We start from the raw sequence: 135,922 nt of genomic DNA on the forward strand, positions 1-135,922 counted from the left end.
AGATGGATGGGGCGGCTGTCGATAACAGATGCCCCCGGGAACCAACTTCTCCTCGGGCTCCATGGGCGGCGCCTGCAGAGGGCCAAGGTCGCCAGGGACACGGGGCTGGGGTGGGGATCCGGCTGCCAGGCCAGCCCTCTACTTGCTCCCAAGATGTGCTCTTGCTTCGGGCCCAAACGGCCCCTCGATCTGCTGGCTCTTTTTGCCAGTCATACAGAAGAAGAGATGGAGGTTCAGAGAGGGCCCTGTGAGCGTGAGCTGGTGCTGAGCTGGGATGTGGCATATCCTTCCCGGCACCCAGTTTTCCAAGTCTGCTGCCCGGCCCCGCTCTCTGGGCTCTGGTGGTACGGGCACCTCCCGCCCCCGCCCCCAACCTTGAGAAGCAGGGAGATGCCATAGTTCAGGAGTGCACAGCCGGTGGTGGTCCCGAGGCTTCCCAGGGGGGTCTGATCATTAACCTCCACTGTGGTGACCACGTGCTGGAGCCAGTTCCTGCCCCCTCTCAGCCTCAGTGTCCCCGTCTGCGGAATGGGGAACAGGAGTCTGCAAGTCTGGTTGCTGCATCTGGCTTTGCCATGTGGTTCTGGGCGAGCCCTTGCCCCTCTGGGCTTCCTCCCCACCTCCCCCTGAGTCATCTGTCACCACAGGCAGAAAGTGTCATCCCCAACCGAGCCACAGAGGTGGTGATAAGGGCCCTGTGGGTTAGGCTGCTTGGGGACAGAGACAGGCCACCTGCCCATGAGGACAGGCTGGAAGTGCCTAGGCCACTGCCATTCTCTGGGGACAAGCATCCCGACCTCCTCTGAGGTCCCGCTGGTCACCCCTCGGGATCATATGCGCCCTCCTTGGGGGGAAGGAACTGGTAGCAGCCAAGGGGCCTCTTGGTGCTGGTGGAGCTGCTGGGAGCCGGCTGCCCAGACGCCAGCCTCAGGGGCCCCGGTCCCGCAGACAGCCGCCTTTAAAAACATTATTCGCCAGCAATTCCGGAGACTGTTTACAAGACCGAGCTGAGACAGGCCCACGGAGCAGACCCAAGTACCTTAAAAAGCACCCTTCAGGGGGAATAAAAAAGCCCCAAACAAAAAACAAACCCCCCTCAGATCCCAGGTTGTAAATAGATGGATATTACTACAGAAATATTTTTGGCTGCAGAAGCACACGGCAGGAAGGTGGGGGGGAGGGTGGATTTTTCCATGGTTAGCTTGGGTCTGGCCACTCCAGGCGGGGCAGCCAGTGTCTCGGGCGGTGTCGCCTGGGATCATTTGCACCAAGGGGCCCCAGCGCGAGGGGAGAGTGAAAACAGAAAAAACAAGCAGAACTAGAATTTTCCAGTTTGTGGGCCCCACCCTCTCCCGCCCCCCAGCCTGCCTGCTCCCCTCCCCAACATCCCTGCCACGCCCGCAGGTGAGAGGGGCCTGGCAGAGAGAGAGCGGGCAGAGTCTGCAGGGTTTCAGCCAGGTCTGCGTGGGGCTGGGCCCCCTGCTCACGCCACTGTCCACGTGGTCTCCAGGACAGAGGCCGATCAGCGGGGCCGGGCGACGCCTTCTCCAGTCTCTCTTGGGGCCCCTCTGTACCTTTGACAGCCCTGAGCCCTGTGTGCCTCCCCTGTCCGTGTGTGGGGCTCCCAGTCTCCAGGTGCCAGCAGTCTCAGGCTCACTCCAGTTTCTGTGGCAAAGCTGCAGCTGGGGGAGGGGAAGAAGCCCAGGGTGCGGGCTGCCCAGTGCCGGAGGCGACCACAGAGTCTTGAGCCCAGCCTTGCAGGCCTCCAGGACCGGCTTCCCCTCCCTCGCCTGGCGTGTTCCGACCTGCTCACCCAGCAGGCCGCTCTCCGGGTTGGGCGCCTCCTCCCTACAGGCCCCTGCTCTTGCCTGTCCTTCTGCCTGCCTGATGGAAAACTCCCACCATCAGACCAAACTCAAGAACCAGTCATTCCCAGAAGCTGCCCGGACCCCCTGGCTGGGCCTGGCCTTGCCCTCCGCTCACCGTCCACGAGTCTGCCCATCACACTCCACCTCAACCACAGTTCCTCGTGGGCGTGTCTCGTCCCCGTCCTGGCAGGGGCTCCCGGAGGGCCTAGGCCTAACCCCTCCTCGCAGGCGAAGAGCAATCACAGAACTAGTCACCAATGCTGACTACACTCCTCCCCCGCCGCCGTGCCAGACTCTCCCCGTGTTATCTGGTTAGTCATCACGGTGACTCAGTGGGGAAGGTGTGGCTCTCCCCATTTTCCAGATGAGGACACTGAGGCGCAGGGAGGAAAGTGACCTGGCCGGGCCTCGAAGCTGGTGGGCGGCAGAGCCGGGGCTAGGCCCACGCCTGTCCCTCTGGGACCACACCTCCCCCTGCGAACCCCACCAGCCTCGGGGCTGGCCCTTGGCAAGGGCTCAGCAGATGTTTGTTGAGTGACACCCAGGGCCACGCAATGTGGATGGGCTGTCCGCACAGGAGGTGACAGACAGGCAGCGCTGGGCCACTGGTTCCTGGCTCACATCCTCAGTGGCCCGGAGGTTCCGAGGTGTGACCTGTCCCAGACTCACTGTGCGCACCAGTTGGGTCGGTTAGTAGTGCCCACTGCCCACCAGGTGTTGGGGTGACGAGCGAAGGGCTGGGCACCATGGGTCTGGGGAGAGGCTTCTCCTCCTGGATGCTTGTCCCCAAAAGGGGCCTCTGTGTGGAGAGGGTCGGTGGTCTTTTCTCCTTTAGCAGGGGTGGGGCCGTCTGACACAGGCCAGTAGGATGAGCCGGGGCCCGAGTGGGCCACCGCTTGTGTGCCACTGCTGGGGTGATGGAGACGGGCTCCACACGGCATGCGCTCCCTCTGGGTCAGCGCACCTCAGTGTGCCTGCCCCCAGCCCTGGCAGGAGGAAATCGGATTTAGAAGCTGTGGCTGCAGCTAAACGGGGGTGGGAGGGGATTGAGGAGGGAGGGATGGGGGCAGGACAAGGTGTGTGCCAGTATGAGGGGCAGGGGGCAGGGGGCAGAGGGGCAGAGGGTCCAGGAGCCAGCAGGGAGGAGGCTTTCTAGGGCACGGGAGTGGAGCAGGGATCCTGCAGAGACCAGGAGGACAGGACAAGCCGCCTGGCCTGTGGCAACGGGGGGAGGGCTCCCCAGCCAGTGCTTGCCCTCCTGGCACCCCCAGGATGCTCCTACCCCGAGGGAATGGCACTCCCTTCCTGGACAGGTCCTGGGGGCCCTTGTGGGACCCAGTTCCTGGCTGTCCCGTGGAGGTGGGCCCTGTTCCCACCCCATTTCACAGAGGGACCCGTGGAGCTGCGTGTGGCGAGCCTTACTGGAGGTCACGGGGGAGGGCAGTGTGCTCAGCAGTGGGGAGCCATCTCTTGCCAAGGGCTGTGGCTGTCCCTGGGCAGTGGGGACTGTCACTGATACTCAGACTTCACCTCCCTCTCCATCGGCAACCCTGGCCCCAGAGCCCCCCTGTGTGTCCTCTGCCCCCCAGAGCCCACCCTGCAGGGCAGGTGGGCAGCAACCTCGCGGGGGGCGGTGAAGGGGAGCGCCTGCCTGAGCCAGCCTGGCAGAGGGGCACAGGGAGGTCCCTCGGGGCTGCACATGTCCTCTCCGGGAGGCTGGGCCCCGCGCAGGTAACCCCCACAACCCCAACTCCAGCTGCCCAAGTTGTCCAGGGCAGGCAGCTTCCTTTCTTTTCATCTAAACAAATCCTGAATTTAAAAGTCGGGGCAGACAACTACCCCAGGCATTAAAATAGCCACCAGCCCCAAAGTCATTGCCCAACTCTCAGCAGCTCCTTCTCAGCCCAGGGCCTTTAAAAAGGGATCCCCAAAGAAGTCGGGGTCCACGTGCAGCGCAAGTGACAGCCCCCCCCTTCCTGGCAGGCCATGGGTCTGACGCAGGGGCGGGGCTGGGGTGACCTTTGGCCTTTGCTTTCTCGCAGGCGTGAAAGCGAGGGGTGGACTGGGGGGTGGCCAGGAAAAAAACAGCCCCCCATGGAGGAGCCCAGCCCCTGCTCCCGCGTCGGGGTGTGGTCACCCTGGCCTCAGTTTCCCCACTGTCGGCCACGGTGGACGGTGCTTTGTGCGGCCTCGCAGACAATGGCCCGGCCGCGCTGGGCTCCCCGGCCTTTCTCTTCTCCTCCTCCGCCCGAGTGGCTTTTTTTTTTTTTTTTTTTTTTTTTTGGCACGCCGGGGAGGGAATTCTGCTCCCGCCTGCGCCCTGCCCCCGCCCCGCCGCCCCCGCGCGGCTCCTGGGAACCCCTGGCGGAGGCAAACTTGCAAGTTTGCAACGCGCTGGCTCGCTCGCAACTCGGCGGCCCGGCGGGCCGCGGGCGCGCGCGGACGGGGGCGGCGGTGGGGGGCGCGCGCGGGCGGGGCGGGAGCGCCGGGCGGGGCGGCGGCGCTGCGCCGAGTTCGCGCCCGTCGCGGGCCCCCCGCCGCCCCCCCGCTGGCGCCGCAGCGGTCGGAGCGGGGCGCGGGCGCGCGCGGCGGGGGCGCGGGCGCGGGCGCGCGGCGGCGGCGCGCAGCACAAGTAGTTTACATTGTTGGGCGACTTTTGCAACAACTCGCCGCGCCGCGGCCTCCGCGCGCCGCCGCCGCCCCGCCGCCGCCGGCTGCCGCCGCCCGGGCCCGGCCGGCCGCGCCGGGGGCCGCCGCGCTCGCCGCTGCCCGCCGCGGTCGCCGACATGGACACCAAACATTTCCTGCCGCTCGGTGAGTGCTCTCGAGCCGGCGGGCGGCGGGCGGGGGCGCGTTCTCGGCGCGCGCGGGGCGCCCCCCGCCCGGCCTCCTCGGAGTTGGGGCGTCGGGCCCGGGGCCGGGGGCCGGGCAACTTTTCCCCGCGCGCGTCGGGCGGGGAGGGGGCCAGGGTGGCGGGTGCCTCCGGCCCGCGTCGGGCCGCAGACTGGGTCGCGGAGCGGGAGGGCGGCGGGCCGCGGCGGGTCGGCCGGGACGGGGTCCGTGCGCCCCGGCCTGGCAGCGCCCCGCGGCCCCGGCGCCTGGCTCCAGCCGGCGGCGCAGGTATCGGGCCGGCCGGGCGGAGCAACTTGTGCGCTCGCAGCCTCCGGCCGCCCTGGTACCAGGACGGCTTCCGCGCCAACGCCCGGGCCGCCGAGTCCACCAGGCCGCCGGCTGGGGCACACAGGACCCTGGTCCCCTAGAGCAGTCCGGCGCGGTGGGCAGGGTCACCGAGGGGTCGGATGATCGGGAATGTCAAACCTGGGAATGCCCTGTCCCAGAATTGGGGCCCCTCACTCTGGCTCACTCGGGGTGTTCTCCGGGGCCTTCTCCGGGGCTGGCCCTACACTCAGGGCGAGGACGCCCCAGAGGCACGGAGGGTCAGTTTTCCTGTCCTCGAACTGCGGTCCTGCTCGGTGGCTTCCTAACCGCAGACTGCCCTCCAACTCCAGGCCTGGACCCACCTGGGAGGAGGAGGGGGCACGGCCAGGCGGCCCCCTGCTGTTGCCCTCCCCAGGGTTTGGGAGCCAGTGAGAAGCAGGGAAGGGGGAGGCAGTGGGGAGACTTTATAAATGAGTGCCGGGAAGGATATTAATTCGGTGGTGGGGACAGCAGCCAGGCTGTCAGGCTGGGTGAAGGATTTGTCCTGAATGGAAATTAAAACAGCTGATTCCCAACAAAACCCCACGGTCAGGCCCCCCTCCTGTCTGCCCACTCCTCTGCAGCCTGGGGTGCAGCTCTGCCGCTTGGTTGACGGTCAGAACGGCCGCAGGGACCTTGGTGAGATTAGGGGCTGCCCCCCAGGGTGGCAGGGCCAGGGTTTGAGCACTGGGTACTGACTGGCACAGGGCTTGCCTCAGAGTGACTGGGGGTAGGGTTCCAAGTTTGTCAGATCCAAGGCTCCCTGCCTGACTGTGTGGTGAAGCCCTCACCCCAGGCAGCTGGCCTTCCCCTAAGCACCCCCTGAGGCGGGCACTCAGGCCCAGTTCACAGGTATGAGAACTGGCCAGGGAAGGCTGAGGCCACAGGCTACCAAGTGGGGGGCTTGGGATTCAGACCCCCTGCCTGTGGAGCCCAGAAGAAAGCTGAGTTGTTTGTGACTTAGTGTCTGGCCTGGCGCGGCGGGCTGGCGGGCTCCTGTGTGGGCCGCCACCTCCTTTTCCCCATTAAAGCTTTGCGCGTGCACAACCCCACACCCACCCACACGCACCCACATGCACGCAGAGCCCGGCTCTCCCAGGGGATCCCTTCTGGAACCAGGACGCTCCGCTCCATCGTGCCCTCCCACCCCCCACGTGGCGGGGCAGGGAACAGGAACAGGACAGGTCCCTGTCCCTGACGTCCTCGGACTTGGCACACGCGGGGTCCAGGTTGCAGGAGGGTGTGCCAGAGCCCCCATCAGAGGACAGGGGGTGCCTATGAGCCACTGCCCCAGGAGCCTGGATGGGTGTCCTCGCCACCCCAAGGAGGCCGGAGGCTGCCCCCCACTGCTGCAGCAGCCTCCCAGGCAGCCCACACACCCCGGGCCTGAGTCGGGAGACCTGGGCTCTGATTACATTTTATTTTTCTTTAAGCTTGTGACCCGCTCTGAAGTCCAGTAGAGTTGAAGGTCCATTTAAGCGGCCACTTGCCTAAGCTCTGTTGTCAACACAGCCTAATCCCTCCCGGGGGGCGAGTGTAGGAGGCCTGCCTTGCCCGGGAGCTGCCGGGGAGGCTCCGCAGCTCCTGGGAATCGTCTGGCCGCCTTCAGGGCCTCGGGCAGAGCGAGCTTCCTCCTCCCAGCGCCCCGGGGCTCGGTGGACACTACCCTCACCACCCAGAGCCTTCCAGCAGCTGCTGGCTGAGCCCCCCCACCCCCACCCCGGGGGCAGGGGTGGGCCCAGGGTGCAGCTCAGGAGGCCTAGTGACTTGCCCGAGGCAGCCCCTCCTTCCTGCCCCTGCTGCCTGGGCTGGCCAGCGCCCCCACCCCCTTCCGAGGGCGAGGCCTGTGCTGGTATCCGCCCGGACGGCGGGCCTGGCCTGCGCAGCCTGTACAGCGTGACTGGAGGTCTCAGGCCGCACCAGACCCCTTGGCAGCTAGTAACCCACTTGCCCTGTTGGGGTGGGAGGCCAGCATCCGAGTGATAGGCCCACTGACCACTCCCTGAGGGGCTCTTTGGGACTTGGTCGAGCTTGGAGCCCTGGCGAGGGGCTTCTGGGAACCTCAGAGCCTTCGGGACCCAAAATAGAGCGCGTTCTGGGGCCTCCCGAAATAACAGGGTCACGTGACTGGGGAGGCCGGGCTGGAGGCCGCCTGCCCAGGCAGCTCTGTCTCGCCTGGGCACCGCCGACTGTTGGGGCGTTTGTTTTGCTAAACTCCGGAGGGGGCTCTGTTTGCTGACGGGGAAGTGTCAGGGCGAGAGAAGCAGCTCTCACGTGTGGCCTGACCGTGGCTGTGGCCTCGACAGTCTGCATCCTTCCCCGGGGCTGGCTGTCGTCCCTGGGCCCAGCGTGCAGCCCTGACCCCCTCTGCCCAGGCACGAGGGGACGAGCTGGGGGCCCCGAGGACGGGCTGGGAGAGACGGCCCGGGGCCCGGAGCCAGGGCTAAGCCGTTCCACCAGCTCTTCCAGCTGTGCCTGTCCTTCAGGGCCTGTGGGAGCTGCACCTCCTCCAGGAGGCCCTCTGCCTGATCTCCCTCGGGCCCCCCCACCGCCTCAGGCTCTGGGGCAGTTTCGGTTGGTGGTCTTCACGTTCCCTCCTGGGGAAGGAAGCCTGGGGCGGGTAGTTGTGAAATTACTGTGCAGGCATGGAATGGGTGCTCTGGGGCGGGCCCCTGCCCAGGCAGGGCAGAGTGTGTGTGCCTGGGCCCCGCACTGGGAGAGGGGCCCAGGTGAGCCAGGTGGGACAGGCTTTAGCTGCGCAGCAGGTGGTGTGGGGTTGGGGGTCAGGGAGAAAGCTGTAAAGGCCTGTGCGGGGCCGCCGGAAGCTGCCTGTGGGGTGTCCTGTTCTCCGGGTCTGTGGGCTCTTCCCACACAGGCGTGCGTCAGGGCCGTGGCTCCTGGGGTGGGCAAGGCCCCTCCTCTCCGGGCAGAGGGCTCCTCCCAGCCAATGGGCCGGCTCCGAGGCCCTTCGGGGGACACAACAGAGACCACTGAGCTGGCTCTAGCTGAGGACGTCCCCCCTTCCCTTCCCCAGCGGCTCCAAGTTCGTTGAGTGTAGCCGGTAGCTGCCTTTTGTGGCCAGGGCCTGAGGCAGCCCATTAATGGGCCTGTTTCCACAGGAGCTGCCGGTGGTGGGGCCGGGCATGGGGCGGGGGTCTGGGGGTTCATCTCCCAGACCTTCCTCCAGATACTGGTCAAGCAGGTCGACTTCAGGGGTGCAGAGGAAGGGTGGGGGAGGGCATCCCTCCCTGGCCTCACATGCCTGCAGCATTTACACTTTACGAGGTACAGCTCCAGCGGGGCTCTGTCTGCCTCCCCTCTGTCTGCTCTAGCTCAGGCCCCTTTGGCTCTTGCTCCCCCCACCCAGTCTCTGTAGAAGGAAGCGGCCATCTGGGGCGGGGACCCCCGGAGGTTTGCCTTCCTGGGGGCTGCATGCTGTTGCTTCTCAGGACACTGGGTCCTGGTCCTCTGTCCCAGCCGCCTGAGTGCGCGGCCACCCGCCCATGCACCTTGCAGAGCCCCCGCTGCCCATCCATAGGATGGACGCACGTGTTCCAGAGTGCGGGGCGAGGCTCCGCGTCGGTCGTGGGGGCACATCTATGTCCGAAGGCCGCCTGGGCCAGGGTGGGGGCTGCTCTGGGTGTTGGACCCAAACAAGACCATGAAGCAGGGACGGTGGCTGGTGCCATCCAGCACGTGGAGCCGATTCAGGAGGAGAGGGCTGCCCCGTGTCCTCCGCTGCTGAGCCCACCTGCCTGGGCTCTCCCGGGCCCCCAGGAGGCAGGTGGGATCCGGGACTTGCTGGCACGCCCCCCTCCCAAGCCCGAGTGAGCCGTTCAGGGCAGCAGCGCCCCAGCGCCTCCCAGACGGGGAAATTGCACCCTAGAGTTACAAAGCGATTGTCTAGCTCAGCAGCTGAGCGTGCGTGAAATGGAGCGGAAAGCAGCTCCATAACGTTGGCCCAGGCCGGTGCCGGGAGAGTGGGGATGCGCACACATGTGTGCAGGGCTTGGCTGTGCACACGCGAGCACACTTCCCCTCTCAGCTGGCTCTGGCTGCACGGTGCCCTGCGTCGGTGCGTCCCCGGGACCCACGCCCCTGTGTGTCCCCCGGTCCTGTGCGAGCGGCGTGGGTAAGCAAGGTGGCTTCTCTGGGCCTGGTTTCCTGGTCTCTAGACGCACACAGAGCTCCCTGGTTTCTGGCTTTTGTGTTTTGGGGAGTCTCCCTGACCTGTTCAGGGCCCTGGGCTGCCCCGTCAGGGTGCTGGTATCGCCCTCCCCCCCATTCTGCATCTGCGTGGTACTTGGGGCTGCAACTTCAGGACCTCACGGAGGCTCCCCCGAGACGGCCTCAGGAGCCGACGGGGGAACCAAGCCCTTCCGTGTGACGTGACCTGGGCCCCCGAGCACCAGCCCAGCAGGTCCTGTCCCGGGTGCGGACGTGCTCCCCTGACCTGCCGCAGGCAGCATCTCAGAAGCTGCCCGCCCGCGTTGGCCTGGGCCTGCTCCCCAGCCCGGCCCCCTGGAGTCTCGGGCCCTGGGGTGAGTGAGTGTGTTGCTCTGTGGAGCTCTGTGGCGGTGGGAGGCCTCGCGGTTTTCTATCCCTGTTTACCCTTGGGGGCCCTTGGGGACCAGAGACCCTTGGCCCTTACCCAGGGTGGCCCTGGGCTGGGGGCTGCTGACAGGACAGCAGCCACAGGCGCCGCCAGAGGACCCCAGGGCCTGGTGGCCGCCCCTGCCCCCGGGCGGGCTGTCTGGGAGCAAATTCCTCAGGGACCTGGGGGGCTGGGCAGGGATGGCCACTCAGGGTCCCCAGGGCAGGACAGGGCCCTGGTCATTTTTGTGGCTTTCACGCCCAACATATGCACAAGCCTGCACACGGACACCCAGATATGCACACACGTGGACACACACGGCCACGTGTGCACACACACAGCCTTCCTGGCTGATCTGAGCAATATCGACACCCCTTCCTTGGAGGGACCTAGGCCTGCCAGCTGGCCAGTGCCTCCAGTGCCTGGGGTCCTGTGCTGGGGTGCCGGCCTCGCCCTGCTGTGCCCAGAGGTGGTGTGAGGGGTAGGCAGATGTGAAGGCCTCCTGTTGGAGCGACCGCAGGAGGTGGGGGACAGCCCCCCCCACCCCCCCGTAACAGGGACAGCCAGGACAAAGGCCAGAGGCTCTTGTGGCTGGGGCTGGGGAGGTGGCAGCATTTGGGAGGCGGCTGCAGAGACACAGGGTCCCGACGGGGCCTTAGCGCCAGGTTGGGTGTGGGGGGACCGGGGGCGGGCGGCTGAGGTCAGAACAGCGGCCCTGGTGGGAGTTGGGCCCCCAGCCCAGTGCAGAGAGTGGTTGGAGGCGGGCAGGGCAGCTGCCCCATCAGTGGCCTGCTCCCCCTTGTGCTGCTGGGCCAGGGGGACTTCGAGGGGCTTCCTGAGGTGGTCGCACTGGGCCCTGGGCTGACCTGGGGTCTCCGCCTTCCCTGAGCCTGTGGCTGGGCGAGGACCCCCACCCCTGGGTCTCGTCCCTCATCCCGACCCCTTCTCCTGTCCTGGCCCTTGGCCCTTGGCCTGGGGTGTGGGGGTGTCAGGGAGGGCCTGGGGTCTCTGGCGAAGGTGGAGGCCTGGTCTGGCAGTAAAGGGGGCTCTAGCCCAGTCCTGGGAAGGACATGCCAGGCCCGAAGCAACGGACAACGTTGGGGGACAAGCTATCCTTTTGGAGACACAGTGGCTGTGCCCGCTGGGGTCAGAGCAGGAGTCAGGGCTGTGGTGGGACTGACCTTGGGGCTGGGGACAGGGATGCTGGGGGGCCCTTGGGGACCCCAGCATTTGAGGCCCCTGTGTGAGGTGTCAGGCCCTCAACTGGCCCTTGGCCCCGAGTTCCTGAGACAGGCCACCTGGAGCTCTGTCAGCAAAGAGGAGCCCTCGCTTGGCTTCTCAGCTGTCCCTAGCCTGGCCATGGCCTCCCCGTGCCTCTCTGGGCTCATCTGACCAGCAGTGGTGTCTAGCCGTGCCTCAGTTTCCCTGACTGTGCCCTGGGCAGGGGGCTCAGCAGAGTCTCTGGCCGCTCTCCTGGGTCTTGAGCCTCCAGTGCAGAGCTGGGGGCTGGGAGCAAGAGCTGGGCCAGGGCCAGGCCGTGTGCAAACCCTCTGGTGTGCCGAGGATGCACCCCGCCGAGTTCAGAGCTGCCCCGGTGCGGGCTCCGGGCTGTAATGAGGGTGCTGATTCGGCAGGCTGTCTCGTGCGGCCGCCCGGAGCCGGGAGGCGGGGAGCCCTGGGAGGAGCCTGCACATCCCGTAATTGATCAGTTTCGCTTAAGTGCCCGCATTGGCCTTGGGCAGAGGTCACGCGGCGACAGCCCAGGTGGCCGCCTTGTCCAAAGACCTTGGAGTGGCTGGGCCGGGCTGGGCCTGTGCTCACCTGGGACTCGCTGCTCCCTGTCTGTCTGTGGGGTCAGCACCAAAACCCTGTCCTTCCAGAAGCGCCCCCAGCCAGAGCCAGCCGGCCGTCCCTGTGTTTGTGTGCAGGGGGGTGGGGGGTGGGAGAAGGAAGTTGCGGGGTGGGGGGAGTGGGGGGGCACGGCTCTGGACTTGGTGCTAGGATGCCAGGTTCTAGCTGCACCATCAGATCCGCGGGCCTCGGGCTGTCTCCTCTAGGAGACAGGTGACGTCCAGCTGACTCGGTGCTCTGGGCCATCCTGGGAGAGCAAGTGCGTGGTCAGCGTGCGCTTGGGACATGCCAGCCGTCCAGCCGGCCCTCTCCCGTGTCCGAGGCTTCCCGAGGGCAGGATGTCCAGGAAACGGGGAAGGCCCCACAACCGGCTGCCCCAGCTCCTGCTCCCCAGCAAAGCCAGGGTCCTTGGCCAGGGGCCTGGCCCTGCTGCCCCCTGGCTCTGGGGCAGGGTGGGGTGTGGGGGCCCAGGGGTCGGCGGTGGCGCAGGGGTGGCCCTGTGCTGAGCTGGCCCACATGCAGCTCTCTGTGTGGACCGGCCCACAGGCCGGGGGCCGCATGTCCACGTTTTTGGGATGAGGGCTTCCAATGTGGGCAGGTTGGATGAGGGGCCGAAGCTGGGCTTGCTGGTTGGGACCCGGCAAACCCACGCTAGGGGCCGAGCCGCCACATCTGTTCTTCGGGAGACAGCCTCCACCCACCGCACACAGCCTGAGACCTGGCTCCGTCCCGAGTGGCTGTGGGGCACCCTCAGCAGAGGCGTCGCTGCTGCTTCTGGGAGTGGTCTTGTGCCTTTGAGCTCTGGGCGGGCCCCCTGAGCCCCTGTCCCACCCGGTTCCGGGGGGCAGGCAGTCCCCCACTCCCAAGCAGGTCTGCTCTGCCACCGGCTTGCTGCGGTCCTGGCATGCCCCTTGTCCTCTCCGGGCCTCGTTTCCCTGGGTGCTCTGGCTGCCGGAGGGGCTGCCCTTCCCTGCCGGCACCTTGGCCTGGTTCCCGTGAGCTGCTGGCTGTCCGGTTGGGGTGGCACAGCTGGGGACCAGTTTCTCGGGGGGTGGCTCTGTTAGCCCCTCTGTCGAGGGTGCAGGCCCTGGGCCGGGACGGCTCCGTCCCTGAGATTTGGGAAGTCTCGGGCTCTGCGTTGGCTGGGCCGTGTGGTCGCTCCAGCAGGCCCGGCTCTGGTTCTGAACCAAGAGGCTTCCCACTGTGGGGGTGAGCAGCGTGCGGTGCGGGGGTGGTGGCTCTCACTCACTGGGACTGGCTGAGCGGGGACAGCGAGTCGCGCTGGCTGCCACCCAAGGCCCCTCTCTTTTTGGCCTCTGACCTTACCTGCTAGGACCCTCCATGACCCTCCCCGTCCCCCACGTGGAGGCCAGGCCTCTTGCTCAGTGGCCCTGAAGCCTCTCCTGCTGCGCCAAGCACCACCCACTCCTCTCCCTGTCTTTCTTGGCTTCAGATGTGGTGGTGGCTTTGGCTGGGTGGCTCCGTGGGTCAGAGGGTCATCCCAGGTTGCGAGTTCGAATCCCCGTCGCGGTGTTTAGAGGAGGCAACTGGCCGGTGCTTCTCAGGTGTTTCTCTCCCTTTCTCTTTTGCTGCTTCTCTGTCTAAAAGCAATGAAAAGAGTGTCCTTGGGTGAGGATAAAAAACACAACAAAACAAAACTCAACGAAGAAAGAGGCTCCCCTGTGTGGTGAGCGACTGCTGGCTCTGTGCCGGCAGATTCACCCGCCGGGGCCGCGGCTGCCTTGCCTGTAAACTGCCCTCAGAGTCAGGGAGTCTTCTCAGAGGCGGTGCTGGAGGTGGGTTTTAAGGGGTGGATAGAAGTTTGTTGGGTGGGTTTCTTGGGTGGACAGTGGAAGGGGAATCAGGCGGAGAGAATGGCTAGCCCCACCCAGGGGTATGGAGAGGGGGAGCGTGTGTGGCCACAGGCGGGGGCCCTTCCGGAGGACCCCCCTGCACGGCCAGGCTCCGTCCTCGCTGGCTGGGTCACAGGCCTGTGCTGGCGAGGAACCACGTGACCACGGGGGTGTGGTCAGCTGGTCAGGGAATAATTAACTGTGGGAGGAGGTGGGGCTGGGAGTGGGCCTCGCTGCAGCCTGGAGCCCCCTCCGAGTCGGTGCCCTGCTGGCCCGATGTCCCCACCACTTCCTGGGCCCCGGGATGTCCTGGCCTAGCCGAGCATGCACCACGCGGGCCCCCCTGCCCGGGTCCCTGGCCCTTGGGGTGAGTGTCCCTGTCGGGCCCCTTGGTCCCCACGTCCCGAGGTCCGGGCCCTCGGTGCTCGCTGCCCCTCTCCGTGGGCAGCTGCAGGTGCCGCTCGCCCACAGTCTCCTGTGCACCCGGGCTGTCTGAGGGCCCGTCACCCTGTCCTCTCTGGGACCGAGGGAGGCGGCCCTGCCTGGGGGCAGAGTCCAGGGAGGGGTGCTGCCTCCCCCGCCCCATTCCGGCTGCTGGACTTTCTGCCCCGATCAAGGTCAGGAGGAGGGTTGGGGGGGGGTGCCATAGGCTTTGGGTGCCTGGTCCCTCTGGGCTCAGACTCGGTGAGGGGCCACAGCTGGGGGCGGGGCGGCGCTGGCAGGGTCGGTCCTGGTTCCAGTGGTGGGGCAGGGACGGCGGGGAGGGGAGCCGAACCTTCCCTCTTTCCTCTCCACGGGTACAGGGTCCGGCCACCAGCCCACCTCCCCCGAGGCTGGGACCCAGGGACGCTGACCCTGCCAGGGGCTGGTCGGAGGGGCAGCACGCCCGCGCCCCGCCTGCTGCAGTCCGGCCCTGCGGCTTGAGCTGCGTGACTTCCCTGCTCTGTGTCTCGGTTTCCTCGTTTGTAAAACGGAAGGAAGGAAGTGGGGCCGAGTCTGGGGGGAGGCACTGCCCCGCCGCTGCTCCCGGCAGGGCCCTGGGACCTTGGCCCCTGCACTGGGAGGTCAGGTTGGCTGAACCCACTTCGCCAGGCGCTGCACCATCCCCGTGAGGTGTTCGTTGAATGAACTTGTGTTCGCTGTAGGTTCCCCTTGCAACCTCCATTTCAGAAGTGCCTGGCAAAGGTGACTTTTAAAATTACCATCGTGATTTGAATCACTCTCTCTTGTGGGGGGGTGGGGTCCATCCCAACCTTGAAGGGAGGGAAGTCCTGCTGTGAGTCTAGCCTGGTGCTGATTGCTGGGATGACAGGCTGGGCTGGTGCTCAGTGCCGGGGGTCCTGGGAGCCCTCAGGCAGCCCGAAGCAGGGGCTGTGACTGTGTGCGCCCCTGCCTGAGGGGCGAGGCCCCCGCCCACCCCCCGCAATGCTTGCTTTAGACACACCTGTCCCTGCTGCTGGCCAGAACCTGGGGTCCTTGGACCCACTGCCCAGGTGCAGAGTGGGGGGACCCTCAGCCATGAATGACCGCCATGTTGGGACCTGATTCCTTCCTCCGCTGCTGAGTGCAGGCCGGTGGGGGAGTTGAGGCCTGGCGCTTGGTCCCTGCTGACTTACCTCTGGCTCCCGTGACCAGTGTGGCCGGGACTTAGAAAAGGGCCATGCCTCCGAGAGTCAGGGTGTCACTCCGTCCGCCTGGGAGAGGTGCGTTCCCCACGGACGTCTGCCCAGCTGCAGCGGGCCATCCGGGGGCGGGCGGCCTCCCTGCCTGGAGCCCATTGCTGAGACTTATCTGCTTGTGGACGGTATTGCGTCTCCCACATTGGACAGCGGGGATACTCTTGTGGCCGGCCGATGGAGTGGCCCTGGAGGTGGCTGATCTTGTTATCGGAGGGGCAGCCCCCCCTTGGCCATCTCTCCAGCCCTGTGCCGCGGCCAGGCCCTGCGCTCTACCCAGATCGCGGCCTCGCGGGCGTGAGCAGGCCTCGCATAGACCTGAGCTCCTCGGGGACGCCCAAGTGAGAAGGTCCTGCCAGGCACTGGCGACGGTCCCGGCCTCCCGCCCCGGCTAGTCCCACACCCTCTCGGTGCTGGCCCTGCCCCTGTTTCTGAGGACAAGGAGATGATGTTGTCACCACCTGGCTGCCTGGGCTCTTCCCTCAGTGCTTGGCGGCCCAGGCTGGCCAGGACCCGGGGCTCCACACCGGGGTTGGGGTCGCTGGGATCAGGGTCTCCGGGATCGGGGTCTCTGGCCCTCATGTCCGCGTCAGGTGGGCTGCCGGAGCCCCTGACCTCGGGCTTGGTCCCCAGGCCCTGGCGGTCGAGGAGCCCAGGGTCTGCTCTCCCGGCCTTGTTCCTGCCCTCAGGGACACCCGCCCCATGCCCTCTGCCAGCCCTGAGCGTCTGAGCTGGATCCCGCTGGGCAGAACGGCCGGAGGGCCTCTTCCCCCCCCCAGGCCCTCCTCGGGGGCCTGCAGCCAAAGCTGAGCCTGGTGAGGGGGCGGGGCCCCTCCTGTGCGAGTGTGAGCAGATACCTGTGCCTGACGTGTGTGCCTGGGTGTGTACACGCCCCCAGGGCTCCTCACCTGCTGGCCAGCACAGGCTGGTGCAGGTGGAAGGTGGGCCCCTCAGTCAGCTGGTGCCCTGAGGAATGGGCACCCAAGCAGAGGGGCAGCGTGGCGAGAGCAGGGGCTGGCCCAGCCCGGGGTGTGCCAGGTGGCGCAGGTGGGCAGGCCAGGTTGCGTTAGAGGCCGTGGGCCGTGGCCAGGTGGCCCGTACAAGGGCCTGGGGACTGGAGAGTGCCCAGGGCAGAGGTGTGTGCTAGAAGGACCTCGTCTCAGGGTGTTGTGCGGAGGGGTGGTTTAGGGCCCTCGGTGCTGGGTCCGACCCGTGATGTTGTCCCTAGGCCTCCCTGGCCAGCCCCCCAGGGTGCACCCAGTTCCCAGGGAGCAGGCCCTGGGGGCCGGAGGCTCATCTGCAGCAGGTGCCCGGGGCTCCAGGCCAGGCTGTGGCGGGCTGCGCTCAGACTTTCAGGGGTGCCCTGGGCAGACTCAGGCGGTGACGCCAGGCCCCAGGAAGGTGCCTTGCTGACAGCCGCAGCGGTGGCAGCGCACCGCCCGGTAGGGAGGCGGCGAGACGCCCTTGACCCTGGCTGGGCTGTCTCAGCTCTGGGACCAGCTCGCTGTCTCCTGTGGAGTTCTGTACCTTAGGAGAACGAACCAGGGGCAGTCATGCACATTTTAGTGCGAACAAGCATAGTGCTGACCCTGGAAAGGCCCCACGGGAAAGGGGAGGAAGGAAGGCTTCCTCTGATTGTGCCGATGAGGAAACGGAGGCCCGAGCTGTGTGGCGAGTGGGGGCCAGGCTCGGTCTCTGAGTCGAGGGGGTGGGGGGGCTCTTCCCCCCAGACTGTCCGGCCTGGGGTGAGCGAGCGTGTGCACGGGGAGGCTATGGCGGGGAAGCCGGCAGAGAACTGTGTAGCTGGCACAGCGCAGGGCTCCCTGCCGTCGTGGGCTGGTGCGGCCAGGGGTGAGTTGGCACCCCGTGGCTGATGAGGAAGCCCCAGCCCAGGGAGCGGGGTCAGCTCCTTGTCCGAGGTCATATGGCTGGCGATTGGCACAGCTGAGTCGAACCCAGTTTTTGGATTCCTCTATGAGGTGCTTGCTGCCCTGGGCCCCCGGGTGCAAGGTTGAGGTCCTGGTGGCAGCTGGAAGTTGGGGGGGCATTCCTCATCTGGGAGGGGCTGGAGATGCCTTGTTTCCTACACAAACAACCCGGGTGGCTGGAGCCACTTCATTTTTATTTCCTACTTTGACTTCCCCGTTGGCTCTTTTTAGTAACTGTGGGCTAGATAGGCCCCCGCCCTGCAATCTCCACCGGGCTTCCTGGCCCGGCCCTGGGCCCTTGGAGAAGGGTGTGTGTGTGTGTGTGTGTGTGTGTGTGTGTGTGAGACCCTACCAGGGAGGGCCGGGCAGATTGACTTGCATACACCTAGTGACGGGGAGCTCCCTCCCTCTCTGGGTAGTTCTGCGGGGTGGCCCTTTCTCGTCCCCTGGGACCAGACCTGGCGAGTGGGTGGTGGCAATGGGTGTGGCAGTGTGTGACTCAGTTTCCTCACACCCCTTTCCTGGTTCTTGGCTGGGGGTTTAGGTTTGGGTGACCATGACAGAAGAGACAGGGTGACTGGTGTGGGTGTATGCGGTGGGTGGGGTGGTCTGCAGACACACAGGAAAATGAATAGACAGTGTCCCTGCCTCGACATGGCTGGGCAGGGTGTGGGGAGGGGGCAGGGCTGGACTCCCCCGCCCTCAGACCGTGTCCACCGTGGGCCCTGGTCTGACCCCCCACAGAGGGACCCGCCACACTGTGGGGTCAGGGAAACCCGTTCATCTGGCAGGCTGGGGTGGGGGGTGCGAAGACCCTAGGTTGGAGGGGCATCTCCCCTAGGGCTCACGGCCCCACCTTGGGTCGGGGGACCCTCACCTGCCTTTGTGAGCCTGAGGGGGCCTTGCACCAGCATGGGGTCCTGAGCTGCGGGAGCCGCTGAGGGAGGTGGTGGCTGCGGTGGTGCCCAGGCTGGAGTGGGGTGCCAGCCTGCGCCTGGCCCGCTGCGCTCCCTTTTCGGAGGACCTGGCTCTGAGAGGCTGAGCAAGCCCTCGGGACCGCACGGCGTGTGGGTGTTGGACGGCGGGTGCCATGCCCTTTCCCTGTGTTACACAGACAAGGATACTGAGGCACAGAGCCGGGGTGCCATTGCCAAGGCCCCACAGGTGGCCGGGCCCCAGAGCCCGAGCTTGGGACACTGCATGGAGCTGCTGCTTCAGGTCTTCCTCAGGGTGGGGCCGGAGACGCCAAGCAGCCCGTGAGTCCTAGACCGGCCTCGCACGCTCTGCCACCCCTGAGGTGCTGTGTGGGCTTCCAGGAACAGCCACGGCCCCCTCTGGGCCCAGCCCTCGCGGCGGGAGAGTGGGGAGCTGAGGGGCAGCCTGCCCGGCTTCCTCCTGGCCCTTCCTGCCCTGGCTGGCTCAGCCCCGGAGCTGGGGGCCTGCAACCTGCCGCCGTGGCCTCTCTTGCCGGCGTGAGTGGTGTGGGCGGCCAGGTCCCGCACGTGTGGTGCTGGGATGGCCAGTAATCCCTCGGCCAGAGGCCAGGAAACTGAATCCCACAGCAGGGCGGGTGCGGGGGCCCCCTCTTGGAGAGGCCCCAGAGATTATGGGCTCCCCCCCCCCTTGGGAGATGGCCTAGGCAGAGGGCATCCGGCTGCCAGGACCACCTGGTCATGACCCGAGGAGGTTTTCCTCAGAGCCCGGGCGGCTGGGGCCCCGAGTGCTGGGGTGGCAGGATGCCTGGGCCCAGCCCGGGCCGTTGCTCAGCGGCGCGCCTCCTTCTCTGAGCCTGGACTTCGCCATCTGTGAACTGGGGAGGTGGCACTTCCTTCTGGGGTGGCCGTGAAGGAGAACGTAAGTAGGGCCAGACCTTCAGCTCCTGCACAGGAGCAGGCGAGAGCCGAGGCTGGGGGCCTCTAGGACCCTCGGTGCCCTCCTCCGGGGGCTGGGGATAGGGCTCTGGCTCTGTTGCCAAGGGGCCCGGGAAGGACCTTCCGTCTGTGCTCAGTGGGCCTTGACTGTGGGGAGCAGTCCATGCAGAGAACTGGGGGAGCACGTGAGGCCCAGACCCTGCTCCCCCGGGAGGAAGTGGTGCCCTGGGTGGCTGGCTCCAGGGGCAGCTGGTGGCAGAACCATCCTGGGGCACAGGCATTGCCCAGGCTAGGAAGTGACACCCACCCCAGGTGGGCCTTGGTGCCGACCTGAGGGGTCGGCCGCTGTCTGGTGCCCACTCCTCTGACCGTTCCCTGCTTAGTTTCCTGGGGGGCCAGGTAGGGGCCTGTGCCCAGGCGCACAGCTCCCCGGTGGTGGGCCCTGTTGTGGAGCCCCAGTCCCCGGGGGCCCGTCTCCCAACCCTGGCGAGCGCGGCAGTGGGCAGTGCAGCGGTGCCACCCTGGGCTCGCCTTCTTCCTTCACTCGAGGGGATCTTGTGTAACTGGGAAGCGGCGCTTCCTCCCGAAGTGGGTGGGGGCCCGGGGCCTGGTCAGCACATTTGACACCCTGGCGCCCTCTCGCCCTTCTGCCCTCCTGCCGGCGACACTCACGGGCCCGTGGCCAGGGGGGTGGGCACGCCCCGGCAGCCCTCCCCCCAGGCGCGGCAGTCTCTCGTGGGGGCCCGCCGCTTGTGTGGAGCCCTGCGAGGTGCTGGGGGCTGTGCCATGCGTCCTCACCCTGAGCCTTTGCTCCTTGCCCCTGGGGGCCCACCCTGCCCTGCTCTTCTCGGCCCCTGCAGCCAGAGTCCAGGGCTTCCTCCCCCTTGAAGCCGGGAGCCTGCGTCCCTGCCCTCCGAATGTCCCTGCTGTCCCACGCCTGCTCTGTGGCCCAGGACATGGACAAGCATGGACAAGCCTGTCCTGTTCCTGCCCAGGCCTCTGTTTCCTCACCCCTGGCAGGTGACGAGGGAGGATACTGTGGTGTCTGGGCCTGGGGAGGGGGTGCTGGGTGGGCAGGGGCCGGGAGCTGGCCCACTCAGCTCGGGTCTAGCCTGGCGTGGTGTGAGGCTTGGCGGGGACCTGGGGGCCGGGGGGCCTGGCTCCGGGCCTGCGATGCAGGAAGGGACTGAGATTCGGGCCCGCCCCTGTGCTCCTGACTCAGCAGCCGCAGGGTGGGGAAGCCGGAGGGTTCTTGACGGAAGCCGCAGCCAGTGGCGCCTGCCGCGTGGTCCGGGTTTTTCTCATGAAGAAATTCCCGGGAAGTGTAGCTCTCGGTTCCTGCCTCTGGGTTCCCCGCAGGAGTGTGGGGCTCTGGGTGCCCCTTCCCAGACCGTGCTGTGTGGCTGCTCTCTCCCCAGTGCCCTCGCGATGATGTTCTCCCTGCTCCCGGGTCCGAGTGGCACCTACCCCCACACCTGCTGCCACCCCGGATGCCCCTTAGTCCCCCTGCCTCTGGGTCCCTCACCTGCCAGCCCTGCTCTGTCAGGTGTCCTGTGTAAGCAGCCTCCTCCAGGCAGCCCCCCTGGGTGAGGCCCCTCCGCCCCATGACTAATACCTTCTTTCCCACTTCTCTGGCGGTAGCGATGGGACGGGACTCAGAGTCCCTGTTGGCCTCAGGGTTGGGCCCAGCGGAGAGTCCAGTGGACATGGAGCTGCAGGGACAGGAGTGGGGACAGCCACCCAGCTGGGGCCTGTCTCCTGGGGCTCTGGGCCGAGGTGCCTGGCAGAGAGTTGGGGTCGGCATTCAGGGGCCTGTTGTTGGAGCTGCTTGACCGGGTGCCCTTGGGCCTCCCAGGCTCCAGCTGCTCCCGTGCACCACGTGGCGTGGCCCCCTGGCCCCCTGCCCAGACCAGGGACAGTGGAGGGTGTGGAGGTGGGTGTGTCCCAGAGGCTGCCCATGAGCACCTGGTCTTGGGCAAGGGCCTCAGCCTCCCCACCTGCCAAGTGGGGTGAGGGAGTTGACGTTCGCACAGCCTGAGGCTGGGCCCGGGAAGGAGGGTGCGAGTTCGGGCTGCTCCGGGGCCGCCGAGGCTCTCGCAGACCCGTGGCGGTCAGCAGTGGGGGAGCCCGGTCGGCTCGCAGCCCCTCCAGCCCGTCCTGGGGCCAGCACGGAGGTGGCTGACCTGCCAGGGCTTTGGAGTCTGGGTTGAGAAGTCCAGCCTCAGTGGCCTGCAGCAAGCGGGGTCTATGGCCGAGGGCTGTGGTCTGGTGGGGACATGCTTCTGTTCCCCCCCCCCCCCCCGGCATTATGTTCCCGTCCCCCAGGGAGTGGCAGAGTGCCCCCACCCACAGTGCCACCAGCGCCTGCCACCACCCGCTGCCTGCTCGATCTCTCCAGGTATTCGTGAAACATGGAGCTAAAAAAGGCTCTTCCCTGGTGGGGCACTGGGCAGGAGCGAGCAGTCGAGGCCGAAATTAATTGTGCTTCTCGCTCTCCTCCCCGACTCACCGTGGGTGCACAATGCGTGAGGAGAGTGAGAAGTAATTAGAATCTCGCCTCTCAGCCCCGTTCATTCATGACTGAATCTGGGTCAACAGATAAGCTCGAGCGAGCGGGTGCCGCCTGGTGGGACGGGGCCACACTGCTGTGCCCGGATGCCCCCTCCTACGGGAAGTCCTCCTGGATGCTCTCACTTGGAAGGACCTTGCCCACACCCTCGGCCCAGTGCTTTTGCACCTGATGGCGTCTTTCCCCCGTGTTGGGAGTAGGGGTGGCAGTGCCTAGGATTGGGGCACCTAAGGGGTGATAGCCGGAGCCACATGCTCTCAGGGACCACCAGGACCTCCTTGCAGCGAGCGCTCCCGTGTTCTAACACGCTCGTCTCCCACACCGCCGTGGTCCTTGGGGTAAAGTCCCAGCCCTGGCCCTGGCCCTGGCCCTGGCCCTCGGCCCAGCTTGTGGGGACCGGCTGTGCTGGTCTGCTTCCTGTTGCTGGAATGTTCCCAGCTCTCGCCCAGCTCTCGCCCCGCTCGGGGCCTTCACATGTGTGGTTCCTCCCCGCACGCCCTTCCCGTGTCACCCCGTGGCTACTGCACTGCTCCTTCCGGTCTCACTTGGGTGTCACCCCGAGGCACCCCCCCGGGTGTTGCGGCCTCACCCCACCACCGCCCGGGGCCGCCTCAGTCCGCGGGGCTCCTGTCCGTCCCCTGCTGCCTGGGCATGTGCTCCGGGAGTGCAGGCCCCGTGGGCCTGCCCCCCAACTTGTCAGCACGGTGGGTGGAGGAAGAGCATGGCTCGGGGCTGGAGTGGGGCTCCCCAGGGGCTGCGATCCCATTCCTGGGGTCTCCCGCTGCCCCACCCTGCTGCCTTCCCCCACCGCATAGGAGGGGTGACAGTGGTCCCATTCCCGGGGGCGGTCCCTGTTCTGCGTAGCTGGCTCTGGGCAGTGAGAGCTCTCAGGGGCTTGGAGAGGCTGAGCTGGGACGGTGATGGGTGGCGGGGTGACAGCTGGGGCCTGGCTGAGACCCCGCCAGCTGCTGACTCTTCCTATTTTGTAGAAGGGGAAACTGAGGCCCAGAGGGGAGGAGCTTTCCCTGACTGAAGGCCACCGGGGAAGGCCTGGGGAGGCACAGCCCGTGGGGGGACACCGGTGGCCACTGTGTCGGTGACATGCGGGCAGCTGTGGGGCGGGGGCCTGGGTGTGGTCCTCGGATGGATGGCACGGGCGGCCGTGTGCAGTGAAGGGCAGAGGAAGGGTTAAAAACAGGGAAGTAATAACGTTTCTAGTTCTCCTGTGTGATTTAATAAAAATGTAGATCGCGGGGTGGAGGATGCCCCGCCCCGCCGTGGTGTTGACCGAGATTAACCGTGGGCTCCCCACGGTCAGCATGCCTTTGTCTCCACGCCCCCAGAGGAGGCTGGTGCGACCATCAGCCTGGGGGGCCAGGCAGCGAGGGGCAGACACCTCGTCCCCCACCCAGTGGACGGGCAGCGGGTGCTGGGGTGCCCACTGAGCGGGGGGCCCTGGCGGGGCCTTCTGTGGCCTGGCCAGTCAGGGCTGGCACCCCTCAGAGCCCCGCACACCCAGCTCCAGGGACCACAGGGGCCTGCTGTGACGATGGGCCCGTGCCAGGTGTGTGGGGGGGCCGCCTGAGGGGCGGTGCAGGGTGAGGAGGGCAGCCAGGCGGAGACCCGGAGGAGCGGCGCTCGGGCCTGGGCAGCACGTGTGAAGGCCCCGAGGTAGCCTGGCCATGAGAGTCCGCACAGAGGTGGGTGTCGTTCCCGGCACTGAGGTGGGGCAGGCTTGCGCCGTGGAGTCTGGGAGCCCCGACCACTGGTGAGGATGGGCCGGGGTGGGCAGGGTCCCGAGGCCGGGCTGGGGTGGCGGCTGCGGGATGGCGGAGTGGGTGGGTTTGCCCACAGGCCTAGCGTGGAGGCTCAGGGGGACCCTGAGGTCCAGGCCTGGGTGCGGGCATGCAGTGGGGCCGTGCAGGGACACTGGAGGATTGGGGGGTACTGATGCTTGGTTTCGGAGGGAGATGTGGAGCTCCGGGGCCTGTGGGAGGGGCCCAGGATGTTCTAGGCACAGTTTTGTCAGCAGGGCTGGTTGCAGGGTGATGATGGGGCAGCGAGCTCAGAGTGGCCTTGGCTGGGGCGGGCGCCTAGCAGCTGGCTCCTGGGGCCTCCCAGCTCAGGGCCGTCGGGGGTGGGTCCCACTCAGGTCGGGGTGGTCCTTACTGGGGAAGCTGCGTGCCGTTGAGCTGACCTTGGAGACTGTTTAGATGGATCTGGGCCGCGTTCAGCTGCTCTGGGACCCTTCCTGGGGTAGTCACTTCCTTCTGAGAGGGTTCATTCTCTTCCCTGTCCTGGAGTCCTGGGGCTTCATTGTGTTGGCCGATTCACTCACCGTCAGGCCCGGGTGCCCACCAGGGTATCTCTGGGGATGCCGGACACTGAGGTGAAAGGTGCTGGGCCCTGACGGGGGTCCCCTGGTACCCAAATGAGAGCAGATTTCTGAGTGGGGTGCCAAATCCCTGGCCCCAGCCTTAGGAAGCACAGAGAGGCACTGTGGTGTGCTCCAGCCTCGGAAGTGCCTGTCTCCCACCCTGGCTCTGCCCGGCATGAGGGGGTCTGTGGTGTGGCAACAGCGGGCAGAGGGGTGTGGGAGTGGGGGCAGGCGTGTCTGAGACCCAGTACTGCCACGAGGGGTGAAGGGAGTGTCCTCGCCAAGGAAGTGGGTGGAGCCTGGCAGGGGGCCACCTGGGCAGGGACCTGCACTGCTCTTGGACTCCCAGGGTTAGGGGCCCCTGAGCACTTCCCCACCTCCAGGCCCCCCCAGGCCTGCAGACCCCAGCTCCCTGCCCTAGCCGAGCCCAGAGCTGCTGCCTCCCATCGGCGAGGACGTGAGGAGCCCCCTTCCCCCAGATACCCTGGGCTTTGTGCCTGGACCCCCGCTTAGGGCAGCCCTGGGTTGGGGGCCACTGGGCCCGGGCACCGGTGGGCCCGGGTGGAGGGCTTGGCTGGGTTGGGTGGGCAGCGAGAGAGAGCATCCTGAGATGGCAGGAGGGAGTGGACAGGGGACAAGCTTCCGGGGGCTCTGGATGAGGGGCTGGCATCTTGGAGTTGGTGAAGCAGCCCCCTACGGTAGGCCTTGCATGTGGGGCCCTGGTGGGCAGCCTGGGACCCGTCCTGGAGCTGTGGGTGGCACTAGTGGGCCCGAGAGGTTTTGCTGTCACAATGTCTCTGGGACTGGCAGGGTCTGCTCTTGGGGCAGAGCTGCTGTGCCCGGCAGTGGTGACCGCAGGGGCTGGGCTGAGGCTGGGGTCTCTGGGTCCCTGGAGCTCCTATGTGCGGGGAGCGTTAGAGGGCAGGGCCAGTGTCAACAGGAAACCCGGGGCGGGCAGGGTCTCTGTGGACCTGCTGCCTTGTCTCAGGAGACTGGGGGTCTGCAGTCCCCCAGGGCTGCCTGGGCTTCATGCAGTCTTGGAGCGTGTATCTGGGGTGGGAGCCCCGGATTCACGGCTATGTGCCCGCGGGTCGGCCCGCCCCTTAGGAGGGCCGCTCAGGGGAGGCTGGCTTCTGTGATGGAGGGACAGCCAGCACATGCCACCCTTTCTGCCTTCAGCAGTGTCCCCTCCTCCCGGCTGGGTCAGCTCCTGCTGCCTTAAGTCCCTGGCATGGCCAGGCTCCTCCCCCACAGCCGGACCCCTGACAGTCCGGAGCGCACGCAGGCCCGGGGTCAGCAGAGCGGGCGCACCAGACGGCCAGGCGGGCACAGCTGCCCAGCATTCTCGTGCTTTGATTGAACGGCCTGTCTGGGTGGACTGGGCAGCTGGTCAGCGTCAGGCTCACGGCAGGGTGCGCAGAGGCCGCCTGGAAGCCGCCCAGTGAGTGCCTCGGGGGATGGGGGATGGGCCTCAGTGAACCCGGGGCTGGTGCTGCGGGGCCCTGCCCTGGCCCCCACCTGCCAGCCAGGCCCCGCTGAGCCTCAGTTTTCTCACCTGTGAGGAAGGAGGCCTGTCCCCGTGTCACGGCTGGTGGTGCAGAATCAGCGGACCCGTGTTCTGTGCGTGCACACGTGTGCGTGCGTGTACCTGACACGAGCATGTGTACGTAGGTGCGTGCCTGTGTGTGCCTGCGACATGGTGTACCCAACTCCGCCTTCCCAGGGAGCCTGTGCCGCTGCGCCGTGTGGCCGCCTGATGGGGGAGTGTGGGCATCTGGCCCGGCTCTCCCACAGGGGTCGCCCGGGCGCTGGGGGCCCGGAGGACCTCGCCATTGACCTTGGCCACAGCGACCCCCTCCAGGGAATCACCGCCCCAGCGCCGTTCTTGGTGTGTCCGGCGCAGGCGGGACTGGCAGCGTGCTGGCGGTGGGGCGGCCGAGCAACCTCATCACCTCATCACCGGGGAGGTTTCCCTGGCTCGGGAACCCCTGGAGTGGCGGGGGCCTGCACCAGGGAAACGCGATCCCCTCGCTGGCCCCTGAATATTTCATTAGCGGATTAAATATTGACGCCGCGCCGTCCCCGCACCGGGAAGGTAGGGGAGGGTAGGGCTCCGGGTCAGGCGCTGTGCTGCGTTGTTCCCGCTCACAGAGTCCTGTCATTGGAAAACGCCCCCGCTGTTTAAGATGTCGTCCTGCGGCGCTCCTTCTTTTAGGCGCGATGTCACAGTCAGTCTGTTGCCGTGAACGGACCTTTAACTGTCAAACAGGAGAGGTGGATGGTGAGGGCAGGGCTTGGTGGGCGCATGGGGGCTGTGGGGAGACGTGAGGGGCTCTGGCCAGGTGCAGGGTGTGTGTGGCTGGCATGGGTTGGGGGGTCATTCTGGTCCGTGTGCCCGGGGCCGGGGTGGAGTCTGGTCGCCGAGTGCACAGGAGTGTGCAGGTCGGGCGGGGACAGCCCGGGAGGCTGAGGTCAGCTTCTGGCAGGTGAGGTGGGCTGCTACGTTTGCACAGCCCGGCACGGGGAGCGAGGGCCCCGAGTCCTAACTGCCCTCTGCTCATGGGAGCGAGGGGCCCAGCACCGATGTGGAGGGTGAGCAGAGCTCGGGTGCAGCCGGGGGACGGGGTTCTGGGTGCCAGGGCTGAGGGGGAGCCGGCCTGGCGCAAGGGCAGCCGTGGGCTTCCAGGTGCCCAGGTGGGTGATGGGCAGGCACCTGGTGAGATGAGGGGGCTGGCGAGCCGACACCGGGCCTGCGGGGCTGTGGGGGCTCCTGGGCCTAGAAGGGCAGTGCCAGGCTAGGTGGGCGCGTGGGAGACCCTGGGGGGGTGTGCTTGGCCCGGCAGGGGACAGGGAGGTGGTGGCATCCAGCCGGGTCTGGTGGCTGCTCACCAGGGTCCTCAGGGATCTTAAGAGTTATATCAGGGTCCCTGGGTGTGGCTTGGGCATGAGGGAGGGTGCCAACTCCCCCCAGGTTCCCCCTCCAGGCCCCAGACGGACAGCACTGCCCTGCTCCTCCCCGCCTCACCCCAGCCCAGCGGCGGGCGCAAGTGGCCTCTCGCCAGGCAGCAGACCGTGCAAGGCTCAGTGCCTGGACCACCCAGCCTCCAGCCACCCTCCCACAGGGCCTCTTGTTTTCCTTTGGTGGGCCGGAGCCGATCCCCAGCTGCCGGCGGCGCTGGGTGCAGTGCGCCCTGGCCATGTCCTGCACTTCCCCGAAATGCTGGACGGACCGGGTGTCCATTTCTCCAGGGGAGCAGAGCCATGGCCTGCCGGTGCCGTGGGGCTGGCAGAGGGGTGGGCTGAGTGGGGGGACGACTCTGGGAGCCGCTCCACGCCAGCCCTCCCGTCCGGTGCGTGTCCTGTTGGGGGTGCCAGAGGGTCCTGTCCGCCGTCCGCGCTGCCAGCTGGGAGGGCCAGGGCGCCCGCTCGCTCTGGGGACGTGGATGGCTCTGCTGGCCTCTCCTGGGGGAGGGGGTGTGGGGGCTGAGTTGCTGAAGTGTTCAGGCAGCTGGCTGTCCAGGCTCCTGCGAGTCCTCGCTTGGGTCCTCCCTGTCCACTGTCTCCAAGGGGACTTGGCTGCCTTCCTGGGTGGGCGTTGGCGCCTGTTCTGAAAGGCAGGAGAGCACCGCACTCCTGGTTGCTGTCTGCGGCTTGGCCCGTTGGGCACAGTTCCGGCCACGTCGCCCGGGCTGGGCCCCTGGGCTGTGGGCTGGGAGGGCACGCAGCCCAGGGTTCTCTCCATGCCTGCTGAGCTGGGGTGCAGGGCCCCTCTGTGGCACGGCTGGCAGGGCAGCCGGAGGTTCTGGGGACTGAGGAAGCGACAGCCCGTGCTGGTCTTGAGCCGGCCCCACTGGGCGGGAGGCGCGCTTACTTTCTGGAATGGATTTAAAGGGCTGCTGGAGTCTCGCTCACGAACGTCCCTTGGTGGCTGATGGCCCTTGGTTATGAGAGGCCTGGGCCAGCGTGGAGGAGGCGGAGGGGCAGCCCAGGTGGCCTGGCTCCACGTGCAGCTGTGTGCACGGGCGCAGGCGTGCAGGTGGGCACTGGGCTGCTCTCCCTTCACACGGCCCTCCCTGCTCGAACAAACCCTCACCCGCCTCCAGGGGAACCTTGAGTTGACAGGAAGACTCGCTGAGCCCCTCTCAGAACCTGCGTGTCCCCAGTGCCTGCAGCTGGGCCCTCCTGTCCTGGGCAGGGTGGTCTGAGTGCACCCCCCCCCCCCCCCCCCCCCCCGCTCCCACTGAGCAGGGAGCCTGCGCCTCCCAGGCCCTCCCTGGGCAGGGCAGGCAGGGCCCCGCTGAGCAGTGGTGCCAGGCCTGGGGGAAGGAGGGTCCTTCTCTCCACAGCCTCCTGGTGCTTTGGAACGTGACTCACTCACATGGCTGGGGGCACTGGTTTGGTGAGCCAGCCGTCTGTGACTGGAGACCCCTGTCCTCTTGTCGATGGGGTTGGCAAGGCTCATGGGCAACTCCACACACATCCACCACCGTGCCGAGGGTGAGTGCAGAGAGCTGTGTGCAGCGGGGGGCTGCTGGTGGGGGTGAGGCCTGGAGCCCCGCAGGCTCCTGTTCTGAGGGACTGCGTGGGGCTGCCTGAGGCTCGGTGGTGGGGAGTTCAGGCCCTCGTGGGGAGAGGCTGCCGTGATGGGCTGGTTTCCTGTGCCGGGGACGAGGACTGGGCAGGAGGAGCGGGTGCCGCACCCACCTGGGTCCACAGTCCCCCACTGCCTCTCGCACCAACCCTTCCTGCCAAGAGCGGAGTGTGTGTATTTTCACGGGAACCCCTGCACGGTTTCCAGCCGGACGCAGCCGCCGGTCCCGAACCCTGAGCGGTCTGGCGTGAGGAGGCTGCCAGGTCTGATGGGTGCTGGGGCGGGTGGCCCACCTGGGCTGGTGGTGGCTCTGGGCTGACATGATCAGTGGTCCTCACCCTGGTCTCCGGCAGGGGCATCTGGGGCCTTCCCACATTCCCGTCCTTGGTACCTCGGCGGCCACGATTGTCTGAGTCCCTGATCTGTGTGTGGTCCCTGTCCCCTCTCTGACATCCTGGCCGGTGTCCGCGAGCCTTCCAGGGCCGGCGATGTAGGGGCCAAGGGGCTGCTAGGAAGTCTTGGCTGGGAGTTGGGAAGCTTGCCCCAGAGTTCTGGGGCAGTGGGACCGGATGGACCCCCAGAGGCTGTCTCTCCTCCTAGAAGGCTGCCCAGGACCCATGATTCCAGGAAGGACGTGTCCCGCTGTCCTTTGCTCATCTCGGCCTTTGGTGTGCAGGCTGGCGCTGGGGCTGGACCACCCCACCCTGTGGGCAGGAGCCAGGCATCCCTGAGGCCTCCTCTACCCGGCGCCCTTCTGCCTGCCTGGCCCAGAGCCCCTGCGCTTGGGCATAATGGGCACAGGGCTTGCGGGGGGCAGGGGGGTGCGTGGGGTGGACGCGGCCTCTTCCTCCCTGGGCCCGGTCCTCACGTGGGGGAAGTGCAGGGCCGAGTGTTCTCTAGGGTCACTGTAGGCAGTGCCTGGCAGACCAGGGTGTCTGGGCTCCCCAGCCAGGCCAGCCGCCTCTCGGGACTTGGAGGGACAGGGAGCCCTGAGAACTGAGCGGCAGGCAGCGAAAACCAGCCCGGCCTCGCTGTGGGTCAGGGCGGTGTTGGGCAGCACCGCCACCCCACCCCGGCCTCAGTTTCTTGATCTGCCCTTGGGAGTGGGGGCGGAAGGGTGAGCCGCCAGCCCTGGGAGCTGCCGCCTGGTGGTGCTGCCCATGTTCCGTCGCTACGGCTGCGCCTCGCACATGGGGTGGCGCGGGTGGAGGGCTAGGGGGCGGCTGCCTGCGGAGAAGTTTTCTAAGTGCCCGAGGGCCCAGAGGCTGGGGAGCTCAGACCCCTGTCCCCCTCCTCACAGTAATCTCCTTCCTGGAAGCTGGGCCCTTGCAACACCTGGGAGGCAGGTAGGGACCTGGCCGGTTGTGCAAACCCCACAGCTGCTGCGCAGGGGAATTCCTCCCGGGCTCCAGGCCCGGGCTGGCCCCGCCCTGGAGCCCGCGCTGTCGGGAAAGCTTTGCGCCCCAGGGCCCAGGGGGGCAGAGGCTTAGAGGCTGGCCTGCTCCTAGCCGTACAGCCTGGGGGATTGGGGCCATGAGGTGCCACCTGCCCGCTGGGATGGTTCCTGTGCCCCAGTGAGGCCCACCCTGAGCTCTCCCGGGCCCCTACCGGGACAGCATGACCCCCGCTGGTTTGTGTTTCTCCCTCCCCGACCCGGGGCAGGCCGGAGCAGGCCAGGGCCTTCTTGGAAAACCACCCCACCTTTGCCCAACTTCGCGTGGGGCAGGGCAGGCTGCTCCCAAGGAGAAGGGGTGGCTCCAGGCTTTTGTGGGTGACCCCACTGCAGGGCAGGGGCCCGTAGGCAAGTCACTTAACCTCCCAGGGCCCCGATTTCCTCAGCAGCGCCGTGGGGAGGAGAAAGTCCCGCCTCGCGGGTCTTGTGCCGTGGGAGAGAGTTGTCTGGCTCACAGCCGCCCGTCACACGGCCCCGCAGACAAGGGTGGCTCGGCCACCAGCCTCCTTATGTGGAGGAGCTGGCGAGCCCACGCCCCTCCCGGGCATCTCCCTCCCTGCCAGTTTCTGCGCCATGTTCTGAGTGCCCTGTGTGTTGCGTGCGTGTGGGAAGGCCCCCTCTAGCAGCTCTGGGAGTAGACACGGGGGCCCGGGATGGGGAAGGCTGGGCTTTCTCATCGTGGTCCTGCCGGAAGGGACAGTCACAGCCTGGCCGGTGGCACACATGCCTTTGTAGTTGGGGACAGGGTGGCTTTCTCCAGGGGCAGGTAAGGGGTGAAGAGCGTGCCTCCCATCCTCGCCCTGCCTGCCGGCCTGCTCGCCCCCAGTCTGTGGCTGAGGGTCCCTCCCTGCCTCCCTCACACCAGTGCCGCAGTGCCCAGCCCCCTGCAGGGCGCCCCCGGAAGCCTCTGGCCCAGCAGGGCTGGGAGCGGAGGCCCTGTGGGGGCGGAAACAAACAAAACAAAACAAAGACCCACCCCCACGGCACGGGCCCACACCCGAGCCTCCTTATCTCTCCCACAGGCTGTCGCAATGGCTTGCTGGCTGCCGGGTTGAGAAATGCGATGGGCAGATAGTCGCCGGGCGCTGAGGTCTGGGCAGTCCGACAGGTTTAGTTCCCGGTCGGAGGGCCGGCTCCCAAGGAGAAACCTGGCCGGAGTTCACGACTCGGCGGTGGGGGTCCCTGGGCAGAGGGGGCTGTGTAGGCCCAGCGGGGGGCACAGAGCGGGCCACCGTGGCCCCTCTCCTATAGCCCGGGGATGGAGGGCATTTCCGGGGTCTCGGTTTCCTTGCCTGCCCTGGGGGTGAAAGGTCTGCCTCCAGGAGTGTCCACACTGGTGACTGGCGGGGCCCTGAGGCTGCGTCAGCTGGGCGGTGGGAGCCCCTGAGCTGCCCCGGCGTGGCCTGAGCGGGAGGCCCTGTGAGCCCTGGGGGTCGGCTGTGGCCAACGCAGTCCCTAGCAGATCTCAGGTGGGGAGTGCCCTACCCAACCAGAAGCGAGATGTCTGGTAACCAGAACTTCCCGGAACACAGATGGGCCAGAAGTGAGCGGAAGGGACCACCCTCTGGTCAGAGCCTCTGTTCTTAGAAAACTGTACATTACCGTTTCTTTGTAACTTCGTTATCGGTTTTGCCTGGTGACCTCTGGCCTGCTTCGTCGTAGGCCGGGACCCTGGGGGCGGTTGGCAGTGGAGTTGGACAGCCCTAGGCTGCTCAGCAGAGGCCTGGGGACCCTGCTGTTGTCCACAGTGCCGGGGGCCCCAGGGCCATGGGCGGGGGCAAGGATCCTGGTGGCCGGGGCTCCTTCGGACATTCGGGGTGCGGCTGGCTTCGGGGTGCAGGTGTGTCCTCATGGACAGAGCCCATGGCCTGGGTGCCTGAGGGCCGTGTCCCTCACAGCAGGCGTGGGAGGCTGCGTTGCCCTTTTAAGAGGGCCGCCCCCAGGCGCACCCACCCCAGCCCAGGCCCCCAGCCAAGGAGGGGGCCACGGTGAGCCCCTTGCCCAGGTCAGAGCAGAAACAGCGGAGTTCTGCCCGGCCAGCCTGGTCTGGGAGTCTGGCCTGAGGGGCCGTGAGTGGGGTGGGAGGCCGGGCAGGCTGTCCGAGGTCAGTTTCAGGCAGGGGGTCGCTGAGGGTGCAGGGTGTGATTGAGGGGAAGGGCAGGGAACCGGCAGTGATGGTCCAGGCCGAAAGGGCCTCCATTAACCTGGGCTGGGGTGGAGTTTGAGGGAAGCCTTCTTGGAGGAGGTGACGACCGGCAGGTCCAGACAAGGGAATGGATGGGGGAATGGCAGATGCAGAGGCTCAGAGGTGAGAGGGGAGTTCTGGGTTCGCAGTGGTAGGTCAAGAGCCGAGGCCGGGCGGGCCTCCGAGGCTCTATATGTGGACTGGACTTGACCCTGTGGGGCTTGGAAGCATTGTGTGTGGGAAGCAACAAGTCCCAGTTCCAGAAAATTCTCCAGGAATCGGCTTTCCAGGCTTCTGTTGGGTGCTGTCCCAGCAGAGCCACTCGGCCCCAGGCTTCCCCTTGCCCGCCACTCCTGGCCCTGGCTGTCGGCAGGACCGGGCAGGGCCGCCCAGCCTGCAGGAGACGAGCCGTTCCCGGGGCAGGCCCAGGCCGGGGCTGGGGTCTCTGGCGGCTGTGGCAGTGGCGGCAGGTCTGAGCCCGGCCGGCATGTGGAATGGTGCCGCGTGTGCAAGCAGAGGGCTGGGGAGGGCGGGGGCCAGGAGGAAGGAAAGAAAAGGCGCAGTGGCGGGCCTCTCGGGCTACACCCCCACGTGGTGGGGGGTTTAAGTGAACCTGGGGCCCCCTCACCCCTTGCCCTGGCACAGGGGCCCGGGCAGGTCAGGGAGCACGTATGAAGCAGCTCTTGGGTACAGGAGTCTGGGCTGAGGCCAGGAGGAGGCGCGGGTCTGCAGCCAGAGCCCGGGGGCCCAGGCGTGGCTGTGGAGAGCGCTCCCAGGCCACCTGTGGGTGAAAGCCAGGAAGGGAGGGGTTCCTGGTGGCCTGGGGCCTGGGGCGTCCCCAGTGTCATCTCAGTGTGCGGCTGGGGAGACTGAGGCCCAGCAGATGAGGTTGAGAGCCCCGGCCCCTGACTTTTGGGAGCACCTTGTGATTTTTGTCTGGCGGTAACAAACTGATTAGTCGCTGGGTGTGTGCCCCCTGCCCACCCCGCCCTGGCACTTCCCCCATCCCTCTTCATTCTCTGGTCCTCCTGCCCGCCCTGCCCCTCTCGGGCCCCCAGTCCCTGTGGGAAACGAATCCCGTGAATCCCCCCTCGTTCTCCTCTGGCTCCTGCTCTCTACTCAGACGTGCACTGTGGCTTCGTCGAGGGGTGGGGTCTCAGAGGGCGGGGCCCGGGGGTTAACCCCACTCCCCGCCGTCAGTGGGTTTGCATCGAATTTTCCAGAAGATTGGTAATGGAAGACCCCTCGCTCACGCTGCTGAATAAAGAAGGAAAACCCAGCCGTGGTCATCTGTGGCCCTGGGGTCCTGACTGGGCCACGGTCAGCCCTGGTCGGGCAGGTGACAGCAGGACCTGGCGACAGCCCTGCGTGCGCGGGCCCTGGCCCCAGGTGGCCTGCCCTCCGTGTCCCTGGTGGGCTGGCCCAGGTCGTGTGTCCAGTGGACCGGGCAGCCTGGGGATGGGGCTCTGCGTGGGCTGGCCTGTGAGGGGAGGGGGCTCACAGAGCCCAGGCTCCTCGTGCCCCCCAGAGGGGCAGGTGGAAGTTTTGGGAGCCGCCCGGAGTTCCAGGGCTGGAGGGAGCTGGCAGCCAGACAAGGTGCTGGAGCACAGACGCAGCCAGCCGTGCTGAGTGACCACTGTCCTGTCCGCCCCACGGTCCAGGCTGGCTTCCTCACGGCCACTTCGTTCCGAAGGCGGGCAAGCCCCGGGCCTCACCTACAGCTGGGCTGGGCCTGGGGTTGCCGCTGCCCCCGCGGCCTTGGCCGGGGCCTGGGGCCCTGGGTTGGCGCCTGGCTGCCCCCGAGCCCGTGAGAGGCTGCCTCTCTGCTTGTCCGCTGGGGCGGGGGCAGGGCTGGCAGGAAGCAGCTGTTCCTTCCCGCTTTGACCCCTGCAGGTCACAGGATCACGCAGTGACAGCGAGGCCTGGGTTTGCCCCGTGGCCTTGCGTGTGGCGGGAGTCGGAGGTCCAGGGTTCGAGCCGGCCTCCCCGAGCCGTTTCCTCTTCCCCAGGACAGGGGGCACGGGTCCTTTGTCTGAATGCTGCCGTCGCTGGGGCTCCCCACTCTCAGGCCAGCCAGGGTTCTTCAGGGAGGGAGGAAAAGCGGTCCCAGGCCTCCTGGACCACGGGCCTGCCCGGCATGGGGGCTGAGCCCAGTATCCATGGCCGCTGGGGGAGGCACCTGGGTCTGGATCTCCCGGAGGGAATAGGCCACCTGAGTCCTGGGGTCCCTGTGAGTGGGGGGCGCAGGTCTGGGAGCTCCACCTGGGCTGACGGTGGGTGAATGGGGCTGGGAAGGCAGGGTGCCCAGGGCTGCCTGCCTGTGGAGAGAAAGCTGTGGGGCGGGTGCCAGGTGGGTGCCAGGCCCCGTGCCTGCCAGGGCCCAGGTGAGCCCCGTCTTCCCCCTGCTGTGGGTCCTGGGAGGCGCCTCTGGGTGGTCTGGGAACCCAGGAGGCCTGGCAGGGTTTGTGTAGGGCGTCTGCCAGGGTTGCTGTACGCCGTGCCCGGCTTGGGCCTGCGTCTGCCTTGGAGCCCCCGCGAAGCTTCCTCTACCGACCCCGCGTGCCGTCCACTGGGGAGAGCTGGCCTCTGGCGTCAGACTGGACTTTCCCGCGTGCCCTGCTGTCTGACCCACAAATTAATGCAGTGACCATTTTGCTAATTTATTTGTCAACGAATTGATTCTGGAACTTTCTCTGGGCCAGACTCCTGGTCTCAGTGAGGAAGGGCACTTGGCGGTCCCGTTAGATGTCCTCATTTCCCAGGTGGGGAGGCTGAGCCTCCCTCAAGGCGGCTGCGGCCACGGGGGCCCACCCCCACCGGTGTGCAAAGGCCGCCCGAGAACCCCAGCCGTGCCCTCCCTGCTCGCTTAGTGGGGCCCAGGTGGCCGCCGAGGTGCCTGCCCTGGCTCTGGCAGACTGACCCCCCCCCCCCCCTCTCCGCGGCACCCGCTGCATCAGGGGCTGGAGTGCCTTAGCCTGTGGTTAATGAGATTTTCCGTTCCGTAATCTGTGTCCTAATTGCCAAGCAAGCGGGTGACAGCTCTGATTAAAAGCGGAGGGACTCTGGAGAATCCTTGTTTGGGAGCAGGCCAGTGGCTCTTGGGGATGCCCACTACCTGCCCAAGTGACCTGGCAGAGGTGGAAGGTTCTGGAGCAAGAGCTCAGCGTCTGAGCACCTGGGTCCTCGCCCTGGGCCGACCTGGGTGGGGGACCCCCCCCCCCAGTCTGCAGCCTGGGGCCAGCGGTCCGATCCCCCCGCAGCGGGGAGGTGCCCCCCAGCCGTGCAGAACCAGAGCCTCAGCCCCCAGGGACACCCCTGAGGGGTGCCGCCTGGCTTGGCAGGGCCCCCCGCTGGCAGGAGGAGCCCCACTCTGGTCCCCTCCCAGCTTGCACCCCCCACCCCGGGAGGGGCTCTTGCTCACCACACACGTCTCAGGTCGTAGGTCTCTGCCTGGGGTAGGACCTCACTGGGCCCCTTGCCTGAGTTGGGGTCTCCCTGGATGCTCCTGGGGCCCCCTGCATTTCTCTCTCCTGCCGTAAGCTCCGTGTGTCTGAGGCTGGTCCCAGGCCTGCCTCTTCCAGCAGCACTGGACTGTAGCTCAGAGGGCAGGAGCCGAGCGGGCCCGGGTCCCTGCTGTGGCCCGGCACCCAGCACGGTGCCGGTGGGGGTGTGGAGAGAGTCCCCGGTGGCATCGGCGTAGCAGGGCCACTTCCAGCAGCGGGGCCCTGGCTTCCCGGGCATTTCCGCCCAGCCAGGCGCCGGGCCGGCCAGGGAGGCGCGCACAGTCATTTCCTCTGAGCGGGAGAGAGGGACGGGCCCTGCTGGGGTGAGCCTCGGGTCTGCGCTGGAGTCGAGCCCACTGCCACGGTCCAGGCGCCCTCCAGGTGGCTGGGCCGGGAGGGGACTTGTCGTCAGGCAGGGCCCTGCCTGCTCACCTCACTCCTGAGCCTGCCCCCGCCCGGCTCCCAGGCCACTCTCCTCCCAACCCAAAGCGTCCACTGTTGCGACCACCTGCCTCCGCTGCTCCCAGCAGGGCAGGGTCCTTGCTGGCGTGAATTAGAGCGGAGCTGGCATGCCAGCCTCCCCCCGTTCCTGGTGACCGGGGCGGTACCCTGGCCCTCCTGGGTGCCGGGCGCTCACTTCTGCAGATGGGGACTCTGGGTCGTCGTGTCTGGCGCTGGATGGAGCCCGCATGGTGACCGGGCAAGTGGCTGAGGACCCTCGCCGTGTCCCTGCATGGCCCGCGGCGGCGGCAGGCTGCTTTGGGGGTTCTTCCTGGGGGGCCAGAGGTGCAGCTCCCACCCACCCTCTTCCCTACCCTGCGGGAGCGGCACAGATATCCATGGAGAGGATCGGCCAGTGTTACAGTTGGCTGGGTCCCAGGGACATGCCTGGCCCTGGTTGGCCTGGGGTGGACGCTCTGCTCCTCCCCCGCCCCCTGCAGGGCTGTCTGCCTCTGTGCAGTTTCTGTGACCGGGTCCTCCAGGGAGGCCCCAAATGGTGTGCGTGGGCTGACACCTCAGTGGCACCGTCTTTCCACCTAGCATGGCTGGAGGAGGGAGGCCCTGTGCTGCCCCTTTCCGACAGTGACTGGGCCCAGGCCCGGCCTCCCCACCTCCTGCGCAGGTGGGGTGCGGGGCGGACTGGTATAACTACGGTGAGCACCGTGTCGCCCCTATTGCAGAAATCTTGGGCTCCTGACGTCCCCACCCGCTTCAGTGGTTTTAGAGGGGAGAGCCTTAACGAAGAACTTTTTAAATAGAGGAAAGGACCGGTCCTGAGAAGGGCGGCCGTCGCGTGGTGGGCTCGGGGCGGGGAGCTGTCTCTCCCGCCCTCCCCGGGTCCCTCCCCCAGCCCAAGCCCAGTTGTCTGGACGCTGCCCGGCACCGGTGTGACCGACCTCCCCCGAACCTCAAGCCGAATCAAGGAGTCTTCCCGCTGAGCGGAGTGGGGCCCAGGCTTCAGGAACACGATGCAGCATTGTGGGGTGGGTCCTGGGGGCACTGGGGTCAGTATCTCAGCTGACAGCAGGGACCGTGGCCCCTCTGGGCACCCACCTGTCACGGGCACGGTCCCTCGTCACGTCCCAGCAGTCCGAGAGGACAGTTTGCAGCTGTGGGAACAGAGGCTCAGGCAGGCCAGTTGGCGCCCTGCCCTCCTGCCCCTGCCCCCTGTAGGCCCTCTGGGCGCCTTCCTGGTGGAGGTGTGGACAGGGACGGAGTGGTCCCAGGGTCGGCAGCCGTGGGCGCCCTGGGAGTTTGGGGGAGCCCATCTGTAGGGCTGTCTGTGGTCAGCCCTGCCTGGGGTGACCTTTGGCTGTCTGGGACCCAGCCGGCCCCGGCGGTGGCGGGTTGGGAGCGGAGCTGGGTCTGGGCGCGGTGCTGACACTAAGTCCTCCGCACGAGTGCCTAGGGCCTAGGCAGCCCAGAGGTAGGGGTCAGGGGTCAGGGGTCAGGTGAGCGACTGCTAGGAGCATTGTTCTGTTTTGGCTGAAGCCTTAAGAGTAGTGCTTTGGTGCCTGTGTGCCCCTCTCCTGGGGCAGGGTTGGCCTTGTGTCAGCCCCTCTCAGGCCTGCCCCGGTGTGGTGGCGGCGGCAGCCCTGGGAGAGGCGTGGGGCGGTCCCAGGGAGGCGTCGGGGAGCAGGGCCCCACAGGGAGGGGCGGGGCAGGGACTGTGGTCCTGGGGTGTCGCCAGCACTGGTGCTGCCTGGGTGGTCCCTGCGCACACAGGGGCGGGGGAGCGGCCTGTGCTCCCCGGCCCACGGGCCTTGGCACAGGCTCAGGAATTCCGCATTATTTCTGGCCCTTCCAGTTTCCCCAGCAGGGCGCAGGGCCTCTCCGGTTGCCCACCGGCCACATCTGGAACAAGTTACCCCAGGGTGTCAGTGGCAGAGGGCCCGGCAGCAGCAGGCACTCAAGGATCGGAGGAAGCGGCCCCCACCCCAGCCCCCACCGCAGCTGTCCCTGGAGCCCCCTCGGGCAGGGCGAGGCTGGTCGTGGGAGGGCAGGGAGAAGTGCCGCCCTGTGAGCCTCCCGGCCTGGTCTTCCTGCCTCCAGAAGCTGCCCCTGAAAACAAGGCTTCGGGGTGTGAAGGGCCAGAGGGACTGTCCATCCACACGACCCTGGGTGTCTGTGGCCGGAGGCCATGCAGTTCCCTGGGGCTGGGGACTGACCCTCGCCTCCTGCGGGCTGGCTCCTCCCTGGAGGGGCAGCTGGGTGAAGGCAGGCGGCACAGGGCACCTGGAGCTGGGAGATCTGCCAGCAGGCCCTTCCTCGGCCTGGCCGTGGGGGGGGTTGCTGGCTCCCATTGTCGTGGCCTCTGGTTATTTGCTTGCTGGGAGTGCCGCCTCCCGGGCTCTGACTTACCCGCCTGTGCAGTGGGCATGCGGGAGCAGAGGCCCTTGGGGGACACAAGCTGCCCGTCCTTCCTGCCTGAGGCTGGAGAGCTGCAAGGGGTCACACCCAGGCGGTCTCGGTGCCCCACGTTCACACCTCCGGGTTCCTGCTGCTCAGCAGCCAGTCCCCCAGGGACCTGCCCCGAGGCCTCTGGCGGCCACGCTCGTTCCCAGACCGCTCAGCCCGCAGTTCTTGCTGACCCTGCAGGAACTGCTCATTAGGCTAATAGTCCCCAGAGCCCCCTGCCGCCGGCTGACGGTTTCGGTGTTGCTGGAGGACCAGACAGCACGCTGCCTGCCGGCTGGGGTGCTGCGTCGCCAAATGAACACAGTGAGGTTCGCTGTGAAGCTGGCTCTCGCCTCTTCGCAGGCGCCGGCCTGTGCAGCTGCGCTCCCGGCCCCGGCTGCCCGTTCCCACTGCTGCAGAGGCCTTCTCCCACCCCCTGAAGGACACGCCCAGGTATCAGGCCCGTCCTCTCCTGGCCCTGCTCCCTGCCCCTGGCCCCCCCAGCCCCCTGCCCCTGGCCCAGGTTCCCTGGGCTTAGCAGACTCGTCCCCTTTCCTGGCCACTGTGCCCAGACCGGCCTCCCTGCCTGGTGACCCCTAGTCACCTACCTTGTGTCTGTCCTGGTTCACCCCCCCGTCCACCCTGTCCCCAGAGCTGGACCCTCGCCTGGTGCGGTAAGACCGCCGGCCCAGCTCCGACGAAGGCCATGTGGTTGGTGGTCCCTCCGTGGACATTCCAGGTGGCCGCAGGTGTGGCCTGGCTGCTGAGAGCGTGTTGAGATTTTCAGCCCATTGTGCTGTGATGGCTCCAGTACCCCTTCTCTGTCCTCTGGAGCTCTTGTCCCCCAGAGTCGGCTGGACATCATGTTAGACCGTAGGGGTGGGGGCCCCCGGGTAGGAATGTCAGCCCCTCGGAGAGCCCATGGTGTGCTGGAGCCCCCGAGAGTCTGGGGGGGGGGGCCTCGGTGCTGACCGCTGTCCCCCTCCATGTTTGCTTTCACTTGGAATTCTGCGCAGGTGTGCAGGCCCGGGCCTGGCTGGACACGTGGGCCTCCCCGGCACGGACGGCCAGGCAAGCCCGGGAGGGGCCCCCAGGGCCTGGGCTGGCAGGGCACCCGGCACCATGAAGACGCAGACGTACGTCCCAGGGCTGGTGGTGAGGTGGCTGCAGACGCCCCTGCTGGTGTGAGGAGACTCTTGTCCCCTTCACGGCCGCGGGGGCGGGGGGCTCTGAGCAGAGCCTGGCGGCCCGTTCTCGGCCCGGCACCCCAGGCTCACTGCCCGCGACTGGGCCGAGGGGCCTGGACAGCAGGCTGTGGGGGCCTTTGCACCTTTGAAGGGGCCGCGCCCTGTTCTGTGTGTCCCTGAGGGTGACAGCTGGGGGGTGGCTCGGGGAGCTGGGAGCCGAGCCCGGGGCCGGCCTCTGCCCCGAGCGGCCAGGCTGTGGGGCGGGCGGACGAGATGGCAGCGACCCTCTCCTGGGCCGCCGTGTGTGGAAAGCAGTCGGCGAGGTGGCTGGGTATGTTGAAACGAGTGCTCGTGGGTTTCCCAACTTCCTGCCAGCCTGTCACGGGATGGGGTCAGGGCCCTGGGTGCCGGGCCCGGCCTGGCTACCCTCTCAGCGCGCCTGGCTCCCCGTTTCCTCCCCACTGCTGCCCAGGGCAGTGGCGAGGGCGTGACGTGAGGGCAGGGTGGCGTTACTCAGACCCACGTGACCCTCGTGACCTGCCGTTTGGGGCAGGCCAGGCGGCTGTGCAGCGGAGGGTGGGATTTGAACCCAGGCCTTGGCGCCTGGCGTGCTGCGGCCCTGAGACCAAGGGCTGCCCGCCGGCCCGGTGGGCAGAGGCCAGTCGGGTGGCAGAGGGTGGCAGCCAGGCGTGCCGGCCCCCTGCGTCCTCTGAGGGGCAGCCGTGGACTGGGGGTGTGGGCCCCTTCCTGGGCCAACTCCCCATCGAGAAGACCGTGGGAAGTGGGGAGCCTCGGGCAACACGTGGTGGTGGGAGCGGGGCCGCACTGGCCTGCGGGGGGCAGAGGCACTCACCCGCCCTGCCCCAGGCACTCGACTTCTGGGGAGCGCAGCCCGCTCTCCGTGACCTCCCAGGTGGGTGTTCTCATGCCGAGGGTTTAGAGGAGGAAGCCCGGGCTCCGAGAGGCTGAGCGGGACCTGCAGCCGGGGGCGGGGGGGACAGTGTCCAGGCTGCTGTGTGGCGAAGGCCGCTGTCCGGGCTCCAGCCAGGTCCCGCCGGGAGGAGGTGGGCGGTGGGGAAGTGTGCTCTGGGGGCGTGTTGGGCACTGCAGGCCTGAGCTCTGCGACTCTAGGTGAGTAGCTGGGGCTTCCCGGCCCCGAGGGGGCTTAGCTGGGGGCGGGGCCGGTGGAGGGTGCTTCTGGAATCTGGCTGTGTGGGCCAGGGGAGGAACAGGGGTGCTGCTGCAGAGCCCTGCCCCGTCCCCGGCTGGGTGGGGCCTGGGGTTCTCAGGACTTGTGGTCATGCCTGCCCACGGTGCCTGCCTGTCACCCGTCAGCAGGGGAGGGGCCTGGGGCTGAGTCTGATGGATGAGGAAGCCTGAGCCCAGAAAGAGTGAGGGGCTGGGCCAGGGCCACAGTGGGGCAGCCGTGCCAGGGGCCGGTGGCGAGGGGCGTCCGGAAGCCGTGCTCTGGTGAGGCGGAGGTTTCGCGGTCGGGTGGGAAGGACATTGTGGCTCCAGCCAGGGTCTCTCAGCGCCTTCCCTGGGACTGGGGGTGGCTGTCGGGTGACCCCCGAAGTGGCGTTCTGTTGTCCCGCACCTCTGCCAGTTGTGGTTGTGGCCGGCCTCTGCAGGGGCTGCACACCTACTGCGTGCCGTGACGTCCTGGGCCCGCCCTGTCCTCAGGGTGTGCTGGCCCTTGGGCCGGGTGGGGATGCGGCAGCCCAGGCAGCCCACGCTGTTTGCTGTGGCTCTTGGCCAGGAGGAGGTGGTCCTGGGCCGCAGCGCCTCCTGCCGGCAGAGGTGCCGTGTCTGCCCGCTGCCCTCCCTGGGGCTGGGGCTGGGGTGGTTGTGTTCACAGTAGATGCGCACGTAGGGCCAACCCATCCATCCCCCAGCTGAGTATGGAGAGCCCAGGTGCGCTTTGGGAGGGTGCAGGAGTTGACTGTGTTATAGCTGGAGGGAGGTGAGTAGTGCCTCCTACGGGAAGCCCTCCTTGATATCTGCATCTGGAGAGAATGCCCCTTGCTCTGCCTTCTTTTGCTACATCCCTAACTGGGCCCTTCAGGTTCCTGGGGAAGGCTGTCTGTCTGTCTGTCTATCTGCCTCTGGACTGGGTGTCCCTGGGCAGGGCAGGGTCTTGTTTACCTGCCTGTTCCTGGTTCAGAGGGCACTGGGGGCATAGGTGCCCCGCTTGCAAGCATTCGGTGACACGGGAGGGGAGCAGAACCTGAGGCAGTGCCCCTTCCTGGGGCCGAGTCAGGTGCCTGCGGCCCCACCCGGCTGTGAGTCACGCAGTGGGGACTCACACCCAGGTCTGCTGGCCGAGGGCCACTTGCCCTGCACCACCTGTACTCCTCACCCGTGGGGACAGAGAAGGAAAGGCCAGCCTTGTGCTCACTTGTCCACCGCCTCCCAGCCACTTCCCTCACACGTGACCTTCTCCAGAAGAGGAAATGTGGGCTCAGAGAGGTCGTCTGACCTGCTGGGGTTGCACAGCCTGTCCGTGCCGCGGGGTCTCTTTGGGACTTGGTGCTTGTTCAGCTGGTTCTTAAGGACTATGGTGAACCTGCAGCCTGCACAGGCCCAGTCCCAGCTCTTCTGCCCCAACCCTGTCCACCCATCCATCCAGTAAGCCTTGGTTCGGCCCCTGCTGTGCACCAGGCCCTGGGGACGCTGAGGCCCCGGTGTGGCCCCGCCCCCTGGGCCTTCAGGCCTGGGCGGCCTCCGACTGGGAGGCTGGGGGCTCTCAGAGAGTGTGTAGCAGAAGAGGCCTCTGTCTTGGCTGGGAGGATCAGGAGGGCTTCCAGGAGGAGGTGTTGTTTAAACTGGGTTGGAGAGAGCCAAGAGACGAGTGGGGAGTTTCTGGCCCAGAGAACAGCCTTTCAGAGCCTCGAGGCATGAGAGCCAGTGTGCTTCTGGAAACGACCTGGTTCCCAGGGCTGGTGTTGGAGAGTGGGCAGGCCGGAGACACGGGCAGCGTGGGAGGGAGGGTGGGCGAGGTGGTGGGTGGGCGGCAGCTGTGGCCGAGGTTGGCCTGGCCACCCCAGGAGACCTTCTTGCCTCCAGAGCCACAGCAGCTTCTGGGCACGGGGTGGGTGCAGTCTGGGTCTGGGAGGCGGGTGAGCTCCCTCAGGAGGCGGAGGGGTCCCCGCTGGGCCTCGGCCTCCCTGGAGCTCAGGGCAGGGCTGCCAAGGGGCTGCCTCAGGAAGCTGGTCCTGGGCCCTGGCCCAGAGCAAACCTGGGTCATGGCGGGGTCAGCCCAGGACCCTGCGGATGGGCTGGCGGGGCAGCCGGCTCATCTTACAGTGAGGACACAGGCAGCTACACTGCCCCTGCCCGCCAGGGCTCCTTCCTGCTCATGTTGGGGGAGGATGTGAACGGCTCTGGGGCAGGTGGGGTTTTAGAGAGAATCGAGTCTGCGTTTGGCTTGGCAGGAGCTCTTGGTGGGGGCGGCTGTGCACGTGGTCGGGCTTCTGAAAACACCCAGCCCGACGGAGAAACCAGACCAGTCACCCTGCAGCTCGGTTCCCAGAGTCGGGCCGAGAGCCCCGCATCCCGCCCCCAGCCCCGGTGAGCGTGCCGGGCTTCCCCTCCCATGCAGAGAGCCCACTCGTGGCTCGGCGCTCACCACGCACACTGCGAACACCGAGGGCGGACTTTCTGTCAGGTTGGCGTCTCCAGTAGGAAGGACGGCCGCCCCCCGCCCCTGCCCTTTTGGGGGAGGATGAGGTTGGCCTCTCAGTTGGACTGGCCAGCGAAGGGGACTTTGGCCCCAGGACGCAGGTCCCGTGCCTGTTCCAGCTTCCCCGCTCCAGCAGCGCTCGCCACCCCAAGAGCATTTAGGGTTTGGGGGCTTCTAGGGGCGCCCGGGCTGGCGTGTGTGCCAAGGTCCGTCTGTCTGCACGACCCTGAGCGGTCGTCGTCCCCTGAGGGGTGGAGGTCTCACCAGCACCCCATACAGCGCCGGCCCCTCCCCCTCCCTGCCGCACCCTGTGCCAGGCAGGCATGGGCCACGGTCCAGCCTGGCCCTGACCTGCAGTGTGGCCTAGGGCAGGTTGGACTTGGTGTCTCAGCCTCGTCGCCGTGAAGGGACAGTGATGCTTGTGGAGGTTTTGGAAGAGCCGTTCAAGGTGCCTGTTCCTGAGGGCCCAGCGCAGGGGCCCTGCACTGGGGACAGTCCCTCCAGGAGGCCCTGTGGCCCTGGCTGGGGAGAGGGCCCAGTGAGGGGCTGCCCTGGGAGCAGGCTGCTCTAGTCTGCGGCAGACCCCCAACTCCGTGCTTCCGAGTCACGGGACCACGGGAGCCCGCCGTCCATCCCTGGGGCCCCAGGCCGAGCTGGCCATTGCTGCCCTCAACCAGACCGGCGGGCCCCGGGTCGCTGGTGGGCTGAGCTGGCTGCCATCCCACGCTGCCCTGTGCTGACCCCCAGCGCAGGGGGCATGGTTTGTCTGAATGGCCACCTGACCGAGGGGCAGGAGGGCTGGGGGCCGGTATGGGCGGGGGCTCTGCCTGGGGAGCCCTGGCTGGGCCTCCACTCACTCCAGGGCTGTGGGGTTGAGGTCCAGAGCAGGGCCTGTTAGGAGCTGCCGCGCTGGGGGCGCCCCATGCTCCCAGCAAACACCCTTCCACCCACACCCCACCCGGGTTCCACCGTGTGGGTTTGCACGGACTCAGGAGTTCGCTCTGGAGCGGCTGGGGCTCCCGTAGCCTGTCCGGACGGTCATCTGTCTGGTCGGCTCGTCCTGCGAGGAGGCAGGACTCCGCCTGTTGTCCAGGTCACCTCAAACGGCCCCGGTTAGCCTGTCGCTGCGGGTCGCTGGCCTTGGTGGTGGACGTGGCCAGGGCTGCTCTAGCGCACGTGGGCTGCCACGCCGCGGAGCGTGTTTGGGGGCGACCGCTGTCCCGGGGCTGTCCCGCGGTGTCTGGGTTTCACCCTGTGGGCTCGGCCCTTCACACCTGCTTGTTAAATGTGAGGGGGGCCGGGCCCCCTGTTGGGGCAGCGAGGAGCCTGTCCCTCTGGGGACTTCAGTTTTTTATTCCAGGGTTTGGTTTCTTTTCAAGATTCTGTGTGTGTGTCCGTGGGTCAAGGCTGCTGCTGTCCCGACTTGGGCCCTGCCGCCCTCGGGTCTGGGAGGTGACTGGGTGCCGAGTGAGGCCCCGCTCCGTCTCCGCTGCGGGCTGAGCAGACATTGGGTGGCAGGGCAGCGTGAGGCTGGGGGTGGGCGCCGGAGGCACCAGGCCGCGCGCTGGGGGGCCCTGCGGCCTTGCCAGTGTGCCGCCCTCCTGGACGGCCGTGCCGAGGGCACTTTGCAGGCTCGACCTGCTGTCCCGGGGGTCAGGAGTGTGCTCTGCAGGGAGCTGTCAGCCGCTGTTCATCTGGGCAAGAGGAGGGAGGGGCGGAGAGTGCAGGCGCAGCCCAGAGCTCAGGGTGGGGGGCCCGGGTGCCAGGCCCTTTGTAGGTGTTGCTGTGTGATGGTTGGGTGCGGGGCCCCACGCCCCGGCAGCTGCCACGCTCACCTTCTGACCCCAAGAGGGAAGCAGTGGCGGCCCTGTGGGGGCAGGAGGGCACCTGCTGGTTCACACGGGCTCTGGGGTGCCCAGAGGACAGGTCCCCATCCCGGTGCAGCTGTCCTCTGGGGAGGCGCAAGGTGGGGCTCTCTCCCCCCATTCCCTCAGCTCAGGGCTGCGGTTCACCGGGGTGGGTGCAGGGCACGCTCTGTCTTGGTCAGGTGGGCGCCGCCGGCCCCGCCCAGCCATCCGCTCCTGAGCAAGTTTGTTCCCTGTTCACCGAGTGCGCTGGGTCCCAGGGGAGTCTGTCCTGCCTCCAAGAGTCCACTGGGAGTCCGCCAGCAGGTACCCCCGACCCTGGCCACATGCTGCTTGCGTGAGTCCCCCGAGCTGAGCGCAGGGCGAAAGCCAGGCTGCCCTTGGCCGTGACTTTGTTTTGTTTCCTCGCGTTGAGTTGTCCTGCTCCATCCCGTGCCCGGAAGGGAGGCCTGCCTCTGTCCTCAGGAGGGGCCGCGCGCCCCGCGTCTTCCCCACGGGAGGGGGCTGTGCTGAGTCTCTGTCGGTCTGCGGATGCTGTCCCTGTGGGTCCTTCTGCTGACATAGCTCCTGGGACACGGCCAGGCTCAGGGCCGCTCCCCGCCCTGCATCACTGCTGTTCCCCGTCCTGCCTGCTTGTCCTTGCAGTGTTCTTCCTGGGCCTGCCCGGCCCCGGGAGAGGCCCTGCCCTCCAGGCCCTCCCTGCTCCCTGGACGTCTGTGGGGACCACACCCGGGCCCGTGGCTGGGGCCCCCTGCCCCCAGGGTGGTGAGTTGGGGAGTGGCCATCTGCCAGTGGCCTGGTGGCCCTTCTGTGTCCCAAGTCTGCTCTGGCATCTTGGAGCCGAGGTGGGGCTGCTCCTCGGAGACATCTGCCATGCTCTTCTGACCACTGCGGGGCCCCTCCCTCCTGTCCCTGCCCTCTGGGCCGCCTTGTTCCTCGGAGGTGACAGACAGGCCTGACCCACAGCTGGGACCTGGGGCCGGGCCTGAGGCAGGCCTTGGCCGAGCCCCTCCTTGGGATGAGTGTCTCTGGATGCTTGCGGCCTACAGGGAATGGGGGCCCACAGACCTCCGTGTCGCCAAGGGGTGAAGCTCAGCCTCACGTGGGGACAGGCAGCGGCCCAGTGCAGATCTGGAGGGTCCAGCACCCCGCCTGGTCTGCCAGGGGCCAATCTCTGGGTTTGATGACTCCAGTAGGGGCTGAGGGTCTGGGCCTCTAGGCCTGTTCCCTAGGGCATCCCTCCGGGCCCAGCCTGCAGGGGCCACATGTCCTTGGCCACCTGCCAAACATGACCTTCCTGGGCCCCTCCTGGGAGCCGACCTGTGGTGCTCTGCTTGGCCAGCTCCACAGGGCCCTGTGGGGCTGGGGACTCGCAGTTCCCTGGCCTGTCCTGCCGTCCGCTGGCGTCAAGTCTGAACAGGTGCGTGTGTTCAGGGCAGCCGCCCGCGGTCGGGCCAGAGGCAGCGTGCCGGCCCCGTGAGTCACCCCGATCCTGGCAGCGGGGGTGGCAGGGCCCGGCTGCAGCCGACGTGCTGAGGCGTGCAGTCGCCCTGGCACGGGAACCCACCGTGGCGAGGGAGAGTGGGCCAAGGGACACGTGTGAGACGCTTGGAGGAGCTGGGACGGGGCCAGCCCTCCAAGACCCCACCTCCCACCCAGCTGTGCTGTGGGGCCAGGCTGAGGGGGCTGGTGGCCATGAGGAGCCAGAGCCTCCCAGGCCAGAGCTCCCCAAGGAGGAGATGCCGTCCCAGGGCCCAGCCCACTGGGAGGGGAAGGTGGGCAGGCAGCTGGAATCAGAGTCCAGACCCCTGAGGGTCGATGTGCCTGGGTGTCCAGGGAGCAGGTGTGGTCATGCAGGGGGTGTGAGAGGGTGGCCCAGTGCAGCTGCCTCAGGGCCTGGGGCCCCCAGGCCTCCCCGGACCGACTGGCCTCCGAGTACCCCCAGCCTTTCCTGCAGACCCCTTGAACCTGGGCCTGGCTTGGAGGCCAGACAAAGGACCCCCGCAGGGCTCTAGGGCCTCCAGTCCTGGGGTTGGGGGCTCAGCTACGGGGTCCCGAGGTGGACAGCAGCCCTACCTCCTCCTGAGGGTAGCACCCCACGCCTACTCTGTGGCTGAGAGAGCAGAGCCCTAGAGTGGGCGGGGCTGTGCATCCCACTGCGGGGGGTGGGGGGGGGGCGGTGGTGACTGGTGTGGGGCAGAGGCAGAGCTGGGTCTCTGGGCCGGCTCCTGACCTTTGGAGGGCCAGTGTGGATTCCGTTCTGAGGAAGGCCAGACACGGGGGCTGGGCTGGTCAGGGAGGTCCTGGGAGAGCTGGAAGCTGCTGGGACAGTCAGGGGCTGAGAGGCTTTGAAGAGAGCTGGAGGCTGGGGTGACCCTGCCTCCCTGCAGAGCCTGTACTCTGGGCGATGGGCTCAGGCTTCCACTAGCATAGGGTGGGGACCACGTGCTCTGAGGGGTTTTTTGGGGGCTGGATCTGGTCTGGATTTTTCTATTCTGTCAGGCAGGGGCAGGGAGGGCTCCTTGGAGGAGGTGTCTGGCAGGAAGACACCGAGGGAAGAGCTGTGCCTGCTGTGAGGGCCAGGACTGGGGCCAAGAGGGCTGGGAGGCTGGGGGCAGGGCAGGGCGGGCCCTGAGGCTTGCGTGGGGCAGCGTGCTGCTGGCCACCCCGTGGCCACAGGGCCCATCTGGGAGCGGGCGGTCGGGCTGGCCTCGGGGAGTGCCCGATGGAGACCCCTGGGCTCCGTCGGGGTTTTTCCAAGCTGATGGTCAGTGGTCTGCGGGCTGGAGGCCCTCTGGCTCCGCCCACCTGCACCTCCCTCCTCAGGACCTTGACCAGGTGGCTTCACCTGGGATTAGCTCTGACCTGCCTGTGGCTCTGCCTGTCCAGCCACGAGAAGTGGGGACAGCAGGGACTCGGCGCGCAGTAGGCACTCTTGAAGAGGCTCGTTCTGTCCCTGGGGGCGCTCTGGGGAGCAGGGCCCAGGAGCCGTCGAATGCCCCTCCTGGTGGGAGCAGCTGAGGTGGACCCGAAAGTGCACGCTGTCAGGTTTCGATGTTGGGGACCTCCTCACCCCCCACTCTGTCCCCAGACCTGCTGGCCTCCGCGGGGATGGAGGGGAGGGGCAGCTGGCCAGTGTACCCCTCCCCCGACGTGGGACCACGCCTCCCACCCACCCCCTCTTCCCCTGAGGCTGCTCGCTCTGGCTGCTGGCCGGCTGTGTGTGGAGGAAGGAAGCTGAGGTTTGGGGGGGGGGTGTTTGCTTTTGGTCTCCAAGGGGGGCTGGCCGCCCCGGGGGGGCCAGCTTCTAGCACCTTCATGCAGGGGGTGTGGCCTGGGGAGGTGGGGGGTCTCAGTGGGCCCGAGGCTTCTTGGGGGCCAGGAGCTGGGTGCCAGGGCAGGTGGGTCCCGGACAGCTGGCAGGAGTGAGAGGGAGGCCCAAGGGCCGCCCGCTCTTCAGATGTTGCTGGATGGGTGAGGTGGGCTGGCCGCCGACGGCACAGGAAGAACCCCTGTGCTTGGAAGGAGCAGCAGGTCTGTGGGATGGAGGGGTACTGTGGGGGAGGGGAGGGGCCCTTTGGGGCGCCCTGCCAGCCCCTGGGGGGTGTGGGGGGAGTGGAGCCTGGGAATGCGCCGTCCTGGCGGTGGGGGCCCTGCCTCCGGTGTGCGCTGCTTTCCAGTTTCCATGGCGTGAGCGTCCCTGCCACAGCCGCCCTCTAGCCACCCATGCCCCTGGGTGTCCGCAGGGGAGGGACAGGCCCATGGGCTGGTCTGAGCTGGTCCAGCCCCCTGCTGCCCACACCCCCACTCCGGCCCCCCACTTTTCTGCCCGCCCGGGGGTGGCACGTTCTGCTCAGCTCCTGTCATGCCCTTGGCCAGTGCCAGCTCTTTGGGCCCCCTTGGCTGGGCCTGCCCAGGGCGGGGCCCGGCCCATGAGACCCCTCGGGGGTCTGGAGGGACCTGGCCTCCCTCAGCTCAGACTCTAGGCTGTGTGACCGACACGGGCGTGGTGTCTGTGTGGGCGCAGGTGGGCATGGCGGAGGCTGGCCTTCTGAGCCCCGGGTCCTGTGAGAGGCCTCCCAGCTGTCAGCACACAGGTGGGCCGCGGTGGGGACGTGTGTCCAGCCTTCACCACCCAGGCGGGGGGATGGCCCTGTGCCTGGTCTCCTAGGCCGGCTCTTCAGCCCCTCTGGTCCCTGGCAGGCAAGTGGGGGGGGGGGGTGGCAAGAGGGCCCACAGATGGGGTCTGCCCATCAGTGACGAGCCGTGGTGGGGTGGGACGGTGTGACGTAGGACCTGCAGGGTCGGGTGGTGTTGGGGGGCCCGGGGGCTGTTGTGAGCTGAGAGCCGGGCGGCTGATTGGGACGAGCTCTGTGTTGGCAGAGTGTGGCCCCACAATTCTGGACTCGGCTGCCCGCTGTGTGGCTCAGGGCGCACCCCTCCTCCCGGCTGGCTGCCGACGGCAGGAGTCGGCTTCCAGGAGAGGGGCCTGTCTGGCACCAGTGACCAGGGGCGAGGGCCGAGAGGGTCCCAGAGGAAGCCCCCCACTCCTGGCTCGCCAGGGCCTGGGGCAGCCGAGTGTGGCCTGCGGGTCACGTTGACCACCGGCCACAGCTGAGTGGGCACAGCCTGCTTCTTGGGAGCAAAGCTGGGACTTGATCTGGGTGAGGATGCAGTGGGCCGGGCCAGGCTCCCCTCCAGGCAGGACTGCGCCACGCCCCTGCCCCCGCTGGCTAATCCAGGTGCGGTCCAGGCCCTGAGCCTGATGGCGCAGGAGGCAGGGAGGCCTGAGTGAGGGATCCTCGCCAACACGGAGGAGGGGCCGTGGTAGCCCCAGGACTGCCTGGCCTGCGTCTCCCTAAAATCAGGCCACTGTGGGCGGGGGAGTGGTGTCTGTATCGTCGTCATGGAGATAGTACCTGCCCATGGCACAAACCCGAGCAGATAACTCAGGAGGTGACCTACCACCTGCCCCTCTCCCCCAGAGCTGGGGGTCCCAACCTCTCTGCTGCGCAGTGTTGCCCCGGGGCCTTTCCACATCAGCCTCGAACCTCACCCTGGCGTGTTTTCTGGAGAGTGTGGGCCGTGAGGAGTGCGGCGGGGCGCCATGGGGCGGGAGGCCCCTGTGGAGTGGGGTTTCAGGTGGCAGTGTGCGCAGACGGGCGTCAGCTGTGGGCTGCCCTAGGGTGGCCTGGGGCCAGGGTCACTGGCGGAGGGGCCAAGGCAGGGCTGCTGCTGGGCTGTCAGTGTGGTCAGCCCAGGTGTGAGGTCACTGGCCCTTCTCTTGGGGTCCTGCAGGAGCACGAGCCCCCCCTGCCCAGCCTCACTGGTGCCCACGGCCGGCGCCAGGGCTGTGGTGGGCAGCAGGGCTTCCAGGTCCTTGGGCAGCCGTCTCAGCGGCTGGGCCCCAGCATCAGCGGTGGGTGGTAGGTGTGTGTGTGCAGCCCCGGCCCCCGTGGCCCGGGCAGGCAGCCTGGGGGTGGGGACTGAGGACCCCCCATGTGACGGCCAGGGGCAGGCAGGGCTGAAGCTGTGTGCAGTAGCCCTGGTGCCCACTCCGTGGGCACAGCCATTTGGCTGATGGGCCACAAAAGGCATTTTGTGTCCCTGAAGAATGATGCCGTTGTGTGGCTGGAGGGCAGGCAGGAGCCCGACGGCCCCCTTCCCTCCACGCTTCCTGCGGAGCCCATCTGAGGTACAGCCCCGCCTGTGGCCCGTCCGGCCCTGCCCAGGCCTGGCTCCCCGGGCTGTGGGCATGGCTGTGCCTGCCCTCTGCCCCGCTAGGCCTGGGAGCCCGTCTCCTGTCCTGGAGTCCCAGCCTCCGGGCCTGCGCCTCGGCAGTGTCCCCTGCAGGGTGCTCGTGCTGGCACTCTGGGCTCTGGGCACGGAGGGCACCTGAGCCCCCAAGAGTGCCACTTGGGCTTCTCCCAGGGCTGCCACCCCGCCCTAGGCCAGGCCAAGCCGAGCACAGGACATTTCGTGACCCAGCAGGCACTGTCGGGGGCTGGGGGGCGGTGTGCCCTGGCTGTTCCATCTCCACGCCCGCATGCAGAGGGGCGAGGGGCCCGCCAGGCAGCTGCCCGGCGGTGGGGAGCACATAGACGCAGGTCTGCCTGCCGGCTGGGCTTCGCCCTTTCCACCCGCCCCAGGCCCTGGTGGGCGGTGGCCCTGCCGCTGCGCTGTCTGCAGGCCGGGACTGTCGTGTGCAGATTGAGGAAACGCACCGGGGTCCCTGTCCTCTTCCAAGAAACTCTTGGCTTCGGCCAATGGGAGCGGCCTGCGGTCACAGGTGTCTGGGTGAGGGTGGCAGGCCAGGCGGGCCCTGGGAAAGGGGAACTCGGCCGCTGGGCCAGTGTGAGTGCACTCGTGCCTGGTGAGCTCCCGGACGCCTCGAGGAGACGCCTGCCCTCCTGGGCCTCCGTCCTCGCAGGCTCCTGCCACTCGCCGGGCCGCCACGCTGCATCGCCGGAGGCTGCGGGACCCCGAGCCTGGGGGCCGGGGACTGATGGCTTCATCCCCGTGGTGGGACCTCTCGCCCGCCCTTGCCATGAGGCTGCACCTCCTGGCCTCTCTTTCGGGAGGTGGCCTGGCCTGGCGGGCGGGAGACCGTAGGTGGCTGGCAGGTGAGGGCCAGGTCTGCTGGGCACCAGGGGCAGCTTGGCCTGGGAGGGAGCCCATGACCTGCCTGCGGGGTGTGGAGCTCACGGCAGGTGCTGGGCACTGGACGTCTCCTCGGAGTGCGCCCTCCTGACTCCCGTCACTGCCGCTGAGCACGCTGGGTGCCGGGCTGTCCCAGGGTGTCTCCTGTGTGTGCTGATGCTTGCTCACAGCCCGAGGCTGGGACCTGGGGGCTCTGGGCTGCCCTGGGCACCCAGGCCAGCGGGTGCCGAGTGGGGATGGGTAGCGGCTGGCTTTCCTCTCTTCGCCTTGATGCTCTGCTGGGCCCTTCTGGGTCCCAGCTCATTCCCCTTTGCAGAGGTGGACACCGAGGCTGTGGTGGTGGGGCGAGTCTAACTGGAGGGGTGGCGGGCTGGCCACCCCCTGGGGCTGGCGCCTGCAGCATCTGCGAGGGAGCTGCGGGAGGCTGGGGCGTCCTGGAGGCGGCCTGGGCCAGGGGGACGGGTGGACAGCGAGGAGCTGGCATGACCCTGGGTCTTGGTTCGGCTCCCTGCAGTGGAGTGGGAGGGTGTGGGGGAGGCCCGTATGTGCAGTGGGGAGAGGCCGGGGTCCCAACTGGTCCCAGGCTGTGCTGATGGGAGGCCCGCGCTGTCTGTGCACACTCGTCCCTGCCCATCCCTACCTGTCCCAGCAGCTCATTCCGTTCCTCTCTGCTTGGTTTCTGTAGCACCCTATGCCAGGGCTCAGGGGTTCGCTCACGCATCTTCCCAGGGAGCCCCCGGTGGGGATGTGCTCTTCTGGGCCCAGGTTCTGGGGGGTATGGGGGCTCAGAGGTGTGAAGCGGCTTCCCCCGGGCCACACAGCCGCTCAAGGGAGGGAGTCACACAAGACCTGGCCCAGCCGGGTGGCAGCTTGGGCCCCCTCACTCTTCCAGGGCTCTTACAATTCCTTTGCAATTTGTCAAGTGGTTGGCCCTTCACATCCAGGGCTCCCGGCTGGCGTCTCCGTGGAGGGGCCATGTCCGGCCTCCCGTGCGCCATGTGGACCGTGGGGGACAGGGCAGCCTTTGGGAACTGCCAGGTTTGGAGCTGGAACCTGAAATAAGAGGACACCTGCTGGGCACTGCGCTGTCTTGATGGACGCCCACCCGTGGTGCGCCCTTTCCTGTGCTCGGGTGGAAGTTCAAGGGAGAGGCGCCCAGGGTGTGTGGCCCTGCACGCTGTCCTGCGGCCAGCCCTGGTGGGCAGTGACCCGGAGCCCGTGCTGGGCTTCTCGGCTGGGCTCTGCCGTCCTTGATTTGAGCTCGGGAGGCCGGCCGCAGGGCCGGGTCAGCGAGCCCCAGGCTCTTGGAGGCTGGCCACCCCCAAAGCAGGGAACTCAGACCTGGGTTCAGGCGGGGAGTTGGGTCCCCGAGAGTGTCCCTGTCTCCCCCACCCCCCATGACCCTGACGGTCCTCTTCAGCTCTCGGCTCGGATTTCCTTTTCTGTGAAACGGGTGCGGAAAGGGAAGTTTCCAGACCAGATTCTCGACGTAACGGAGGGTTGTGATCCCGTGTGATTGCTTTACACAGAACGCGTCCTGGGCTGCAGGCCCTGCCGTGCGCCTGTGTGTGCATCTCTGTGTGTGTGTGTGCACGCGCTGTGTGTGTCGGGGTCATCTCGGGCCCTCTGGGGCTGGGCCGGGCACGCTCGGTGCGCTGCAGGTGTGCCGAGCGCCAGCCACCCTCCCGGGTGACCAGGTAGCGTCGCCCCGGCCGCACGCAGGACGTGTGTGCAGGCCTCTGGGTCTCCCTGCCTGGAACACTCGAGTGGCTGCTGGGTGTTCCGCTTGGGTGTGTCCTCCGGGGGCGGCCCAGGGCAGCACGTTAGCGCCGTGTGCGGGCTCCCAGCACCGGCTGTGAGCAAGGACGTCCCCTGAGAGTCCCACGTGTGAGGCTGCATGCCAGGCGCTCTCACGAGCTTCCGGGGTCTTCCCGCGCCCCTACCCGCCGCCGACCGGGTCTGGATCGGCGAGGGTGTTGCGCTCGGTGGAGTGAGGCTGGAGTGTGGCCGTCCTGTGACCATCAGGTGACAGCCGAGTGCTGGTGAGGCCAGGTGCGCAGGGCACCCCAGGTGTCCGGCGGGACCGCGTCTTCCCACTCCGGGGGCTGCTACTCCTTGGACAGGGCGGGTGCTGGGAACTGAGTGGGTTTGACGCCTCGGAGGCAAGTTTCTGGGTCCCCCCTTCGCTCTGTCCGATGTCAAAGGGCATCTCTGTCAGGAGGGTGAGAGAGCTGGAGGCTGTGGCCCTCCTGGCCTGTTTCCTGGGCCTCCGTGCTGCCCCCTCCCCGGGGCAGGGGTGTGGTCGCCCAGGCGGTGGCCCTGCCACAAGCGGTGGTGGACACCAGCCCCTGCCCGCCGTGCCCTGGATGTTGAAATAGGCCTGCTGCGCGCCCTTCGTGGAAGCGTCTGCACCCGACCCTGAGGCCAGTAGCAGCAACGTGCTTTTCCCAGATCCCTCCCCCACGTTGACCCTGGCCTTGCCCCACAGGGGTGCTTGTGGGACCCAGAGATGTGGACGGTGGCAGGGCTTAGAGGGCCAGGAACGGGTGCTGTGGCGGGGTCTGCTGGGGCAGAGGCCCACGGTGGCTGGTGAAGGGCCCGGTGTGCTCGGAGGGGGGCCGAGGCTTTGGAGGTGCAGCATGGAGGTGTGGGAGGTTCCAGCAGTGACCGTCCTCCCAAGTGGCCAGTGGAGGGGACGGCTGTGCTGAGCCGGCTGTGGCCACTTGGGGTCATTGGCACAAGGGAGACTGTGGGCGTCCCCGGGCGGCATTGCTGTGTGGCTCTCCCCGGTTCTCCAGCAGCGTGGCTGCCCCCCTTCTGCCTGGAGGCCCCGTGGGCTGGGTGGCTCGGCCTGGTGCTGCTGTGGTGCTCGGCACAGACCCATCCTGGGCTCTCGGGCACCTGTCGGGGCGCCTGTCCACCTCACGTCCACAGGGCAGGCAGCAGGTCCCACGGCAGCCTGGCCGCCACCCCCAGGTGTGTCACGGCTGCGGCCGTGGGTCGGAGACTCGGGACATGGCCCGATGCTGCGTGAGGACGGGTGGAGGCTCTGGGTCTGCACATGCACCCTGGCCGCGGGGCCTTCCTCCGCCTGTTCCTGCCCTCGCCAGCCACCTGGAGGGGGGAGTGGAGGGCAGAGCCTGGCCTGTCACGGGTCCCCAGGGGTGGCTGGGGGGGAGGTCGGGTATCGGTCATGTCAGCATGGTGGGTGCAGGCTGAGCTGGCCTAGTGGGGACATGGCAGCGAGGGCTCGGAGGCCGCCTTGCACGGGTAGGGGGGCGGGTCTCCCCAGAGCGCCGCGAGCCGGCAGGGCCTTCAGCAGGGTGGGGCGGTGTGTGGGGCAGAGCTGGGAGAAGGCAGGTGTGGGTGCAGTGGGGCTGGCGGGCTGGCTGGGGAGGGGGCTGGCCGCCGGCTGGTCTGGGCGGGCACCACGCGGGCCCTGGCCCCTGCGAGGGGTGGTGCCCATGCCACGGTGGTGGCGGGGAAGCCCCATCTGGGCGGGCCCCATCTCGGTCTGTCTCACGGGTGAGGCCCTGTCTCCGGTCTGCAGAGGCCCTGCCAGCCCGGCCCCCACGCACGCCGGGCACCAGGCTGGTGCTGCTGGCCGAGTCATTGTGTGTGGGAGAGCCAGTCTCCACCGAGGGGTGGGCGCCGTGTGGTCCAGGGCTCGTTCGCCCTGCGGTGGGGCTCTGAGAAAGCCCTGTGTGCCTGCCATTGGGAGCCCAGCAGGTGCTGTGTCCCACGCTGTGCTTGGCCCTGGGCCACCGAGCATCCACACTCATCCTCGGGATGGCCGTGCTCAGTGGGCAGTGGGAGGACTTGGGGGCGTCTCCGGAAGGCCGCCCATGTGGGCCCCGGGGAGCTGTGCCCAGAGTGGCCCCGCTCCCTAACCGTTCTGGAGGGCTCCGACTGGCAGGCCACCTGGCTCGGCGCCCCTGCTCCCCGCAGGGGGCCGGGGTGCGGCTGAGCCTCAGCCTCCCAGTGTGCAAGGTCGCTCCCGGAGCCCGCGGAGGGTGCCCTGAGAGGGAGTCAGAGAGAAGCAGCTGGCGCGGCGGAAGGCACAGGCGTTCCGCGACAGAGCGGCGGGTGGCGGCGCACCTCCCAGCCAGCGAGAGCAGCACAGCTCAGAATGAAACGAGAATCGCTGCTTTTCCTGTGCGAGAGAAACCGCCTCGGCCGGCCTGCAGGCTTGGGGGGGCCTCCCCGCCCTGCAGACTGCTGTGGGCCGGTCGGGGTTTCACCAGGAATTCCCCCTGCCCCGCCCACCCTCCTGCGCTGTCTGGGCGGGCACCCGGGAGGCGTCTGGGGGCTGCTTGGGGGGCCTGCCTGGAGGGAGGCTGCTGTGCCCCGGAGGCCCTGCCTGGCCTCGGAGAGGTGAGCGTGCTCTCGTCCCCCTGCACCCCCGTCGTCCCTGCGGTGGTCACTGCTGCTGGGCCCTGGGTGTCCGTGCCTGGCCACTCCAGCTGGCCGTAGGGGGGCTCTTTGTCAGGGTGAAGCGTGGGTCGCCCCGGGGGCAGAAAGCTGGGGTGGGTGGGTCCTGTCTTGCCGGGGAATCGCCCTCCCTCCCAGAGCCCCTTTCTTCGATCACGGCCCCGCCTACAGGGACTTTGGGACAGAGCTTCTGTGACGCACGCGGGCCCGACGGATGGGGACTGTGTGGATGGTGTGGACTGGTCCCCAGTGCTTGCCACACCTTTGCGCCTGGAGCCTCTGTCCCCCGGGAGCCCTCCTACCCGCAGTGGCTGCCGTGCGGGGCGGCCCCACCTACAGGGACCCGCCCGGCAGAGTGGAGACTGCTCTGCGTGCCCGTTGACCGCAGCTGCGTCCCAGCTGCCTTCTGGCCCATCCCATTTGTCGCCCCCTTCTAGCGCCTGCGCCTCCACCCCTGGGACCTGCGTGGGCCGGGGCATTGGCCATTGTCCCCTGCCCCATGGCAGCACCTGTTGGGCCACTGAGCAGGGGGCCTGGCCCAGCTGTCCCGCAGCAGATCAGGGTGGTCTGCCCGCTGCACCTGGGGGGCAGGACGGCTGTGCGGGGCCTGTCTGGGGCCCCTTGGCATTGTTCTGGGTGGGTGTCCCTCTGCCTGCCTCCCCCAGGTGGCACCCCTGCTGGGGGCTCCTTTCTGGAAACCAGCTACGTGGGAGCATTGCTGGTTGGGGCTTGAGCTCGGCGCTGCCTGTCACTGCTTTCCCGACATCCCCCCTGGTGCTGGCCACGCGGGCCGTTGTCCTCCCGGTCCCTGGGATGGGTGGGTGGGCCCCCTCGGCAAGGCCACCTGAATCCTGGTCATCCCCCAGCTATCTGGGGTGGGGGACTACCTTGGAACTGCCACGGAAGGTCTGTCTTCAGGTTTGGGGGCCCCAGGCGAGGGCCTTGACCCCTGCCTGTGCCCCGAGGACAGGCCTCCTGGGAGGTTCCTGCCCACCGGGTGGCTGGAGAAATGGTGCGCAGTGGGTGCCAGGCCTTGGGCCAAGCTCGTGAGATGTGCCCGAGTCCCGTGGCCCCGGCCCAATCACTGCTGGTTCTGCCCCCCACCTCCCCTGCCAAGGCTTCTGGGGACAGGCCAGCCTGCTGGTCCTCGTCAGGGGCTCTGCCTCTGGGCACCTGGCTTCTCCTGACTGATGGGCCCTGCCCTGAGGTCTGGGAATCCCTGGAGTCCCGGGGGAGAAGGCGGGGAAGGAGGGGGCCGGTGCTTCCGGGGCAGCACGCAGGACCGCTGGAGCTGGAGGCGGCTGTGGTCCTGAGGCTGGGAGTGCCCTGCATGCTTCCCCGGCAGCATCGGGTGGCCTGGCGAAGGGGTGTGACACAGGCAGGGGGTGGGCTCTGGCGGGAGCCTCCGTGGTGCCTGGTCAGTGCACGTCCTTGTCCTGCGCCTCTGTCCTCCTTGGCTTGGCTCTCTGAGGTGTGAACAGCTTCGGGACCGGCCCTGTGTCTGTCCCATGGTGGCTGGAGCAGTGCCCCCAGGCTAAGTGTGCCGTTCAGCGCCTGGGTGCCCCTGGGTAGTTCTGGCAGCTGGGTGGGCCCTGACGGCACCCACTGCAGGCCATGGAGGGGAAGGTGGGGCAGCTGCATCTGGCTGACTGCGGCCCTAGCCCCTTTGGCCTGGGGGCTTGGTGGGGAGGGTGGGCCTGGGGTGGGACTGCCTCCTGCAGAGGCCCAGGGCCCAGCCCTCGGTGAGTCGAGCGCCAGGCCTCCCAACTCTTTCCTGAACAGCTCCCGGGCCCTGGGTGACTGGTCTTAGGGAGCTGCTGCCGGCCACCCCTTCCTCCTGGCTGTGCCCCCACTTCCCCCACTGAGGCTGGGCTCCAGCCGCACCTGCCGCCACCAGGCACGACCGCAGCGTCCCAGGGTTGTATGAGTGGGCTGGGGGAGGGCGGCTGTCGTCCTGGGCACCGTTTTCTCTTCCTCCCCTGGCACCTCACAGCCTTGGCCTGAGCGGTTTGGCTGGCAGAACCCAGAGCTGGTCCTGTGCCACTCTGGGCAAACCCGTTTGGTGTCGCCATTGGCCCCCTTGGGCTTTGGTGTTTGGTCTGTGCTGTGGGGCAGGGCAGGGGCTGCTAGGTGGTGAGGACGATGATGGCGACAGTGATGATGGTGATGATGGTGATGGCGAGGATGGTGATGGTGATGGTGAGGATGGTGAGGGTGAGGGTGAGGATGATGGTGGTGGTGGTGGTGATGGTGAGGATGATGATGGTGATGGTGAGGATGGTGAGGATGATGGTGAGGATGGTGAGGATGATGGTGGTGGTGGTGGTGATGGTGAGGATGATGATGGTGATGGTGAGGATGGTGAGGGTGAGGGTGAGGATGGTGAGGATGATGGTGGTGGTGGTGGTGATAGTGAGGATGGTGATGGTGAGGATGGTGAGGGTGAGGGTGAGGATGATGGTGGTGGTGGTGAGGATGGTGAGGGTGAGGGTGAGGATGGTGAGGATGATGGTGGTGGTGGTGGGGATGATGGTGGTGATAGTGGTGAAGACGATGGTGAGGATGATGGTGAGGATGAAGATGGTAGTGATGGTGGTGATGGTGATGATGGTGAGGATGATGGTGATGGTGAGGATGATGATGGTGGTGATGGCGAGGGCCATGGCACAGGTGTGTTTGTCTCTGAGGGCTCCCGGGTGCCGGTGCAGACACCTGCCTCCTCTGACTTACGGAAAGCTGTTTCCCTGGTTAGCCCCTCTGGGGCTGCTGGGACCCGTCACCTTGAGAGGCATTGGTGAGGACCAAAGGCCTTTGGGTTGGTGTCTCATGGCTGCCGCCAGGAGGTCCAGCTGTGTGAGTCCCCGTGCCTTGCCCCCATGCCCCTGTAGGTCACGGGGTGCTCGGACGAGGGCCCGGGCAGGGGCCCGGCGGATCTAGGTTGAAGACCGTGTTCCTCGTTCCCTTTTCGTCTGTTTCCCTCAGCGGGGGGTGAGGGCCAGCTCCTGGTCCTCCATCCTCTCTGCTACACGCTCTCCGGTGTCGGGGACCACAGGCCTCAGGTAGCACCCCCAGCCCCTCGCCTTCACTTCACGCCCCCTCACTTCCCTACATTTCCCAGGCTGCTGCTCTGAGCCACCCGATCCTGTTTAGGGGGCCGCGGGGGTTCCCAGGGGGAGCTGGACCGGTCCCTGCCATTGAGGCCTCCCGGTTTGGTGGGGCAGGGCTGAGGGGCAAGTTCAGGGCGAGAGAGCTGTTCTTGGTGCCAGCCTTCCTTGACTTGGCCAGGGGTCGGTGAGTGGAGCGGGGGGTGGGGGGGTTGGCATTCCCTGAGGTCTTGTGCTCAGAAGGACTCCGGGCCCTGAGCTTATGGGTGGCAGCCACATGGGAGGGCAGGGCCTGACCTGGTCCCACTCACACCTGGGGTCCCCCAGGGGCTCTCACCCGGGGTCGTGCCATGGGCACTCTGGGGGGCACCTGACCCTTCTCAAGCCCTGGGCAGAGCCTTGGTCTGCCTGGGTCTGCGGCCCCTGGTTGCTCCAGGGCCCCGTGTGGCCTTGGAGCCGGCCTGGGAGCAGCGTCTGTCTCACTCACCCTGCGTGTCCTTTGGCCTTAGGCACCTGGCCTGCCTTTCCCTCCCTGGCCCCTGCCATCCCTTTCTGCGGCTTAGGGCCCAGGCGGGCAGTGCTGGAAAGCAGCACTTGGAGAGGCCAGCTGGTGGTCTCTGTGGTGGGGGGGTGGCAGGGGAGCCCCTGTGGGGTGTCCAGGGGCTGAAATTTCTTAGAGCCTCTTCCTGTGGGCAGGTGGGGGGCAGGGAGGAAGGAGAGGTGGGTCTTGGTTCACTATACCCTCCCCCCAACTCTCTCCTCTGGGACCAGATTGGGTCTGGGCCACCCTGGACTCTCGTGGGGTCCTGGCCCTGCCAGCTGCCCAACTGCTCCCAGCTGACCCTGCTTGAGGGCCCCGGGCTCTTGGGGGCAGGCCGGGGCCATCGATGGGACAAAGGGCAGGGTGACCCCAGAGGAGCTGAAATATCAGCCGAGCCACCTGAGCCACAGCCTGGCACTGGGCTGGAGGCAATGGGCGAGCCGGGCTGTGGGGCTGGAGAGGACGGGCCCCATTTCGCGGGGCGGGCGGGCGGAAGCAGGTGTGGAAATCCACCTGCCGGGGTGGGGGCGCCTGGGTCAGTCGGCAGCCTCTTGGGGACAGGCCCATTCACAGGAGGGAACACTGAGGCCAGGGAGTGGGGGCCCTGGGGCCCCCGGTGAGACGTGGCTTGGAGCCCATCCTTACCAGGGCCACCAGCACCTGGAGGTCGAGGCATGTCTGCCCCCACCCCGGCTCTGAAGGCCCCTCGGGGCAGGGGGCGCTGCTGGCCCCCCCTGCTCCGACCGCTCTCAGCCTCTCCCAAACCCCGACGCGCCGTGGTCCCACCGCAGTCCCCACTGGGCTGCCACTTCTCCCTCCTCTGGGTGGCAGGGGAAGCAGTCCTTCCGGAAGGCGGAGGCTGGCGGTGGGCGTCCCGGGAAGCGCCTCGCGGCAGGGTTTCCGTGCTGGGGTAGCACCAGGAGGGTGCCGCGTGCGGGGGTGGAGGGTCGGCCTTGTGTTCGGAGTCTGCCCTTGTCTCTTGGGTGCTGGCTCACTGAGGGGTCTCCCTACCCCTTTGTGCCCGTCCCCTCCTGGGCACTCCTTTTCTACCTCCTTGAAGGCTCCAGGGAGCCTGCTCCTTGCTTTGGACCTGTCCTGCCCCTGCTCAGAGGAGCTGTGTCCTCGTCTGCCCTGGCCGTGGTCTGCTCAGACCCCGCTGCCCTCCCGCTCCTGCACAGCAAGAGGGTTGGGGGGGTACTGTGATCCCCTTTCCAAGAACCCGGGGTTCCCTGCCTGCCTGGGAGGGGCTGAGTCTGGGGCTCACCGCCCCCCCTCTTTGGCTGCATGAGGCTGGCATTTCCTGCCACTCCTCCTCCCCCGCTTGCCAGGCAGAGGCAGGAAGGGAGCGGGTGGGGGTTCCCCGACTTCCTGCCGTGGGGTCTGGGAGGGTCCGGGGGCGGTGGGGTGTTCTGGAGGGAGCCGCACAGCTCAGGCATTTTGGTCAGTGGGCCTGTTCTTCCCTTTCAGAGGGACCTCAGGGGCCACCTGCTCCGCCCGTCCTGAGAGGTGGCTGTAGTTGCTGCGTGCATGCCCCCGCCACGGGGAGCTCACCGCCACGCACACATAGCCCTGCCCCTCTCCGTGACCGAGAGCCTTCTGCGCTTTGACTCCACTACGCTTAGCGCTCAGACTCGGGCTGGGAGCACCTCTGCACCTGCTCAGGGCGCTGATCCTTCCAGGCCTTTCCGTCTCTGCCTCGTGGCTTCCGTTTCCGGCCTCTAGGTACTTTGCACCTCAGAGGCAATTTTGTGGCCTGAGGTACTTTTAGTGCCAAGAAAGTTCTGCCTACCACCTCTTCCATGCTGCCTTCCTTGACTGAACCCAGCAGCTCGGGGAGGTCCCCTCGTCATGTTGGGGTGGCCAGGGCACTCCTCTGCCTGGACAGGGCCCCTCTCTGGCCTCCTGGCCCCAAGCCCCACCGATGGCCGATGGTCTCAGGGGCTGTGGCAGGTGCACAGGATGTTAGGTGCTGGGGCTCGGGGCCCAGTGGGGCCCAGGCTCTGATGGCCCCCGATTTGGCAGTTGGGTCTTGCCCTCCCTCAGAGGCCCCTCTGCCCCTCTTGGGTGGGGAGGGCTGTGTGTCAGCTGGCTCCGACGCTGGGTCTGCAGACGGGGGTGTGGTGACAAGCTCCCTGCAAGCCCCCGGATGACTGTTTCAGAAGAATGTCTCCTCACCCAGCCTCACTAGGGCCTGCTTGTCCGTGGGCAGGGCCAGGCGAGGGCCGGGGCGAGGCCTGCGGTGCGTGGACGCTGGACGTGGCTGTTCGGGCACTTTTGTCTTTTCCGACATTCCCTCCTGAGCCCAAGTGTCTCTCTCCAGAAGACTCCGGAAAGCACACCCTGCCCATTGTCACCCAGGCTGGGCAGAGTGTCTGTGTGGCAGGTCTGCATAAACAGGAAGCCCCCAGGCAGCACCTGGGGGCAGCGGGGGCTCTGCAAGGCAGGCACTGGGGGGTTGGCCCTCCTGTTGCAACTCGGGCCCCCCAGGGGCTCACAGGCAGCCTGTTGGAAGCAATTTCTGCACCCTTGACCCTGGGATGCAAAGGATGGGGGCGCACCTGAGGAGCCAGCCCCCCCCCCCCGTGGTGGGGGGATGGGCAGCTCCCACAGTCCCCTCTTTCTCCCAGAGCCCCTCCCTGAGCCAGCTCTCCTCTCCTGCTCGGCTTCCCCTCCATCCCATTGGCTCCCTCCTCGTGGCTGAGACTTGGGCTGGGTGTGGACCGTGCCTCATGGGGGGTTGGGGGAGCTTTGGGGTGCAGCCTGGCCGCTGGCAGTCGCCTCCCTCCCTCCTTCCTTCCGGCCAAGCTTTCTCCTGCTTCCCCCTCCCCTTCCTGCCCTGGAGCAGCAAACAAACCACCGGGCAGCTCAGGCCCTGCCTGCCCATCTGGACCTCCAAGGCCCTGCATGGTGTCTGGAAGGCTCCTCCCCAGGTGGACGCTCCCCGGCGGGCATGTCTGGCCAGCATAGAGGCCCCTCCCAGCGGCCAGGGCCCTTCTGGCATCACTGTAGCCCCCAGTTCAGAGGCTGGCAGAACCCCGCCCCCGGATTCCCCCCCGCAGAGGGTGGAGAGAGGTGGGGAAGCTGCGAGAACCCAGGACTGACTTCTCTCTCTTGGCCCATCTCGGTCCCACAGGCTGGGAAGAAGGTGGGTGGCCCCCTGGGGCAGCCAGGCCCTCAGGCTTCCAGACAGATGTGCTCCTGGGGTGGGGACACCGTCCCACCGCCAGGTCCAGCCTCTTCCCAGAAACTCCAGCGGTTGCCTCTGCCCCTCAGCTTGGGCTCTGGTGATGTCTGCAGCGTGGGCGTTGTGGGCGTCGCAAAGTCCACCTCGTCTCCCTCTCCCTTGCCCCTCGGCGTCTGCAGGGTGCTTGTGGAACCTGCGGAGGGGCGGGCCAGCCTGGCCTGCGTCTGCAGAGCGCGAGCCTGCCTGTCTGTGCAGACGGAGAGTGGAGGCTTGGGCAGGGGCGGGGCTGGCTCGGGGGTTGCAGGCCGGTGAGGTGGGCACACTGAGTGTCCAGCCCGGGCCTGGGACGCGACCGTGGTTGCCCGGCCTGGGGGCCGCTGCAGATTTCTAGGTGCGTGCCTTCCCGGTGCCTCAGTTTCCCTGCCTGTCAGGGTGAGACCAAGGACACGAGGGTGCTGCACAGACTCTCGAGGCAGCCGTCCGGGGCACCAGTTCCCGCCTGTCCGCCCTCGTCCAGGGGGTTCAGTGACCAACAGGGCTGATCCGTGCTGCCGGTCTTTGCCAGTAAGTGCTGCCACCGCTGCCGGGCTCTGGAGTTCCTTCAGCTTTGGTCTCCCAGGTCAATGATGCGGCTTACTGCGTGGGTGAGCGGTGAACCCTCTGTAAACAGCGAGGGTTTCAGGCAGATCAGACGAGGCTCGTTTGCTGGTGGGGTCGGACCGGGCTGGCAGGCAGGCCCCAGCCCCGGCTTGAAGGTGGCGTCCCAGAGCTCTGGGGTGCGGTGGACTCTGGTAGATGCTGCTGGAGGAGGGGGTGCTGCCGGAGTGGCAGAGCCTCTCGTGTTCCTGGGGGGCCGCCCTGCTGCGAGGGTGCCCAGCAGCTCCGTGCATGCGTCGGAAGGCCCTGCGGGGAGAGCTGGGGCTTTGGCTGGAGGTGGACACGCTGCTTGGGAGTGGGGTGTGCAAGCGTGAGGACGTGTGTCCCCTGAGCCTCGGTGTGCACAGGTGCCCAGTGCCGACAAGACGACTTGGGGACGAGGCACACGGGACGTGGGCCCAGGGCTCAGGCCCCATGCCTGCACGGCTGCTCTGAGGTTTGGGGAGTCGGGTCAGCATCTTCCCAGGGCGTTGGCTGGTTGCGTGGCTGTGAGGGGTGCAGCCAGGGGTGTGTGCACCCAGCCCAGGGTGTGTGTGGGCGGGGGTCCGGACAGACTCTTCAGAAGCAGGCGCGGTTGCTACAGGGCAGGCTGGGGGGCCCGAGAGCCACTGTGCAGGTGGGAAGGCTGAGGCCTGGGGAGGCCGTGCTTGTCCAGAGCACCCCGCCAGGCTCCTGCGCAGCGGCCTGCCTGGGCCCACAGGTTGCTGGTTCACCAGCTGAGGGCACTCTGCTGGGGGAGCTCTGCTTGCTGAGTCCTCTGGGGTGGGATGGGGGGACGTCTAGTGATTGCTGGCTCGCTCTTGGGGGCTTTGAAACCCCTCAGATGAAAGGCTGGGGTGTGGGAGGCCCCAGCCCCTCCCCGCAGCCTCTGCAGGCTGCCTGACCCAGGGCTGGCACACAGCTGGGGTGGGCCCATCCACGAGGCCCACCTGGAAGCTCCCTGCCCGAGGCTGCAGGCCTCCCGGCCTGGGCACATGGCAAGCATGTGTCTCTCCCAGGCGCCAGGAGGCCGAGTGTCCGGGGGTCCTCAGGCCCACACAGTACGGCTGGATGGTTAAGGCCACAGACCTGGGAGAGGGAGCACTGCTCCGCCGCCCCCCTCCCGCCCGGTGCTGGCCACGCCCTGCCAGGGCAAGTGTGAGAACCCAGGTCCTTGGTCCCCCTGCTGTGAACTGCAGTGACGGCTCTGTCCCCACCTCTCCCCAGTGTTGCTGCGTCTTCGCTGGGAACAGGGACTCCGTTGACAACGTCGGCCTTCCTATACTTATGATTTCCCCACACCTCACTCTGAGCCCCTGACTCTATGGGCAGAGGGGCCGGCACTCTGGGCCACTGGGCTTTCTGGGTGGCCAGGCCCGGGGTGCCTTGGAGGGAACTTGGGCAGCCTGCTGGCCTGGCCTGTGTCACGGGAGCCACTGGGTTGGGGCGCCTGGGGCCTTGCCCGGGGCCGGTTCCCTCATTCTGTGACCCCCTGAAGTGCCTGCCCAGGGCAGGGGGTTCCGCAGGCCGACCCTCGTGCGGGTCCCTGACCGCCCTGATGTGCGTTCTTGTCTTGCAGACTTCTCCACCCAGGTGAACTCCTCGTCCCTCAGCCCCCCCACGGGGCGTGGGTCCATGGCCGCTCCCTCGCTGCACCCCTCCCTGGGGCCCGGCATCGGCTCCTCGCTCGGCTCCCCGGGCCAGCTGCACTCACCCATCAGCACCCTGAGCTCCCCCATCAACGGCATGGGCCCGCCCTTCTCAGTCATCAGCTCCCCCATGGGTCCCCACTCCATGTCTGTGCCCACCACACCTGCCCTGGGCTTTGGCACCGGCAGCCCCCAGGTAAGTGGGGGCTGGGGCAGGGTGGGGCCTGGGTGTCACCTGTAGGATGTCTGCGTTGCCACGGCCCGCGGAGGCAGATGTTGTCAGGTCCGCCCCTTGTCTCTGGAAGCAAAGCCTCAAGAGGCAGCCTTGGCTCGGGTTTGAGCCGGGGTCTGGCCGAATATGTGCTGGGCGGCCGGGAGACCGCCGGCCTGCCCCCCCCCCCCCCCCCCCCCCCCCCGGCGGCAAGCCCTCTCAGGGTCCTGCTGTCCTTCCTGCTTTCCCTGCCCCAGTCCCAGTTCAGCTGGGCGACCCCCGGTGGAGGACGGTCCCACAGTGGGATTTCAGGGCCCTGCCGCCGTGGGGCCTGACGGGCCAGCGTGCCACGGGTGGGCGCAGAGTGCGGCTCCCCTGTGCAGCGGTGTGTTCTGTGGACCCCCGCCACCTCCGGGGCAGCTGCCCCTCCTGGCCCAGGAGGGTGGGGGCACTGTTGGGGTGTGGAGCCAGCCCACTGCCCGTTGTCTGCGGGGCCTCTGTAGGCTGGGATGGAGAATCTCACCGGCTCTTCCACGGCGACCCTGTCAGCCTCCCTGCCCCTGGCCTTTCAGAAGCAGGCAGAAGGCCCAAAGTGTTGGCAGGAGGGAGGCCCGGCCGCCTTCCCGGGCCTGGCCGGGCTATTTTTAGTGTGGCCACCCCACCCCCTCTTGCTGGCTGCACGGTGTGAGCAGCGAAAGGGCAGACGAAGACCGGGACCCGGCAGAGGTGGGCATCTGCCGGCTCTCCAAGCCCGTGAGCTCCTTGCTGGTCACAGACTGCCGCCTGCACTGGGTGCCTCGAGCGGAGGCCGCAGTGGGGCTGTGCGGGGGCTGGGCCCTAGGGTGCCTGCCCGAGGGTGGTAGGGATGCCCTCGGACCCTGGGTGCCAGGTGCCCTGGCACTGTTAGGTCACCTAGGGGCAGGGGCCGGGGCGGGTGCAGGGCAGCACTGGGTCGGGGGACTCAGGCTCGGCTCCACTCCTCTCTCTGCTGGTCTCTGCACCCAGCTGGGGCCCTGGCACCCACGGATGCGTGCTGAGTGCAGGCTGCCTGTTTGAGGAGGGCCCAGGCCCCTTCAGGTGGGCACGGGGGTCTGGGTGGGGTTGGGCTGGAGGGGGCGGGGCAGGGCGCAGCCTCTGCGGCCCAGTTGCTCACTGACACTCAGCTGCTGCCGGTTCCTCTGTCCTTTTCTAGGGGCTGTGCTCGGCCTGCCGTGGTCTGAGCCCGTGTTTGCCCTTTGCCCTCTGGCCTGGTCCCTAGCCCCCTGTCTCACCCCTGTCCCCATCGCGCCTTCCCTGCGAGCTGAGTTTGGCTTCCCCACTTCTGCAGCCCGTCTTGGAAACCAGGGGTCCCCCATCTTCATGGGGGTGTGAGAGGAGCTCGAGGAGGGTGTGTCCTCCCCTCCCCCCTGCCCCGCTCCAAAGCCACCACCTCGAAGTCAGGGTTGCTGAAACCAGCGAGGTCCCCTGTCTTCTGCTGAGGTTGGGAGGTTCTGGCCCTCCGCTGAGCACGGCCAGGCCAGGAGGGCCACCCCATCCTGGTGTCCAACCTGTGGGACCCTGCTTTGCAGGGCAGTGGGTGTGTGGGGGCCTGGGCAGAGCCAGACTGCTCTCTGCAGCTGCCCTGCGTCTCTGCCCTGGTCTGGGAGCTTCACCCACGCGGGGCCCAGGGAGTGTCCCTGCCGCACCGCAGAGCTTGCCCACAGCGCCTGGCCTGTGTGGGCACCTCAGTGTCCAGACTGGCCAGCCAGCAGGGCCTCCCTGGTGCAGGGCCTGCCCAGGCCCAGCAGAGTGGCTGGCCCCGCCTGCTCCTTGCTCTGGGCACCGTGGCCGTGAGGCCTCGGCGACTTGGCGTCCACAGGTGGCCAAGTGTGCATTACAGCAGCCCAGGGCCTGCCTGCTCTCGGGGCTTGGCGGACCCAGAGCCTCCCAGTCCAGTTGGCCACGGGTGAGGGCCTCCCCCACGTGGGCAGCGGTGGGGCCTGCCGTGCGCTCGGGAAGGAAGGGCGTGGTGGGTGTGGAGGAGAAAGCTGGGAGAGACGGGCAGGGGACCCCGGGGTGGGGGTGCTGGTGAGGAGGGTGGTGGTTTCAGTGAGTCCCCCAGGCTCCGGCGGGAACCGAAATCAATGCCAAGGATGTGAAAGGGGAAACGGGCTGGGCCCCCACCCTGGCTGCACCGTGGAGCCTCCAGCCTACAGCCACAGGCTGGGGGTGCCCTGGGTCTCCCAGGAGATGGGCTGCAGGGCCGCATCCCTGCAGGTGGGCAGGCCTGCTCCTGCTCTGTTCTGGGGGCTGTGGGCCCGGCGTGAGGTCAGGAGCTGAGGCGGGGGTAGGGTAGCCGGCTGGCCTGAGTAGGCCTACCCTGGTGGCCCGGGTGGGGACTCTGTAGCAGTTGAGATGAGAAGCAGAGTGGCCCAGCCCTGTCGCCCCTGGGGCACCGGCAGCCGGGAGGGCGGTGCCCGCCTAGGAGCCAGTGTGGCCTTGGCGCTGACGCAGCTGACCTGCCCATCTGTCCTGCCTGCTGCTCTGCCAGCCTTCCTCCATGCCACCGCCTCAGTCTACCCAGAGCAGGCCCCGGTCCCCAGGCCTGCACCTGGGGGCCTGGGAGACAGGGCAGGAAGCCCCCTCCCTGCCCTGCATGGTTTGGGCAGCCACAGAGAGAGGAAACGCTCGTGTTCTGGGCCGTGGGGCCGCCAGGCTGATGCAGCTGCGCTGGGTGGCGGGGGTCCCGCCTCACACCCAGTTTTGCACACCAGGGGCCTCAGGCTCAGAGTGGCGGCTCCCCCATGTCACATAGGGGATGGCAGCCGCAGGTTGGGAGGCTGAGCGGCGGCCAGCTGTGCAGATGTGCGGGTGGGCACCCAGGGGCTCCGGCAAGCTCTCTTGGGGCCTGTTTTCCTTCTGCAGTGAACTGGGCACTACCCACGGGCTCCCCCCGAGGGAGGGTCCCCATGCTGCCAGGGGCCGGAGCATGCAGCCCCTCTGTCACCTGGGGCACGCCCCTGCCCCTGCAGACAGTGCCCAGTGGGGTCTCCGGCCACACTGGACTGCCCTGCGGGGGGCCTGGGACACCTCGTCCCACCTGGGCTCCTGTACCCCAACAGCCCAAGCGGTCAGCTGGCCTCCTGGCCTCCCTGCAACCCACCCGAGTCTCGTGTCCTCACAGAGCCACCCAGAGCCCCTGGGTGGGAGAGGGAGGACCCGGAGCGGCTGGGGCTGGCAGAAGGGCTCCAGGCAGGAGGCCTGTGCAAGGCCGTTGGTGGGGGGGTGGGGGGGGGGTTCTGCTGCGTGTGCGTGGTGCTCTGGGCTCCGGGCTCGTCCGGTCCCGTGAGAAAGGGGCTGGGAGTGGGGCCGAGGGGAAGGAAGGGGGCAGGTTCCTGTGTGCGGGAGGGGCGGGGGCTACCAGGGGGCAGCAGCTGCGGCTGCTGCCTGTCCCCAGAGACATCTGCACCACCCGGCTTCCGCCTTTGCCGGGGGTTTGCAGAAGTGGGGGTTCGGGGGGGAGCACAGGCCACCCGGTCGGGCTCCTGGCGCTGGGGAGGCAGGCTGGCCTGTGGGGAGCAGCGGGAAGCACCTCTGGCCCTTGGTGCTGACGGCAGAGCTGGGGGCGGACACAGCGGAACTAAAACTGCTGTGTCATTGCAGCCTCGGCAGCTGTTGCCAGGGTGACCGGTGAGTTTCCCACGCTGCCTCTGGTGCGGCGTCAGGCCGCCGTGTAGCGAGGGGATGGTGTCCCTCTCAGCGGATGCCCAAGGGGTGTCTCTGGGTCCCTCTCCCTGGAGACACGTGATCGGAGATCCTGCCTGGCCTCCGCCCCGAGGCCCAGGCAGTGTGGCCTCTGGGTGGGCCCAGCCCCAGCCCTCCTCCCTCCTCCCTCCTCCCTCTTCGCTGTGACCAGGCATTACTGTCCCTCGGTGTGTCGGGGTCCCCAAGGCACCTGCTCACCGGGAGGGCCATGGGGTTCACACTGTCCTGTGGAAGGGGTGCCCAATAAGGGAAGGCGGTTCTTCTTTAGGTGGGTGAGGGGCAGGGCTTTGTGGGGTCCCCTCCTGAAGCCTGGGCTGGCTGTGGGAGGGTGGGGCCCCGAGGGCAAGGCAGCTCCCGCCAGCCGGGCTGGGCACAGGGGCAGGGCGCCCAGCTGGCGCTGCATGGGGGTGGGCCCCGCTGCTGTCCCCCTGCTGTGGCCCGGGGCAGGCAGGTCTCAGTTTCTGTCTCTGTAAAGCAGGGCCGTGGCAGCGCCTTCCTTGCTGCAGGGCCGTGGGGGGCACCGACACGTGCTTCTGGGTTTGCTGCCCCTGTCAGGGCTGAGCCCGCTGTTCTCTCTTTAGCTCAGCTCGCCCATGAACCCCGTCAGCAGCACCGAGGACATCAAGCCCCCACTGGGCATCAATGGCGTCCTCAAGGTCCCCGCCCACCCCTCAGGGAACATGGCGTCCTTCACCAAGCACATCTGTGCCATCTGCGGGGACCGCTCCTCAGGTAGGCCACGGGGATGCAGGAGTCGGCCAGCCAGCGAGGGGCCACCTGGAACTTCCCTTGTTCTCACGTGGGGCGGGGTGGGGGGCGGAGGCTGCGGAGGGGAGGCAGCTGCCATTGGCAATGATGGTGGAGTGGACAGCAGTGTAGGCTGAGCCTCTCCGGGCTGAGCTGTGGGCGAAGGGCCCCTCTCGTCCACCTCTGAACCCCGACAGCCCCCCAGGGAGGACTGCTGTCCCCTCCCGGGCCACCAGCTCAGATGACGACACGGCGGGCCCCTGCGGGGCCAGGCACTCGCCTCAGCCCCGGAGCCCGGGGTGTGGAGCCCGGCGGCGGGTGCTGGAGCTCACGGTCTGCCCGCCCGCCCGCAGGCAAGCACTACGGCGTGTACAGCTGCGAGGGCTGCAAGGGCTTCTTCAAGCGGACGGTGCGCAAGGACCTGACCTACACCTGCCGGGACAACAAGGACTGCCTCATCGACAAGCGCCAGCGCAACCGCTGCCAGTACTGCCGCTACCAGAAGTGCCTGGCCATGGGCATGAAGCGCGAAGGTAGGCGCCGTGGGGCCCCTGCTCCCGGAGCACAGGGCTCGCAGCGTCCCGGCAGCTGCCGGCCCCTTGAATACCTCTGGCAACGGGGCGCTCACTCCCTGATGCCGCACGGTGGGCCGGTGATTTCCCTCAAGCAGCTCTTCCTGAGTGCCTGCTGCACGCCAGGCTCTGGGAGCGCAGAAGACACAGCCTTGGCCCTGCACACGGGCGGCCTCCAGCCCTGGGGGGGACAGGTGTTGCTCCAATCCTCTTCCTGGTTGTAGCGACTGGCCTGTGGCTCCAGGGAGCCAGGCAGAGGCAGGTGGCCAGTGAGGGCGGGGCTGGAGGTGGGCGCCTGGACGGTGGGTGCACCCGTGGCTGGGGGCTGTGTTCCCGTGGTCCGGTAAGGGCACAACCGAGGAGGCCCTGGTGGAGACGGCGCTGACCAGGGGGCAGGGAACTCCAGAGGCCATCCGAGGTCCCCAAGCCTGCCGGACCCTGGGGTCAGCTGCACTCTGCTCCTCCTGCAGAGCCGGGCCCCGGGAGCAGTGGGCCTCCCACCGCGGGCCTCTGGCCTTGGGCGTGGGAGCCCATCTCACTGACGGTGTTGGTCAGGGGTGGGGGCGGGGGGAGCACAAAGGTCTCGCCCTGGAGGGCGCCCAGTTGTCAGGCGGTGCAGCCAGACCTGGGTCCCAGCCCTTGCTTCGCCCCGCCGGAGGCCTCAGTTTCCCCGTCTGTGGGTTTGGTGACTCCTGTGCTCTGCGTGGACTCTCTGGTGCACTGGCATCCGCGCTGGTGTAGGGGCTGGGCCCGTGGGGTTGGGGTCTCGTGGTCTGTTCCCTTCTCCGTGGCTGCTCCGGTGGTCCGTGTGTGGCTGGCGTGTGTGTCTTCTCCTCAGCAGCTCCTGATCGCCCTCTAGTGGTGGCTGCCGTTTTAAGCCAAATTCTTTTTCTTTTTCTTTTTTTTTTTGCTCCTCAGTCCGGAGTGTTTCTTGTTTAGAAACTGAAACCTTGGCTGGGCCACACGGTCCTGCAGGGTCTCCTCCCAGAGGCTGCAGGGAGAGGGTGACCTGGGTGGAAGCCCCGTCTCCCGCAGCTGTCCCCGCTCCCCATGAGGGACAGCAGGTCTGTGCACCCCTGGAGGTTGAGCTCAGGGCCTGAGCAGGGGGGCTGGCATGGGGGTGCAAGTTCTGTATCATGTTCGGCCCCCACTTTCTCGTGTGGTAGAGAGCCTGAGGCCCAGGGCGTCCAGGGCTCGTCAGGTCCCACGTGGGGCCGAGCCTGGGCCTCAGGCTTCCAGTGCCCAGCTCGTTTCTTGAGGCCGCTGAGGAAGTGTGTGTCTGGCCCCCAGGCAGGCCACCCGAGGTGCGAGGCTCCCGCACTGCAGCCCGGAGCAGGCTTGGGTCACTGGCTGGCTGAGCTCGGCCCTTCGGAGCCAGCCCCGCGCTGGGCACCGCACTGGTGTTGGGTACATGGTGAGCTGTAGGTCCCCCCAGTGAACATGAGTGCCACGTAAGCAGGCAGGCCCCCCCTGTGGGACCCAGAGGTGCAGGGACCCCTGGGAGCCCAGAGGAGGCACCTGCCCAGCCTTGGGCCCCAGGCAAGCTTTGGGCAGGTGGGAGGTGGCTGGCGGACCCCTGAGGAACAGGGAGCGGTCAGGCAGGCGCTTGCTGGCAGAGGGCGGTGTGTGCCTCGGACAAGGACATCAGTGATGTGGCTCCCTGCAGGGACAGGTGCTGTCTTGTGCCCCAGGGGACGACCCTCCCCCTGTCCCAGGCTTGTCCAGTAGGCACTGACCCTTCCTGAGGCCCCCTCAGCCTGTTCACCTAAGAGCTTGGCTGTCATTGACTTTAGCTTCCTGTCTCCCGAAGGCCTAGGGGAGAGCGGATGACGCCCCATTTCATCACAGGGTCTGTGGCGGGGCCGGGGACACCTGCCCCCATTGGACACGCCCCTGACGCCCGGCGGTGACGGAGTCTGGTCAGGAGCAGCTGTTAGGAGTTGCCTCCCTCTGAGCACACAGTGCTCTGCTCACCTCAGTGCTGGGGGCCGGGAGCCTGGGGACCCCGTGGCCAGCACCAGGGCGGCGTCCCTCTAGCCTCTGCCCGCAGGGCTGGTGGATGGGCTGGTGCTCTGGGCACATTTGTGGGAGCAGCGTGACCCTCGAGACCTGACTGACAGGCCGTCGGATAAGCGCCTGATCCCACAGGACCCTGCCGACCTCTGCCCCCACTTGGACTTGGGTCGAAAGCGTGCAGGAAACTCTCTCACGCCCGACACCTTGACTCCGCAGAGCCCCCTCAACAGCGGGAGGGGCAGCTGGGGGCTGGCACTGGGCCGGCCGCCCCCAGGGGAGCCTGGGGGTTCTGGCTGGGGCGAGGGGACGCTACCTCCTCGGGCTAATGGAGGATGCTGCAGGCTGACAGCACCTCTGCTGGGTGGTGAGCAGACTCATTGCATAGCATTCCCGGGGGAGGTGGGGGACCAAGGCCCGGCTGGGAAGTGTCATTCGGCCAGCCCTCCACCCGGCCGAGCCCGCGCCTGTGGGCTGGAGCGCAAGGTGCAGTCCTGGGGGGCTTCCCAGTCTGATGGGGGAGGCAGGCCCTGGCTGGGGGTTCCCAGTCCAAGAGGGGAGACCTGGCTCCCACCGGGGGTGCCACTGGCCCAGGCTGGAGAGGCCCCACTGCTGCCCTGCCTCTCTGCTTCCTCCCCCAGGAAGGCCTCTCCCCGTTTCCTGCACCCCGGCTCCAGACTCCAAGGGACTGGGGTGGGGAAACAGCAGCGTCTGGTGTGTGTGTGCACGTGCGTGTGCGAGCCCAGGCCTCGGGGGCCCGGCCCGAAGGCCGTTGCTCTCGGTATAGGACTGAGGACGCTGGGGACCAGGGAGGCTAGGGACTTGCTGGGGCCACCACGCTGTTAGGGGTAGAGCAGGGTCTGGGACCTGGGCCCTGCCTGGCCCGGAGCCTGCCGCCCTGAGCTGCCCACAGTCCTGAGAGCTCAGCCACGCCCCGTTGGCTGGCTGAGCCTCAGTTTCCCCACCTGGTGAGAGGAAGTGGTCAAGCTAAACTGTGTGCTTCGTAGCTGTGTCCTGCCCCTGGGGGTTGAGAATCCTGTCCAGGAGGTGGACTTTGGGGGCCCCTCCTCAGGGAGCCTGGGTTCCGGGTCCTTGTCGCCCTGGACCGTGGCCCAGTTAGTTCATGCAGCTGCCTCCTGCTTGGTCGGCTCTGCTGGCTTGTGACCGTTCGTTGTGGCTGAGAGGGTGACCCGGAACCACGCCCCTTCCCCATGGAGGGGCTGGGGTCCAGCCGGCCTCCGAAGTCCCACTGGTTCCTTGCCACCTGCCTGCCAGCGTGAGCTCCCCGCCCAGCCCGCCTGCCGTCAGACTTTCCGGAAGAGTCAGGCTCGCACTCGCTTGGACTCGAGGTTCCCTGCCTGGCTCCTTGGCCCAGCTGGCGCCTCTTGCTGGTGTTGGCCAGCCCATCCCTGAGTCTCACCCTGGCCTGGGGGCAGGTCTGCATAGGCGAGGGGAGGACGCAGGGCCTGGCCTCGGAGCCCTGTGGCCCTGGAGAGGCGCACAGATGGATCCCAGCCGATCGTGGGGGATGGGCGAGAAGCCCTTGGCTCTGGGTGGTGGGGAGGTGCTAACGGGGCCTGTAACAGCTCTGGGACCCACCAGGCCTGGGGGACCTGCGGCAGGATCCGGGAGCCCTCCCGCCCCAGGGCAAGAAGGAGTGTGCAACCGACCTGTTTCTAAGGGCAGCAGCAGCAGCGCCCTCCCTGTGCCCCCAGCCCTGGCACTTCCTGCCGGGGTGAGCCGCCCTGCTACTGGGTTGCTGCGGGGTCCCGGGCCTAGGGGCTCTGCAGCTCAGGAATGTCTCCATCTCCCACTGGGAGCCTCGTGGGTGGGGGTGCAGCCCCAGGCGGTGGGCCCTGCTCTGCCTGTCCCAGCCTTCCCCAGGGGTCTGTGGCCTGGGCTTGAGCGATGCGGGGGGGGGGGGGGGGGGGGGGGGGGCCCGTGCAGAGGAGTTTCCGTGCAGCGCTCTGCAAGCCGCCTTGCCCAAGCTCCCTCAGCGGGGTGGGGGCTGAGCAGCCGGCCCAAGGAGGCCCCACGAGCCTGCTCTCGCTCAGCAGGACCACAGGAGGGAGGGCTCAGGTGGGCCCGGGGTGGACCCTGTCCCGGTCCTGCTCTGGCCACACACCGAGTCTGGGGAGCCCTGGGAGCCTCGGCCTGACACGCCGGCTGGCTCATGCCGTCATGCATGACATCATACGTGCGTGTACAGAGCCCCTCCTGCCCCGTCCCAGGCCATGGCTTCTCTGCCTGCTCCTCTCCTCACCATTTCAGATCCTTGGGGTCCCCCTCCAGAGGGGAGGGGGGAGACGTGGGAGCCAGCCCAGGCGGCTGTGGAGAGCCCCGGGAGCCCCCCGGGGGCTCTCCGTGGGGTGGATGGCCTGGCTCTGGGTCCTCGTGCTTGTTTGGGGCCTGCGGGCGACTTCGGGGGGTCCTGGCCCCTCTTGGGCGGCTTGAGCTGTGCATGCTCTCAGGCCGGAGGTCTTCACACCCCCAGTGCGGCTTCTCTGCCACGTGGGTCTTTTGGGCAACAAGAGTTGAAGTAAACCCCTTATTCTCCGCCTCTTCCGATTGGCTTCCCTTTCTGGGCCCCCAGCGCCCAGCCACCTCCTGGCTCCCCATCTGTCCAGTCCCTGCTCTGACCTCAGCATCTGTCCCTGGTTTTCCTGCTCCTTTGGTCTCATTGCCCCTTCCTCCGGGAAGCCATCCAGGCTTTGCCTGTGTCCATGGCCCATCCCAGCTCTTCTCTGTCCATGTTGGGATCCCTGCTGAGCCGCCTGCTCCGTGAGAGCTGGTCTGCCCTGGCGGTGCCCGACCCGGGTGGGTGCTACGTGCTCACCTGTTGAACGGGCCAGTGAGCGGCGGGCGGGCTCTCCGTGTCTCAGCTGTGCAGGAGGAGCGGCAGCGGGGCAAGGACCGGAACGAGAGCGAGGTGGAGTCCACGAGTGGCGCCAGCGAGGACATGCCGGTGGAGAAGATCCTGGAGGCCGAGCTGGCCGTGGAGCCCAAGACCGAGACGTACGTCGAGGCCAACATGGGGCTGAACCCCAACTCGGTGAGTGCCGCCCACCCATGCAGCCCCCCGCCCACGCGCCCCCCGCCGGGTGCAGCTTTGGGGAGCATGGGCCCCGTGAGCCCCCGGGGCCCACTGAAGAGGCAAGCGGCCGTGTCCCGGTGGGGCGAGTGGCTGTCGGGCCCCTGGGATCAAAGGCAGGACTTGGCACTTCGGGCCTTGTGTTGTCTCCTGCCCATTGTCCGGGTGGGTGTCGGGGGCCTGTGCCTGCCACGGGCTTGGGGACAGCGTCCTGTCTAGGCTTCCTCTGTCTCCCACGGGGGTTTGGGGCTGGGACCAGAGCTCTGCGGCGACCCTGAGCTCACCCCAGCTCGGTGGCCCAGCGCAGCCTGCACCTCCCCCCGCCCCAAGCCCGGGGCCTTTGCACGAGCTGCCCCTACCAGCTCCTCAGACTTCTGCAGGGAGCCCCTTTTTCTGGGGTTCCCCTCGGCCCCCTGCCAAGGTGGGTTTGGCCCTCGCCCCCTTCACAGCTCGGAGCACGTGGTGGTCACGTGGCGGTATGCGTGGCCAGTGCGTCCTCCCCTGCCACTAGGCCTGCCAGTCTTTGGTCAGGGGCAGTGACCCCTTCCTATGGGTGGGTGCTCACACATGGCCGTCACCCCCATCTAAGAGTGGGGGTCCCCTCCTGTCTGCTCATGAGGCTCCAGCAGGCTGAGGCCCCCGCTTCCTGAACTCTTTGATGGGGCGCCAGCCGCAACCCCATGACCCTGGGCAGTGCGGCCCCGCCCCACCCTCGGTCCCCCTCTCCAGTCCCAGTGGTGGGTGGGAGGCCAGCTGTGAGGATTTCATGATTGAGCAGAATCTCAAAAAAAACCGCCAAAACCTGGGAGATCGAGAAAGGGCTGCCAACTTTTAATTTTTGCCAAGTAAGTACGTTATTTGGAAATCCATCTGGCACCTGACCTCCCGTTGGCTTCAGAGGTCGGTGGTGGAGGTGCAGACAGATCGGGGGCCGGGCGTCTTGCGGTGGGGGGTCTCCCAGGATCCCACCGCCCCGCGCGCCCACCTCCTCCGTCTGACCTTGCGCTGCGGCTCCCTGTGGGTCCCCCTGCCAGATGCTCCTTAGGCCCCTTCCAGCGGGCGGGCGGCCCCGGGAGGCCCAGGAGGCCCAGCTGGTGGCTCTAGAGCCCTGGGGGAGCGTCCAGCCTCTGCCTGGGGTCCTGCTGTCCATCCCCCGGGAAGGGACGGTCCTTTCCACTTGGGCACAGGGAGGCCCATTTGTCTGACAGTCGGGGCTCAGAGGAGTTTGGTGTTTGCCGGAGGCCACACAGACGATGAAGCTGGAGCCCCTCCTGGGCCCTCCCCCCCGGGCCAGGCCCAGCCTGGACCTCCTGCCCCCACAGCCCGTCCTCACCCACCGCAGGTGCACAGGCACCTGTGCACCCACCTTTGAGTCCTGGCCTGCTCCCTGGGCTGGTCTGTCTGGGCCACTTGAGGGCCCGGGGTGGGCGGGCTGTTGGCCGGGGCTTTCTGGAAGGGCCTCTGCTGCCTCTCCGCCTCTCTGTGCCACCTCTGAGCCTGGTCGGAAGAGACAGCGGGGGGCGGGGGGGCCAGAAGTGCCCTCCGGCCGGGCCACGGTGCTTCAGAGTCCCGCACGCCCCAGCCCCCAGCTGTGTCTCGCTTCCTCGTCTGTGACACAGGTCACCTGGCACCTGCCCCCTGCGGTGGGACGGGAAGACTCACGGTCAGATGGTCTTCCTGTGGCTGCTCTAGCAAATGACCACGAACTGAGGGCTTTAAGCAACACAGATCTTACTGTCTTTCCCTTCCCACGGCCAGAGTCTGAACGCAGCCCCGCGGAGTCCCGCCGGTCTGTTGGCTGGGCTGGTTCCCGTTTGGGGGCACACCCCCGCCCAGCTCCCCCAGGACTACAGGCCTCACGCTGCAACTCAGGCCCCTCCCTCCAGCTTTATAGCAGCCGGGCCCTCTCCCCTCCTACCTCTGCTCTGTCCCTGTGTGTCCCCCGACTCTGACCTCCTGCCTCCCTCTCTGAGAACCCCTTGATGATGTGGGACCCCCGCATCACACAGGGTCACCTCCCGTCTCAGCCCCCTGAACTCGATCATGTCCTCAGTGTCCCTTTGGCCGTGTGAGGTCCCAGGCCTGGGGACCAGGACGTGGGCATCTTTGGGGGCACACTCAGCCCACACGGGAGAGCAGGGCCTGGTCTGGGCGGAGTGTGTCCTCACCACGGTCCCTCCGTCCCCCCCAGCCCAATGACCCTGTCACCAACATCTGCCAAGCGGCGGACAAGCAGCTCTTCACTCTGGTGGAGTGGGCCAAGCGCATCCCGCACTTCTCGGAGCTGCCGCTGGACGACCAGGTCATCCTGCTGCGGGCGGGTGAGTGGCCAGCCTGGCAGGCAGGTGGGCGGCCCTCCTGGGGGTCGCTGTCCCCCCCCTCTGTGAAATGGGGCCTATTCCGGCTCGGTGGGCCGCTGGTCAGGATTGTGTGGGGTAATCCCTGAGACAGCCCGCCAGGAACCTTCTGAGCGCCCGGGAGGGGTGGTTGGGGCCTGTACTGTGGCTGCCGGTACTGACGGTGGCTTCGTGTGCCCTGGTGATAGGAGCCGTGGAAATAGCTGGGTGCAGAGCTGCCTTAAGTTGTCTTTCTGCACCTTTTTAACCCCCGGTGCCTGCTCTGGCTTCTCAGCTCGAGTAACCGGGCGCCGAGGCGGCCTGAGGCTCTCACCTGCCTTGTTCCTGTCCCGGGGCTTGTGTACTGGTGTGGGGGGTTCCACGTGGCACACGCTGACCTCTGAGAGTCTGCTGCTGGGCCCAGAACAGCGGCCGCTGTTGATGGCCGCCCCAGGAGGGCAGGGGAGCTGTCCCGGGTGCTCTGAGGTGCCAGCAGCCTGCTCTTGCAGGAGGACTCCCCCCGGGCTGCCGAGTCTGGGAACGCCCGGGTGCACCGTGGAAGTGCTGGTGCCCAGATGTAGGGGCTCAGGAGCCACTCCTCTGGGGCACGTTTGTGGGGCAGGGTTCCACGGAGTCCACTTTGGGAACCCTGGCTTGAGTCCCCTTGGGGGGGGGCGCTCATTGCCACCGCACACTGCCTTTGCAGGGGCGGTGGGGGGGCGGCGGGGGGCCAGCCACTGAGCCCTGTGCCCCTCCAGGCTGGAACGAGCTGCTCATCGCCTCCTTCTCCCACCGGTCCATCGCCGTGAAGGATGGGATCCTGCTGGCCACCGGGCTGCACGTGCACCGGAGCAGCGCCCACAGCGCGGGCGTGGGTGCCATCTTCGACAGGTGGGGCGGCAGCTCTGCCTGCGCGCCCGGCCTCGTGGCTTGGGCCCTGTGTGCGCAGGTTTCCAGCGTGGGACGTGGAGGGAGGTGCGGGGTGGAGGCGAAGCCCTTCCTGAGTTGGGCCCTGGGGCCTTCGCACCTGCAGTTCGTGCTGTGGTCCCTTTCCTTCCCGCTTTTCTCTGAAGCTCTGTGCGCGGGCGGGAAAGCTGCGCTTTCTGAACAGCAGAAGCAGCTCGTGCTGTGGCCGCGGTTCTTCGCAGCTGGGACCCTGACGCCTCCCGGGGGGGGGGGGGGGCGGCGTGGGCCACGCCTGCGCCAGCCCGCTGCAGTGGGCCGGGCTGGGAGGGCCCCCTGCCGCTCGGGGTCTAGGGTCCCTGACTCTTCTCGGCTGGGCTGTCACGAGCTGCCTGAGTCTGCAGGTTCCGGGGTGAAGTCCCACGTGCAGACCCTCTCCCAGGCCTCTGCTGGGAGCCGCCTCCCGGGGACTGCAGGGGCCAGGCCTGGCGAGGCCCTGTCAGGGCAGTTCTGTGGGTTGGCCTGGCTCTTCTCAGCTGCCCTGCGGGGCCACACCTGGCTCGCTGAGTTCTGCACGACTTCTGGGGCCCAACGAGGAGCACAGCCTGACGTGGCCCTCGGTGTTCGCAGGGTCCTGACCGAGCTCGTGTCCAAGATGCGGGACATGCACATGGACAAGACGGAGCTGGGCTGCCTGCGCGCCATCGTCCTCTTCAACCCGGGTACGGCCGGCCTTCCCCTGCACGCGCTGCCCCAGCCCTTGTGAGGGTCCCCCTGTGCGGCGGGGCTCCACCGGCCACACTCGCCCTTAGGGGTTTGGTGAGGCATCCAGCTGGCTTTGTCCCGGAATCCTGGGGTCCAGAGGGGACAGGCTCCCCGGAGCTTGCAGTGCCGAGGGTCTGGAGCCCAGACAGTCCACGCTGTGTCACTGATGGGTGGCCCTGCCCTTGGTCCCGTGGGACCAGCCTGTCCCCGCCTGAGGTGCTGCGTGGAGGGGGACTTCTCGGAGCCACACAGGTCCCTGTGGCTTCCCGGGGGAGGGGCGATGACCTTCGGCCCTTCTTCCTCGCAGACTCCAAGGGACTCTCGAACCCGGCCGAGGTGGAGGCCTTGCGGGAGAAGGTCTACGCGTCCCTGGAGGCGTACTGCAAACACAAGTACCCGGAGCAGCCGGGGAGGTGAGCCCGGCCGCCGCCCGCAGGGCGCGGGCCTCGCACTCTCGTGTCCAGCCCGCCCTCCACCCCGGGCCAGAGTGCCGCTGGCTGGCGCCTCAGGCCCTTCTGTGTGCTGAGAAGGCGGCACCCTCCTGGCATGCCCAAGAGAGGACGGGTGCTCTCCTGGCCCCAGTGCAAACATGCTCGCACACTTCCCTGCAGCCCCACTGGACAGAAGGGCCCCGTGCTGGCACACAGTAGGTGCTTGTCTTTGTGAGGGAGCAAAGAAGGTTGTGCTTCCCCCACCCCTGAGGGGAACACTGGAGGCAGGGCCTTGGCGCTCACCCCCAGCGAGGGATGGGTGCTAGCGCATAGTAGGTGCTTTGTAAACACATGCAGAGTGGAGACGTGATGTGGTCCCAGAGCAGAGCTTGCCTCTGCCCGCCTGACTGGGCTGGGGCCCAGTGGGTGTCAGGAGAAGGGAGCCAGCTCAATGATTATACCCCATCCCTGGAAAAGGGTACCTCCTGGTGGGGGTCCAGGACAGTGGCCTCCCCCCGCCAGCCCACCAGCCGGCGCACACAGACTGGCGCACACACGGTTAACGGTGGCCAGCTGCCGGGCTCTCATCTGGTTTGGTTTAAAGAGCAACTTCCCGGATGGAGGACCGGGGACGGGCTGGAGCGGCGGGCCTGCTTGTTTTTCCTGGCTCCCCGCCGCAGCATCGTGCCAGCTCAGCAGAAACAGCTCGAGCTCTGGCCCCTGTCCAGGCTGCGGGCTGCGTTTTTGCCTAGAAAATGCGGGTTGCGTGGCAGCCCACCACAGGGCTTGCACCCCCCAAACACAGGCATTGTTAGCAAGCTGTGAGGCCCCTGCAGCCCCTCGAGGATCCGAGAGGAGAGGCCCGGACTGCATGTACAGGGGCCTGGGGCGGATGGAGGCGTCCCTGGAAGGGACACTGGCTATCTGGCCGAGCCCGACATTTGCCCTCCTAGGGCAGGGACTCAGGGGCGTCTGGGCGTGGGCCCGGCTCCAGTAGAGCTGTCTCGGGGGGAAGGGCTGGCCTGGCCTGGAGTGGGGCGCAGGGCGGGGCTTGCTCGGCCCAGACCTCTCCCCAGGCTCGGGGCCAGCTCCACCTTCGGTCACCCCGCTGCCGCCAGTGGTCCTGCTGATCGCCAGCTCTCCCCACTGGGCACAGCCCTGCTGTGGCTCCCCATTGCCCGTGGGGATGGCCCATGCACGTCAGCTTCTCCACAGAGCCCTTGGCAGCCTGGCCACCGTCTTGCCACTGGCCCTTGCTGCCGGATGGCCGCCCTCGGGCCTTCTCTCCAGGTCTCCGTGCCCACCGTGGCTCCATCGCCAGGCCCTGCCCCACTCTGTCTCCGCTGCCCGAGGGGCCCTCCTTTCTCTTCTAAGGCTCCGCACAAGCTGGGCCCAGGGCAGGGCCAGGGCCGCTGCTGAGCTCACGTCCAGCTCCCACTTCGCTCCCGCAGGTTCGCCAAGCTGCTGCTCCGCCTGCCCGCCCTGCGCTCCATCGGCCTCAAGTGCCTGGAGCATCTCTTCTTCTTCAAGCTCATCGGGGACACGCCCATCGACACCTTCCTCATGGAGATGCTGGAGGCCCCACACCAAATGACTTAGGCCCTTGGCGTCCGGCCGCCAGCTGCTGTCCTCGGCGAGCCCGTCCCTGCCCCTTCTCTGCCTGGCCTGTTTGGACTTTGGGGCGCAGCCTGTCACTGCTAAGCCTAAGAGATATGTTGCCACCCTCGTTATTTTCAATACTGCTTGTCTTTGGACCCAGCAGGGAGTGGCTTCCCAGGGCGGCAGCCCGAGTGGCAAGGACTGGTGTGCCCCCAGCCAGGCCCGTCCGCTCCCAGGGCAGCCCCCGGGGTCGCAGGCCCCTGTCCCCGGAGCTGCGGCATGCCGGAAGGGTGGCTTTGTGTGGGTCACCGTTGTCCAGGGTTTCCTATCTCCCTCGCGGCTCTCCTGTTGGGAGTGCTGCCCCCCACCCCCGCCAGCGTGGCCCCACCCACGATCGGGGTTTGCGGAGAGATGGGTGAGGGGTCGGTGTTTTGTCCCAGAGGATTCCCGCCCCCCCGCCCTGGGAAGCTGAGGGTCTCGGGGCCAGCAGGCGTCTCTTCCTTCACAGTGGAGGGCCAGCAGCCCCTTTTCCAAAGATGACTCCCAGCTCTGCCCCAAGCCAGTCCCAGCACAGGAGCCGACTTCTGTGCCAGGTTTTGGGGCCACCTCAAGGCTGCAGGGAGGACGGCCGCCCCCACACCTCAGTTTTCTCTTTGCATTGTCGTTGTTTCCGCTTCTCCCGCCACCCCTGCCCTGCGCCCCTCGGGGGTTCCGCCCCACCCAGTGTAACCCCCTGCAGGGCTCTGGTCTGCTTGGCCTCAGATCCTCCCTCTCAGTCCTGGTGCCAAGGCCAGCCCCTGCTCTGGAAGCCCTGCCCACGTGGCTCTGCTGCCTTCTCCTGGAAGTGACAGCCCCCAGGAGGCCCGCAGGTGCGAGGGGAGGTGGGCCGCCTTCCCAGACAGGGGCTCTCGGGAGAGGCCCCCTCTTGGGGGGCTGCTCTGTCTACCACACTCTGGGAACCGGGAACCACTGCGTGCCACCCTCCTGCGCCTGGGCTCGGTGCCCCTCAGGAACAGGCTGGGGTCGGGGGGTGGAGCCTTTGGTGGGGGCCCCATCACACGCCTGCTGTGGTTGAAGACGCCCGTTCGGCCCAGCACCTCCTCTGCAGGTTGAACTGGCCTCTAGCACCGCAGTCCATCCCCTCGGTCTGTCCCCTCACCTCACACCCACCAGCCCAGTGTGGGCCTGAACAGGGGGCTGGATGCGGGGATACGGGTGGCGTCCTGTCCGCTGAGCCAGGGGGGGCATGCTCCATACTGGTGGCTTCCCTCCTGCCGCCCCCATCAGCAGCTCTAGGCAGGAGTGTTGGGTGTGCCGTCCCCAGTCTGTGTCCCCAGAGGGCACGGGGGTGTCCCTGGCAGGCAAGAGGCGGGCCTCCACAGGGGAGACGGCCCCTCCTCGGGCACGCCCATCCGCGCACTGTCCGAGGCGTGCCGGGGCCTGCCCTGCTGCCCTCCCACACTGTCCCCGGAAGTCTTGGCAGCCCCTGGAGCACGGTGGTGACAGGCAGTGATGCCGGCATTCTCGAGCTGTTCCCTTCGGTGCCCCCCCGCAGAGGGGATGTTAAACTGCCCCCCCAACACCCTGGTGCCTTCTGCAGCCAGACGCACCCTGCTGTCCATGCCCTGCTCCCACTGTCCCAGGGGCCTTTTGGGCGGCTCCAGAGAAAACCCAGGTGCTGGTCCTCGGTTGGGGGTTGGCTTCTCCGAACGTCACTGTCACCAGCCTTGTCACCGGCCTTGAATTCCGTAAAGGAGGGAGGCCCCCAGGCTGCCTCTGCCCGAAGCCAGAAACCGCCCGCCCCTCCCCCACCAGTGTCCAGGCTCCTGGGAGCTGACCTTCCCTCTTCACCAGTCCGCTGCCATTGGCACCCTGCACGAAGTTCTGTGTGGACCAGTGGGACGTGGCACGTGGCACGATACTCAGTAGAGAAGTAGAATTCTCATTTAACCAGATCTTCTGTAGTGTTACCAATCTGGTTCAATTAAGGTGATTTTTTTGTAATTATTATTATATTGGTGGGACAATCTTTAATTTTCTAAAGATAGCACTAACATCAGCTCGTTAGCCACCCTGTGCCGGTCCCCGCCTTGGCCCAGCTGGACACTTCCTGGGCCCTGGGCCAGCTCCTCGGCAGCGTCACCGCCCCCTGCTGACATCCGGATGGGGCTCCCATGCCGGTGGCTGAGAATCAGAGAGATGGCCGAATCCTGTGTTTGGAAAGTGTTGGCAAAGCCGGCTTGCCCCACCCCCTACCCCTTGGAAGCTAGCCTGCTGGGACGTTCACTGATACGGCCCCGTGTCAGCCATTAGTCAGTCACCTGGAAGAAGGCGTCTCTGAGAAAACTCAGCCCCTGGGTTTCCCAAGTCTTGGTGCGCCCAGGGGACTCGGGTTGGTGCCAGGGGGAGCGGCCGGGCCCCTCCTGTGCGGTCCCCGTGGGTAGCCAGCTGATGTTGTCCCCATCACCGAGCTTGGGCGTGGGGCCCGGTCCCTGCCCTGCGGGAGTGTGGTGTAAGGCGTGTGAGCCGCACAGAGAATGCACGGGGCCGCTCGCCACCCACAGGCCGTGTGTGCGGCTCCCGGCGTTTCCTGCTCATTTTTAATTGAGACTTTTCCCTGTTTTCCGATAAATTTGCTTCATGTGAGCAAGTACATAAGGACCCCTCCTTTGGTGAATCGGGTTTGAATGACTTATCTCAAGGCAAGGAGCTGCATCTATTTTAAGATGCTTTGGAGCTGACAGCTTCAGGCGGTCCCCACCCTTAGCCTTAGCAGGGACGCGTAGCTGGCGCTTCAGAGGTGACAAATACAGAGAGTAAAGATAAGAGAAATGTCTAAAGCATCGGGAAAGGTAAAAAAAAAAATCTATTTTTGTACAAATGTAATTTTATCCGTCATGTATACTTGGATGAGACGGTGGGAGGGGGGGCTCGTTCTGTTTCTGCTTCAGCGAGAGGCGAGTGTTCTCAGTGACCTGCTGGGACGGGAGACGGAGCAGGGGCCGCGACTCCACGACGTGGCACAGGCGTGGTGGCGCCCTGCGTGCGCGGGGAGCTTGCTTTCGGGCCGTGTCCCTGCCACCACCGCTGCCCGAAACTGACTGTAAGCGCTGCCCCAGCGTGACTGGCCCATGGCGCTGGCCACGGGCCGGGCGACAAGCATCGGTGTGTGAGTTTCGGAAAGGAAAAAGAAAAACGTGAGAGGGGAGACAAAATATGAGCGTTTAAAAATACAGCATCGCCTTTCGGGCCTCGTTTGTTCTGCTGACATTTTGTGTTCGGGTGTGGAAGTTGGCAGTGCAAAGGGGCTCGGGGGGCTGCCTGCTGTCCCCGACCCCACACGGGCCGGGTCTGGACAAGGCACATCACCAGAACCCCACACCAGGCCGCCTGGGGCTGCTTCCAGCCCAGTCCACTGCCGGTGCAGTGACCCCCAGAGAGGGACCCTTGGCATCTGCGGGCCCTGGCACAGCCCTCCTGTGGCCGCCTGCCAGGCCCCAGGCAGCCCTCGCCACGGCGTCCACGCTGGCCGATGGGCAGGCAGCTTACAGTGGCACAGTGAACAATGTCCCCTGACTGCCCCACAGATACCTGCACGGCGCCCGTCTGCCCCATCCTGCCTGACAAGTGCCCTTTGTCCCCACGCTGTCCTTACTCCCCGGGGAGGCCCCGGGCAGCCTGGGGTGGGGTTGTTGAGGGCGGGGGTCTTGGACAGAAGCCATCGAGTGTGAAGGACACTGCCAGCCGGGATCCGTGACAGCCTGTCAGGCGGGGACACCCAGCATTTCCCTGGAATGCGCCCACGTGTGCACACGCACACGCATGCAGGTGGGCGGTCATGTACAACACGAGCGCTCACACGGCCCCATGCCCCGCAGGTGCTTGGTTTGGGAGCGGTGGGGACGGAGGGGCCTCGCAGGCCTCCCGCGGTGGAGCTGGACATCACGGCCTCCCCATGCCAGGGCGGTGGCTGCACACTGCCCATCGGCGCTGCTCTCTGGGCCCCTGACAGCTGGGTGACAAGTGCCAGCGGGGCTCCGGAGCTGCAGGAGCGACTGCTGTCTCTAAGACCTGTAGCCATGCCCAGGGCTGATTGCCCAGCTTTGGGGGCCTCACGTTCCCCCTCCCCCCATCAGGGCTCTGGACTCGCCCAGCAGGATCCAGCTGGGACCTCCTGGACCAGGTTGGTTGTGAGAGCCACAGGGGCCGGGAGGGAGCCTTTGGGGACACCCGCCCTGCTCCCCCCACGGCCCCCCAGGTCTTGGCTGGGACCAGCCTGTTCTGTGTTCCCGTCACAGAATCTCACACGTACCAGCCCTGGGTGCCTTCCTGGGGGCCCTGGAGGATTGGGGGTTGCCTCCTAGTCAAGGGGCCTCGTTCTGCCTCCCACATGCCTGAATCCTCTGCGGGGCGCACCGAGTGGGACCCTGGTCTCTGGTGGCCCCGCTCCCCAAGCAGGGCCCCACCAGCACTGAGCATGGCCTCCAGAGAGTGAGAGAGGGAGCCCAGCGGGGAGGCAGCAGGCAGGGCTGGGAGGACTGCACGGTGGGAAGGGCCAGGGGCAGGAGGGCCCTTGAGCCCCCACCCCCCACACCAGAGCTGGGAGGACGGTCCCGACCTCCTGACAAGCCCTGTGCGGGGCCCGGGCAAGTGATGCTTGACTGTTACGGGCGGGGTGGGGCAGGGCAGTGACCAAGATGCCCCCCAGGGAGCACACCTGGGCTGCGCACTTACCCAGGGAGTGCAGTGAAGGGGGCCGTGCTGAGCTTCCCCCAGGGAAGCAAGCGCCCCGCTGCCTGCACTTGCCATAGCGACTCCCGCTCAGGACAGCCCCCCTGGACCAGAGATGCTGAGCTTGGAAGTGTCTCACTGGCGGGAGCAGGTGCTGACAGCGCAGTCAGCAGGGCGTGGGGTCCGTAACCTTCAAGGCAGGTGGGGCGGGGCTTCTGGGTGGGAGGCTGCAGGGCGCCCACCTTGGACCAGGCCCTGTGCTGGGGCCAGGAGCCTGGTGCTGTGCAAGGGCCAGCCCTGCCGTCCAGCAGGCAGGAGGGGCATGCGTGGCTGATGGGGGCGTTGTGGGGAGAGGCCCCGGGGCTGGGCAGAGGACGCAAAGGTCAGAGGAGTGGACGCCACTGCTGGGCCCAAGGGGCAGCAGCACCCGCAGGGACAGGGACCCAGTGGGACTAGGTGGGAGGGGCCCATGTGAAGATTTCAGTCCCCAGCACCCTAGTGCCCAAACGGTCCCATCTGTCCCCAAACTCGGGGCTCCCCAGTGGCGTTAAGGACTGACCCTGGCCAGGACAGGGGTGAGGCCAGTGTGGCACACTCCTGGTGGCCCAGCACGGAGCTCGAGGACAGTGGCCAGACTCTGTCCCTCAGGGGTGTCCAGCCACTGGTGACCTCTCAGACTCCAAGTGTCAGAGCGGAGTGTCCATTTAATATTTCCACCCACCCTTTCGCTGCAGAACCTTGTATGAAGACGCACAGAGAGCCCCGAGGAGGCTGGGAGGAGTCTCAGCCCCCGGGCCGCACCCCTGCCTGCAGACCTTTGGGAGGAGTCCTGGGGCCGAAAGTGGGCCCAGGGGCCAGAGCAGCCCAGCCCCCGACCCCTTGGTTTTGACGGACACCCATAGGAACCCCGGGCTATCAAGACTGCCCTGGGTCCCTCGGAACGGAAGCCCTGGCACCAGGTGCCCCAGGTGCGAGGTGGCACTGCCCCCTTCTGGTGTCGCTGAGGCAAAGCCCACCCAGATCCCGTCCTGTGCCTTCCCCATCCCTTCCCACCTGTGGTGTCCCCTGCAGCCTGCTGCAGGGCAGCCAACTCCCTGGACGTGAGATTCACCCGGAGCTTTAGGGGACCCTGACCCCCGGGCCACCCCCGGCCGATTAAATCAGAAGGTCTGGGAAGGGTGGCCGGCCGTGGGCTTCATGAATATGCTGGGAGTGGGCCCTGCAGCCCTACTGTGTGCTTAGCCTTTCTTCTTGGTGCGGGTCCTGACCTCCCTGGGACTCAGTTTCCCTGTCCCCACAAGGACAGAAGCCCCCATGTCCCAGGGCCATTCTGAGGAAGGTATACAAGGGCCTCGATCAACCAGAAAATGCTCTGAAGTTGCCACTTCCTGCTTCATTCTGGTGTGAAGGGGCCTTCACGCAGGGACCTGGGCCAGGGGTGGGGCTGGAGCCTTGGAGATTCGGCCGGGGGGTTCGCCTCTGGCCTGGGTTCCAGGGCTTGGGGCCCTGGAGGGGGTGTCTGGAAGGGGCCCAGAAGGTGACTGTGTCCTTGAAGATGGAAATCCAAGGGCAGGTCAGAGCTGCCTGTAGGGGTGAGTGGGAATCATGGAAAGGGGACTTAGTCTGTTCATTCACTCACTCACCCACTCATTCATTCACTGGACAAACTTACCAGGCCCAGCCCCTCCCACCCTAGGGGCTGGCTACCCCACTAGGGCAGGAAGTCGGGGGACAGCTGTCCCCGACCCTGAGCCTCAGGCCCTGTCTCACCCTCTGGTGGCCCCAACCTAACCTGAGGGTTGGCTGTGGAGTCTGTGGCCCAAGGCCCGTGCACACAGTAGGGCCGAAAAAGCTGTGGGGACCCCTCTCTGGGGTCCGCAGAGAGGCGGTGGCCCGGGTTCCCCTGGGGAAGCCGTCGATGAAGCCACTCACTGTGTGCGACGCCGTCCCGGTGGATCTAGGACACCGGGCACCTGCCAGAAGCCCCCGCACCTTCTAGCACAGAGGGCGCCTCGCCGTGTGCCAACGGGAAAATGACTTAGAGGGCGGGCAGAACCCCAGGACGGAGCACGGGCCGTGGGAGGACGTGACCTGCCTGTGACACAGCGGGGCGGAGGGGACAGGCAGTGGCCCAGCGGCCTGGGGGTCTGTGCAGGGAGGTGGCCAGAGCTTAACGAGCACCCGTGCCTCATGTGGTGGGCACGGTTGTTTCCCGGGGCCAAAGGTTCACGGCTGAGATGCCGCCGTCCCGGGGCCCAGGAAAGGAGCAGGTGACCGTGGTGGCAGCCAGGTTTGTTGGCATGCAAGTGACCGACGCAGGGGTGGGGGGTGGGGGAGCTGGAATAATTGGGGTGGTGAGGGGCCAAGCTGCAGGCACAGCTGTGCTTCACACGGGAGGCTACAGATAGAAACCTCTGTGTGTCTGCGTACGTCACGCCGGTTCGGGCGTGCTCGTCTCCTGGCTCCGTAGCCCAGGGCCTGGAAGCAGCGCCCCTGGGCAGCGAGCCCCCTGCGCCCAGACCTTGGCCTCTACCACCACCAGACATTGGAGGAGCAGGGCTTCTGGGGACAGGGCCGCTCCAGCGCCAGGAAGGAAAAGCTCCTCGCGGGGCCAGATGGTGAAGGAAGAACGACAGGAGCGCAACAGAGGGGACGTGGAAGGGACACAGCGCAGCCAGCCCAAGCCGCAAGAAAGGAGCTTTGGGTTGTAACTCAAAGGAGAGTGTAAATGCTCACGAGTCCACACTCGTGGAAATAGGCAGTCGGACACGTGAGCCAGTGGTGGAGAGGACAGGCCCCCTCGCAGAAGGGTGCTCTGGGGCGCGGGACCCAGCACCCCACTCCTCCCGGGCCCAGGGCCTGGCGACTTCCCTGTAAAGTGGACAGTGTAGGAAGGGACAGGAAAGAGGGACTTCACAGAGATGGGAGACACCTGGCCAACATGCCTCAGGAAGTGACCAGGGTCAACACCACAGTGACGAAGCAGGTGACTGGGGCCTCTCTCCTCTGTGATCTTGTCCCCCAAACCCACCCAGTGTAACCGCACGGAACACTCCGGGCCTATCCCCATTGAGGGCCTTCAACAAGGACATGACCGTGACCGTGAGTGGTCCCGCTCACAGCTTTCAGGAACACGGCAAGTCTGAGCCGGGGCCCTCTCCAGAGGAGCCCGAGGAGAGCGCCGCGGCTGTGGGTCCTGGGAGGGGCGCCGGGACAGGAAAGCCCCAACGAGGTAGGTACAGGCATAACGGCACCCAGCGTGGGTTCATCAGCTCATGGCCAAGCTAACCTAAGACATCAGCACTGGAGGGAATGGGGTGGGGCCTATGGGGTGGGGGCGGGGTGGGGGGCCTGCGCTATTCTTGCACCTCTGGTCACTCTCAAATGATTCTAAAATAGAAAAATTTCCTTAGAAAATGAAAGCAGTGTGTATACACAGAAAAGCCCCGTACTGTTGCCTAAATACTCGTGGAAACCAACTGTTTACCGAGGACCTGGTGAGGTGGTGCAGCTGCTGTGAGTACGGACTTGGCTGTCCCAAAGGGAGCCCGCATGTGGCCTTTATTAATGTCCCATGTCCGGGAGAGCCAGGGGAGGAAGGGTGGGAGGGAGAGCGCGAGGAAATGGTGGGGGGGGACTGGTGTCCCGTGGGTGCTGGGTGGGGGCTGACCAGCCCCCTGCTAGGCTCTCCTCCATCTCTCCCTACCTCTTCCCCGTGCCCCCCACCCCAAGGTTGGAATCCCTAGCTAGGTCCCTGTAGCTTGTGCTGGAGCCTCAGTTTCCCCAGCAGTGAGAGCCTTTCTGGAATGGGGACGATCCCAGTGGCGGAACCGCTTCTGTCAAAGTTGCACGCGGTAGCCCAGGCTGCAAGGCCTCAAGGTTCCCTGTGCGGGCGGGCGGGAGCAGCCTGGAGAGCCAGGCTGAGGCAGGGTGTTAGCCTGGTCTGGTGGGTGGCACCCAATTCCGCCACCAGGGAGCAGCATCGCCTCGCGCAACGCGCCGGGTGTGCAGCTGGGTGGTCTCTGCTGATTGGCTGAGCCCTGCTCGTCTCCCTGGCAACCGCCTCCCGCCTCTCTCCCAATGCCCCGCCCTCCGCCTGTGGGGAGGCTGATGGGCAGGACGGAGCCAAGGCGAGGGACTGAGGACCACGAACAGTGCGGCGGGGCTGCAGCAGCCAGGGGCCACCTGCCAGCATCTCTGGTTTCACCTTGGCTGAGGGGTTCCCCTTGTCCTCCAGCTCCTGTCTTTCCCACATCCTGCTCTGGAAACACAGAGCGGAAAGAGAGGGAGCTCTCAGAGCCCCTGGGGAAGGCAGAGGAGCCCCGCAACCTCGTGGCCCCCACAGGGGCCCCTGCGTCCCCCTCTTAGCTGGTGTCTCACACCCAGAAGTGGGGAGTGGCCAGGAGGGCGCACCTGCTGCCGGAGGCCGAGGGGGTGCAGAACGCAGTGGGGGGGGGCAGGGAAATGGGCTGCCTGACATCTGGTCAGGATGGGAGCCCGGCTGGTCCTGGGCAAGGCCCTGTGGGAGCCCCCTCCAGGGCCAGACCTTGTCAGGGGTGAAGAGATGATGCAGTTTGGCCACTTTGGACCCCAATGTGACACCCCAGCTGTCCCGAAACCTGCAGAATCCCTGAGGAGGGTCCCCTCCCCGTTCAGACTGAGTCAGAGAAAGGCAGCTGGGGGTGCGGGGGCAGCCTGCACCCCGGGGGCTCGCCCCCATCTGGGGCCAGGGCCCTGTGGGGCAGGTGGGGGGTGAGAGGAGGGGGCTAGGCGACCATGTGCATAGGCCTCCCCAGGACCTAACCAGGCAAGGAAGTAGGGAAGGATGTCCCAGCAGGGAACAGTGGGTGCAAAGGCTCAGAGGTGGGAGGAGGGGAGCGGGGCAGGCGAGGCGGTGGGGCCCACGGGCCAGGTTAAGTGAGGGCCACACCAGTAAGCGTCTCCAGACCTCGGAGCATGCCCACCGCCGCCCCGTGCTCATCTCCGCTCCTCAGGGACACTTCGTGAGCACTCCCACCTGGCCTCGGTCTAGAGCTGGCTGTGAACCTCCGCAGCTGCTCGCTAGGCACTGGGCCCCGTGCCTGCCCACTCACTCACTCACTCACTCACTCACTCATTCATTCATTCATTCATTCATTCATTTGTTCATCACGCACCGCCTGGAAGCCACGTAGGCCTCTGGAAGGAGCAGAATCAGCGCAGTCAGCCCCGTGGAAATGTAATTGGGCCCTCCATGTGATTAAGATTTTCCTGGTAGCCATATTAACAGCCATGTGAATTTTAATAATCTATTTTATTTAACCCAATATATCAAACCATTATTATGTCACCATGCAAGCAATATAGACGTGATTAATGAACTGTTTTACATTCCCGTTGTGGGTGCCATGTCTACAAGATTGGGTATATTTCATACTGACGGCCCCTCTCCACTTGTGGCACGCCACATTTCAAGGTCTCAAAAGCCACCTGCGGCTCGTGGCTGGCGTTTTGTACAGCGAAAGTCTAGAACATTCTCATGGGGCTGCATGCTGGCTGATCTGTGCCAGGAAGAGGCCATGTTCGAGGTGCTGTGGGAGCACAGAGGAGGAGCGGCCAATGGGGAGGGGGGCTGGAAGGCTTCCTGGAGGAGGTGGCACTTGAACTGGGCACTGAAGGATGAATATGAGTTCTTTGGGTACAAAACAGGGAAAAGAAAATCTTCCCATTTCATTCCTGGAACTGTGAGGAGGGCTCAGGAGGATCAAGGACCTTCGGGGACCTCCCCCAGGGGCTGCTGAGGAGCCGCTGGCTTAAATCCCCTCCTTCCTGCCCTGGGCCAGTGCGGAGGATGTTTTCCATCTCTGTGTTACACACCCTCAGGTCTAGGTGTTGGGCCACTAACAGGCAGGCCATACGTAAATCGTGAGCTGTATCGCCCAGGCCACTGGACGGTGTTTCCTGGTCCTGCCACTATTTTACAAGGCCATCGTGTAGCCCCGTGACCTTCCTAGACCCTTCGCGTTTGTGTTACAGGGGGGAGGTGCAGGTCTTCCTCGGGTCTAACTGAAATCTCTCTTGCTGCTGTTGAGACTGCAGGCGAGGCAGCTTCACGGGGCGGCTTGGAAGCCGCCTGCACAGGAGGCTGTCCCCAGGGACGAGCCTGGAAAACTGCTCGGTTCCCCAAAACCTTAGGCACAAATTTTCTAGAACATTTCCACAAAGACTCAAAGCTTAAACCCACATCAGGAGCGTCTCAGGGAGGCGGCCAGAGCGGGGTGGCCGCGGGCTGACACAGCTGTGAGTGAAGAGGCTCCCACCCATGCTCTGGGGGTGCTGGCTGTCCCTTCTGTAGAAAGAGAGGGTTGTCCTGTGGCTCCAGGTGGGGGGGGCAGCAAGGCCTCCCCTGCAAACCTCTCTCCTCTGCTGTCTGGAATCTGAGCGTCGGGCCCTAACCAGAGGCTCAGCACCGCCCATCCCACCGACAGACACCTGCTGCCCACCGTCCCGCCTTGTCTGTCTCCGGGGTCCTGGGGGGCGGGTGAGCAGGGCCCAGCATTGGGGCCACCGGGAAGGGCGCTCTGCCTGAAGCTGAGGGGAGAAATCCCGTAGTGACTGGGGGCTGCTGGGCCACAGTGCCACACCCGGCCCCCGTTGGCCTCCATCTCAGAGCGGGGCGGGCCCCGTGGACTCTCCTGGACCAGGGGCTGCAGCAGGTGGGGTTTGGGTTCAGGCTCTGTGACCCCTGCTCAGCCTCCATCCGTCACCTATAAGATGGAGGGGACAGCAGTGCCATCCTTGCCTGACACTTCCACCCCTCCCTCCCCCAGCTTGGCTCTTTCAGGCTGGCTGCCTCCCAGCTGGTGCCCGGCGGGCATAAAGGGTTACCTCTGCAGACCTGGGATGTCCACGCCCCCCAGGCACGTCCAAGAAAGGTCAGGGCCTGGCCCAGCTCCCGGGAGGGAGCCTCTGTGCCCTGGGGACGCCCTGCCTGATAGAGTGTCTGCCACCTGGGGCCTTGGGCTAGTCCGGGGGGTCTCTGCTAGTGAAGCATTTGGGGGGCCTGGGCCACATGGGACAGCCCTCCCTCTGGAGGGGCCAGAGACCAAGGTCAACCGTGAGGGGGGTCCAGCGGTGTCTCTGGGACAGACTCCCCATGAGAACTGGACACCAAAGCTTGGGGGCGGAGGTCCCCTGGTTGTCGCACATCGGCCGGGATAACTGTCACCCCCACGGCCCCACAGGGAGGGGAGCACCAGGGGCCGGAGCCTGGCCTCCCTGGCCCCTGCCCCCAGCTCTCACTGAAATGAGCTGTGCCTGTGACGGTGAGGACAGCGGCCTCCTGGCCATGCGTCCTTCCTGCAGGCACAGAGCTGAGGGGCTCCCGGGTGCCCTGGACCCACAGGTCCGCGTGACCGAAGTCAGGCAAGGGGAGTGGTGCCAGTTGGGCCTGTCTGCACAGCTCCGGCAGCCCCCCGCCCAGAAGCCCCTGTGGTGCACTTTCGGACCCCTTGGCCATTGGGCTGATGGCCTCTGACACCCCTCTCCATCTGCCTTCCTTCCCGGGTCTGCCCTCCCTGGCTTCCACTGGCACGCCAGAGGCCCCGGGGACAACCGAACCAGGGCAGGTGGGGGACCCGCTGGCTGAGGTGGGGGACATGGGCTGCCCTACCTGCCAGGCACAGGGAGGCAGACGGGTTGTGTGGTCTCAGAGGGTGAGCGCTGGGGCCCAGGGGCCATGCTGCCCTCACTGAGGCATTGGTGGCCCGGGCGCCCTGTCGCCACCTCCTTAAGGGCCCTGTGCCAGCCTCCTGGCAGGGCCTCTGGGCCCAGCAGCAGGTCTGTCCACCCCAGGCCTCTGCTCAAAGTGCTTCCCCCGCCTGGCACACCTTTGCCTGGGGAAGCCCGGCGGGCCTCCAGCAGGGCTTGGGGGCCCATTCCGCCATGAGCCCACGGGAACCTGCCCTCCATGTCCAGCCCACACCTGCCTCCAGGTGAGCTCATCTAGGTGAGGCACTCCCTGCCGCCGGCCCCGGGCTGGGGCTGCTTTAATGAAAGCTCGTGTGGAGATGTGGCTCCCCCACGGCCGCGGGGTGTTTGGGGAGCTGGGAGCCACACACGGTTCCGTCTGAGCCCTAGGAGTGGCCCCGGGGCCATGGCCTCTGAATGGTCTGCAGCTTGGGCCCAGGCCCCGGCGTCCAGGGCAACAGGCTGAGGCCATGTGGCCACATCCTCCTGGTGTCCAGACCAGGGCATGGGGGTGGCCGAGCGCTGGGAGCCGGCTGGAGCCGGACGCCGCCCCGGCCTGCAGACGTGGCCGGCCGCCCCCGCCCTGCCACGTCGCCCTCTCCAGCCCAGCAGGCAGGAAGCTGCAAGCTCTCGCTCTCTTCTTGTGAAGTTTTGGAGGATTGTTGGTGCAGGAAACATCTGGCCGGGTTCCAAGGAACATAATAAAAAAAGAGAGAGGGAGCGAGCGAGGGGGTGGGGAGGAGGCGGGCGGGAGGTTCGGAAAAGCCATCTGATTCCACTTTGCGGAGACAAGGGCGCTGGGGCCGCGGAGACCCTCCTGCTGACTCCAGATTCCAGCCGCGCCGGTGACGTCAGTGGGAAACTATGGGGCTCGGGCCACTGGTGCAGCACACGCGAGTGCGAAGGGCCGCAGGCCGGCTCCTGGCCCGGGTGGGACGGCGATGAGCTGTGCCGTCTTCCAGAAGGGGCCAAGCGGGTGTGGGCTGCAGGGGGTCCCTTGCTTTGGACTTATGGGGTTGTCTGGTCTCCAACACCAGACCCGGCCCCACCCCTGGCGGGAGGGGAGCCCCCTGACTCCCCCCAGAAGGTTCGGTGTTTCTCAGCCCCTCTGTGGGCCCCGGTGCCGGGGGCGGGGGATTACCCGGCTTTCCCAAGCCTGTTCTGCTCTGCACTGCACGCCTTGGTCATGGGTGGGGCTCCCAGGCCTGGGAAGGTCCCCTGGGCTTGCTCAGCCCTCAGGGCTGTCTGCTGTCAGCGGGCCCCAGCGCCAGCACTTTGCTCGGTCTGCCCTGCAGCGTGGGGCTGGGGGCATGTCCCTCACCGAGTCCCCAGCTCCTGGCTCCCGAGGGAGTGAGGATGGAGGTCCATGTCAGCCCCTGCTGCCCTGGGAAGGTTCTGGTCCCTGGGTCAGGACTTGGCTCACCCTGGTACCTCCTACCGGAGTCTCGAGTGTGTGTCCCTGAGCCAGGGTCCTGGAACATGACAGGAGCTGCCCAGAAAAGGGTGCCCCTTCCTGTCCCCAAGGTTCCAGGGACTTTCTACCCCAACGGCCTAAGCCTCACCTGTGGACCCTCCTCAGACCCTGCCCGCTCCTACAGTCTGGGGCCACCAGGGCAGAGAGAGCCTCACCTGCCGCTGCCAGGGGTGTCCCGCCGGGGGGTGAGCACGGGTGTACTAGCCGAGTGGCATCGCCATGGTTCGCCTTGGAAGTCAGCTGAGTCCCAGAGGACGTGTGACATGCAGCAGGCCTGTGCCCACTGGGGGTGCAGGGCCAGGGGCAGGGGCCTGGTGGTGGGGCTCAGGTGGGAGCGGGCTCTCGCTGTGCCGGGCCCTGCCGGTGGGGCATAGCCAGCCCAGGACGGACGGAGGCTTTCTGTCTGGGAAGCTTCAGCATCGGCAGCAGAGCCTTGAGTCATGGGCTGGGGCCTCCTGGCCTCTGGGGGTCTGAAGACATTTTTTCCGTGGAAAGTAGCCTCTGGCTGTCTGCTAGCAGGAGCTTGGGGCCCCTCCCACCCGAGGGGGCCTTGGCCGTGGCTGTCCTGGGCCTGGTTCTCTTCGCCTGACTTTCTGCGGCTGAGGAGGGGCAGGGGCGGTGGGCCGGGGTCAGCCTGCAGCCGGCGCCTGTCCTCTGAGCCTGTGGTTTGCTTTCTGTCTGCATCTGGCTTCCGCGTGAGACGGGACAGAGAATGTCAAGGTCCTGGCTGTAAGGGGGCAGACCTGAGTCCCTCGTTAACTCTCCAAGGGGAAGCTGGGGGGATGCAGAGAGGTCCAGGGTGGGGGGTCATCCTCCCGGGCACTGCAGAGCAGAGGGCTGAGAGTGGAGGTCAGTGGGTGCTTGCAGGTGACACTGACTCTGGGAGCAGCTGCCGGAGCCTTACTGGGAGGCACTGACCGGCCTCATGTGGCACCCCCGGGGGTCCGTTCTCTGTGGGGGTCCCTGGCTGTGAACATGTTGGTCAGAAGCCCGCTCTGAAGCCCCTTGAAAGCCTCATCCCCCGACAGGCTCGGGGGGATGACACAGGGACTGGAGTGGTGGGGCAGCGAGTCTCCCTGTCCCCTGAAAGAGCGGCGGTGGGAGGGGTGTGGAGGGCCGGCTGACCTCAGGCAGAGGGACTCCAGCATGGCGGGTGCCTCCTGGCTAGGTGCAGGCGAGGAAAGACCCGCTGTGCATTCTCCCCAAGTGGTCTTGGCAACATGGCCCTGGGGCTCCTACAGGGGGAGCTCTGGGACCATCCTTGACCCTACCCCCTCCTCCAGGAAGCCCTCCTGAGCCACCCCTGCCTGACTGAGTTTGTTTGCCCTTTGGATTCTGCTGGGTTTCTCACATGGGCCACACGGTCTGACCTTCGGGCCTTCTCTCCAGAGAGCTGTGGGCAGCATTAGGCCAGAAGCTTGGCTCAGCGAGAGCGCCCCCCAAATGCTGGTGGTGCTTTCTGACGGGAGAGCGGGAGCCAGGCATGTGGCGCCAGGCTTTGCAGGTAGACAGGCCTGGGTGTGACCCCCAGCTCTGCCCCCATCGTCTTCATGGCCTTGGGCAAGGTGCCCCTGGCTCTGAGCCTCGGTTTCCCCTTCTGTGCAACGGGCTCATAGCGGACTGGAAGGGTGTCGGGGGACAATGGACACACGCCCCCGGCGCAGCGACAGAGGATGGATTTTCAGAGGTGTGGCCCCCGGGTCAAGCAGCGCGGACCTCCGCCCCTGGGCGTTCACGAGGGCCCCGGAGGGCCTTCCAGGCACCCGAAGAGCTGCATCGGGAGAGACAGGACTTGCTTACTGGAAGTGGTATTGGTGAGGTGGGCCCGGTGCTCTGCCTTCCAGAAGGCTCTGTCACCAAGCCCAGCTTCGACCAAGCCCGGCTTCGCCAGCCCCGCCTCGGCCAGCCCCCAGGCCATGCAGTCTCCCCCCCCCCCCCACCCCGTCACATGCTTGGCTTGTGCCCTCAATGGGGCCCCAGGCCCGACGTGCTGGATGGGTCACAGGGTTGGAGTGGAACGGGCCCCCCAGATTGCCGTCCGCCAGGGCTACAGGCCGAGCGAGCCCTCCTGGAGGGCCTGCGTGGGCCGTTGTGTGGATGGGGGTGGTGTCGTGGGGGGGGCGGGGCCATGGCGTGGTGGTGTCTAGTACAGGGTGATGCACTCCAGCCGTGGCTGTGTGGCCTCAGACATGTCGCTGGGTCTCAGTTGCCTCACCTGTAAAGTGGGGATAAGAACGAGGTCCCCTGCTCTGGCCGTTGGAAAGCCGCACAAAGGCTTCTGCTCAGTAGCCGGCCTGGAGTCGGACCGGTGCACGGGCGCTGTTGCCACGACACTCTGGTCCGGGCCAGCCATCTGCGCTCCTGCCCTCTGCCCTCGGACGGTGCTGCTGGGCCATGGCGCTGCAGGGAGGGCTGCAGGGAGACCAGGGAGGGGATGCAGGCAGAGGGGGGACACTCACTCCCCAGCTACAGCTGCGGTCAGCAGGTCAGTGGCTAGGGCAGGGAAGGGAGACAGGGAAACAGGTCCACTGCCACAATGCTCGGGAACCACGATGCTCAGTATGGAAGAGGGCTCACCTTTAATAGGGGGTGGGTCGGGGGCAGGAGAGAGCGGCCTCTGTACCGTGCCTTGCCCCCCTCGGCCAGCTCCGGAGGCCGCCTGGTCTGCGGGCCACAGAGCACATCGAAGTGCTTGGGTTTCCTAGGCGCGTCCTGCCCCTTCCTTCTGGGCGAATGCCCAACGCCCGGTGCCTCCTCACACGCAGACGAGCCAGACCTGCACGGAGCCCCCCTGCGGCATTTTCTGCCTGAGGGCAGACCACAGTCCGGACGGAGAGCAAGGGCATCAATTTTGCTGGAGCGAGGGAGAAAATAACCCTTAAAACAGCTCAGGGACCGAGTGCCCGGCCAGCCAACGCCCAGCCTGGCAGGTGTGTCGCTGGTGGAGCAGGAGGTGCCAGTGGCTGTGACAGGGTGGCCTCTGGTCATCCTGGGCCATCTGGCTTCCATCCACGGGTGTGTCTCCCCGGCCTGCCCCATGTTCCAAAAGGTTCCATATCTGTGCAGGTCACTGGTCTGGTGTCGGTCCCACATGTCGCCATAGCGACAGACTCATTCCTGGATCCTCAGTGCTTCCCTTTATTAAAGATGAGTAGAGAGTTGCAGGAGAGCAGGCTTCCACCCCAGCCCTGTGGTAGCTGACCCCCCGCAGTGGAAGGCGCAGGTGCCCCTGAGTCCCTGGGGGAGGGGGTCTGAGGGACTTGCCTCTGTTCTGCTCAGTCCCCTCTGTCCCCAGATCCAAGTACATGCGAGGCCGCCGTCACCACCCACCTGCCAGAGTTCCCTCTGCAATCTGTCCCCTTCCCATGGTGAGCCTGCCAGTCTGCCCCATTGCCCCCTGCTGGAGACCCACAGTAGGTAGAGCCCAGGGCCCAGGCCAAAGGCCGTCGGTAAGCCCCTCTCCTCCCCGAACTCCTGACTCTCGTCCCGTGCCCTCTGGTCACCTGGTGCCCCTCCTCATCCTCCATGCACGGCAGAGACCCCCAGGCTCTGGCTGGCTTGCAGTCTTCCCTGCGTGTCCCCAGTCCCTGCGCCCTCCCTGGGGCTGCAGCCCAGGGCTCACTCCACCCCGCGCCCCCCCCCCCCCCCGCCCCTGGCCCCTGGCCGTGTCCCAAGGCTGGACAGGCACAGGTGTCCCGGGGACGTCAGGGCACATGCTGGTCCGCAGTTCCACGTGTGAGGCCCCGTGATGGCGGAGGTGGGGAGGGGCGGGGGGCAGTGCTGGACACTTGGGCTTTGGCCAGGGGCCAGGTGAGAGCAGTGAGGCCGATGTCCACAGCTGTGGCTGGTGCAGGGCTAACGCCCTTTGCTGGGCTCCGCCCTTGGGCTCGGCCCGCCGACTTGGGGCCGAGGAGGCTGGCTATTTCCAGGGGGGTGGCCTCGGGCCCCAGAGGTCCCACTGCAGGCAAAGCGCCCATTCTGCGGCGGAAATTGGGGTCCTCGTGGAGGGTCTCAGGTGAGACAGGAAGGCCCATGACGCTCTGCATCCCTGGGAGAGGCAGAGGACCCAGGTGGGGACTCTCTACAGGACCTGAGAGAAAGCGTGTGTTCCAGCTGCGTTTTGTGCTGGTGAGGCCCTGCCACCCCCGGGCCGGCCTGGGGGGGCAGACGCTGGGGCCTGGGGCCTGACAGGCCACCTTGGAGCTTGGTGGGCAGGAAGGGAGCCCAGCAGCCTCTTGGGGACAGAGCCAGAAAGCCAGAGCTGTGGCCTGTCTCGGGGCCCCTCTGCTTGTCCTCCACTCCACTTCGTCCCGCCCCTGGCCTGTGACTCTGGCTTCAATCCCAATGGGCCTGCTGGCCCGGGCTCACGTGCCTGTTTCAGGTGTGGAGACGGCGGGCGAGGTCACCTGGTGCTGGCCACTCTGAGGCCAGACGGTGGCCGGGACCCTGCGAGGAGGCTGAGCTGGGAGGGGGTGGGCAGGAAGCAGAGCCTAGCACAGGGCCTTGCCGCCTTGCTGGATGGGGCTGCCCACCACGCATCAGGCTGTGGGCCAGGCAGTCCAGGTACAAGGAGGCCCTGGTGTTTAGGGCCGTCCCAGGATTTGCAGACGAGGAAGTGGGGCTCAGAGGGCCCCCTGGGCTGAGGCCTGAGCTGTGCTGCCCAGGCCACCATTGGAGGCAACGCCTGGGACCTGCCCTGGCTCGGCCACCTGCTCTGAGGTCCAGGCACAGCTCCGCTGCCCCTCTGGCCGCAGCCCCACCCCGGGCACCACTGGGCTTACGAGGTTGGCCTGCAAAGTCTGCGAGGGGTCTGAGCCCATCCGCACCAATAGGTCAGTGCTGTCGAGCAGTAACCAGTTCATTAAGAGGCGGGGTTTGGCCCTAAAAAGAGGCCATTTGAAGAGGGCGGATGCCCCCCCCCCCCAGCCTGGTGTGTCCACTGTGTCTGGAGGCAGGAGCCCAGGCGGGCCTCAGAGGAGGGCCAGGCCCGGGCCAGACGCCGGCCAAGCTTGTTCCATGTCAGGGTGGCTCTGGCCGAGGAGGAGCCGTGGTGTAGCCAAAACAATGTTTAAAACATCTCGGAAAATGTGCGGCCACTTCTTTTCCACAGGATTCGTGCCGAGTCCTCCCTGCTCCTTGGGTGAGGGTGGGGCCCTGGGCGAGGAGGGAGGAAAGGAGGGACGGATGCTCACTCCAAAAGAGGGGGAGACTGTGGACCTAGCTGGGCCCATCTTTGCCCTGCACCTGCCTCCCTGGCCCACTCCTCCCCTCTCCCTCCCTCCCCCTCCCCTCCCCGCTCCCTGCTCTGTTTTCTGCCCCTCCCCACGCTGCCCTGGGAACTGGGCATCGACCCACTTCTCGGAGGGACGGCGGCCAGGGCCCGGTGGGGCCTGGCGGACTGCAGCCTGCAGCGTGAGAGCCGGGAGCTGGGCCGGCTCCTCGTCGAGAGGGAGTGAGGGTTTCGGGGCAGCAGCGGCAAAGCGTCGCCCGAGTGTGGGCCCGTGGGGCTCCCGAGGAGCTCTCTCAGAAGCCCAGACCTCCTGCTGCCCGGCTGACCCTGTGGATGGGGGGGCAAGTGCCTGTGACCCCTGCCAACGGCCCGGGTTCCCGACACTACAGGGCAGAAGAGGCGACCCAAGCAGGGGCCTGGCCACAGGCAGCCCAGGGTGGGGGTCGGGGCTGGGTTGGGGGACCCTTTCTCTGGTAGGACCTGGGCCTTGGGTTTGGAGGGGACACCTGGAGGCTACTGGAAATGGGGGTCCGGCCTGGCCCTACCCTGTTGGAGACAGGTGCCCGGGCAGATCGGTCAGCCCTGCCCCAGACCCCAGTGGCCAAGGCTGGGTCACAGCCCCTGCCGCACGGGTGTTCCTGAGTGTCTGTCACTTCACAGACCCTCCGTCCTGCCCACCGCCTGCCAGGCCCTGTCCCCCTGAGGCGGAGCAGCCGGAATATGGTCTGGATGGGTCCCTTCCCCAGCGGGGCTATAGGGCTGCCATGTGGCATGGCCAGGGACCTCAGGGCTCTCTTGGACCTTCGAGTCCACCAGGCTGGGGAGGGGCCTTGGGTCCCCCAGGGACCACCCCACTGTCCGTTTTTCCCCAGGAAAAGGCTGGTGGCCTGACTGAGCCTTCCCGGGTGAGGGCGTGAACGGCATCCAGTCATGTCCGGGCCTCTGGTCCAGCATGACGGGGGTGCCTGCTGGACACGCACCAGGCTCTGGGCTTCCTGCATCTGGGGGGGGGGGAGGTGGAGGTGGCTGTCCCCTCTCTCCCAGGGGAGGCCCCAGGTCAAGTCCCTTGGCCAGTGGCCCAGGAGGGTGAGCTGAGGCCTGGAACCCAGGGTCACACCCTTCTTGTAGTGGGGGGTAAGGGGGGAGCGAACCCCATCCTAGGTAGGAGATAACCGGACCCCGTGTTTCAGGAGGAGCCCGGGCGGGGCGGTCACACAGCTTAGGCGAAGCTCAGTCCTGTCTTTAGGGTCCGGTCGCGCTCCCAGTGGACGGAGGGCCTGAGCTCCTCCCTCTCTCCCGCCACTCCCGCAATGGCTGTGGGTGCCTCAGGCTTTTGCTCGGGGACACTCGACTCACCCCCTGGACTGTGACGCCCATGTCAATGCTGGTGATGTCTGGAATGGAGTGATGTGTCCTCTGGGAACCTGCACACCCAACCCTCACAGGACTCTGGAGCAGCCCCAGTGGGACTCCAGCTCCCTCGCCTGGACTGGCCCCTGGGACAGAAGAGGCCTGGCGGGCAGCCCCGAGGCCAGCAGGGTGGGAGATGGTCCTATGGATGTGGGAGAGTCCAGGGCGGGAGTAAGGGAAGCCGCTCAGCTTTCCTTCCCTGTCCACCCCTCCTCCTCTTGCAGCCGGGTACCTCACACCTCCTCCAGGAAGCCTGCCCTGATACCCCCTTGGGTGAGTTTCTGTGTTTCACGCTACGTCTTGGTGAGGCTAGGGGGTGCTGTGGCGGGGCTACCTTTGAGGAGGGGCTCTGAGGCGCCCTGACACGGGCTGACTTGCTGTTGTCTTGGAACAATCAGGCGCTGATGTGGCTTGCTCTCCACCAGGCTCACAGCATGGAGCTGACAGCCAGCTTTGCAGCTGGGGACCTGGCTGAGCCCAGAGGGTGCTCTGGGGAGCTATGGGACTGGGGAGGGTCACGCCCCAGAGTGGCTGTGTCCCTGGCTTTGGGTTGTTGTGAGGTCTCCTGCATTTGGTGCCTGGGGACTGGAGCCAGCCCTTGCCAAAGCCGCCATGTGACTTTTGTGCTTCCTTTGGGCCATGCTTGCGGAGGCTGGGGCAGAGAGCTGGGGTGAGGGGGAGCAGGGAGAGGGGCAAGCCCCCCCCCAATAAGAGCCCCTGCACTGAGGCCTTGCAGACCCCTTGGGCCACCTCCAGGTCCCGTCATGGCTCTGTCATCTCGGGATCTCAGAGCAGCTCATGTCTGAGGTGGGGGAGCAGCGATGCCTGGAGGGGCCGTGCAGGTGCCCGGCTGAGACCCTGAGCTGCCGAAGGAGAGCCCCCCACAGAGCCAGGCACCCCGCTGGCCAGCATTTGATGCATGTTTAGGAGAGGGTGTTTGAGGGTGAGGAGGCCAGAGGAGATGGCCTTCCTCCCTCCCTCCCATGGGGCCTCCTGCCCCAGGGCCTTCGCACCTGCCTTGCTCTGGTGGCCTCGTCTCAGGGCCTCATCCCGGGGTCTCCTCCCTGGATCTCCCTTGCTTAGGCTGGGGGTTGTCCCCTGTGTGCTGGGTCAGTCACTGTCCTCACCGGACCCCAAAACAGAGACGCTGAGTGTTTTGCTCTCAGGCTGTCCCATGGGTGCCGGGCAGGCCTAGCATGGAGCTGTGGGTTTGAGCCCCGAGGGCAGGCCAGGCCCCAGGACGCTGCTACTGTGGGAGTCGCTGTCAGGCCCCCCACCCTGACCCTTTCCCCTTCCTGGGAGACAGGGAGACCCGCAGGCAGAAGAGGCACTGAGTTTGAGAAGGGCGCGGGGTGGGCAGGAGCGGGAGGGGACCCCGGGATGAGGGGATGCAGCTGTGGGGGCCTGGGGATGGCCACGTGGACACCGCCCGCACTGCCGGCTTCTCCAGGCTTGTTCAGGAAACGGGCTTTTCCTCCTCCTCTTCTGGGCGGCTTCCCAGGAAGGCAGGCCTGTGGTTGGGGGAGGCCCTGTGAGGGAGTTGCTGCTGAGTGCCCCCTCCTGCCTGGGGGCCTGGGGCAGAGCTGGGGCAGAGCTTCCTTGGCCCACCAGTCCCCAGCACAGGCCAAACCCCGATTCTGCCCACCCCCGATCCCCGAAGCCCAGAGCACGTGGGGGTTTGCCAGGAGCCCGGGTTTGGGGACGCAGCCAGGGCCAGCTGCCGTGCCTGCCCCCACGTGCTAAGTTGCACCTGGGAGCTGCTGGGGTGGCAGGGGGAGAGGAGAGGACACGTTCAGGTTATTAAGACACAGGCTTTGGCAGTGACAGCAGAGGGTCTGGGTCCCCACTGGCCACATCTCAGCTGCAGCCCCGAGCCTCGGTTTCCCTGCCTGCAACATGGGCTCCCCGTAAATGCTCCATCACAGGGAGGACTTGCAGCCTGGGGCCTGCTGGCCAGGCCCTGTAGGAAAGGAGCTGGCTGGTGCCAGGCCACAGGAACCAGTGGGCACCCCATGAGGCCAGAACCCTGGAAGGAGGGGGCGTGGGGGGCACCGCATCCCCACCACTGCCCTCCCCACTTCTCGGGAGTCAACCCTGAGACGGGCTGTGCTCAGCAAGTCTAGGAGGAGCTGTGGCCAGGAAGCCACCCGTCCTCCTGAGCCGAGTGACTCAGCCTGGGAGCCCGAGAGCTGGGGCAGCCGGGCGGGTGGGCTGCGGGCAGGGTCTCCGAGGGTCTGCGTGGCCGGGAGCCGGGAGCCAGGGCCTGATGGAGTCCATTGCCTCTCCCCACTCTCCCTGCCCTACCCCGAGGGCACACTGGGACTCCCTCGCCCTTGCAAACGGGCTCGAGGGCATGCTTCTGAGTCGGAAAGCGTGTTAGGTCTCTGTGAGGTTTTACTCAGGAAATACAGAGACCAGGTGGTCGGAATTGGCTGCTGTTCGGCCTCGGAGCCACCATGGCCGGGATGGGGGTCTGTGAGGGCAGCTTCTGGAAGTCCCTTCAGGGGAGACAGGAACACCCCTTTCTCTTCAGTATTTGAGGCCCGGTCCCCTGGGCTTTCTTGCTTTCCTAGGAGGTCAGTGAAGGAGCTGTGGGGGCCACCTTGCCGGGTGAGGCCAGCCAGGAGGGGCAGGGCTTCCTGCTGTCCCTGAGGCCGGGCCCACTGAGGCCGCGGTGGACTCGCTGTCCCTCCTACCGAGCTGACTCCCTCTGCACCCAGCTGAGCTTCCCTCCTGTGGGGCCCACACAGCCGGCAGTGGGGGAGGGGCCATGCCACAGTGGAGGGGGCCAGGGGCTGGGCACATGCCACTCAGGCCCGCTGGCTCAGGTCCAGAGATGCTGCTCCCCAGGGTTGCCCCAGGTACGTGGTCCGGCCCTCAGCCTGTTCCAGGCCCCGGCGTGCAGGGTGGCCTTTCCGAGGATGCAGGGTGGCCCGTGCAGCCCGGGGGCCTCCCTTGTTTGTCCCTCTAGCCAGCATCAGCCCTGCCCTCCCCAGGGCCAGCCTCTTCCCTGGACACTGCCGTGACCTGGCCCCTTGCGCCAGCCTCCTCCCACTTGAATCTACGTGGGCCCCGTCTCTCCTGGTGCCCACGGCTGGTCTCTCCACCCCCTGGGCACTGTCCCCTTTTCGAAATCAGGCTGTGATGTGACTTAACCTGGGTAGAGGCCCAGCGTCCGGTCGGGAGGGGGCGCGGCTTGTGCTGTCCCTTGCCGGGGAGGTCTCAGGGCCGGGTGGGCTCCAACCGCCACCTGGAAGCCTCAGAGGAGCTGGGGGGTGAGCTTGTCCACACAGGCCATCCCAGGTGGGGTGGATCCAGGTTCTCCCAACCAGGCCCTGGGTCCCAGCCCAGTGGGCCTGCCTTGCAGGATGTGGGGCTGCCTGTGGAGTCCGGTGCTCTGGCCAGCCAGGAGCCTCCACCCCCACCACCCTGCAGGCCCCAGGCCTGTCGCCCCTGGCTTGACTGCCTGCCCCTTGTCTTTCTCTAGATGACCAGCGCGCTTCACGGTCACCATCCAGCCGCTTGTCCCTCCTGGCTGCACCCTCCTGCTCTTCCTGGTGAGGGCGCCTCGCTGGCCAGCAGGGCTGGGGTCTGGCGTAGCCACTCCCACACCCCGCCGAGGGCCCGCCTTCTTCGACACTGGCACCACTGTCTCGCTGGACTTGGGGGACAGGCGTGTATGGGGCAGCCACACAGCAGGGTGGGGATGGGGAAGGGAGCTGCAGGTGCCGGCTGCCCGCCACAGCGTCCAACGTCGTGCCGCTCGATGGTCGCACCTTGGCGCCCTCCCGGTTTGGACAGGGCTGACGGACCTCAGGTGCCATAGCTGACGACGGCTGGAAGGAGGTGCCGGCTGGAGGCTGAGCGCCATCACTGGCCTGGACCCTGAGGGAGGACCTGTCCCGCCTGCCTCCCCCCACCCCACCAGCCCTACAGAAACCGTGGGCTCCATTGTACTTTGACAGGCCTGCTCCCCCTCACTTCACAGGCGCTGAAACCCAGTGCGTGGGTGACGAGTGTGTCCGCAGGCCGGCCGGTGGATGGAGAGTGAAGTTCTCCATTGTCCCTCCTCCCAGTGGCTCTGGGCGGCAGGGGTGGCGTCTGTGGTTTGCCGCCGTCTCCGTGTCTGGGCATCGCTGAGCTGCGTGGAGGTCCAGCTGTGTGCCGGGCCAGCTGTGTGCCAGGCTCTGATTACTTCCCCAAGGAGTGCCTAGTGAGGTGCAGCGTGGCTGCCATGCCTCCTGCCGGGTCCCCCCACACCAACAGGGCTCCTCTGAGCCCCGGGGGACAGGGGGTGATGAGGGGCCATGTCTGACCCTGTGGGGTGAGGGCCATTCCTTGGGCTCCGCCCACAAGCCCGGCACAGGGAGTGCGGGGCTGAGCAGGGAGCTGGGGCAGGAACGGACCCATGGGCCCTCTTTCAGATACCGGAGGGGAGGAAAGCTCCTGGTTTTAGTCGGCTCACGGGTTGGCAGGACAAGTGACCTTTTGGACGATAGACTGTGACTGAGGCTGAAATGGCTTTAGGCAATGTCGGTGGCGAGCTGGACGGGCTCCCTCGGGCTCCCCTGTCTGCTGGAGTCAGTGTGGCTCCGCACGGTATGCTGACTCCCCCGGGGGACGCCGTGGCCCGGTTCGGTGGCTGGACGTGGAAGGAGGGGTGGTCACATGGTATCGGGTCCAGGGGACCTTCCGGAAGCTACCCCTCCAAGGTGGCCCACCCCCAGCCGGGTGCCGGTGCTCCACTCACATGTAGCAAAGCCCCAAGGAGGACATTCCACCCCCCCCCCCCGCTATAACCCCTTCCCCCCCAAACCTGCTCCACTGTGCAGTCCTTTCGTGTCTGATGGGAGACGCCGGGGCAGGTGTTCTGGCAGTGTTCTTTGTTGTCGAAGGAAGTAGAGGAAGTCCGGGGCGGACGTGGCGGGAAAGACGTCCGACCCCCCAATTCCCACGCGGAAGCCCCGACCCCCAGGGTGTTAGGAGGGAGAGCACTTCGGGGCTGGAGGCCGCAGCATGGTACCTGAACAGACACCCCCCCACTTGACAGATGAGCAGACTGAGGCTCAGGAAGCCAGGGCCCACGCTCCCGGTGGGGAAGTGGGACGTGGGAGACCCCGGCCGGCTGCGGTCCCGGCGCCTGGCCCTGCTCCGGCCTCGCCCGCCGGCGCCCCCTGCTCAGAGGGGCCTGCAGTCACGTACCTGCGCCTCCGGCTCTGGGATCACGGCGGGGCTGGCCCGGGCCCTGGGCTCCTTCAAAGCGAGAGGCATGCCGTCCCTGCAGGCATAGGTTCACTGGCCTCAGACTTCACTGAACTCCGTTCAGACGCGGGGCCCAGAGCCTAACGAGTCCCAGATGCCTGGGAGCTTTGGATGGGATTTTCCATGTCAGGCCCTGGCGTTTTGGTGCCGCGCCAGAGCGAGGCTGGCACGGCGGGTGTGAGCTCACGTCCCACACAGTTCCACGGCTCTGCCAAGACGCCTCCACGCGTGGTCCTGTAGGCTGTGGAGTTTATCCCGGGATCCTGGCCGTGGGCTCATGAAATCGTAGGGTTCCTGGGCCAGGCGGGGCCACGGGCCCTCTGCTCCGGCTCCTCGTTGGACACACAGGACACGTGGCCCCAGGAAGGCAGGGCACGCTCGGTCTTGGAGTGACTTTGGGGTGGGGTTGAGACTTATTTGCAGTGGGTACCCTGTCCAGAGCCTCTCCCCAGCCAGGTGACACTGGCGGCAGTGTGGCCCCAAACCTGGCCACCAGGCAGCCCCACCAGAACCCCAGGCCCAGAACTAGCCGGGCAGGCGGCCTCCGTGGGGCTGGGCAGCAGGCAGGCAGAGCCCAGCGCTCCTGTCAGGCCGTCCTCTGGGCACCCTCGGGCCCTGTGCAGAGAGGGCCTGGCCGCCCTCGCGCCTACGCTTCCTCTTACCTTCCAGAGCTGAGAACAAGTCACGTGGCTCTGCCAGCTGCAAGGGAGGCTGGGAAGTGTCCTGGCCGGGCAGCAGCTTCCCGGCAATGACTCCGCACCTTGGAAAGGGCGTCAGGCCCTGGCTGGTCGGCCGTCCACTTCGGCCGCAGGCTCAGCCCTCTGCGTCTTGGCCGGCAGCCCTTCCTTGGGGGGACTTGAAGCATCTATGATCTCATCCATGTTGTGTTGATTTATGGTCCAACGAGCGTAATGTGGGGACATCTGTGGTCTGCCTTCCGAACTTCTGGGTCTCACGTTTCACTCCATGGTCGCTCAGGGGATGGTGGAAAATCAGCCAAGTGCTGGGTTGCGCTCTGGACTCCACCATGTGGGTGAGCCAGCTCTCCCGTCACCCCCAGGCCCCACCCGCCCGCATTTCCATCCGCACTGGGACCAGGGGAGCAGGAGGGCCCATTTCCCTGGCCGAGGCAGGGGCGAGCAGGGTAAGGGGGGTGGGTTCTGAGCATCTCAGCCCCTCTTGCAGGCCGTGGCTTTGGGGCCCCTGAGCTCGGAAACAGCCTTGACTTTCTGTTCACGGGGTGCCCTGGCAAAAACAATCAGCGACCCGTCTAGGGAGAAAAGCAAAGGCTGCCTCTTTAGCTCTGGCTCCGACCAGGGACGCAAGGGTTGTGACCGTCACTTAGGAAGGGACTCAAGGCAAGCAGAGGGGCAGGCAAGTGTGAGAGCAGTTGCGGGGGGCCTGGCTGGAGGTGGGGGGCCTGCAGAAGCTTCAGGCGGGCTGGCTAGGGGCCAGACGTCCCGTGTGAGGGGTAGGGGGAGCGTGAGATCTGTTCTGGTGGGTCCCCGATGAGGGTAGCTGCTGGTGATGAATCAGGCCCATTTGGGGCTGACGGTCACCAGCTTCCTGGTCTGCTGTCCTGCGTGTCTGACTTGTGGCCCGCTGCCGCCTGGACTTGTTCCTGGGGACAGTGGGGGGGTCTCCCCGTCTGGGTGCTGCAGGCTGGGAGTCCGCTGGCTCTCTCACCCGGGGGTGCTTGGGCTCTGCCTCTGCTTGCAGGAGACTCACCATCCACGCTGTTTGCCACTCCTCTCCTGTGGGGCTGCACATGTCCGAGGTCCCCCCCACGCCCCACACCCTGATGTCCCACACGCCCGTGGTGTGCTGCACCAGACCCAGCCGCTGCGGAGTGTGGTCCTCACCGGCAGCTGGGCGTCTCTGGTGCCGCGGTAGATCCCGGGAGGCAGCCGACACCAGACCAAGGTCCCGCTTTGGATGAGCCCGCAATCTGGCCCCACAGAGAAGGCTGAACGCCCGACACGGACCCACACCCTCCTGGGGGTCTCTCCCCCGAGGAAATGGGCTGTAGACACAATACCCCAAGGTGACAGGGGAGCAGGAAGAGCAGACCCCAGTGTTCGGAGCCCCCGGCCTGGGTTCAAACCCAAGCTGTGCTGCCCAAGGTCACGTCCCCGCTTGGAGTCCATGTCCCCGTGGAAGACGGGGTGCTGCCCCCAGCTCACAGTGTGGGGGGCTAGAGGGAATCGATCCTCGACACAAACCAGCAGGCTCTTGGAAGATGCTGGGTCAGTCCCTTCCCATTGGCGACTGGTTTTCCCTCTCAGCCCCTAATCTCGGTGGTCGCGGTGAGGGGGACTGCGCATCCTGATGCCTGAGTGCCCCGGAAAGGAAGGGGTCCCTTGCTCGGGATTTCGGGGGGCCAAGGAGTTGCAAATGGCCGAGCCCACACTTTAGTGAGAAAACTGTGGGGAAGGCACTCTGGAGCCCATGCAGACATGTCACAGCAGCGCTGGAAGGGACAGGCCACGGGCACCAGGCTGGTCGTTGTCCAGTGATGGGCCTGGAGACAGGCCACCAGGCCACAGCGAACTGGGGTGAAACCCCGTCCTGGCCCTCCCGTCAGGCCGTGGGTGTCCCAGAGGCCTGGCCCCGTCTGAGGTGCTCTGGGTGTCCTGGCCCACAAGGCCAGCAGCCTAGGGGCAGGATGGACCCCAGCCAAAGCCCCAGAGGAGCAGGGCCGGCCCCAGCCCCCCGGCGGGGCCTGTGCAGCCTGGGAGCCCAGACCAGCTTCTGCAGGATGTCAGCGCCAGCCTGGGGAGGTAGTCCGTGCGTTCCAGGGCGGCCGCCAGCGCCTGCCTGGCATCTGCTGCGGATTAGGGATCAGCGAGTTGGCCCCGAGGCCCGGCGGTGCTGGTTCACATGCTGTCCAGACACACGGTCAGGATGAAAGCAAGTTCCAGGCCTCGGAGCCACCCTCTCAGATAAGACGTCCGGTCGGGCTTGCAGCGGAATTCTTGGTGCTGCCGGAGAATTCCTGAGGGCCGAGGGCCAGGGGGGCCACGCTGCCGCCCACGGCCCATGGGGAGCCCACCCAGAGGGCAGCTTGCTCACTGCCTCATTCACTCAGTCACTCGTTCATTCAACCACTCCCTCACTCATCCACTCACTCATTCATTCACACATTCATACATCCAATCCCTCATTCACTCACTCATTCATTCACTCATTCACTCATACATGCATTCACTCACTCCTTCCCTCACTCATTCATCCATCCACCACCTCACTCACCCACTCATTCATTCATTCACACATTCATTCATCCACTCCCTCATTCATTAATTCACTCCTTCACTCACTCCTTCACTCACTCACTCATCCATTCCCTCACTAGACAGCTATGAGCTCCTGCTCAGTACAATGGTGAGAAAGAAAAAACCACGCAGCCCAGTCCTGTCCCAGAGAAGCTGGCTGTGCCGAGAGGGAGATTAAGCCAAGTAACCAGAGACCCGGGTGTGATTACCCAAGTGAGAGGTGCCGAGAGGGTGGGTGCATAGTGCCGTGAGAGGAGGTGAAGGGGCCAGATCTCATCTTGGGGGTCCGAGGGGCTTCCTGGAGGAAGTGGTATTCGAGCACAATTTTGAGGAGTAGGACTCAGTGAGGGGGAGGGGGTGGGTTGTGACGCGTGCTGGGAGGCAGTGTGGCAGCGCTGGGTTCCGAGACTGGCACAGAGGGGCCGAGGAAGAGGCCCGTGTATGTGCGGGGCCGGGAACGAGAACAGAGCAGCGAAGCTGTGAAGGAGCCTTTTCATGTTCTAGCAGGATGGTGGGTCACGAGGTGTAAGGCAGGCCCTGGGGCCCTGGTCCCTGTGTCATACCTTCCCCACTGGGGGGGATCCCTTGGTCTGTGATTGCATCACCCCAGATCTGTGTCGGTCAGTGAGATGCTGTGGGAGCCCTTGGCGGGGCCGTTGGCAGAGGCCACATGGATGGGGAAGGAGAGCCCATGCCCGGAACGCTGGTCCATGTGGAGGGCAGACCGCCTCCAGGGTGGGAGGCCTGACCAGTTCCGATGCGCTCACCTCATCACCAGGGCGCTGCGTGGGTGGGTGGGGGAATGGCATCTCGTCTAGTGTCTGCTGCCAACGGTGACGCACTCTGCCGCAGTGGCAGAAGCTACAGCGGCAGGCCCCCAGGTGCTGGACGGACCCAAAGGTCGCTGCACAGACTCCAAGGTCGCTGAGCCTGTACAGAACCTCGGGCTCCACCATCTTGCTGCTCTGTTTGCGAGCGCAGGGCTCAGGCCCTGGGTGGGGGAGAGAGGCCAGCTGGCTGCCACCAGACATGCGCCCTGTCCTGGCTGCGCCTGTGCCACTGCTCCCCAGGGCCCGCCGTCTGTGGAGGAGCCTGTGAACGCTGGCCCGTGCCTTGGGAGCCCACCTGCCTCCAACCTCCTGGTCTCCAGCCCCCGTTCCTGCCCATCCCATGGTGACTTTATCCCCAATCTGCTGCCGCCTCTTCCTCCACACAGAGTTGAGGACGAGTGTCCTGCTGGAAGCTCTGCCTCTCAGGGCCACCCCCAAGGGATGGGGCCGAAGCCTGGTGGGTACCCCTTGGCACACGTGAGTCACCAGGCCATCGCGGGTGGGCCGGTGGGAAATGACGCATGGGGAAACGGAGGTGTGACCTGTGTGTGGGACAGAGCCGGGCCAACCCGACAGGGACAGAGGTCGGCTGAGCTTCGCTGGCTGTGGTTTTATCCTTTACTGAGTGGGGCAAACCCGCAGCGATTTCTGCACTGCTGGCGACGCTTAAAAAATGTGGTGAAGACCCGTTCAGTGGCCACGAGCAGAAAACAGCGGCATCCTTAATCAAAGTATTGAATTTCTACTTCCTGTTCCCAAGAGAGTCCCTGAGGAACCTGTGACCTGTGTCGAAGGGTGCTGACGCTCCAGCACGGGCGGCAGACACAGGGCTGAGGGCCCGAGAACCAGGGGCACCGGCTGTGGGGCGCACGGGCGGGAGGCGCGTTTGGTTCAGAGCGGGCCTCTGTTCTTCGAAATTAATGCTGCTCACTTTTATGCCACGTCCCCTTCGGCAAGCGTCGCCTGAACTTTGCCCCCCCGCCACACGGTGCCAGATTGGTGTCAGCAGGCACTGACGTAAGAGATCGGCACGCTGATTCCCAAGGCCCTGACGTTTCCCGCCCTGTGGCTGGTCCAGGTAACCCGTCTGGTGGCTGCTCCCTCCTTCCAACACCCGACCTGTGGTAAGGCCCACTGTGAGTTCTGTGGGGGAAAAACCCAAAACAAGAAGAAGCCTTCAACACTGAAACTGTTTGTTTCGATGGTGATAACGAGAAGACAGATTCTGGAGGATCGCCGCTGCGTGGTGATAAACTGTCTTACGGCCAACCGAGTGGAGAACCATCGGTGCCGGGAGCTGACCGAGGTTCATACAACGTCCCTAACGGCCTGTGAGCTGGCGTTTTTATTTACACACAGAAAATCGGGTTCCAAGGCAGTGAGGGATCAAAGCAAAAGCTCTGCCGCTCAGTCCCCAGTGCTCCCTCCTTCCGCAGCCGTCTGGGCCCTCGAGGGGTCCCCATGGTGGTATTGAGCCATTTTGAAAGCGAGGCTCCGAATTCTGGTTGTGTTTTACTTTGATTCATTTGGAGAGGTTTAATCAGACAATTTGACATTGAGCAAAGCATTTGAATTCTTGAATCTTTAAGAATTCTAAGACTGGGCCCTGGTTGGTGTGGCTCAGTGGATTGAGTGCGGGCTGAGAACCAAAGGGTCACCAGTTTGACTCCCACTCAGGGCACAGGCCTGGGTTGCGGGCCAGGTCCCCAGTTCGGGGCAGGAGAGAGGCAACCACACATTGATGTTTCTCTCCCTCTCTCTCTCCCTCCCTTCCTCTCTCTCTAAAAATAGATAGATAAAATCTTTAAAAAAAAAAAAAGAAAGAATTCTAAGCCGGGAAACAAAGCCCGCCAAGCTGAGTGAGCTCTCCCTCGTCCCTGGGAGGCGAGGGAGGGGCTCAGACCGGGAGCCCGGCTGAACTTCAAAAGCTCTCATCCTGCTTTGCAACAGTCACACTTGTGGGAAGGGTGTTTTGACTGTGCTTTTAGGTGTAATTGGACACATTTATATTCTGAGACAAAGTGGAACACAAACTGAGACAGTCATCCGAAAGCATCTGGGTGCGGGGACAACCTATTTGAATTTTGCCTCGGGAACAGGGCTGCTGAGCGGGCGCTCTGAGACCTGAGTCTGCCCCTGGGAGAACGTTGGCGCTGCAACATTGAAGCAAAGCAGAGCAAAACCACCACCGAGACATTGAAGCAAAGCAGAGCAAAACCACCACCGAGGAAACGCGCGCACGCACACACACACGCACACACACGCACACCCCTCCAAAGACAGAAGTCAGAATTGTGAGTGGCCCCTGCCCCCTATGCGGCTCCGAGCTCAGGAAGTCCACCACCATCCCCCAGGAATGCGTGTCCTTGCATCGGACTTGTCGTCTCCCGAGAACAAGCCATTGAGGGTCTCTGAAATTCAAGTGGGTCCGCGTGAATCTGAATGATCGCCCAGCGACTTCATGAAAGAAGCAAAAAATAAGCTCACGTGGAAATCGACACCGGCCACGGGGCTGCTGGCGTGGCCAGGGTGACGCGCGTGAGCGTGTTGTCCTGTCTCTTTACTGTGCACAGATGCGGATCGCATTGGCGAGCGTTTTCCCCCTGGAAGCAGTTCCGAGCGGAGCGGCTCACAGGGCCGCTGGAACGGCACCGCCGGCGTGCAGATGGAGGGCACGTTCAGCCTCGATAACCTTAGTCATTGCCAGCGCCCGGCTTCAGTGGTGCCCGCTCTGGGGACAACTCCGGGCAGGTCGCCCTGCGGGGGAGAGGGACCCACATGCCACCCTCCCCAGGGATTGTCTCGGGAACACGCACCCCTCAGCCCCCTTCCCTTCTTTCTCGATGGCACCCCGTCTCTGGACTGTGGCCCCCTGAGAAGGGGTGCTTCCAAGTCGGACTGCGCCTCGCTGGGTCCCTACCGCCAGGACCTGGTAGCCCAGAGCCCGCCCTGCAGACATCCTTTAGGAGTCAACAAGCGAATGAATGAATGGACGAAAAGTGATCAGGCTGTGACCCTCCCACCTCAGGCTGTCAACGTGCCCTGGGACCCCTCCCTCCTCTGTCCCTCCCCGTCCCCTGACTCGGCCCAACCACCCCCCAGGGAACCCTCAGGCTACTTACCTCAGTTTTGTGAGCTGGCCTGTCAGCCCCCCTCACCCCTGCTGAATCCCCTCCTAGCACCTGGGGACAATGAGAGGGTCTCGTGGGCTTTGGGGCACTTCGGGGTGCTGGGCAGGCTTGCCTGGGGATTTAGGAATCTTACCCATTTAAATCAAAACTTTCCCTCCTTGCAGATCCAATGTTCACCTCTGCCCCCCACCCCGGCCTGTCTGGTGGGGTATCAGTCCCACAGGCCCAGGGCAGCAGGGCCCCACCCAGCCCTCCTCGCCCACTCCAGCCCCCCTCCCACACCAGTGCCACTGGGCTGCCAGGTGGAGAGAGCAGGGCAGGTGACAGGAAGGGCTACGGGGAGGGGAAGAGTCCGCATACCCAGGCAGGTGGCACTGGGCCGTCCTGCCCTGGCCTCTCCACCTTCTTGCCAGGAGCAGGCTTGGGGCCTCTGCTCTGCGCTGATGTGGGGGCAGGCGGCAGGCGAGCCTTAGGTTGTGGGGGACAGAGGGCTGGCTGCTCCTGGTCAGCTTCATGACCTCTCTGAGCTTTCGGCGACAGATGTGCTGGAGGGGTCTCGGGGGTGGGGAGGGAGACACCGGGAGAAGGCAGCCAGGCCCAAGTGGCCCACCTTCTACTGTCTCCCGAGGGGGTTCCCGTGGGACTTGACTCCCAGGAAGAGCCTGGGCCCCAGACTGGCCCACCAGACCCCTGAGGGGGTGGGTGAGGGGCGTGGTCAGGGGGCAGCCACAGGCCTGGACCCGGGCGGGCTGTCTGCTGCCTTTCAGACCCTGGAGCTTGCCCAGGTTCCCGCCGTGGCTGGGGGCAGCAGGGCCCCGGTCGGGGAGGCCCTGGACCCTGAGGAGCTGCAGAGCTGCCTGGTGGAGGGCGGGAGGTGGGGACGTGGCCGGTCTGTGGGAGGCCTGTGGGGCTGACTCATCGGGAGCTGAGCAGAAAGGGGCCCAGCTGTTCACAGGGCCTTGGGGACCTCCCTGCTCTATTGCAAACTGGACGGAACGGGGAGGGGACGGAAGGAGAGGGTTACTCACAGCGACATTCCTGCCTGTTGACCTCCCTGGGAAAGGCCGTCTCGGGCCTTGGGCTGGGGTAGCAGGAGGAGGCGGCCGGGCGCAGACACGGCCCTCCCCACTTCCAGCCTGCGCTGCCAGGGACACAGAGTTTCCGGGGACACGGGCCTTTGGTGCTAAAGCCAGGAGCGTCCTGGGCACGTGGGGCCGTCCGTCCCCCGGGTTGGGCTGCACAGCTGCAGGGCATTCACGGTCCCTCCCAACACAATGGCCCGGATGGGGAAACCGAGGTGCCTGGGAATGGAGTGACAGACCCCAAGGTCCCAAAGTCACCAGGGCAGGAACCCGGAGTTTTCTGAGCCTAGACACTGGGGGCTGCAGCCCACCCCGGGCTGCAGGTGCCCGGCTGCGAGCCAGTGCCCCCCCCCCCCAAGCGCGCACACACATACATGCACACACATGCACACACGTGTGTCATATTTATTTGTGTCTTCTTCCATGTCTTTCACTAATATCAACAAATTATGTAAAGCTTGAAAATCAGGGAAACGAGCTCTGCTCTCGCAGGGTCATCCTGGGCGCCCGTCGTTAGCAGGCCCTGCGAGCTCCCGGTGCACCTGGCCCCGGCCGGCGCGGCTCAGCGGTTGGTGCTGTCCCATAATGTGAAAGGTCGCCGGTTCGGTTCCTGGTCAGGGCACACGCCAGGGTTGTGGCACTTGCCCCGCCTTCTTGAGTTGGGCAACGGTCTGCCTGGGTCCACAGTCAGCACGGCCCCCCCAGCCCCACCCTGATGCCGGCAGGATGGGGGCGGAGGATGGGGCTTCGGACGGTGCTGGGTCTGCTGCCTGCTCTTCCCTTGGAGTCGGGGGAGGGCCCCCTGGCAACGTCAGTATGTGGGGCCCCCTGCCTGGGCCCTGCCACTCCCTGGGCCCTCCTGGCTCTTGCATGGCGGTGACTCCTAGGCCTCCATCGGGGAGGAGGGCCGGGCTAGGGGGCTCAGGGCGGTGAGGAGGGGGTGAGGAGGGTGACCTCTGGGGTCAGCAGAGACAGGTCAAAGGCCCTGGCCCTCCAGGTGGCCCCCTCCTGTCCCAGGAACTCTGCCTGGATGGCCTCAGGGGCCAGAGCTGCGGGCTGGGCCCTGCCTGGGCAGCCCCTCTCCGGTGCGGCCACTGAGCCAGCTGCTGCTCCGGTCCCTCCAGCAGGACCCCGTGTGCCCAGCGCCCAGGCTGCAGCTCGGTCCACCGGGCAGCAGATTCACACCAGTTCTGCCCCTCGGGCCCAACGCGTACCTTCCCTGCCAAACGCATTTCGCAGCCCTCTCACTACCCAGGGTGATGTAGGGTCAACCTCACACGTATTTGGGTGCAGTGGGCTGAAGAGGCACCGCCAGATCCACATCCACCCAGAGCCTCAGGGTGAGGCCTTATTTGGAAATAGGCCTTTGCGGCCATAGTTAGGGGACTCGAGATGGACTAGTCCTGCATGAGAGGGGCCCCGACTCCAGTGCCCGGCGTCCTTATAAGAAGAGCAGAGGACACGGGGAGACACACGGGGGGCGTGGATGGACAGAGGCGGAGAATGGAGTGATGCAGCCTCAGGCCAGGCAGCGGGGGGCTGCCAGCGGGGCGGGAGAGGCAGAAAGGACCCTCCCTTCCCGCGTCTGTAGGGAGCACGGACTGCAACACCTTGATCTTGGGCTCTGGCCTCCAGGGCTGGGAGAGAATGGTGTCTGCTGTTCGAAGTCCCCAGTCATGGCCATCTGCCACAGCAGCCGGGGCCTGAACACTCAAGTCAGCCAACTTTCGGGGGAGGGGCTGCTGTGGCGCCTTCTCTGTGCAGCCCACCCTGGGCCTCTGCTGTGGGGGTTCTCGGTGAGCCCGTTGCAGAGAGCAGCAAACAGGGAGGGGCTCAGCGACGAGGGGTGACCTGCCCAGGGTGCACAGCCCACAAGAGGGGTGCCAGCTGCAGGTCGGTCTGACCCCCAGGCGATGCTCCCAGCGGATTTCACTGCGGGTGTAGGGAGGACGGGGTGGGTCGCAGAGTCTCTGTTCCCTCCCCGCACTTGGGGGTGCCTCCCACTGGCTTGTCCCTCAGCCCCTCCTGTCCTTCCACTTGGCGGCCCCGGAGCAGGGGCCGTGTCTTCTCTCTGAGCCGATGAGGTAATGAGGTAGCGGCCCCTGGCGCTAGGCAACCAAGACACAAACGCGAGCGGCCAGCTGGCTGCTGAGGGCTGCACTTGCGGGCCGCCTGCACGGTCAGCCTCTGGGCCCCGGGCCCACCTGCAGGACCTGCGGCAGCTCTGGGGACACCCCAGCTCCCGTCTGGGCCTCGGCAGGCCTGTCCTGGTATCTGTGTGGCAGCCACGGGGCCGGCCCGATCTCCCGTCTGAGCTGACCTGCGGGTTTTTGCTGAGTGTCCTGAGCTCTGCTTGGGGCTGCGGGTGGGAGGGCCTGGCAGGGTCAGCCTCCCCGGCCAGGCTCCAAAACGCCCCTCACCCACGGAACTCAAAATAAAATTTGTGCTGCACAATAAGATGGAGCACATCTAATGCAGTTTGGTTTCGCCCCAAATGCTGTCTTTTTCTCCATTACTCACACCTCCCCGGTTAGTTGCGGGGGACCAGGCATGCGCCTTCTCTGCCTCCTGGGGGCCGCAGGGGCCAGTCTCTTTCTGAGCTGATGCTTGTGACGCCCCCCAACCCCCACCAGGCCCAGCCGTCTGCCTTCACCCCTTTCCTTTCTGGATGTCCATCCCCCTCCCACCCATTTTTTATTGTGAAAGTTTTCGAACATCCAACATTTCAAACAGAAACTCAAATAAAATAGAGCCACAGTCCCCCTCGCAGCTAGCACGCCGACTCGGCAGTGTGCCCGGGCACCTCCCGGGCCTCCTTGTGGCGGGGGGTGGCGGCCCCTTTCCACGCAGCCACGGCCCTGGGCCCTGCCCTGCAGACCTGGGGATGGGGCAGTGGCTCCCGCAGGCCAGCACCCCGCACGCCCTGGCCAGACTTTCTGTGATGAGTCCCTTCACTGATGTCCTCTGTCCCCCCGCCTGACGGCGCCTCTGTCTAGACCCTGACTGATAGCTGTGCCCGGCCCCGGTCCCTCCCCACCTGCTCTGGCCTCATCGATGTTTGAAAGGAAGTTGCAGATGTCAGGGCACTTTGCCCCCAAACCTGCTGGTCCCCCTTCTCCGCAGGCACAACACCTTCCTGGAGCCCTAGAACCCTAGCGGTCACCTCACGTCACCTGCTGTCCAGCCCGTGTTTCATCCCCTGATTGCCCCAAACGGCACCCACAGCTTTTTGAGGTGGGGGCACGGGCTGTCATTTCTCACCCCGCCCCTGTTGGATCGGTCTCGTCCGTGCCCGATTCCACTGCAGAGCATCCCCACCCCTTCCTGTGTCCCCACCACAGCGACATTCGGGGACCGCACAGGTCGCCCAGAATGCCCCAGCCTGGGTTGCCTTGGGTGTCGCGCTCCTGGCTCCCCAGTGCCAAGGCCCAGACGCGGTTCAGATGGATGGAGGTGTCTGCCGAGAGCGTCCTCTGCCTGACCAGGCGCTGTGTGCTGAGTCCTGGCCCCGGTACATGGACAGGACGCTTTCACAGCTGACAGTGTCCTCCCACGGATGCCAGCCACGCGTGGCTGCCGGGCCAGGGACAAACTGGATGGGCAGCTGCAAGAACATGGACAAGGTGCAGGGCGTCCCCTCGCACAAGCCCCAGACAGCAGCCACTGAGGACCCAGCTCGCCGTGAGGGCCCGTGGCTCGGAGAGGGGAGCGCTCGCTCCCACCACATGGGCACTCAGAGCCCAGGCCGCCCCGTCGCGGCCCTGCGGGCACCCCGGCAACACAGCCGGCGCCCCAGTGCGGTCTGTGCCCCGCCAGCCATGGCGGCATGGCAGAGGGGCTTCCCCCCTTCCCGATCCCCCCAGCAGTGGAGGGGCCTGGCCTGGGGTCGGGGAAGGACAGGGGGACACTGTGCTGGGGGGTTCCCTTCTGTGTTCTGCTTCCTGCGGCCCCAAGGATGCTCCGGACTGGACGGGAGCGGCTGTGCTGGCCAGGTCACAGGGAGAACAAAGGGTCAGGAGCCATCCGCATCTCCAGCCCCCCTCCCCGCCCCCTCCTCCAGGGGGCCCGCTGGGTTCAGATGTGCGACCAGACCTCTCGTCTGCGCCCTCATTTCCCTTCGTCTGCACCCTCATTTCCCTCCGCAGAGCTGCAGGGGAGCACGGCTCCGGCGGCGCCAACCAGAAGGCCACCCTGAGCTGCACATGAGGACAAAGTCACTGTGTTCGAATCGCCACCCTGAGACGCAGCCAGAGCGCCTCAGCTGTTTCCACTCAGTGTCTGGCAGAGGTTCGGAGTGGGGAACAACACAGAAAGGGGACACCTCCGGGAGGCGGGGGCAGGGGCTCTGCCCCTCGGGCGCTGTGTCAGGGGACGCGGGTGCCCTCCCAGCAGCCCTGGACCGTGACAGCGGGCAGCAGGCTGCAGCGGGCCCTCAGACCTGTCCAGGGTGTCGGCTGCGGCCTCTGCTCTTGGCGGCGGTCCGCCTGTATTACACAGAGCCCATGTGCGGAGCCAAGGGGACAAAACTTGTGTGTGTAACCCGGGGAAACGGAAAGTGTACGGCCTGTGGCAGCTCCCGGGGAGCCGGCCCCGCCCAGGGCCGGGAGCCCGGGGGGCTGGAGCCGGAGTCGTCCGTGGAAAGAGACCCAGGTTGCCAAAATGCAGCCGGAGCCGCACGGCGGGCCGCGTCCGCCCAGAGAGCCGTGGCTCACCCGCCCATCAGCCCCGAGTCTTCAAGGCTGTCCCGAGGCTGAAGGGGCCCGCACTTAGTGCTTGCAGTTCAGGCACGTCCCTGAGGGAAGTCTGGCCTCGTTCCGTTCCGTGAGGGCCTGAGCCAGCCCCCAGGAAGCACGAGAGCAAAGCACCAGATTACGAGTGTGCCGAACGGCCCAGGGCCACGCGCCCCGAAGCTGGGCTCGGCGCCCCTGAGCTGCACGCCTCACAGGGGCCGCGGTGGTGAAGGTTGTGCGTATTCCGCCACGACAAAAAAAGTGGAAGCAGAACAGACCTCAGGGCCTGGGAAACTCGAGATGGAAAGGGCAGAAAGGGAGGCAGGTTCCTCACCTAACAGCCCCCTCGGTCGCAGCGACAGAACGCGGTTCACCTCCCGCCCTCCTGGGGCAGCCGAGACAAGAAGACCGCATTCCTCTGTGTTCTGAGGATGTCACCTGAGCCCCTACCCAGGGAGGCGGCGGTGACAGAAGAGTCGGGTCCCAGGCGGGTGGAGGAGTGACTGGCATCTTGAATGTGGTGCTGAGATGTCACCATACATCGCACGCCTCCCCCACGGAATTGTCCCCGTCGGCGGTTTTCAGTGTGTTCGCAGGGCTGTGTGACGGTTACCGCCGAGTGGCTCTGGAACATTTTCATCCCCCACCCCCCGCCCAGGGAAGCCCTGGGCACATCACTCCCTTCCCCTCGCCTCCCCAGCCCTCAGCAACCGCGATGGACGTCCGAGGAGCTGGTCCGGAGGTCGTGACAGGGGGCTGCTCGGTGGGCCGCTGGGAGTCCTCAGACTCAGGCGGCTCAGTGAAGGCCGGCTGGATGTTGAAAGCGAGCCACGGGGACACAGGATGGCAAACGAGTGCTGAGAGCGAAGAGAGGACCCCGTTCGAGGCCGGGTGGGGAGAGCGGTGCCCCGGCAGGGGACAGCTCTGCTGACGACAGGCTGTCAGTGACCTCGGAGGACGAGACACGCTCCGAAAATCCCTGTCACCCCCACTTGTGTGCGGTTAAGTGTCACTTAAATGCTGCTGGGGGAAGACGAGTTTGGACAGACAACCCGAGACAGCATGTCCCCGCAGACCCTCCCTGGAAGAACTCGGAGAGAACGGGACTCAGGAGGAGAAGATGAGAGGCCAGGAGGCCGGGCGGGCAAAGGCGGGGTGGAGCGTGCACTTTTGGTGTGCGGCGTGGGGCACGTGGCTTGGAGCGTGGAGCGAGCGGTGTGCCACGTGGGGCATTCCTCACGTATCTGCCGAGCACTGACTGTGGGGAGGGAGGGGCGCTCTCGGCACAGCCGCAGGGGAGCTACATCCGGATTCTGTGGTCCCCACTGGGCAGGCACGGAGGGCCCGTGCCCCGAGGGCGTTACACACACACACACACACACACACACTGCAGAGCCTGGCGGAGCTCAGCAGGTGTTTCGTGGAGACTCAAGGATCTCGCTACTTAAATCAGGTCCCGGGCTTGGGCCCTGCCTGCAGAGGGCGGGCTTCCCTCGTAGGGGCCTCACCTTCAGAGGACCCAGACAGACTCGGAGGGTAGGGACAGTCCCACTAGGAGGTGGAAGGCCCTGCAGGCTGGGAAGAACCAGGTCCAGGCTCTGCCCACTGTGGGGTCACCTGGGCAGGTGACTTCAGCTCTCTAAGTCCAGGCCTCTCTGCAAAACAGGGACATTGGTAACCTTGCTGTGATGACTACGTTGGTGAGGATGGAAACGGGGGGCCGCCTGGCCTGGCACGTCTTGGGGGGACCCTGAGCAGCCTCTGCGGTGACTTCATACCTGACACCTGTACGCTGAGTCATCAAGGTACCGAGCATCGGCCTGAGAATGCCCCTGGCCTGGTGGGTGGTGACGGGGCGGCTCTCGTTTTGGAGGCTGGGGCACAGGGGCTGGAGCACAGGAGGGTTCAACCCACCTGTCCGCCACGCCTCACCTGCCGGGGCGTGTGGGAGGTGCGGCTGCGGTTGAAAGAGGCAGGCAGGGCCTGTTTCCTGGTGCCATGTGGGGATGGGAAAGAGGGGGCATCCTTCTCGAGGGGGAGCAGGGAAAGGGCCCCAGGGAAGCCCTGGCTTCCCGTGGAGGGGGGTGGTGACCCCGCCGGTAATGAGCGTAGCTGCTCCAGAAGTATCTGCTGAATAAATAAACAGCAGAACACCGAGTCCAGAGAAACCGGTTTATAAAAACGAAAGACAGAAGGGAGTGTCTCCAGGGCCCCGTTTGCAATGCCAGGGCCGGGAAACGGCGCGTTGCCCCTCCGCAGGGGCCCAGGCAAACGGGCTTGGTGGGCCCGCGAGGCAGACTCTCACACGCAGTGAGCCGGGCAGGCGGCAGCGGTGTGACTTGAAGTGACGCCTGCTGGACACGAGGGAGGGAGAAAGGCGAGTGGGAGAAAACGGGCCATCATCGCTCGTTCCGTCAGCGCCGCTCCCCGCACCGATGCGGCGGCAGGTCGCCACGAGTTCGTGCTGAAACGCGCAAGCAACACGCGTTCCTGCTTTCACGGGGCTGCGGGTCGGGCCAGTGCCAGTGGGCCTGCCCCCCCCTGCAGGCTGGTTCCCGCGGGGTGTGTCGCTCCCCTGCCTCCCTGGGGCTGTGGGCCTCATGCCCCTCCAAAGGAGTCTGGGAATCTCCCCCACTGCCACCCTCTGGGGGGACGATCCTCACACACTTTTCTTTCTTTTTTTTAAAAAAGATTTTATTTATTTATTTTTAGAGAGAGGGGAAGGGAGGGAGAAAGAAGGGAGAGAAACATTAGTGTGTGGTTGCCTCTCGTGTGCCCCCTACTGGGGACCTGGCCCACAACCCAGGCATGTGCCCCGACTGGGGATCGAACCGGGGACCCCTTGGTTCACAGGCCTGTGCTCAATCCACTGAGCCACACCAGCCAGAGCTACACACTTTTCTTCTGAGGTGAGAGTCACATAACATGAAGTGAACCCTTTGGAAGGTAAGTCACTGACATTCCCACAGTCCCAACCTTGTGCCAACAGCCCCTCTGCCTCTGGTTCCAGAACGTCCCCACAGTCCCCCTATAACCCTGCCCCATCAGCCGTCACTCTCCCTTCCTTCCCTCCCCGCAGCCCCCGGCGACCACGAAGGTACTGTACTTCCTGTCTCTGCGGGTTTGCCTGTTCTGGTCATTTCACGTGGCTGGAGCCGACCCCACGTGGTCTTGCATGTGCAGCTGCTGACGCGGACGCCATGTGTGTGCGGCGCCTCCACACTGTCCTGAGCGCCTGCACTTCGCCCCTTCCGTGGCCTCGGGATGTCCCACTGCAAGGCCAGGCCAATGTGGTCCCTCGCCTGTCGTGGGTGGGTGCCGGGGCTGCTCCCCACTCCTGACTAACATGGCTCGCGCTGCTGGGACGGTGGGTGACCGTGGGCTCGTCTGGGTGCTGCCTTCAGCTCTTTCGGGTGCAAACCCGGTTTGGGGGCTGCTCCTAACTGGGGGCCTTCCCTTCCCTGCACCCCCGGCCCTGGCGCTATCTCGTCCTCCAAACAAACTTACTCTCTAATCCGCGTCTAAGGCTCTGTTTCTGGCCACGTCGGAACTTCCCAGGGCTGGAGATGTGGGGCATCTGAGTCCCCGTCTCGGCCTGAGCCGCCCGTGTGGCAGCCGCCCTCCGAGTGGCTGTGTCAGTGGGTGGGAGCGAAGGCAGAGTTAGGCTTCGGGGGCAGGTCCTCAGGCACACTGGCCATGCTGCACGGGTCCCTGCCCGGTGGCCCCCACGCTGGCTGGGGCAGCAGCCATCCTCACAGAGCATGTGGTTGGACGGGGCTGCTGTGGCTGTTCAGCTGGTGGGTGCTGGTGGCCCTGGCGTGGGCGGAGCTGCCTCGCAGCTTCTGAGGTTGGGATGCAGCCTCTCGGCCTGGAGCTGGGCCAGCTGAGTTGGGCGGGACTGGGGACGTGGACGGGGCCGTCCTGGGCGGGTTGGCATGTGGGCGGCTCTGACCCCCTGCATCCTGGGACAGGGACCTCATTGGAGATCAGAGCCCAGAGGTCGCTGGGCCGTTGGTGACTGCAGATGTCTCAGGCTGGGGAGAGGAGGCAGAGCAGGGGCTGAGCTGCTGTCCGTTCCACAGAAGGGTCCAGTCCAAGGTGGCTTCTTACCATGCTCCTGGGCCACCGGGCAGGCCCTGGAGGCCCAGGTCTCCGTTCCCGGGATCCTGTCTGTCAAACGAGTGGCCCCTCTGGTCGCCCACAGGGCTGGGGCTCTCCCCCTCCTCGCCCTCCCTGGGGCATTTCCCTAATTTAACCAATGCTCCGAGGACCCTGCCTCCCGTCCCCACGGCTTTAAAACCCTGCGGACTTCAGCTCATTTGATGCATGGCGCTCCCATGGGACCCTCGCCCTCCTGAGTCTCGCTGCACAGACCAGGAAACTGAGGCAGACGAGGTCACAGGTCACACGGTTTGTGGGGTGGGGGCGGCGTTCTGGCTCAAGTCCATGGGCATTACTGCCGCGCTGCCCGATCTAGCATCTTCTAACGTTTTTGACCCGCCGGAGGGCGCGGCCCTGGCCCTGCTCGGCCCACACCCGCCAGCCTGCAGGTCAGCCGGAGGCGGCGTCTGAAGGCCGAGGGGGCTGGTGGTCTGCAGGCCCTGCCTGCCAGTGCGGAGCTCCCGGGGCTGCACCTGGGCGGGGCCGTGGTGTCCGGGATCCCAGCAGCCCCGGCACATGACTTCACCCTGCCCATGCCCCGGCTTCACCCTGAGCCCGACCCTGCTCACTGGAAGCCCGGGGACACGGGCCCCTGTGCTTGGATCTGAGTGTCCACGCGGTGCTCTTGCGTGTCTTGAGGTTCTGCCTCCCAGGCCTCAGGGACCACGGCGGTCTTGTCCCTGGGATGGGCATTTTGGAAAGGCTCAAAGCACAGTGACGTGACTTCCATCCCTCAGAAGGTCCTTGCTGTCCTTTGTGGGGTCTCCAGGCCCCCCGAAAAAGTGATGGTGACTTTTTCGTCTGCTTGCTCCTGTCCTCTGAGGCCGGAACTGCAGGCGGGTGACGGTCCCACAAACTATGTGGGGACAATGACAAAGAAGGCGCCAGGTCCCACGGGGGGGCCAGCGCCACACTCGGTCCCCCACCCCCACCCCAGCTCTCCCGGGACCTGTCACGTGGAAATCAGAGTGCTGTCTGCCAGGGAGTTAATGAGAACCGCCTTTCCAAGGCCGCTGCTCTCGGGTGTGAGGCTCGTTCAGGGGCGGGTGTCCAGGGGTGAGCTGGAGAGGCCCCACCCCAGCCGCCTTCCCTTGTATGCGAACCCCGGGATGATGCCACCGGGGCGGGGGTGGGGGGGGAGCCCCGGGAAGACCCTCCCTCGGGCGTGGCCACATGGTAATCCCCCGAGGACACAGACGCCCCAAGAGGGTGGTCTCTTACTAGATCTGGGGCACAAGGCAGGCCTGGCACGCCGATGGCATACCCAGCAGCCCCTCCTGCAACTGGTAGCTGACCGCACGCTTTGGGCACTGCTTCCCCATCCGTAAGCTGACGTTGAGGCTCAATTTCTAGCACCCCTGATCTCTGGCTGCTCCTGGGGTAGCAGCGCTCAGCATGTTACAAGCCTCACTGTACTCAGTGCTGGCAACTGTCCACGGGGCGGGCCCTTCTCTTACCTCCAGTCTAGAGAAGGGGGGAGGGGATCGGAGTGGGGAACTAACTCCCCAGGCCCCCCAGCTGGGCAGTGGGTCCCCACGTGCGCGCTGATAACCACTGCACTCCGCGTGGGGGTGGGGTTTGGGAGCGGCGCCCACCCTGGGCCAGATAGGACCGAAACCCACGCCAGTATGTGGCTCCTGCTTCCACCCCATGATGTCAGCTCCCGGCCCCAAAGCAGGCCCAGAGAGACAGGAGGCGAGCCAAGCCCTTGGTTTATCGGGATCCAGATGGGGGCGGACTGCTTTGCCAACAGCTCACCCTCTGGCTGCATGGACAGCTCATCTCCCCGACTCCGAGCGGAGCTGAGTCGAGGGGAAGGCGTTTTCCATGTGTGGGAGCCTCACAGATGGAAATAAAATATTTACCATTTGGAATGAAATTCCAACTGGAGCGAAAAGCACTCGAAGCGAAGGATGTGGGGGGAGCGGCGGAGGTTTCAGGAGGCAGCAGCTGCTGCCCAGCTGTGGCCGGGGGAGAAGGGACCCAGGCTGGGGGCTGTGGTGTCCTCCTCCGGTCACACTGGGCTTCTCCGCCTCACCCAGGGGCGCGGGGACTGCTGTGGCCTGGGCCTGCCCCCGAGCCCTCCCTGGGCGCTGCCGTTGTGGGTCCTGTGAAGCTCAGTCCCTGGATGCCACCCAAGCCCCCTACGGGCGTGCCCTGCTCCCTCCTCCCTCCCAACCCACGGCTGCCCTTTCATCTGCCTCCTCCCGGTCCCTTGGGGCCTTGTCACCAGCTCTCCCCTTGTCCCCATGTATCCCGCTGCCCCACGGAGATGCCCACGGAGACCTCAGGGGGCCTGGAGGTCCAGCTGAAAGAACCTATGTGGACCCTGGTGCAGGCAACCCCTCATTCCCACTGAGGACTGAGTGGGAAGGCAGCATGCCAACGTCACTTCTGAGTGAACGGCCGGGGCCAGGCACCCCCCCCCCCCACCTCTCCTTGTCCTTGGCTTCGTTTTCCAGAAGGGATGTCCGTCGATGCAGGCTCGCGGGGTGGTCACGGCCAAACCACGCGTGGCCCTGGACCATCACTTCCGTGTCAGTGGAGCCGAGCGTGTCACCTGCTCTGCGTTTCCCAGTGGGCCGTGCCCTCCACGCTTCCCTGGAGAACACCGCCCCGGCCCAGCGGAGTGGGGTGCTGGCCTCAATCTGGGAGGAGATGCCCGAGTTGGGAGCGAGCCCCCGTCTCCTGGGACTGGGGGTCCTGTGTGGCGGGAGGGGTAGACCAGTTGTCTGGAGAGTGAGCCCCGCCATCGAGCTGCATCGCTCCCCCCGGGCCCCTGCAGTGGTCCCCGGTGGCCACCCCTTCCCACTGGTGCGGACCCTGGTGATGGTCTGGGGGCGGCTCCAGGGAAGGGTCCTGGAACCTCCCTGGTGGAAGGACCCAAGGTCTGCGGGCACGGGAGGCGTCGGGTAATGCCTCAGTTGCCAGCTGCCTGGGCCCTGCCCAATGACCTCCACGCTGGCCTTCAGTGACCCAGAGACCCACCGCCTCGTCTGCAGGACAACCCCCATGGATTCCCTGGTTTGGCCAGCGGGAACATCCCCCTGAACCTCTGCCAAGGGCGTGGGTCTGCAGGGTCTCCGGAGTGGGAACCTGGGGTGGGGGCGGGGGGATACTCCCAGTGGTTTCCACTCGCTTCAGACAAATTCCTAGGAATGGCCGAATGCGGCTCACAGCTCCGTGGGCTCTGGGGGGCGGCAACCCAGCAGGGGAGAAGGGTCCTGCCCGGCCGCGGGCCCCTTGCCGAGCGTCCAGACTCTTCAGAGCCCTGGTGCCCTGGACTCGAGGCTGCTGTCCAGGACCCCCGAGCCTCCCGTGGTCTCCGGGGTGGTGGTGGTCTGCTTCCACGTGTCAGAGTCACCAAATCCGCCTGTTTGAAGGTGCTGCTCGCCCGCGTCGGGCCCACCCTACTGTTTGCCGTCAGAGTGCTTAGGTGAGCGGAATAGCCCCAAACTTTTTGGAAGGACGATGTGAATAGTTCGGATGAATAAGCCATTACTCAGAACCCTCCTTGCCCGCTGTGGCAGGACTAGCGCCCGCGGCCCGGCCAGGGACAGCCCCCGCCCAGCGGGGAGGTCCGAGGCAGGCTCCACCGCTTCCTGCTGTGTGACCTTGGGCAGTTACCAAACCTCTCTGTGCCACCCTCGCCTGAAGCCTGAGGGCGATGAGGGTGCCTTCCTTTCAGTGCACCGAAAAAGGCGCCCAAGCTGGTGCCCCCCGTGTCTGGCCAAAGCTCCGTCGTGTGAGGCCTGTTGCCTGGACAGGCGGCGGGCTGCGTGCAGCCTCCTGCGCGGGTCTCGGCTGCTTCTCTAGAAATACGCTACCTGCCTGTGGAATCCAGAGCGTCATTGGATGTGGCCCGAGTGCCCCACCAGCAGGGACATGCGCCAGCACCTCGCCCGGCACCCAGAGTGCCTGTCCCCCTCCCCGCCCCCCCCACAACCTCGCCAGCACGGGGTGTTGAAAATTGAAATGTTTTGCCCACATTAATAGGTTGAAAAGGCGTGTTGGGTCTCGAATCTCTTTATACGATCGTGGGCTATGAGCTTCTCTTCCCATGTCCGTCTGTGTCGCTGACTCGGATAAGCTCTGGGCTTCTTAGGAACCGGGCCTTGGTCCTGCAGCAAGTTTTGGTTTTGTTTTCGTTTGGCCGGGTTACCTTCGTGTTTGCATATGCACGGGCTGTATTCGCATGTGTGTGTATGTGCACACACGTGCTCCCAGGCTTGCACATGGCATCTAGGCATCGATAGGTCACACAGCTTCACACACGTGTGTGTGTGTGCACGAGCAGAACTCTCACACTGTGAACACTCGTATCAACCACTTTTCCTGCCACTTCTGGGGCGGCCTTTCCTCCTCCAAGACCGTTATAAACACGCATGTCGTTTTCCCTGCTTTTTTACGGTCTATTTTTCATGGTTAAACTCTCTCCTCCTGGAATTTGTGTCGGTGGAAGGAGGGAGGGAGGAATTCAGTGCTTCCGTCAGCCTTTTTGCCCCAAAGGACGGTCATTGGCCCGCCGCGATTTACAGGTCGTCCCCTGGCAGCCGGTCACGTCCGAAGCCCCCGCGTCTCCCTGGGGTTATTTCTGCATCTGCCGGGCCCACTGATGGGCCTGAGCGTCCAGCAGCGGGCTGTGTGGAGCGTGCTGGCTTCACCATCGGACTGGGCTCCTGAGGTGACGTCGCCACTGTCGAAGAGTGTCCTGGTCTGAGAGCGTGGGGAGCTATTTTATCTGGTCTCCACCCGTGTGCGTCCGGGGCCCTCCGACCCCCCACCCCCCACACAGAGCGTGCTGCCGGGGTTTTACTCAGCAGGGTCCAGCCGAGTGAACAGATCACTTGAGGAGGAAATGAAGTTTTTACATTTACTATGCGTCCTACCCACGAGGCGTTTCCTCTCCTTCCCTGCTTTGTTGTACGGAACTGACTTTTCGTGTTTTCTTCCTGTGAGTCCTGTGCGTTTCTTGTTAAGGCCGCCTCGTAGTTGGGAACTTCCCAGTGTTTTGCATGTTCTGGCTGGTCTGTCCCTTTGCAGGTGGGCCGCTGACCGCTGTGTCCCGGTTCTGTGAGCAGGCCCCGGGCTGGCACGCCCACCCCGCCCCCGCAGCCCGCAGCCCCTGGCCCTGTGTCCCGTCCTGTCCTTGAAGACAGTGCTTGCTCCGTGCTCTCAAAGAAGGGAGAGCAAGCGAAGAGGAGACACAGGAGCCAACCGCTGGCCTTTTGAGCCGTAGGCCAGAGCCTCCCGCAGGTTATCGAGAGAAGAGCAGACACCGAGCCCGAGCAAAGGGGAAGGAAAAGCTCGCTCCCGTTGCTCAGGCCCCACCTTGACCAGCAGCAGGGGTGGCGCTTGTCCTGAGCCTTTAGAACCGAGTCCCTCCCCCCCAGCTCACTGGAGGCCCCGAGACATAGCAGCGGCGTAAGTCACACACGGGTGTCACTCATGGGGGATGGGCTGCATGGAGGCCACCCCACCCAGAGGGCCACCCTCCTTCCAACCACCAGCTGAGTGGCTTTCCCTCTCTTTCTGTGAAAGGCCTCAGTGCCAGCGGACAGCGCCGGCACACCCGGCACGTGGAGCAGCCGGGGCCCCTACTGCAGGGTTCCGTTTGCCTATGGCGGCGGTCACTCTGGGGGCAGGTCCAGGGGCAGTGGACGGAGGGGCACCCAGGAGACGGTCCCGCAGGAATTCTTGACCTGGGCGTGTGCTCCGCGGTGGACCGCTGAACAACACGGTGATTCGTGCAGGTTTCCCTAGCGTGCGTCCCGTTTAAAAAAAGAAAAGTTAAAAAAAGTTCCAGTGTGCATTTTAGTAAGATTCATTTTCCGAGTCGCAACGTCTGCACGGGGAAACATCTGGATTTCCAGGTCGCAGGAAATTACAGGCCACGTGCGGAATACCAACGACGCGACCGCCACATCCATCAAAGCCCGAAATCCAGAATGAAAACAGTTCTCCGACGCGCGGCCCGCAGCGGGGGCGGGGCCCCTGCTTCTCCTCGAAACGTCCCAGAAGATGATCTTTAGCATCTGAAACTCATCTTCCCCCTCCCCAGTTTGAACTTTGTGTTGCAAGAACACAGGTGTGTGTGTGTCCCCCCAGAGAACCGGAGACTAGCTGAAGTCACAAAGAAATGTTTGTGGCTTCTCCCAGCGAGACCAGAAAGCCCCCCCTCAGGCTCCCATCTGGGCTGAAATCTCACTGTGACCAGTGAGTGCCAGGGCGGTTTGGCCGGACGACAGCCTCCAGACCCAAGGCTGCTGCGGTCCAGTGCCTCTTCTGTCGGAGGGGGGGCTTCCGGTGGGTGGGCGACCCCATGGTCTGACCCGTGGGGACCTGCTCTGTGTGGTGGCCCCCGGCCGGGGCGGGCGGGCAGCAGCCCCTCCATCACCTTCCCCGGGACAGGGCAGAGCGCCGGCCGGCTGTGTGGAGCACGGCGTGTGCTCCTCCTCGCGGGTTCTGCATTCTTTCCTGGTGAAGTGTGTGCACGGAAGAGCAGAATGTATGGTCAGCATTCTTCCTATAAACAGAGTGATTGTGCGTTGTGGGAGAGTTACTTAGCGAAGACTGGGGAGAGGTTGCCGTGGTTACCCGCCCCCCCATTCCTGCACCCCGGCGGGCTGTCTACGTGGAGCTGGGCAGACCGGCACCCAGCGGACTTGTGGCTGCAGAGGTGCCCCCACCTTGCTCCTCTGTTCTGGCCAGGACCTCACTGCTGCGTACGGGAGAGCGTGCCTCTGGGCTCCTATCCACAGGGCCCTCTGCCCCACGGAGTCGTGTGTGTGGGGGCCCGGGACGTGACCTAGACTGGGATGGGGAGCACCCCTCGACACCCCCCAGGGCAGCCTCTGAGACCCCTCAGTGGACGGACCCCTTAGGGCTCCAGAAAACACGGTTTGGAAACTGCCAGACTCTTCCGGGCCCACCCCAGAGGGCCTGTTTCTGGCTCCGCTCGGCGGCACGCTCCCGCCGCTGGGGTGAGCCCGGGCAGGCCTGGCCCCCGCACGGGAGCCGCTCCAACAGGAGGGCTGCCTGCGGCACGGACACGCAACCGCTTTCACGCTGGTTGTCAGAGGCAGCTCAGCAGCTCGGGTGCTTTCCTGGAGGAGGGACGGGCTGGCTGGCTGGCTCGGGACCGCGCTGAGAATCCCAGGCAAGATTCCACACGGGCTCGGGGGAGCGCTTCGCCTTTCTCCACGGCTGGCTTACGTGCGGCTGGCCCACGTGCGGCTGGCCCCCTCCCGTCCCCGCGGAAGGCAGTCCGTGAGCAGCCGGGCCCCAGCGCTCTCTGTGCAGCTAATTGAAAGCACACTCGCCATACATTGCCATAGGCCTGGCAGACCCGCCTCCCCCGTGGGAGTGGGGGCGGCAGCAGCCCCGCCCCGAGGACGAGGCTCTGGGTGCCCCTGCCCCCGCTGCTGGCGGAGGGTGCTGAGACAGCGAGAGGCAGCTGACTTAGCAAACGCGGGGGTACTCGGAGGGGCGCCGGAGCCTCTCCAGCCACCACCATGTTCCCACAGCGCAGCACAGCCGGGGGCCTGGATGAGCCCGGATCCCTGAAGCTTGTCTCCTCTCCTTCCCACCTGGTCCTGGCGCGGCACTGCGTGGGGCCGAGGTGGGTTCTCTGGGAGCCTTGGAAACGGAGGCCTGTGTGCAGGTGGTTTGGGGCAGTGAGGAGCCCCGGACCTTGAGCTCCAGCTGGGTGCGCCTGTTCACACCACGGAAACTGGCAGAGGCTGCGAGGTGGGGCTGCCCCCCAGCTGCACCCGAGGCGGGGGGCCCGTACACATGTGTCCCTGTCCCTCACCCTCGCCACAGCCCCACAACGCAGGCTCCTTCTCGGCTTCACTGACGAGGACAGCCGGGCGCAGAGCCGTCTGGCACCTCCCGGGTCGCCGCTGTGGGCTGCGGTGGCTCGGTGGCTCGGGTGTGTCTGGCGGCAGCCCTGCGCTCCCTGCGCTCCCTGCGCTCCCAGTCCCGTCGGTGCGCACTTAGGGCTGCCCTCTGCGCTGACCCTGGAAGTCGGCAGAAGCGTTCTTTCAGGGGTCCTGCCTCTTCCTGACAATGTCAGGCCTCTCGGGGTGGGGGGAGGGCACCCAGCCGTGGAAAGTGCCAAGACACCTTGGGGTCTCATAGACCTTCCGGCAGCCCAGGGCCTTGAAGCCCCCACCTGTCCCAGACAAGCCTGGCAGGAGGGAGTCCTGCGGCCTAGGGAGCGGCTCTCTGGGCCTTCCACCCTGCTGGGGCGCCGCTCCGGGCCCGGGTGCGATGGGGTGGAGGGGAGGCAGGGGTGCTGGCCCTGGGAGGGGCTGTGTGGCCCCCAGAGCCTCCCACTCATTTGTGGGAGAGAGCCAGCCCCCAGCCCTGGCCCCGTGCCAGGCTGAGATAAGGAAGTACACCGGGCACACACCTAGCTAGCCGGGGGCACCGGGACTAAATTTTTTAAACCAGAATTTTTATTGCCATCAAGTAAGTTCCGGGCGGACACTGCGGTCCCTGTCCGCGTGCTCTGTGTGCGCCCAGCACCCAAGTCTGGTTTCCATCCGTCACCTCTCACCCCCAGTGGAGCTCCACGGCAAAGGGAGCGCGTGTCCCTCACCAGGGTGGCCTTGCGGGTCATGTGGAGATGGATTCTGAGCCCTAGGTCTGTGGGAAGGGGGCAGTGGTTGGGTCACAGGGCTGCTGTGGGGCCGAGAAGGGAGCGGGGACCGGCGGGCGCCCGTCCTCTGCTGTCCTGGGCCAGGACGGCCCCTCCTTGCCACCCCATTCCACTTCCTCTGCTTACGCATTCACCCCCAGGGCGTGGGTGACCGCCTCCAGGTCCAACTGGGTGAGGAGGGGAAGTTACAGGGGGTCCTGGAAGTTGGAAAGGCCTGGTCACCTGGCTATTGGGTCCTGGCTTCCCTGCCCCTTATCCCAAGTGGAGGCTTCAGAGTTCCCGGGGCCACGATGCAGAAGCCACCTCATCCTACAAATGGCAGGGGAGGTGACCTCTGCCTAGAAGGGGCGGGCAGGCTGCCCTGGGGCTCGGTGGCATCGGCCTGCCCGCCTGCCTGCCTGGGAGCTGCCACCTTTAGGGAGTGAACGGCTGTGCAGCTTCAGGAGCCCCCCAGGGGCGTCCAACCTTTGGGCATCTCTGGGCCACACTGGAAGAAGAAGAGTTGTCTCGGGCCACACATTAAATACACTGTGACACGTCATCACAAAAAAACGTTTTAAGTAAATTTACGATTTTGTGTTGGCTGCACTCACAGCCATCCTGGCCCGCAGGCGGCCGTGGACCGCAGGTTGGACACCCCTGCCAGAAACAGAGAGGGTCTGGTCCACCAGGTCCCTCCCCACCCTGGTGCCCGCGCTGCAGCCTCGGATGGAACACACGCCCCCATTCACTGAGATCTGAAACGTGGACGGAAAAGGGCCGCATGCGAAACCTGACCAGCCTCGCACACTCGGACACCAAGCAGCCACGTGGGATGGCCTGGCCCGGAACGTTCTAACTGCGAGCGAGTCGTGGTGGTAGCCCTGTGCCACCTTCACCTAACCGAGCCCGAGTGTCGTCCCTCTGCATTCTCCATCGCGGCCTGCGGAACATCCCGGCAATTTCCTTTGGCTGGGCCCTTCGGGGCTCAGTCCCTGCACGGAGCGGCGGAGACCGCACCCCTTGCGGCTGCTGCCCTCACCCGTGTAAGACACATGCGTGTCTGTCGTGTCCAGTGCCAGAGGTTCCCCTGCTTCGCTCCCTCCCGCCGCCCTCATCTGTCCCCCCTGGATTTCACGGGGTCCCTTGGGTTTCCCCCTGGAATCTAATGTATAAAATAAGCTGCAAAATGGCCATTTTCCGGAGCGTTTTCTGAATCCGTTGAGATTTTGCTTCCCAGCAATCGTCGCCAGTTTGGCTCAGATAAACTCGTAAAAGTTCCCCGCAGGTTTAAACGTTTATGTTGACGGGAAGTTTCATTTTCACACATGTTGCTGTTTCTGCTTTGTCTCAACCCCCCTCCGTCCCACGAGGCTTGGCGCCGGCCAGGACACGGAGCAGCAGCCACCACGGTCGGTTTGGTTTCTGTCGGACAAGTAGCCGAAGTGCGAGTGACACAGCCTGAGCCGGAGCCGGTCGCGGCCCTGGCACGCTGTCTCGCTGGAGGGACGGCCAAGTCCGCCTCGTCCCGGGTATGGGGGGCCCACGCTCCTGGTGGAGGTGAACGGAGAGGACAGGACCTGCTGCGCCCGCACCCTGCCCCCAGGCGCCAGTGACAGCCCCTCCCTCCCGCCGCTGCCACAGGAAGAGCTGCAAGTCAGCGAGCTGCGGGGCATTGGACTGGTCACCGTGAACCGTTGACTCACAGTCTACAAATGTGCCCCTGGCAGGGCTGTGGCTGCCGAGCCTGGGGAGCGGGACAGCCCTGGGCTCGCTGGGCCGGGCCGTCCGCAGAGGGCTGCCCTGCCCCACACCTGCGGCCGCCAGTGCCCTCCCGCCCGCCCGCTACCCTTGGCGGCTGCTTCCCCGTCTTTGGCCGTGGGGTTTGGCCGGGACCCAGTGGAGGGGGTCGGGGGCGGGGGGGAAGCCATCTGGAGCAGAATCCGCGTCAGACACGAAAGGAAATTGCCTGAGATGACTGAAGCGGCGCACGGGAGGAAAGCTGGAGAGCCCAGGGAGGCAGAGGCGTGCGGGGCGGGGGGTGTGACCCAGCTCTGCCCCCACCCGGGCCATGCGGTGCCCCCCTCTGCTGACCGTGGGGGCCGGTACCCAGGGCTTTCGGGGGCACCAGCAGCCTGGCTGGTGTGCATCCTGGGTCCGCCCGGATGGGCACTCACGGATGGGGCCCCAGTCACGCGGAGGTCCTTCCAGAGCAAGCAGGGGTGTCGAGGCAGTCTGACCGGGGTGCTCTCCCACGGGACTGGCTCGTGAGCACCTGAGACGGTGCATGTTGCCACGGGCTGACCAGTTTACCCACTCGGGGGGCCCGGAGAAGGCAGGCCTGGGTCCCCAGGGAGACGCAGAGGGAGCTGAGTCCTGCAGGCCTGGCAGAGAGAGCCAGGTGTGGGAGTGGGCAGGTGCTCCAGGTGGCTCAGGTGGCAGGTGGAGAGAGAGGGACATGGCAGGAG

The 135,922-nt window shown here is 66.2% G+C and overlaps 1 protein-coding gene across 4 annotated transcripts; it reads left to right on the top strand.

Annotated features, from left to right (window-relative positions):
• The first annotated feature begins 4,524 nt into the window (after positions 1–4,524).
• RXRA (retinoid X receptor alpha) lies at positions 4,525–81,893 on the top strand. Of its 4 annotated transcripts, none has more exons than XM_053919079.1 (10): positions 4,525–4,682; positions 65,285–65,550; positions 69,891–70,041; positions 70,410–70,589; positions 75,524–75,693; positions 77,924–78,053; positions 78,827–78,959; positions 79,602–79,693; positions 80,044–80,149; positions 81,619–81,893. In XM_053919079.1, exons 1-10 carry the CDS (start codon positions 4,655–4,657, stop codon positions 81,764–81,766), a joined length of 1,404 nt encoding a protein of 467 aa, XP_053775054.1. In that variant the 5' UTR covers positions 4,525–4,654; the 3' UTR covers positions 81,767–81,893. The 4 variants fall into 4 exon arrangements, with proteins under 4 accessions (XP_053775054.1, XP_053775050.1, XP_053775047.1 ...); XM_053919075.2 differs by lacking the exon at positions 4,525–4,682 and adding an exon at positions 13,579–13,731; XM_053919072.2 differs by lacking the exon at positions 4,525–4,682 and adding an exon at positions 40,271–40,515.
• Positions 81,894–135,922: the final 54,029 nt, after the last annotated feature.

This window comes from Desmodus rotundus, chromosome 1 (assembly GCF_022682495.2).
Source record: "Desmodus rotundus isolate HL8 chromosome 1, HLdesRot8A.1, whole genome shotgun sequence".
NCBI lineage: Eukaryota > Metazoa > Chordata > Mammalia > Chiroptera > Phyllostomidae > Desmodus > Desmodus rotundus.

What these genes read in the sequence shown, in the direction of transcription:
- RXRA (XM_053919075.2), top strand. Translation starts at nt 13,689, where the DNA reads ATGCACCACGCGGGCCCCCCTGCCCGGGTCCCTGGCCCTTGGG. An exon ending in CATGGGCATGAAGCGCGAAG is followed by an intron (nt 70,590 to 75,523) that starts GTAGGCGCCGTG and finishes TCCGTGTCTCAG; the next exon opens with CTGTGCAGGAGGAGCGGCAG. An exon ending in TGGGGCTGAACCCCAACTCG is followed by an intron (nt 75,694 to 77,923) that starts GTGAGTGCCGCC and finishes CGTCCCCCCCAG; the next exon opens with CCCAATGACCCTGTCACCAA.